The sequence below is a fragment of the Cuculus canorus genome, chromosome 22 (genome assembly GCF_017976375.1).
Source record: "Cuculus canorus isolate bCucCan1 chromosome 22, bCucCan1.pri, whole genome shotgun sequence".
Classification (NCBI taxonomy): domain Eukaryota; kingdom Metazoa; phylum Chordata; class Aves; order Cuculiformes; family Cuculidae; genus Cuculus; species Cuculus canorus.
Window position 1 is genome coordinate 3,990,947 of NC_071422.1, and position 132,905 is coordinate 4,123,851.

A 132,905-nucleotide genomic window follows, 5' to 3' on the forward strand; every position below is an offset into this window, starting at 1 on the left:
GGAATGATTGCTCACCAGCTCCTTTTGGGACACCGTGAGATGACTTCTTTAAAAGTATGGTCTAGAAATACGCCCAAATCGCAGAAATAAGTCACTCGAGGATTTAAGATGCAATGCAAAATTAGGAAATATCAGGACGCATTGTGAAAATGGTGGGATGAAAACGGTGTGGCACTTAACTTGTCTGTGTTAAAAGGGGAAGGTGGGGAGCTGAAGGGAATGGGTTTTATTTTTACTTAATTATTCTCAGTGTTCACTGGGGACTCCTTCCAAATTTTCTATTTTACATTATTACTCCTTTTGGGTCCAAATATAAAATCCAAATAAGCAGGATTCAGCCTTGATCTTATTCCTTATGACAATATGTTTCTTAAATTAGAAGTCCCACAACTAGAGCGCTGACACCACCGCTGCCCTTCCAAGTCTCTTACGTGTCACCAATACATTAACCTGGGAAGCAGTTGACATAGGGGGGAAAAAGAGATTGTTTAAAAATAAAAAAAAAAAACAATCCAGAAAATAGGACTTTATAGGCTTGTAGCATCTTTCACCCAAGGATTTCATCCAAGGATCACGGAGCTGTTGGAACGGGTCCAGAGAAGGGCTACAAAGATGATCGGAGGGCTGGAGCACCTTCCATCCAAGGACAGGCTGAGAGAGTTGGGGTTGTTCAGCCTGGAGAAGAGAAGGCTCAGAGAAGAACTTATAGTGACCTTCCAGTACCTGAAGGGGCTCCAGGAAAGCTGGAGAGGAGCTGTTCATAAAGGCTTGTGGGGACAGGACGAGGGGCAATGGGTATAAACTGGAGAGGGGCAGATTTAGACTGGACATAAGGAGGAATTTCTTCACCATGAGAGTGCTGAGACACTGGCCCAGGTTGCCCAGGGAAGCTGTGGCTGCCCCATCCCTGGAGGGGTTCCAGGCCAGGTTGGATGGGCCTTGGGCAGCCTGATCTGGTGGGAGGTGTCCCTGCCCGTGGCAGAGGGGTTGGAACTGGATGATCTTTAAGGTCCCTTCCAACCCAAACTATCCTATGATCCTATGATTCTATCATTTCAATATACTTTGAAATATAAAGTCTCAAAACACTTTCAAGAAGCCCTAAACCCACCCAATTCGAAGATATTTTGCGATGCTAATATATTAATTGAGTGAGCATCCACCTGTGAGGCGCTTACAAGAGTCTCCCACTGCAGCATTACGCACACATTCAATCCACCTTCTGGTTACAGCGCACAAGTTTCTGGTATGTAGAAGGAACAGCAGAGCTGGTTAAAGATTTTCTCTTGCTTCACATACTCTGCAAGCTTCTCATTAACTCATACATGACTTTAATCAGTGCTGAAGCACACGCTTCTTCCAGCACGCATCAGGACTGGTTGGGGAAAAAAAAACCCACCCTCACTCAATAAAATATTATTCGAGCCATGAATTAGTAAAGAAAAAGGCAACCTTTCCCTAAAGCGACTGCTGATTTTCTTATAGGAAGGGTTAAACCGACCTTCACTGATCCAGAAGAGGCAATAAAATAGAACTTTAAGGACAAAAATGGAGCACTTCAAGAGATTATTAAGAAGAGCTACATTGGAGATGATAGAAGACAAAAAAACCTTAAAGCAGAGGCGCTTCTAAAAGCGGAGCTCACGCGTTTTCTAAAGCACGCAACCAACCCCTTATAATGAATAAGCAAAAGGAGGGGAATCAGGTTTTCTCCCTGGCAGAGCTGTGAGCCGAGAGGAAAGGGGGCATGGAGCAGAGCCAGCTGCTGCTTTGCCGAGCTGGCACGGGCTGGAGGGGAAGAAAGCACTGCGAGCCTGAGAAAAACCCACGGCAGCTCCTGTCCTCCCCTTTCAGCGTTAATAGGAGGGAGAGGAGGCAATGGGAGCTGCAGTGGGGGATGGGGCCGGCGGAGGGGGTGGGGAGGAGCACAGCCAGGCCTCACAATCAGCAGCAGCAGCTCTTGTTCTCCTCTCCTTTCAGCCCTCGCAGGAGGATGTGGAGCCCGTGTAGCTGGGAATGGGATGGGGGAAGCGGAGCGGGAGCAGAGTTTAGCTTTTGTCCTCTCTTCACAGGGTTAATAGGAGGACACGAAGGACTACTGGGATAGGGGGATGGGGGGTGTGTGTGGGGGGGTGGATCCCAGGTCCTTGCCCTGCAGGGTTAGCGGGAGGATGTGAAGCTCGAAGGGACAGATTTAGGGTTGGGGGGTCCTGTGCAAAGTCAAACATCCGGGGGGGGGGGGCAGCTTTAGGATTGGGGGGGTCCTGTGCAAAATTAAACACCCAAACGCAGAGGGGGAGCCGCTGTAGGATTTGGGGGGGTCCTGTGCAAAGTTAAACACTAAGGGGGGGCAGCTTTAGGGTTGGGGGGGTCCTGTGCAAAGTCAGACATGGGGGGGGCAGCTCTAGGATTTGGGGGGTCCTGTGCAAGTCAAACATGGGGGGGAAGCCCTAGTATTTGGGGGGGGTCCTGTGCAAAGTCAAACATCCGGGGGGCCAGCTCTAGGATTTGGGGGGGTCCTGTGCAAAGTTAAACACCAAGGGGGGGGCAGCTCTAGGATTTGGGGGGGTCCTGTGCAAAGTTAAACACCAAGGGGGGGCAGCTTTAGGGTTGGGGGGGTCCTGTGCAAAGTCAGACATGGGACCCAGCTCTAGGATTGGGGGGGGGTCCTGTGCAAAGTCAAACATGGGGGGGCAGCTCTAGGATTTGGGGGGCTCCTGTGCGAAGTCAAACATGGGGGGCAGCTCTAGGGTTTGGGGGGGTCCTGTGCAAAGTCAAACACCCAAACACAGAGGGGGAGCCGCTGTAGGATTTGGGGGGGTCCTGTGCAAGTCAAACATGGGGGGGCAGCTCTAGGATTTGGGGGGGTCCTGTGCAAGTCAAATATGGGGGGGCAGCTCTAGTATTTGGGGGGGTCCTGTGCAAGTCAAACATGGGGGGGCAGCTCTAGCATTTGGGGGGGTCCTGTGCAAAGTCAAATATGGGGGGCCAGCTCTAGGATTTGGGGGGGTCCTGTGCAAAATCAAACACCCAAACACAGAGAGGGAGCTGCTGTAGGATTTGGGGGGGTCCTGTGCAAAGTTAAACACCAAGGGGGGGCAGCCTTAGGATTGGGGGAGGTCCTGTGCAAAGTCAGACATGGGGGCAGCTCTAGGATTTGGGGGGGTCCTGTGCAAAGTCAAACATGGGGGGGGCAGCTCTAGGATTTGGGGGGGTCCTGTGCAAAGTCAAACATGGGGGGGCAGCTCTAGGATTTGGGGCGTCCTGTGCAAGTCAAACATGGGGGGGCAGCTCTAGGATTTGGGGGGGTCCTGTGCAAAATCAAACACCCAAACACAGAGGGGGAGCCGCTGTAGGATTTGGGGGGTCCTGTGCAAAGTTAAACACCAAGGGGGGGCAGCTTTAGGGTTGGGGGGGGTCCTGTGCAAAGTCAAACATGGGGGGCAGCTCTAGGGTTTGGGGGGGGTCCTGTGCAAAATCAAACACCCAAACACAGAGGGGGAGCCGCTGTAGGATTTGGGGCGTCCTGTGCAAAGTTAAACACTAAGGGGGGGCAGCTTTAGGGTTGGGGGGGTCCTGTGCAAAGTCAGATATGGGGCCCAGCTCTAGGATTCGGGGGGATCCTGTGGAAAGTCAAACATGGGGGGGCAGCTCTAGGGTTTGGGGGGGTCCTGTGCAAAGTCAAACATGGGGGCAGCTCTAGGATTTGGGGGGGTCCTGTGCGAAGTCAAACATGGGGGGGCAGCTCTAGGATTTGGGGGGGTCCTGTGCAAGTCAAACATGGGGGCAGCTCTAGGGTTTGGGGGGGTCCTGTGCAAGTCAAACATGGGGGCAGCTCTAGGGTTTGGGGGGGTCCTGTGCAAAGTCAAATATGGGGGGGCAGCTCTAGGATTTGGGGGGGTCCTGTGCAAAGTCAAACATGGGGGGACAGGTCTAGGGTTTGGGGGGGTCCTGTGCAAAATCAAACATGGAGGCCAGCTCTAGGATTTGGGGGGATCCTGTGTGAAATCAAACATGAGGGGGCAGCCCTAGGATTTGGGGGGGTCCTGTGCAAAGTCAAACACACAAACACCGAGGGGGGAGTAGCTCTGGGATTTGTGTGGGGGGGGTCCTGTGCAAAGTCAAACATGGGGGGTAGCTTTAGGATTTGGGGGGGTGGTCCTGTACAAAGTCAAACACCCAAACACGGGGGGGGGGGGGGCAGCTTTAGGATTCAGGGGGGAGGTCTTGTGTAAAGTCAAACAGCCAAACACTTGGGGGGGGGGGGGGGCAGCTCTAAGATCTGGGGGGGTCCTGTGCAAAGTCAAACATGGGGGGGCAGCTCTAGAATTTGGGGGGGGGGGATCCTATGCGAAGTCAAACACTAAGGGGGGGGCGCAGCTTTAGGATCGGGGAGGGGGGGATCCTGTGCGCAGTCAAACACGGCGGTGGGGGTGGAAAGCAGCTTTAGGATTTGGGGTGTGTGAAAGGCAGAACTTCCCTCAACGTGGCGCTGCCTTTCGGAGCTCTGCTCAGCCAGAAAAACGAGCCGAGCGGTTGCCCGTGGGGCGAGCCCGGCTCCTTATCTGCAGGGCGCAGGCGGGCCAGGGCCCAGGTGCGCTCCCAGGCTCAGAAAGGGGGGGGGAAAAGGGGCAGCCCCCCCCCCCCAGTGTGGAGGCTGCTCCCACCTGCCAGGGGACACTGGGTGACGGGAGGGGGCTCAGCCACGACCCTCACCCTGGGGAAAAGTTTCCCCAACTTCGTGGCTCGGCCCGGGCAGGGGGGTGGGGAGGGCTGTGGCACCCCCCAACACAGGGAATACCCCCCCCCCCCATTAAAACCTCCCTGTCAGGGAACCACAAGGCCCCTCCCCCCCCAGTGAAACCAACCCCTTTCACTAAGCCCCCCCCAGTGAACCCACCAATGAACCCCCTCCTCAGTGAACCCCCTCCTCAGTGAACCCCACAATGAACCGCATCCTCAGTGACCCCCCCCAGTGAACCCCCTCCTCAGTGAACCCCCTCCTCAGTGAACCCCCCAATGAACCCCCTCCTCAGTGACACCCTCGGTGAACCCCCTCCTCAGTGAACCCCACAGTGAACCCCCTCCTCAGTGAACCCCCCCAGTGAACCCCCTCCTCAGTGACACCCTCGGTGAACCCCCTCCTCAGTGAACCCCCCCAAAGAACACTCTCCTCAGTGAGCCCCCCCAGTGAACATCCTCCTCAGTGAACCCCCAAAGAACCCCCTCCTCAGTGAACCCCCTCCTCAGCGACGCCCCCAGTGAACCCCCTCCTCAGTGAACCCCCAATGAACCCCCTCCTCAGCGACCCCCCCCAGTGAATGCCCTCCTCAGTGAACCTCCTTCCTCAGTGACCCCAGTCCAGTGCCCCCCAATGAACTCCCTCCCCAGTGAAACCCCCTCAATGAAACCCTCTCCACTCCCTTGCCTCAGTGACCCTCCCAGCGAATCCCCACAAGTGGCCTCTCCCCCTCAGTGAACCCCCACAGTGAAACCCTACCCCCTCACTGACCCCCCCTCACTGAACCCCAGTCTTCAGTGAACACCCCCTCACCTCAGTGAACCCCCAAGTGACCCCCCCGCTCAGTGAAATCCACTCCTCAGTGAAACCCCCTCCTCAATGCCCCCCCCAACTGATCCCCCTCCTCAGTGACACCCCCTGTGAACCCCACTCCCCCCCAGCAACCCCACCCCTCAGTGACCCACCCCCATGAAGACTATTCCCCTCACCAAGCCCCCACCTCAGTGAACCCCCCTCAGCGAAACCCCTTTCTCAGCTACCCCCCCCAGTCACACCCCCATCGGCAAACCCCACTCCCCATCAGTGACCTCCCTTCTCCCTTCAGTGAACCCCCCAGTGACCCCCCCTTAGTGACCCCCACCTCAGCGAACCCTCCCTCAGTGACCCCCCACCTCAGTGTACCCCACTCCCCATCATTGACCCCCACTCCTCAGTGAACCCCCTCCTCACTGACCCTCCCTCAGTGAACCCCACTTACCCTCAGTGACCCCCCCATCAGTGACAGCCCTTCAGTGAACCCTACTCCTCCATACTGACCCCTTCAGTGAACCCCACTCCCCATCAGTGACCCCCCATAAGTGAACCCCCTAGTGAACACCACTCTCCATCAGTGATCCCTCCCCCCACTTCAGTGAACCCCACTCATCAGTGTCCCCCCACCTCGGTGAAGCCCCCTTCAGTGAGCCCCACTGCCCCTCAGTGTCCCCCCACTTCACTGACCCCCCTTCAATGAACCCCACTCCCTATCAGTGACCCCCACCCCTCAGTGAATCCCTCCTCCTCACTGCCCCTCCTCAGTGAACTCCGTTCCCCACCAGTGACCCCCCAACTCAGTGAACCCCCCCTTAGGGAACGCTACTCCCCATCAGTGACCCCCCCCTCAGTGAATCCACCTCCCTCTGTGCCCCCCCAACCCAGTGAACCCCACGCCCCACCAGTGACTCCCACCCCTCAGTGAACCCCCTCCTCACTGACCCCATCAGTGACCCCCCCTTCAGTGAACCCTATTCTCCATCACTGAGCCCCCTCAGTGAAACCTCCTCCCCCAGTGACCCCCCTATCCCAGAGAACCCCACTCCCCCTCAGTGACCCCCCTCAGTGAACCCCCCTTCAGTGAACCCCACTCCCCATCAGTGACCCCCCTCCTCACTGACCCCCCCTCGCTGAACCTCCCCAGTGTCCCCCCACCTCAGTGAACCCCACTCCCCATCTGTGAGCCCCCACACCAGTGACCCCCAACTCAGTGAACCCACTCATCAGTGACCCCCCCCAGTGAACACCCCTCTCCATCAGCGATCCCCCTCCACTTCAGTGAACCCCACTCCCCATCAGTGACCCCCCTCATTGAACCCCTTTCTCATTGACCCCCTCTCAGTGAACCCCAAACCCAGTGAATTCCCCTCTCAGTGAACCCCAAACTCAGTGAACCCCCTCTCAGTGACCCCCACTACCCACCAGAGATCCCCCCCACCTCAGTGAACCTCCTCTTCAGTGACCCCTCCTAGTGACCCCCACTCCCCATCATTGACACCCCCACCCCCGAGCTCCCCTCTCCCTCTCAGCCCCCCCTCCCCCCGCAGGGGGGGGGGCGCTGTTCCCGGCTCCGCGCCGCGTTTTCCCGCTCGCCCCCTCCCTCGCGCGCAGCTCCCGTGCCTCCTCACTCCCCCGCGCCTCCGGACCCTTCCGCCGGAGCCGGCGCTTCGTCTTTTTCACCTCCCCTCCCCCTCTCCGCTTCCCTCTCGGTTTATCCTGCCCGACGCCGGATGGGGAGCGCGGGGGAAAGAAACGCTTTTCCTCCCGTTTCCCTAGCGGTATGCCGCTAAAGCAGAGCCGGGACAGCGCGTTTTGCCGCGTGAGAGAGGAGAGGAGGCTGGGACTATTTGGCGTTCCTGCCACGGCCTCGGCGGAAGGAGCGCGCGGTGCGGGAGGCAGTGCGGTACTGCGGCTCAGCCCGGCGCTTCCTGGAAACTCCCGCTTAGGGGGAGGGGGCAGGATGCAGTCCCAGGCGGGGAGGGGGCATGGCACGGTCCGTCCCCCCCCATCGCCACACGAGAGCCCCGAGCCCGCTGGCACCCCGAACCGACCCCCAACCCCCTGCCCGTGCAGATGGAGCAGGGAAAAGTCAGGGATAAAACTCTTGTAACTGCTCTGTCCGGGGGTGGACACGTCCCTTCTCCCTTGTTGCCCTTCATAACCCGGAGGGAGCCCCTCGGGGACCCCAAAGGGAGGAGTGAGGGGCGGGGGGGGGGGGGCGGATTTCTCCCTTTTCTCCATTTCCCCTCTCCCCGTTTTCCTTTCCCCTCCCCCCCACTGTCCCCCTTCTTCCCCTTTTGCCCCTTCTTCCTCTCTTCCCCCTTCTTCCCCTTTCTTCCCTTTTCCCCTTCTCCTTTTCCCCTCTTCCCCCTCTTCTTTCTTCCCCCTTCCCTCTCTTCCCCCTTTCCTCTCTTTCCCCCTTGCTCCTCTTTTCCCCCCTTTCCCCGTTCTTTCTTCCCTTCCCCCATCTTTCACCCTTCTCCCCCCTCTTTCCTCTCTTCCCCCCTCTTTCCTCCCTTTCCCCTCTCTTTCCTCCCTTATCCCCCCTCTTTCCTCCTTTCTCCCTGCTTTCCTCCCTTCTCCCCCTCTTTCTCCTTTCTGCTCCCTCTTTCCCCTTTTTCCCCCTTCTCCCCCCTCTTTACCCCTTTTTACGCTCTTCCACCTCCCCTCCTCCTCCTCTTCCCCTCTCTCTTGCCCCTTCCCCCCTTTTTTTCCCCATCATAACGCATTGAGCGCCCCTCAGTACCCCCAAAGAGAGGGGTGGCTGGGGATGACAGGGGTGGGAGGCAGACATCTCCCTTATCCCCTACCCCCCTTTCCCAGTTTTCCCCTTTCCTTCCCCCTTCTTCCCCCCCCTCCCCCCTTGCTCCATTTCCCTCCTCTTTTTTCCCATTTCCCTCTTCCCCTTCTCTATTTTCTGCTTTCCCTTCTTTCCCCCTTCCTATCGCAGGGAGCGCCCCTCATTACCCCCCAACGAGGGGGTGGCTGGGGACGAAGAGCCTTGGCAGGGAGGGGGCATGGGGAGAAGCCCCCTTTCTCCCCGTGTCCCCCTGGGCTGGGGAAGGCAGGGTGGGAGATGCGGGGGAGGGGACGCCGAGTTTGTAACTGGAAACACGGGTACAGGAGCGTGGAGCACGATCGGGCTGGAAAAGCTGCGGCTGCAAAGGGCTGAGAACAAAAAAATAAATAAATAAATTAAAAAAAAATAGGAGGAAAGGAAAAAAAAGTGGGAGCCCTGGCTCTGCTGCCCTCTGCCTGCGGCTGTGCTCGGTGGGACACTGCGAGACCCCTGGGCTGGGGACAATGTGGGACCCCTGAGCTGGGGACACTACGAGACCCCTGGGCTGGGGACAAAGTGGGACCCTTGGGCTGAGGATACTGTGGGACCCCTGAGCTGGGGACACTACGAGACCCCTGGGCTGGGGACAAAGTGGGACCCCTGGGCTGAGGATACTGTGGGACTCCTGGGCTGGGGACACTGCAGGACCCTGGGCTGGGGACAAAGTGGGACCCCTGAGCTGGGACAATGTGGGACCCCTGGGCTGGGGACACTGCAGGGACAGTGCGGGACCCCCAAGCTGGGGCTGGGGACACTACAGGGACAGTGCAGGACAGTGCCCTGCCAGCCCCTGCTGCCTGGCCCTCCTCCGGCACAGCTCCCTCCTTCAGAGAGCTGAAAGAAAATTTGCCTTTTGGGTGAAAAATGGAGGAAATGGGGTCTGCTTGCACACCTGTGTTGCTTTTCTTGCTCTGAATACAACAGGCTGTCCCTTTCCCTGGGTGTGGATAACCTTCCACTCTTTCTTTGACTTTTTTCCTAATATTCGATCTCGGTGGATAGCTTGATGATCTTAAAGGTCCAGCCTTAATGATTCCATGATTTTCTTCCCTTCACTTCCGAACAACAGGCTTTCTTAAAGGGCAAACACTCATTCCCGTTGGACTTGCCTAAAGGATACCTGCAAGCTGAGAGGTCCCTCGAGGTCCACACCTCCTCCGGACTGGCATTATTTAATGAAACAAGAATAAAAATGAATAGTTTACGCCAGCCACAAAAAGAAGAAGAAGAGGACAACCAGGATGGGGAAGGCAGCCCGCTGATGAATGCCCCTAATAGACAGACAAGGACACAGAGCATCAGTAAATACCGCGTGGTTTGTTAGATATGGGTTTTAGTGATTCTGTCTGACAGTTAAAGGCCTCACTTCCCTGGTCTTCTCTAGCTTATTGCCTTTTACAAGCTCATCTCCCCAGCTCCCAGAGTTTACCACCCTTTAAAGGCGGAGTTGTTGATCTTCTCCGGTATTGCAGTGCAACCCTTTGATACAATAAAGCCACCTTCCTCTTTGGAATCTCAGGAAAAGCAGGCAACATAGTGAAATTCTGTGGCAGAGAAAGATCCATTGTAGCAAGGAGATACCCGTAAATCCTGTTATCAACCTGGCATTTCCATAGAAATTTCCTGATTCGAGATGCCCAGTGCCTTTCATACGCTTCCATTTCCTTAACTCTATTCCTAAATCTGTACATGGCTTCATTTACAAACCTAAAATCCAGATGTAAATGGAGGGTGAAAGTTGTCATCGACCTCCTGATCTCTTTGAAGTTGCTGTCTCCTTCATCGGTTTTAGCTGCTCTAAGTACGTCTTTCAGGGTCTACCAGAAAGAGCAGCCCTGGCTCTTGAGGGCAAAGAGAAGCATCTACAGGCTTCACGCTCCTCCAGCACGGCTCGAATACAGATGATCCATGCCCTGGTTTACGCCTCAGCTCCCTTTTGATATCTTTTAGTTAGTTGCTCTCTGTTGCACTTCTTTTATTTTGGTCTTTGTGCTCCAAATAGGAAAGAATGTCTTGTAAATATATGCATTTATTCCATCAGACTTGCGCTGCTCCCCTTTTACCATCAAAATGTTAAACCACAAAAGCTCACTGATTACTCCTCAGCAGAGCTCTGAATTTACACACAGACAGTTTTCTTTTCCCGGGGAGACCTTATAGCGGCCTTTGAGTACCTGCAGGTAGCCTACAAGAAAGCCAGGGAGGGAATTTTTACAAGGGCATGTAGTGATAGGATAAGGGGGAATGGCTTTAAATTGGAAGGGAGAAGATTTAGGTTAGACATTAGGAACAAATTCTTCATGATGAGGGTGGGGAGGCCCTGGCCCAGGTTGCCCAGAGCAGTGGTGGCTGCCCCATCCCTGGAGGGGTTCCAGGCCAGGTTGGATGGGGCTTGGAGCCCCTGATCCAGTGGGAGGTGTCCCTGCCCATGGCAGGGGGTGGGACTGGATGGGCTTTGAGGTTCCTTCCACCCCAAACCATTCCCTGATTCAAGTTGGAACTGGATGATCTCTGAGGTCCCTTCCAACCCAACCCATTCCATGATTCTTCAGAGCGGGTCAGCAAATTAAAACCAATAACTTCAAAAAACTTTGACTGAGAATTGATTGTTTGCAGATTCCTTTTTTTTCTCCTCCATAAACCAGGCAGGTCCTGGGGAAAGCTAATAAACAGCCACTACTGAAAAGCCGATAGCGCACCGCGTTATGATGCCAGTCGTTGTGGAGTAATGCAATCTTCTGTTTAGATAGCGGGAGATAGGAAAATATCACTTTGTCTACATGTCCCAGAAGAATAAATAATTCTGGATGCTTCATGGGGATAAAATATCCACCAACAAAGAGCTGGTTCAGGTCTGGGCTGCAAAGCTTTACGTTGCTTGCTAGATGGGTTAAATTATCACAAGAGGATTATCCAAAGGCTCAAAACCCCCCAACACATTAAAATGAAGAACTTGCCTTCTTATTGTCCAACTGCAGGAAACTCAAGTGTTGGAGAGGGGAAAAAAAATCAGCCCACAGCTCCCTGGTTTAATGAACTCATAATTGCAGAAAAGTGGTTTATTCCTAAATGTCCTTTTAGTGGGCTCTGGGCTGAGTAAGTTATTGTTTGTCCTCTTATTTTGATGGCAACCACTCTAGCACTGACCACTTTAATATTAACCGCTTGAGCATTTTCAGCACTTGCTGAGAACGGTGTGAGCGATAACGCACCTCCCGCAGCCACAGCCCAGCACTGGGATCCTCAGTGCCATGGTATAAGGTGGGGAGATCCACCTTGAGAAGTTCCAGGTGCTGTTATCAAGTATAAATCAATTATTCTGGCTGAATTCTGTCCAATTAATGATGTTAATTGCCAGGCCAGCAGACCATTTAGAATCTGAAAACGATTCATAACGTATACATCAAGATGTTGCACTTGGAAGTGAGTTAATAGTATCGTTGATAATAGATCCAGTGCAAATCCCTCTCCTGCTCTTTTCTTGGTTTCCTGGCACCAGGTAGAAGGGGAAAAATAATCTGGGTGGGAATTGTGCTGTATTTTAAATAGTTACCAGATCTGCCGTCGTATTTACAGCTGTGGTTTTAAGGTTCCAGCTGACAACGTGTTCTATGTTTAAAGTTATCCATGTGCGCAGAGATCCCTCTAAATCCGGACGAGCAGGATCCAGTAAAAAGGTGCTAGTTTTATATAGCTGCTGTTCTAGTGCCAAGCACGTGTTAAAGAGGGAGAGCTGTGGTTGTCGGAACGGAGTGCTGGATACCTGGTGCTCCCATGTGGTACGTCTGAAGTGATGGGACTGAAATGCACTGCAAGAGACACCACTCTTCATCTCTCGAGCTGCCTGCTAGGCTTTCCTTAGGGAGTTTAAAGGAGCTTCCCAGATGGGAAAGGAAGAAAAAGTCGGTTAAAGGATGTATTTGTTAATCAGCAGCTGAAGAAACATTGTGATGGGAAGGGAATCCAAGAAACGTTTCCATGCCTGCATGCTTACGTAAAAGCTACGCAACGCTGCAGTCACAGCTCCTAAACCGTGCAAACCCACCCTGCTTCCATGCTGCAAGAGCTGGCAGCACAAACGTGGGGAGCAGAGAGAGGAGGCATTGTTTGTTTGAATGAGCCACCGATAAGGGTGTTCACCTTCCCACCAGCAAAAGGAGGTTGTAGAGAGGGGGGAGCTGGGCTCTTCTCCCAAGTGACGGGCAATAGGACAAGGGGGAATGGCCTCAAGCTGCACCAGGGGAGGGTCACAGTGGATATCAGGAGAAAAATTTTCACCAGAAGGGTCATCGAGCCCTGGCAGAGGCTGCCCAGGGAGATGGTGGAGTCCCCACTCCTGGAGGGATTTAAAAGATGGGTAGACGAGGTGCTCAGGGACATGGTTTAGTGGCAGATAGGAATGGTTGGACTCAATTGTCCAAGAGGTCTTTTCCAACCTAATGATTCTATGATTCTATGACCACGCTGCAGGTCACAGGAACTGTAGCCATGAGGAGGGGGAAGAAGTGGAGGTGATGGAGCCAAAGCAAACATGTTAAAGAAGTCAGGCAGGAGGAGCAAATTTCAAGCACGCTTTTCAACCCATCCGATGACCTGTTTGGGATCTGGCAAGGCTGTGCTAGTCCTAACGTCAAGGATGTGGAATTCGAGTAGAAAGCAGAGGTGTTTCCTCTGTGGCTGCTGAGGAGAAGCGGTGAGAAGGTAGCACAAGACAAAAAGAAGTACCAAGACAGTGTGCTCATTTTTCAGAAAGCACCCATTAACAGAATTGTTTCCTTTGCTCAAGTTTGATGAATTGATTAAAGCCTCCACACAGTCTGCAGGATCCATTGCACTCAGGTATCTGGTCTCTTATTCCCAAACAGCTCTATCACCCGACTGGTTATCATCTGGCAAAGCACTTCTTTGGTGTTTGTAGTCCTTTAAAACAAAATAATTTAAAATCACAGAATCATAGAATAGTTTGGGTTGAAAGGGACCTTAAAGGTCATCCAGTTCCAACCCCTCTGCCATGGGCAGGGACACCTCCCACTGGCTCAGGCTGCCCAAGGCCCATCCAACCTGGCCTGGAACACCTCCAGGGATGGGGCAGCCACACCTTCCCTGGGCAACCTGGGCCAGTGTCTCAGCACCCTCACGGGGAAGAAATTCTTCCTTATGTCCAGTCTAAATCTGCCCCTCTCCAGTTTATACCCATTGACCCTCACCGTATCTCTACAAGCCATTGTGAACAGTTCCTCTCCAACTTTCTTGTAGCCCCTTCAGGTACTGGAAGGTCGCTCTAAGATCTCATTGGAGCCTTCTCTTCTCCAGGCTGAACAAGTCCAACTCTCTCAGCCTGTCCTCGGATGGGAGCAGCTCCAGCCTTCTGATCATCTTTGTAGCCTCCTCTGGACCCGTTCCAACAGCTCCATGTCCTTCTTACGTTGAGGATTCCAGAACTGGACACAGTATTCCGGATGAGGTCTTACAAGAGAGGAACAGAGGGGCAGAATCTCCCTCCCTGCTGCCCACGCTGCTTTGGATGCAGCCCATGACACAGTCGGTTTATGGGCTGTGAGCGCACGTTGCCGGCTCCTGTCGAGCTTCTCATCAACCATCACCCCAAGTCCTTCTCTGCAGGGCTTACACTCTTTTTTTTTTTAATGAACGGAAGATACTCCTGTGATTGAGCTGAAGACGCAGTAAACATCAACAGAAGCGGCTAAATGTGTTTTACACTTTCTGGTGGTGTCGAGTCACCCTCTTTACAAATCCTTTTGCTGTTTTTCTGGCCTCAACAGATGTAGAATGATATTTCGAAGACCACTGATGACACCACTCAGTAGCTGGTGAAGAGAAAGAAGCTGTGGATGGAACGAAGAGGAGAGAGAAAAGCAGCCTGTGCCCCAGAACCAGAGCTTTCACAGTGCACACGGGCTGGGTGTGTGAACTGGATGCTGGCAGCGATGGGGATGTTAACACTGCAGTCCTACAACCCTGATTCTTGCACGTTTAAGGCCATATCCAATTATGTATTTCTGTATTTTCTGGGTATGTAATTACTCAGCACAGTATGCGTGGGTTATGGAATAAACCCAGTTGGGAGTGGAGCACTGAGAAGGGGAGAAAAGGTCTGCGTGTGGGTGGGTGGGTTTGTCTGTGTTGGTGAGCACAACAATCCAGGAGCGAAGTGCGGAGGAAAGCCTTACCTGGAAGGAAAAGAGATAAAATGACAGCTCTGTGCTATGAGCAGTTATTGCCTTCCTGCAGACTACAAAGCAATAGTCCCAAGCAGGTCATAGTCAAGGAAATAAAAGTTTCAGGCTTCTCAGAGTTGAGGAGTTAAAGAAATCTAAGTGTCCTTGCTGTAAATGCAAGGTAAATTATTCATTCTCTCTCTCCCCCCCTCCCTTCTCTCCCTCTAGTTCAGTTTTTCTTTTCATGCTTTAATCGTTTTGACACCAAGCTGTACAAAAGTAATTTAAAATTAACATGACTGACACTTGGTAGATAGCGGGACCCAGCGCAGAGCTCCACCTTCTTCTCGGGCCTGTGGAGAGGGGCTCTGGATTGGCTGCAGGTCCTGAGGCAGCTGATGGGGACCCAGGGAAAACATGGCAAACAATTAATTTGTTAATTTAGTTTTCTGTTTAATTTGAAACCAGAAAATTGTCAGGCACTCATCAGCCCACAAGGCTGAGTGGACTTGGGGCAGTGCTGCGCTCTTGACAGCAACGAGGGGACACATTGGATTAGCCAGGAAAGCAATTTCTCCTGCCAGTACCGATGGCATTTAATAGCCTTCGTAGGGCACATCGAAGTTCTGCAGCACTGGGCTTCGTGTCACTGCTTATCAGTCTGGTGCATTTTGTGCGTGTGATAGAATCATAGGATAGTTTGGGTTGGAAGGGACCTTAAAGATCATCTCGTTCCAACCCCTCTGCCATGGGCAGGGACACCTCCCACTGGATCAGGCTGCCCAAGGCCCATCCAACCTGGCCTGGAACCCCTCCAGGGATGGGACAGCCACACCTTCCCTGGGCAACCTGGGTCTCACCACTCTCATGGAGAAGAAATTCTTCCTAATGTCCAGTCTAAATCTGCCCCTCTCCAGTTTGTACCTGTTCCACCTCATCCTGTCCCCACAAGCCTTTATGAATAGTCCTTCTCCAGCTTTCTTGTAGCTCCTTTCCAGTACTGGAAGATCGCTAAAGCCTCTTAACGTCCATAACAGCCTCTTTCACTGGGAAGAGGGAACACACACACACTCGTGGTGCAAATCAGCTGCGAGGAGTTGCCACCTCAAGAGCAGAATATGCTGCAGCCCATCAGTAACGTGGTACCTCCAAACGATGCCTTGGTCAGCCGGCATTCTTACAGGGATAAATCCTGCGGACGATAAACGATGGTGATGCGTAACAAGGTTGTATCAGGACTAATGCCCTTTGATAGAGAAAGGAATGTGCTAATTTGATTTCCTCCCTTCAGCTGTGAAGGAGAGTGTGTAATTTCAGATCTACACCGAGCAGGCTCTTTGTGCTCAGGCTCGGGCCGATTTTTTTGATGCAAGAAATGGAATTCTATCTATTTATTTCACTTATCCAATTCAGGATTTCACTAGTAGCCCATGAGAGCAAAGATGTTCACAGTTACCGGGACCGAGAAATCACCACAGCCCTAAATATAATCTCATGGATTCGCTGTTGTGTGCATGAGTGGGCGTGTGAAAAGTTGTGAATGCATTAAATCAATGAGTTGGTTACCAGCAGAGGGAGCGTGGGTCAGGGCTGGGTTCAGCTAGGAGTCAGGAGGCTAAAAATGGGACAGTCTCCCAAGAAAGCATCATAGCACGGCGCTCTCAAAGGCGCTTGCAGCATGAGCACAATTTGCTTCCTCTAAATCCAAATGAACCGAGAGATAAGATTTCCGCTTGCAAATCTGGGACCTTGTCTGGCCTCTCTAATTCACAGAGTTCTTCTCCCCCCTCCAACCCATGCTCTCTGTAAGCCAAAGTCACTAGATGGTACTGTTGCTGTTTAATATTGACGCCTCCGTGATACAGCCGGCTCTTTGGGAAAAATCACATTTCTACTGAGCGCTGAAGAAGGGCCGGGTAATTTGTCAGGGAGACGCAAGCGAGGAGCTAGGGAGAAGAAGTAGGTCAGGTCTGGTTCCTGGGATTCGGTTGTCGGAGCGGGAGTGGAGAGATGGCAAAGATTTCATCTGAGCTTCCAGGTTCAGAGGAACAGATGAACCCGTTTCCCAGTTTGCTCCCCAAAGGGAGGACAGGGTCGTGCTGTCATGTATACCTCATGAAACCCAGGTCTTGGTCAACCTTGCTTGTGGTTGAGCGCTGCCGGGGGTGGCTCAGGCTCTAGAGCAAGGACAAGCCCTCGGCAGCTGCGGTTGGTAGAATGTGTGTTGCTCACCGAGCTCAGTGTCTGCTGAGTCAGGAGGAAACATCAGCTCGGGCAGCAAATCTTGACATCTACAGCACACCTCAACCTCTACGGCACACTAAAAACCAACCTGAAGTGAGCGACTGGTTGCTCCAACTCCTTAACCGCTCCGAAATACACCCGAGCTTTCCAATGACATCACTGCCTGCATCCCATCCCCATTAGGAGGTCACCAACCTCTCCATCGCTGATGGTAACAAACAGGTTATTGTGCTCCGTGCCACAAACAAACCCCAGCCCTCCCAACCACGAGGGAAACTCCATCCCCAGTCCAGCAGCCCGCAGAGAGCTGCCTGCCCACCCTGCCTTCAACTCGGGTTTCTATTAGAGGGGAAAGTCAGGCCAATTAAATCAGGCAGCATTGAATCTCTAATTGACATAAATGAGACAGACAGACAGCTGGGAAGACAGGGGGGAGGGAAAGGGGAGCAGGTGCCCTGGATGAGAAAGAGATGGAAATCCAACCTAATAGTAGTGCAGCTTTTCTTATTCTGTGTTTATATTTGCCAGCAACATCTTGAAAAGTGTCTGAGCTCCTGCTGGAGACGCATTAGTGAAAGAAATACAAGTTACAACCATTGCGTCCTTGATTAGGATGTGCCTAAAAACCTTCAAACAAACCCAAAGCAAAAAAAAAAAAGCCCTGAGAAAGACTTTTTAATTTGTGTAAACAAAAAAATCTGCTTTTCCCCATGCAGTTTGAACAGCAGGCCTCGCAGCTGAACAATTACAAAATCATTTTAAATCATATTTGTTTAATTTTCCACATCTGAGCGGCGCATAAGGAGGTATTTCCCCCTCTCTCTTTAACCAGGGAGTGCTCTTTTTCCTTGAGCAGACCCTTCAAATATTCATTTATACAGAAATAAGGTATTTAAATTCACATGTTTCAGAAGAACGAGGCAGAAAGCTTACCGGAGACCGGCACTGCAGATGAAACCAGAATTACCAGCCCTTCAGCCGGCGTCTCCCTGCTGCTGCCTCACCCAGGGTGTTGCCCGTATGGAAACACAAACTGTTGGCTGTTTTCTCTTTCTAGTGCTGTGCAGGTGAGAGAAGGAGCCTTGTTAGGGCCAACCGTTGGCTGAAAAAGCAATCTCGAGTGGATGCAGGTGGCAAGGGAAGGGTCAAACTCAGTTTTGCTGTGCCGGTAAATCTTTTGGTAGCACAGAAAACCCAACAACTCTTGCAAACCTGAATAAAACCAACCCGTATCTGAGTTTTAAAACAAAGAATATTTGCACTTCGGGGCGTGTGAACACTAGAAATGTTTTTTACTTACATTTCGAGAAACTTTTTAAGTCTCTTCCCAAATATTTCAACAGATTTTCCTCCACCGTTTTCCCAGCTGGGATCGTTTTTGCCCGTACAGACAATTCTTCTTGGTATCCATGGGAATTGCCTCCGTAATTAGTCGTGCACCCAGAGCACAGATCAGAGCCTTCAAACCCAGCAGCTGGAACTGGGAGGCGGGTCTGATTAAATCTGCTCTGCCACAAGGAGAAAAGCCAGCTTTAATGAAACATCAGAAGAGCTCCCTACCCCTTCTTTAAACAGCGCAGGCAAAGGGACTCCTGTTTCACTTTGTGAGGCGCTGCTCACGACTCGCTGAACAGAGAGCGAATGTAGCGGCGAATGATCCGCGGCCTCGAGATCGGGGATCCGTCTCATTAAAAAGGGACTAATTGCAAGCAGTAGCTTTCGTTAAAAGGGGCTCACACTATGCCTTCAGGGTTACAGGGAAGGTTGGAAATGCCTAAATATGCAGAAATTTCGCTGAAAGAGGGGAGATTGAGAGGAGATTTTAGGAAGAAATGTTTCGGTGTGAGTGCCCAGAGCAGTGGTGGCTGCCACATCCCTGGAGGGGTTCCAGGCCAGCTTGGATGGGGGTTGGAGCCCCTGATCCAGTGGGAGGTGGCCCTGCCCATCGCAGGGGGTGGGACTGGTTGGGCTTTGAGGTTCCTTCCGACCCAAACTATTCTCTGATTCTATGATTCTAACCGATAGTTGTTGCAGACCTTTGTTTTCTCCTCAATGGTTTAGTACAACCCCTCCTTGAGCCAGCAAGCTCAGGGTCATCTCAGTCCTGTCTTGGAGAGGAATGACTTCTCTTCGGGGTTTCCTGCCCTGTCCAGAATCCATCATTTGCGTGCACCCACAAAAACATGCACAATGCCAGCCAACAATCCTCTTACTTAGTGGAAAATAAATGATTTATTTTACTTTTTGACAGGCTGAGAGTGTGGGGCTTGTTCAGCCTGGAGAAGAGAAGGCTCAGAGGAGATCTTATAGTGACCTTCCAGTACCTGAAGGGGCTCCAGGAAAGCTGGGGAGGGGCTGTTCATAAAGGCTTGTGGGGACAGGACGAGGGGCAATGGGTATAAACTGGAGAGGGGCAGGTTTAGACTGGACATTAGGACGAATTTCTTCACCATGAGAGTGGGGAGGCCCTGGCCCAGGTTGCCCAGGGAAGCTGTGGCTGCCCCATCCCTGGAGGGGTTCCAGGCCAGGTTGGATGGGGCTTGGAGCCCCTGATCCAGGGGGAGGTGTCCCTGCTCATGGCAGAGGGGTTGAAACTGGATGATCTTTAAGGTCCCTTCCAACCCAAACTATTGTATGACTCTATGATTCTACCACATACCCCATCTGCATTTCACATTCTTCTGTACCTAGAAGGGAGCTGGAGGCAGGTGGTTGGGTAGAAATGATTAATCCAATATGAGCTTTTTTTTACATTTAGTTTCTGTTTCCACTTGGTGTCACAAACTCCAACTGCGGCATCCCAACGGACACTGAGCCAGCGGAGGAAGGCAAGTCGCACCGTGGAAAAATCCCGCCATGATCCTACAGTTCTCCACCTTTTTTTTAAAGAACTGATCTGGGCCTGGGGTGGAGAAGACAACTTAATATTACAAATAGTTTAGTGGGTGAGAAAAAAGCGCCACTTTTAACAAATAATGATTTTCCGACTGCTTACGGCAGCAGAGGACACGGCGGGGACCCGGATCAACCACAGCCCTAGTCTAGACATAGCTACAGTCCTCGCCTGCCTTCGAGGTTGGTGCAGCACAGGCTGAACAGAATTTAGCATATTCTTTCCCTAATATGATTAAAATGCAGCTTCCTTTCCTGGGGTACTGACAAATCCTCCAGTTTTTAGGCAGTCAAACTGTTTGCACTGCTGAAGAAGAAGAAATTCACTTTGCAAACGTGGCAGCGGAGGCAGGCGACGCTCGCAGATCCCGGCTAACAGAGGTTTCGTTAAGTGAGGTTTGAACTCAGCCCTTCTTGTGATTCTGTGATTTGAATGTCATGTTCCCAAACCTTGCGAGGTGCGGATGAATGAGTGATTCCTGGCTCTGAGTCAAATGCTGCAGTAATTAAATGTTTATAAAACGCTTTAAGCATACAAAGTGCTATTATCACAGACAAGAAACCAATAGGCTATGGCAGATTGGAGCCGGATTTCGAGGCACACCGGCAAACACAGCTCATTTCTCCTGCTACATCTCTCTTTTAGAGTTGCCTACAGAGGATTATGGAGACCATTACCTGGTTCCTTTTATTATAAGCAGAACAAGTCAAACCAGAATTGTTCTCTTCCATATCAACATGTGCGATTCAAAAGTTTTTCCCTCTGTAACAAATATCCAAGCAGAGGGCCGGCTTGCTGTTTATCTCGTCAAGAAACTGCCCCTAGGGAAACCAGGAATTGCTGCTATGTCTGATCTCTCCCATAAAACCGAAGAGGTTCCACCTGTTACAGGTTTCTAACACCATCTGCTGTTTAAAAACAAGACAGCATTTGAGCCAAGCAGCGCCCGAGAGTTTGTGCTTGCTTGATAAACCAGAAGTGACACTGCCTCGTCTAGGAGGTTTGTGTAATTGGCACATTTCTCCCTTGTTCTTTCAAACCCTGAACATATTTTGACTTTATTTTAATTGCAAAGTGAATTATTTATTAGCTGGAAGACCCAGAAAGCTAACAAGCGGCAGCTGAAAGCCAGGTCCACACCACAGAACTTCAATCTTCCTCCACAGTCATGAATCTCCATCCACTTCTTCGGTGTTGAAGCAGGTTCTGAAGTACTGTCCTTCCCCTCCAAAGCCTGGTCTGGAGAGTCTGATCCTGATCCCATCCTTCTCCTCCAAAGCTTGGTCTGGAGAGTCTGATCCTGATTCCATCCTTCCCCTCCAAAGCCTGGTCTGGAGAGTCTGATCCTGATCCCATCCTTCTCCTCCAAAGCCTGGTCTGGAGAGTCTGATCCTGATTCCATCCTTCCCCTCCAAAGCCTGGTCTGGAGAGTCTGATCCTGATTCCATCCTTCCCCTCCAAAGCCTGGTCTGGAGAGTCTGATCCTGATTCCATCCTTCCCCTCCAAAGCCTGGTCTGGAGAGTCTGATCCTGATTCCATCCTTCCCCTCCAAAGCCTGGTCTGGAGAGTCTGATCCTGATCCCATCCTTCCTCTCCAAATCCTGTTCTGAAGAATTTGATCCTGATTCCATCCTTCCCCTCCAAAGCTTGGTCTGAAGAATATGATCCTCATTCCGTCCTTCTCCTCCAAAGACTGGTCCAAAGAATCTGATCCTCATTCTGTCCTTCCTCTCCAGAACTTGGCCCGAAGAATCTGATCTGCACTGTATGAGGACCTCAAAGAAAATCATTCTGTCTATTGAAAATGAAAATATTGAGCTTTGCTGTCTCACACTGCTGCCTGTATGACAGAATAAATACTCAAACCAAGGACTCTTTTACTGCTTCCTAACTGCTTTCAATTTACTGCTTCCAATTTTTGTCCCAGGAAAAAAAAAAAGACAGAATCCTGGAGTTCATCGCGCTTTGAAACCAAGGAACTTGCCATCAGTGCTCCTAGGTTTAGTCGCATGTGTTAAAAAGCAGGGAGGTATTCTTAATAACATCTCTTCTTATTAAAACACCAAGCTTTTTCTCCGAACAGGTCCCTACGGAACCTGTCTGTTCACCCTGGGACAACGCAGTAGTTTTATCACCGCAGCTTTAGACAAAACCCACCCAAAATATCAAAGTCTAATCCCGAACAGAGGACACAGCTCTGCGATCTCTCTCTCTCTCGGCGTATCACATCAGCCCATTTACAGCATCACTCTCCATATTTAACATTTCTAACCCCCTCCCCGCACATCATTTAAAGAGTCAGCGGCTCCTTTTGTAAGCGATCGGCTCCTTACCCCAGCACTTTACACGCACTTCTCCACAAAAGAGACCTTTTACATGTCAATTTATTTTCAGACAAGCATATCTGAAAGGGAGTTTCTCTCCCGAGTAGAATTAGTATTAATGGCAGGTGTTCCAGTGTAACACAAAAGGAGGAAGGCAGCAAGTTAGCTGAGCTTAAGTAGTAAGACAGCTTGATGTTTTAATAACCAGAGGCAAGAAAACGGAGTGGCAGCGGACCTCCAGCTTTCATGGCATGAATGAAGGTTTTATTCAGAGCCCCCATGTACTTGCGAAAGAAGACTTTGAAATATTTTAAATGTTCTCTTGGCGTTAAAAGAGGGATTAAATTGTTGAATATTCCATGAAAGCGCAGCATCCACCCTGCATCCCGTCAAACACGCTCGTAGGCAGCCAGGATTTCCGAAGGCTCCACGTTCCTGGGAAGGCGGCGGTGGCTGCCGTGAGGAGGTGGTGGCACCCAGGAGGTCCCCGGCTGTGCGATTCCCTGCCTACAAAAGGCAGAGGGTGCAGGGAAAAAGAAGGACACGAACTAATTCGAAGGTGGGGATTTGAAGAGGGCGTTTGCATTCGTTAGAGGAAAAACTAAAAGAGCGGATTGGGTTCTCGGTGAAGTTTCACTAAGAAAATAAAGAGATGATTACTGAGAAAGTTACCGGTGTTTAGTTTTAAAGACAGCCTAAATAATTGTGATGGGAATATTTATCAGGCCAAAATACATTTATTATTTATATTGATTTGACAGAGGTCAGTCCAACATCATTAAGAGGAAGGCACAACTACTTTACACAGTGGGAAGAAGGAAAACAGCCTCTCAGCTGGGTCAACCTCTTTTACAACAGAAAAGATGCTGATTTATGCCCCAAAATAGGAAAGTTTAACCTTTCTTGTACAGAAGCTGCATTCTAGAGAGCTGCTCAATATTATCTTCAGGTTCCTTGCTAGGGATTAACATGCTATTCCCGCACGGGTTAATTCCAGGTAGACTCAGCTATTCGAGGCTGGATTCGGGCTTTTCTGCTCCCTTGAGCTTTCGTACAGGACAAAATCTCAAAGGTCAAGTTGGCAGTGAAAGAGCTGAAATAACACAAGTAGTTTTCCTTGTAAAGATTTCCTTATGCATGAAGGTTGAAGACATTTCTGTCCCATTACAAATCACGATGAAGGTAAGCTGGATCTCCTCTTTGTCCCCAGTTAAAGCCAAATGACCTCAGACTCTTGTAAGAGCCTTGGTCTTCTCTAAGACACCTAAAGGTTCCCCTCAACTGGCATTAGAGACCCAGCCTGACCCAGGCCCAATTTTCACGTAAAAAAATGCAATTTCAGTGAAGATGACAGCAGTTGGGTCCCAACTGTATTTTGGCAAAGGTTCAATACCGTCAGGACAAAACCAGAAAGGGAACAAGGGGGCCCAGCCGACCTGTTACGAACACCTAGAGTTCTCATACACAGGAAGATCAACAAATCCTTTTTTATTGAGCACTGGAATTAAAAAAGTAACAGCACTTGGTTGATTCGGAACTACAAATCAAGACGTATTTTAACTTATGGAAGGATCACTCGAAACAACTTGGTTAAAAGCACCCCAAAAAAGCAAGGTGTAGCCCTTCTTGTTTGCTCTGTCCAAAGTGATGGAGGTTCCGGAAGCTCCGGCTACATCAAACACAAAGTTCCTCTGATGGAAGACCCCAGCGAGGTGGAGGGGTTTGATGCTCCAGGTGTTGTCTCATGGCCAGGCAGAGCCCGCCGCAACCATGGGCTGCTCTCCTTGTGCCCACAGAGCCCTGTGCCACCTTGTCCTACGCACCTTTGAGCGGTCGCTACTTGGCCTCACACCATCACAGGGAGGATTAAGCAAATGTTGTAATGTTTTTCCTGACTGATATTTGATAGCATTTACAACTTCATACAAACAAGCCGGCTACCATCCAAGCAGGGCGAACGTTTGGTTTAAGACCCACCCCGATGGTCCGTACTGGTTCACAGGGATTGGGGATCACAACCAACACACCCAACGCCAGCCGCTGTTTCAGACCCTGCCCTTTCCAATGCAGGAAATACTCTGAAAAGCTGCCAAAGTGCCTGCTTCAATCCCAACAGAACCCAAAGGGACTGCTCCCAGCTCCAGAAAGCTGTTTACTGGATTGGTTTCAGGTACTTAAAATTTCAGTTTTTCACTGGCACGAGAGCTGCTGCAGAGTTGTGGGAAACATAAGGCAGGTTCACTGGCACCGATGCAACCACTGTGCCAGAGGAGAGAGCTGGTATTTGTAAGGAAGGCGTTCTGCATGGTGGACTGTCCTCATCCCCAGTTAAACACAAAACCCAGTGGCCAAACCAGTGAGGAGATCCAGCCTGCACTGGCCTCCTCCTCTCAGCGGCGCTGGACACTTGGAATAAAGAGAGAAAAACATTGTGACTGTTCCAGCTTCTCATTGGCTGCTCCAGGGAGTAAAACAGGACCTGCCTGGATGAGGGCAGAGGAGGAGAGAGCTGTACATCTCAGAGAACATTTTCTTATGATATTCTCCATTTCAAATCAACTGAGACGGAGCAAAACAAAAGTAGCAGAAATTCACCCAAGAACCTCTGCTGGTTTCAGTTGCATCCTTGAGCACGAGTGTTTGCAGTCCCCGTAGCTCTCCTGAATTCCTGAGAAACAGCCATCTCCAAACCAGGGAGCTCCAACATCTCCCTACAAGCCAGAACGGGTCAGGACTTCATTTCTAGCACAGTTTGCCTCCACGTGTTCATTTCTACCAGCATGAAAATGTCCTGAGAGTAAGAAGCTCCCCTCCGCAGCCCACATCCTGCTCCCTTTCCTGTTGATTACTGCCTTATTCCATAACCAGTTCTAATTCCTTCCCACTGCCGAGTGAGGTATTGCACCTGAGAGAAGATGGCTCGATACGCAGCCCTACTACAGTACTGCTGGTTTTCCCATCGCAGGACCACATGAAAAAGCTTTGCAGATCTCCCAAAAGGCAGACAAGAGTCATTACCCCCTTATGACATGGGGAAACGACCGGGGTTGCTTATTCTGTAGCTAAAAGTCAGTCGGTAAAAAAAAAACATCAACTGAAAGACACATTTATTGTACAATTCAGAAAGAAACCCTGAGTTACCAGCTGTAGAACAAAGTTAAAGAAGAGGGTGGTTTGGTTTGTAGGTTCCTGCTGAAGGAAAGGGAAATAAAAAATGAGAACTGCAGCAGCCAGAGCCAGCCCAAAGCCTCAGCTTTGCCAAGAAGGTTCCTTTGCCATCACCAGCTGTATGGGTGATAAACTCCCCTAGGAGTGGTGGGGAGAATATGGAGAAGGAAGGTATGAGTCAAACCCAGCAGGTATTCTGGACAGCTGAGCATCTAACGGGGTGTTTGGAAAACCCATGGTTTATTTTATTCCCATCTGGGCTGGAGAGAGGATGAAACGGAGTCTAAAAAATGGACCTTACACTCTGAACACACATGCACACAAAAGGTGAAGGAGAGGCAGGTCCTCAACAACTGGGAGTGCTGCTGGCTAGGAGTCTACAGGGCTGACTCTGGAAAGGGCATCCAAAGGATTGAGAGAGGAAAAACACCCCAAAGCCTTAACCCTATGCATTACACGATCTTCCAGCTGCAATGGCGTTGGAGAGGATCAATTCCAAGACCTGATGGAGCTACAACAAATACCTGGCCCTACACAGGACAGGGTGAATCAGAGCTGCTTTTTAGTGCCACTTGACATCAGTTATACATTCTAGATCTCATATACACAGATGGATGTCTTTAAAAATCAACAATTTACACTCCAAAAAAGTTTTACAGTGAAGTTCTCTCAGTAAAGATCAGTCCACACAAGGAGGAGCCAGTCTTTCCGAAACAGAGAGGCACTTGGCCTTTCAAGAAGTCCTCAAGAGAGCTCCTGTGCAGGCATTGCCCACCTGATCTCCTGCTCCCCATCTTCGGGAGGTGTGCAAGGTCTGGCACGTGCCTGCACCGCACCGCGCGGCTGCAGAACAGCCCCAGCTTCACAGGGTGGTGGAAGGAAGTTTCTTCACCCGCCTCTGTGCCAGAATGGAGGATTCGATGGGCTTCAGCTGGGGGCTCGGCTTGGAGCTGTTCAGTGCAGAGTACGTGGCAGCCATCGCTCCCTTGGAGAGAAGGCACAAGAAGTCGTTGAGGCAGAAGAAGTATTTCAGACTCACGGCTTTATGAGAGGAGCGATAAGAGCAGCCAGATCCACATACAAATCCAAGAGCATCTTTCTTTTTCCTTTAAATCCCCCTCCCATACTGACATGTTGTTAAAGAATCTCCCTAGGTTTGCTTGTCTTGTGTTGCCCTCCCTGGCCGACTCCTCTCCAGCCTTCCATCCTGCTTTGGCCACACCACCATCACCCCGTCTGGACCTCTGCTTTCCAAAAAGCTTAAGGGACACGAGGAACCTGCTGAAGGCCCAGACTTCGTACCTTTACGAGCTGAAGATCCTGGTGATTCAGCTGGCTTTGGGGTAAGCTGTCCTTCTGAGTTATCCACGGATGCTGCAGGACCTGCTTGGCTGTTAGGCGCTGGTGGGGATCTACGTGAAGCATCTTTGACACCAGATCCTAAGGGCGTTATTTGGAAAGGTAAACTGTAGAAGATTTCATACTTTAAATGCAAAAAAATCGTAGAATCATAGTATCATAAAGGTTGGAAAAGACCTCTTAAACTCAACCAGTCCAACCGTCAGCCCAACCCCACCGTGCCTACTAAACCATGTCCCAAAGTGCCAGGGCCATACGTTTTTTGAACCCCTCCAGGGATGAAGACTCCCCCACTGGCCTGGGCAGCCTCTGCCAATGCTTCACCACTCTGTCAGTAAAGAAATTTTTCCTAATATACAATCTAAACCTCCCTTTGCGCAACTTGAGGCCATTTCCTCTTGTCCTGTCGCTTGTTGCTTGGCAGAAGAGGCCAAATACCACTTGTCTGCCCTCAAATTAGGATTTAAATTCAGAGGCCAAGCCTAATCTCCCCAGATATTAATCTTTTGTATAAAAAATATTGTTTCGGTAGTCCTGGGAGGCACAACACAGCAGCAAACTCTGCATGAATCAAGCACAAAGTTGGTGTTCCATGCGAATATTCACAGCTAGAGCTAAAACAAAGAAGGGAGAGGCACGTGGCTGAGCTGCTTTTGGGGAGATACACGTGAGATGAAGCCACACTGCTGGTTTTCTCCTCTCTTTCCTGTCTTACCTCGTAATCTGCTTTAAACTTGTCTCACAGCAACCAGCTGTGATTGACCTCAAGCCTTTAATGTGACACAGACGAAAATCAAACCGTACCTTGGCCATGTCAGAAATAGTGTCCCAATTGCCTCCACTGATGGAGAACTTCCCTCCACCTATCCGGGTCAGGATTTCCTCTGGAGTGTCACTGGGACCATTTGCAAACGGAGTGCAGCTGAGGACAGAAGAGAGAGCATTTGATTTACTGTCCTGTACCCCAGCCAGGGAGCTGTGACTGCCGAGGAGAGCTCCAAGTGCCACCACAGATCATCTGAGGGCAAGGTGGGCTCTTGCCTTCCAGCGAGACAGACGCGCTTACCCTGCCAGCATCGTGTACAGGAGAACTCCCAGGCTCCAGATGTCGCAGCCTTCATCGTAGCCTTGACGTTTTAGTACCTGAACGGAATAAGCAAAGGGACAAAGAAGTGTGTTTGGTTCTTGTCATTGAGCTCACTTCATCTTGAGAAGAGCAGTTTGACCCCTGCACGCAGTCTGTACACAAAGCTCCCAGAGTTCAACTGAACAGCAAAGTCTTGGACTAAAGATCAGGATTCAAATCAGATTTTGGCTTCATGGAACAGAGGAATCCCCAGGTACTTCAAAAGGACAAGTGACAAGTGCCTCATCACCCTCACAGGGAGAAATGTCTTCCTAGAATCTAATCTAAATCTCCTCCCTTTCAGTTTAAAAGAGGCTCTTTCTGCTTAAGTTGGGAGGATTGCCCTCGAGATCCCCTCCTTGTTCATCACTACAAGGGGTATTTTTGTAATTCCCTATTCCAGGACAGAAAATGCCAGAGCAGATCGTGCTAGGATTGTGCGTTAGGAACGGGGCCGAGGGGGAGCACAGGGCAGGGGAGGGACCCCAGAGTCTCAAAGGGTCTCCAAGTCAGTAAGGTGCTTACCTCAGGTGCCACAAAGTTTGCCGTGTAACAGGGAGTCATGAGAAGGCCGTTCTCTGCCCTCAGCTGCTTGGCAAAGCCGAAGTCACAGATGCGAATGCTTTCAGGGTTTCCCAACTCATCGACGTAGAGAATATTGCTGGGTTTCAAGTCCCTGTGAACAACCTGTGGAGCAAAGAAAGTGCCGTTCTCGTATCGCCGTGAGACAAAGGTCTGGAGCTGCGTCAGGACACTCAGCCTCCGGTCTCGCTCCACGTCTGGCTCACCAAAACAGCAACACCAGCAAGAAATAACAGTCCTGACGGGCGCAGTTACTCCCCAGAGGAGAGGGATCTACACAATGCCAGAATGCTTCTCAAGAACCCAGAGGTAACCATACTCACCCCTTGGGAATGCAGATATTCCACTGTTTTACAGATCGTGTGCAGGACCGAACTGGCTTCCCTCTCCGAGAAAAACTTCTGCCTGAGGATTTTATCCAGCAGCTCCCCTCCCCTCATCAACTCAGTCACCAGATACACGTACTTCCCATCATCATACACCTACCAAAACAAACACAGAGGAGATTAACCAAAAAGTGCTATCAGAGCTTCCCTTCTGTGCTTCTAGCACCAAGAAGCAGACAGAAACCAGCAATGCAGAGGTGGGTCTGGGGATGTTTCCCCATCGCAGAGCCATGCATGGAGCTGTTGTCCATTGTGTTGTCCACGTCCCCTGCTGTGTTGTGCCCCCCTAGATCACTCTGTGCTTCCTAAACCAAAATCCAGGGAAGTCATTCAAGTTACACTCACATCTTTCAAGGTGATGATGTTGGGATGCTGCCCGTATCGCAGGAGGATTTCAATTTCCTCGGAAGGGTCTCGTTTGCTCTTGTCAATGACCTGCAAGAGCACGGATAAGTGTTAACCCCAATGGAGTGGGACAGGAGGTCAGGACAAAGCAAAGAAGCTGAGTGTTTGGAGCCCTGCAGGGATCCTGTCCCACAGCCGATCCTCGTCCCTGCCCAATGAGCTCTAGAAATCTTGAAGTTGTTTCATTTCTGTGCCCCTGAACCCCAAATGTCTGATTTATTTGTTCAGAGCTGACATGGCCACAGTGAGCTCTGCAAAAGGAGACAAGATCCTGTCCTCCCTCTGTGAGGAGAGCCCTGCTTCCCTGCTACATCTAGATACGAAAGCCCTAAACAAGCAGGAAAAGCAATTTCATTCCTGGATGTTCCTTTAGTCTTCATAGGGATGAAGAGAAGTCTGACAGAGGAGTTCAGTTCACGTGGTAAATCTCAGACCTTGACTGCATATTCCATGTTGGTTGCTTTGTGAATGCAGCGCTTGCACACCGAGTAGGAGCCGACGCCGATCGCCTCCTTCACCACGTAGCCGTCGTTGAACTGGACATTCTTGCCATGCAGCTGCTGCAAGAGGAGAGCGGAAAGTGGATGAGCTGAGAGGGTTCAGGGAAAGGTTTGTGCGACACGATGAGTTAACTGCAACCCAGAGCGAACTGACAGACTGCTGTCTGCTGCATCCCACAGCTTCTCCTCCTGGCTGGGGAGAGGGAGGAGAAGAGAACAAGGCAGATATAGGTCAGTGGGTTAACGCTATCTACACCTAGCACAGTGCATTTTGGTAGCATCTTGCAACCCACGGGCATTTACAGAGACCTTCCATTAGCAGAAGTCCACGTAGGGAGAGCAGAGCAAACAGATCCCCATCTGATGACCTTTGCGTGCTGACAGTCAGTAGAAATGAAGGAACAACACAATGCAAGAATTCAAAACAGATTGACACTGCCTCAGGGTTCCCGCTGGGTCTGCTCCAGCTGGTACCAGATCCCACAGAACCACTCTGGAGCACTACTGCAGGTTCAAACAGTCGTTCTTCTGTCCTCACTTCTTACCTGTACAACCGAATGTAGAGGTGATTGGGTGGGCTTCACCTTGCCGTCTTCCATCAATCCGGTCGCCACAAAACTGAAGCCTCGGAAGAGCTGGTGGGCCCCTGCACTCGGGGGGATGCCTGGGGAGTCTGCAACAGCAGGGGAGAGACAACATGAAGAAGGTGTTCGTGGAAGCAGAGGCCTTCCTCTTGCTCTCCTGGAGCCCCTTTCAGTACAGGAAGGATGCTCTAAGATCTCCCCGCAGCCTTCTCTTCTCCAGGCTGAACAACCCCAACTCTCTCAGCCTGTCCTTCTACAGGAGGTGCTCCACCCCTTGGATCATCTCCATGGCCTCCTCTGGACTCACTGCAACAGCTCCATGTCCTTCCCATGGTGAGGACTCCAGAACTGAACACATGGCTCCAGCTTTGGTCTCCCCAGAGTGGAGCAGAGGAGCAGAATCCCCTCCCTCTCCTGCTGCTCCCACGGCTCTGGATGCAGCCCAGGACACGGTTGGTTTCTGGACTGTGAGTGCACATTGCCGGCTCATGTTGAGCTTCTCACCCACCAGCACCCCAAGTCCTTCTCCTAAGGGCTCCGAGTCCATTCTCCACCCAGCCTGTGTTTGTGCTTGGGATTGCCCCAATCCAGGGGCAGCATTTTGCACTTGGAAAGTTTCATACAAGAAACTTTGTCTTTGCATGAATTCATACAAACCTTTAGGTGTCCGCGATGTAAATTCCGTGTCAAAATAAAAGGTGTCATCTGGTTGGCCCACAGCAGGTTTGAAGGGTGGTTTGATTTCCCTGCGGTACAGCTTCTGCAAAACAAAGACAGCTCGAAAGTGCTCTGACAGGTCAATGCTCTCGTAGGTGCTCAGAAGGGTGCAAAGGCTTGCTTGGAATGAGAGACCGAGGAGAGATGTTTTGAACCTTGAGACAGCTCTGTGGCTGAGCACTTAACTACAGCTCAGCAGTCTGAGGGAAGACTCTTTGGCCGGTGGGGTGTTTTTGAATCAGTCTGTGGGGAAATACTACAAGTTCTACCATATATATTAAATCAAGAAAAAGAAGTGTTGTGCGTGTCACTCGGCCCCACTCCGAAAGCAGAATCCATAAAGTATTTACCAGGCTCTTCCGCCTCCTCCTACCTCCCATTTGGGCTTTGCTGACACATATCTCCCCAGGGACAGCCAGAGGAGATGCCTTAGGAGTCCATCTGTATCCCAGCACTCCCACAAGTAGCCTTTTTTAACTGCTTCTTCAAAGAAAAGAATGAAATAAGCTTTACCAGCATTGCTGGAGGCTCAGCCTAGCAGCTTGCTGGGTGCCTCGAAAGCATTGAAAGACCGACCTTCAAAATCCCTTACCAAGTAAGGGAAAACACAGAGGAAACAAAATGATGTGATGAAGCAGGGAGTTGGCCAGAAGCAACTGGGAAATGCCAGCTCAGTTATCACCCTGTACAAAAAAAAGGTATTTCCCTGCCAGAAATGTTTCCCTGAGCCCTTCCCATTTGGTGCAAGTCACCCCTCGTTCTGCCAAACCTCAATTAAAACCTTAACGTTGAGAGACAAGTAAATTCAAACCAAGGTGAGATCACAGTCAGCTTGGTACGAAACAGTTATTCCCATGATAAACAGAATTCCATTTTCAGGAAGGATGACTGGAAAGTTGAGGACAGGCTGAGAGAGTTGGGGTTGTTCAGCCTGGAGAAGAGAAGGCTCAGAGGAGATCTTATAGCGACCTTCCAGTACCTGAAGGGGCTATAGGAAAGCTGGAGAGGGGCTGTTCATAAAGGCTTGTGGGGACAGGACGAGGGGCAATGGGTATAAACTGGAGAGGGGCAGATTTAGACTGGACATAAGGAAGAATTTCTTCACCATGAGAGTAGTGAGACACTGGAAGAGGTTGCCCAGAGCAGTGGTGGCTGCCCCATCCCTGGAGGGGTTCCAGGCCAGGTTGGATGGGGCTTGGAGCCCCTGATCCAGTGGGAGGTGTCCCTGCCCATGGCAGAGGGGTTGGAACTGGATGATCTTTAAGGTCCCTTCCAACCCAAACTATTCTGTGATTCTATGATTCTATGACTGGAATAGATGGGAATGGGGACTGGTAGCTCTCCTGTAGCTGGTCAGTCTGCAGGCGTCGTGCTGTCACTCTGGTCAGCAGAATGGCATTATTGGTATCAAAGTTTTGCTCTTATGTCTCTGATACTCACATTCCAGTCAATGGTAGAGTAGAAAGGATGGCGCTTGATCTCTTCTGCCCCATCTGGTCCAGAACCTGAAAGATGCACCCATGGAGCCCATTAAATTAAATCACAACTACCAATAAAGCAAAGGCTACGATGTATACAACACAACCAGGTACGAATGTGGCTCTAACGAAATGAGCCCATTAACTGAGGACGAGTGCGAACACGCTGCTGATCCGTGAGGATGTGCGAGTCCCCAACACAGCATCAGGTGTATTCAGAAACCAAAACAACGTCTTACCTAATCTGTTGGCTGGATTCCTTTTGAAAAGGGCTCGCAGGAGGCTCTGTGCTTCAGCGCTCAGGAACTGCGGCATGCCCAGCTTCGCTCTGCAGAGGAAGTTGTGCAATCAGTTGCAGGTTTAAAGAAGTCAACCCACAAGCGGCACCTCCACCCCTGAAAGTACAATCATCTGTTTGGCATTTACGCTGCACCCTTCAAACTAACTGCCGGTACAAAACCGCTTGCCAAATAATGCCATTAAATTACGAGAAGCCCCAGATTGCAACACGCTTAGAGAAGGAGCAGAAGCTCGCCTCCTATACATATATGAAAGTCAAACGCTTACTTGAGGATGAGGGTCATCGTCTCCTTACGATCCTTCCCCTGGAAGGGCAGCGAGCCGGTGAGCATTTCAAACTGGGAGGGAAAGAGAAGAAGGGGAGGTCACGTCTGAGCAAGTCTGAGGGCTGCACAGACCATAGAATTATTAAAGTTGGAAAATATCTCCAAGGTCATCAAGTCCAACTGTCAAGCCGTATACTACTGTCCCATAATGAGCTTTTTTCACCTACAGTTTCAGCTTCCCAAGGAAGGTGGGGAGAGAGGGACCACAGGAAAAAAAGATGGTGTTTACAAACTGCACCTTCACCTGGGAGCTCGCCAAAGCCAGTGAAAAGCTTACGTGCGAAAAGCCTGGCTCTATAAACAGTTGCAAACATCCTATTTTCTCAGAAGCAGCTTGGTTCATGAAGTTTGCGGTGGCAACATGTTCGAGCCAGTGCCTGCTCCTGCCGGTGCCCTGGGGTGTAGCAACCACCAGATGGTGGCACCAGATCTGCATAGACATCAACATCCCAGTGCTGGGGTGCACACGGACACCCCCGTGCACCCCACATCGCACATTCCACTGGGGTCAAAGCCTCAGGAGCTCTGCCTCCCCTGAGAAACACGTGTTTCATGCCAAGACAGCCCATGGCAGAGCCCTTTTGGGGACCTGGGAGGACATCCCTGAAGGTATTTAAAAGACGGGTGGATGAGGTACTCAAGGATAGGAATGGTTGGACTCAATGATCTAAGAGGTCTTTTCTAACCCAATGATTCTATGATGCTACGATCCCTATGCCAGCACATCCGCTGGACATGCAGAATCAGGTCAGGTCCCCAGCCCTGCTGAGTACGTACCATCAAGACGCCGTACGACCACCAATCAGCACTGTGGGAGTGACCTTGGCGATTCACCACTTCTGGTGCCATGTACTCCACCGTCCCGCAGAAGGAATAGGCTTTCTTCTCGTGGTCTATCGCCTCCTTACTCAAGCCAAAATCTATGTAAGCGAAAAACCCATCAGCATGCACCCATGTGCTCTGAGCTGTCACACAGAGCAGAGAGGCCGAAGAGAAGCTCCATATTTCAAAAACCAACCTTGCTGGAGCACAAGGCTTTTTGTGGAGTCCCTTACCTGTGAGTTTGATGTGCCCTTCTTCATCCAAGAGGATGCTACAGCATGAATAAAAAACCCAAGTTGTTACTGTCTGCCGTAAGGGCGGTAAGAACAAGCACACACACAGAGCCTGGTCTGAGATGCTCCCAGAATCCAGAGGAGACAGTTATCTGTCCTTTCCCCAGTGCTTTAAGCTCCATCAACAAGACATGAGCAGGACAAAGAGCAGTTCCCTTCTCATTGCACCCTCAACTTCACACTGAATGAAAGACCCGCACAGGTCATACCACCTTTGATCTCCCACCCACCCCAGGTAAGAATAACCAACTCGTGCAGCTGGTGTGCGTCCCTGCAGAGGTCCAGCCCGGCGCCTGTTCCCTCCGAAGGCTCTCATTGCTTAAAGCTGGAGCCCAGAGCCTGCCAAGGATTACTGCTCAGACATGTGGTGCACACATGCTGCCTCCACAGCGCTTCTGGCCGTAACTGCTGCTCTGAGGAGCAGGAGCCTCGTCGATTGGCACTGTCGCCTTCCATCTGGCTGGCCTCGGGCCACCAGTCAGCTTTGCCTTTGTGGAAGAAGGCTGAATCGTTTGCTGACTACAGGTTTGGGACTGAACCAAAGGACTGGGTTCCCTGCCTCAGCTGTGCCGCACGTACTTCTCCGGTTTGAGATCCCTGTATATGATTCCCAAGCTGTGCAAATGGTCGAGCCCCAGAGCCAGCTCTGCTAGGTAGAACTTCACATCCTCCTCGGTGAACATGACCTGCAGGAAAGGAAAGGAAGAGGACAGGGTTGGAACGCTGGCAGCGGGACCACGTCTGCTGCACCCATGCAAGACCTTTCACATCTATATCTCCATATAGAGAAGGCTCTGGGGAGACCTTAGAGCACCTTCCAGGACTGAAAGGGGCTCCAGGAAAGCTGGGGAGGGGGTCTGGATCAGGGAGGGCAGGGACAGGATGAGGGGCAACAGTTTTGAGCTGAAAGAGGGGAGATTGAGATGAGCTCTTCGGAAGAAATGTTTTGCTGTGAGGGTGGGGAGGCCCTGGCCCAGGCTGCCCAGAGCAGTGGTGGCTGCCCCATCCCTGGAGGGGTTCCAGGCCAGGTTGGATGGGGCTTGGAGCCCCTGATCCAGTGGGAGGAGGTTGGAATTGCATGGGCTTTGAGGTCCCTTCCAACCCAAACCATTCGATGGTTCTGTGGTGCTGCCTCCTGCCTTTCCACACCCAAGTTTCCCAGGCTTTGCCCACCATCCTAAAGTATCAATTAAGCAGCAACACCAAAAATACAGACTAGGTTGCTCAGCAGCCGGCAGGTTTTTAAAAAACTCTTTCTTTTATGTTCACCTGGTTATGTTCCCAGCTGTATTCACCTGGCACAACTTCTCACTCCCCTTCCTACTCCCTGCCCTCCCCGCGTCCCACCGAGCCCACACAACCAGCCAACGCTGCAGGAGAACATGGGTCTCGCCTGTTTTCACTTTTAATGTGATGCTCAGCAGAGGCGAGATCTGCCTCCTATGGTGATGCTTTTCCATCAGAGGATGGGGCTTCTGAGACTTTCTCTCCTCTAGCTCTGGGCTAGCAGCAGGATGGAGGTTTTGTCCCACTCCTCCCAAACACTTTGCAACGGTCAATCCCTTCTCCAGGCAATTAAGCCCAAATGAACTCGGATCCTCAGCACCCCACCAAGATGCCAGAGCGTACCCACCTCTTTGGAAAGCCGAGTGAAAAGGTCACCTCCTCTGAGGAAATCCAAGATGAGATACAGCTTCCCCTCTGTCTGGAATGCTGAAACACAAGCCAGAGCAGGAATCAGAGCCCTCCGCCGAGGGAAGGCTCCACGACGCTACATTAATCACTTAAATCCCAATGGCTCCAGTTGTGCAGATGCCCTGCGTGGTTACTGGGTTAAACACAGGTAGGGCTGATTATTTGGGGTAAATGAGAGAGCCTGTCCGTGAGGTTGAAATGGGAGCTCACCAGCAGCACTCGGCTCCAGCAGAAAATCCTTATTTTATGGGGGGCTGGTTCCCTTTCAGCCAGCGATGCCCTCCTAAAGGGCTGGTTTTCCAAGACGGTGCTCTTGGTCGCTTCACAGGGACAGAAGCTGTCCTCACCTTCCTCAGAGTCAAAGCTTTAATCTTGCCAAACTCTGCCTTGACTAGTCACCTCTGCATTCTCTCTTTCTCCTGATTTTAGGTTTTAATCCCAAGGATTTGATGTTTAAACCTCTTCTCCCGGTCTATGCTCCGTTCCTCATTCAAAAGCTTCAGCAGGTATGAGACCAAAGATCTTTGCAGGAAAGGATTTGTGCTGATGGGACCGTGAAGGCTCCAGAGCAGCACAACCATTGAGGGACATAGACTGATCCAGGACTCTTCTCCATTTCAGGTGTCTCCAGAAGCCTGTTATGGACCATGGGAAGCTCTCGGCATCCTCCGAGCAGTGTGCTGCAGGGTGCCTGGTGTTCATCTACCTGCTCACGGCAGGCCTGCCTGTGGTAGCACCCTTATTGTGCTTAAAAGCAGTCAGTGCCCGTTTGAGCCTGCAGCCCTTCTCCCACATCCCAACCAGCTTCACACTCACCGTAGTGGAGTTTCACCACAAAGGGATGGTTTACATCAGCCAGGATGTCCCTTTCTATCTTTGTCCTTACTCGATCGCGCACTGTGGAAAGAGAGAGGAAGAGCTCAGACACAGAAAAGGCCACACAGCTCCCCCGTGTCAGCCTTGTCCCCAGCCTTAAGGTCTTTAGTACCACGCAGCTTGAGCCAGATCTTTGTCCACCTCCATCAGTGCAACAGGAGAGAAAAGGAAGCTGTTTGGCTGAGATAAAGGTCCTTCTCTTTTGCCCAGATCACCCTGGGGCCAACAGTCACTGCTGTGACGTTTCCCCACTGCTCTTTGAGACTAAGAGCATTGCAGTAAAAGTCTCCTACCTTTCAATGTCGCCTTCTTCAACACTTTCATGGCATAGAGGTGGTTGCTGTCTGGTGGCGTTATTTTTCTCACCAAGAAAACCTGAGGCAGAAGAACATCGCGTTCACCGAGCGCCAAACATCATCAGCAGGGATTGGATACCTCCCAAAGTGGCCAACCTCGTGGTAACCCTCAGCAGCAGCTGGCCACAGGGCTGGCGAGGTGGACTTTGAGCTCTCCATGGCGAACCCCATGAGGTTTTCAGGCAAGTAGACTCCTCTCACCCCTTATCTCCAGCCACTCCAGCACTCGTGCTTGAATACGGCACTTCCCACCTCTCCATTCTTCCACACTCACTCCCACAATTACTGCGGAGCCGTGGCTGATGCCTGGGAGCTGTGACTTGAAGCACTGCTGCTTCGATGACCACAGAGCCTCCTGGTGTCTCGCTGGTTTGACAGGCAGATCAACTCCTTATTATTCAGGTCCTGCATCCTCTTTGTATTTTTACCTCCTTCCCTTCCATGAGGTCCCATTCCACCTGGTTTTAGGCAGATTCAAAAGACACCACCCTTCTTTTGCATCGAGCCACTGCTGCATTCGCCCGGGCAACCGCACACAGCGCTCTACGAGCCTCACTGTTAGGTAACTGATTGACATGAAGTTGATTTAATGTGGGAGCAGATGGTCTGGAAGAGACCTGGATTATTTACACACTGAAATAGATAAGAGTTAAAGGCTACTTCCTTCCGCCTTCAACAGAAGGGAAACTGGACCGTAAGCAGAGGCCAACGCTGGCACGCAGCATCGCTTCTGAGAAGAGAGGAACGTGCCTGAGTCCTCCGAGTCCTCAATTTAACTGACAGCTTGGCAGCAGTAAAGAGCTGCAGGAGGTCCCTCTGCCCTGTGTGACACCTGCACTCACCAGCAGGACACTACACCTCTCCTGATCATCTTGAGAGAAGAATTACAGAGGGGGTTTTGGGCTGGCTTCTATGGAAAGGCATCGCTAGAGCTGCTTTTCAAGTGAGAAGCAACCATTTCTCATGTGGGCTCATCATTCAAGATTGTCACCATCTGGTGGGAATTGGTAAAGTGGTTTTGTTGGGAACAGTCCCTTTTGTCATCAACATTCTTTACGTGGCACGGCACATCGGAAGGCTCGAACTCACCTTGCCGAAAGAGCCCTGTCCCAGCACCTTCAGGAGCTCAAACTGCGAAGGGTCAGCTTTCTCGGAGCCTTCCTTCACATGATGAGTGATGTTGATTTCTTTCACAACCCCTTCGCCCTGAAAAAGAGGGGGGACACGGTTGGCTGGGAATATAACCCCGAACAAGGGAAAGCAAGCTTTATTGGATTAAAGAACAAGGATTGTAGCTACAGCCCCACAGGAACCACATCTGAGAGAACCATAAAAGTTGGTGCTTCCCACAGATATCTCCTGCCTTCAACATCTGGAAAAAGTCAGTCATCAGTAGTCTCGCACCAGGCAGACTTGTTAAAACCCCTCTGCTCTCCCCAAAGGCTCCGCTCTTTGCACCACGGGGCTTTGCATTTCTTTGAACTGCATTTCAGAAGAGGGCTTGAAAAGCACCTTCCTTTTTAAGGCACTGGTGGCAAAACCAGGAGTGTTTATGCCACTAAAAATCCCACAAACACAAAAATACGGCACTGTTGTCAAAACACGGCCAGGGCTGGCAAAAATCAGACATGTTGGAGCCCATCTGCTCAGCAATCTGAGCAATTCTGCAACATAAGTCTTAGTGCATCTTCAGCACATACAGATGATGCTTTAACAGACTCAAGCCTCCAAGAAGATTGAGGGGAAGCCAAGGTCTCTGGCACACGTTTTGTTTAAAACACTTGCTTTTATTTAAAAAAAATAAAGAAGAAAAAGCGATTTAATCAGCAGTGTCTAGAATAAACTCACCAACGGAGCTAGGCCAGCACACAAGAACAGCCAAAGCCCCCGAGGTGATGCTAAAACACCTCCTTGGCCACACCTCTGGTACACAAAGGCCAGGGTTCAGCTCAACAGAAGCACCCTGTCCTGTTTGTACCACACATATAAAGAAACTTTACATGCGGTTACCCTTCCAGCCGTGCCTTTCCTTCTGCTTATCTTGACCATAACTAGCCAGTGTATCATAGAATCACAGAACGGTCTGGGTTAGAAAGGACCTCAAAGCCCATCCAGTTCCAACCCCTTGATATGGGCAGGGACACCTCCCCCTGGATGAGGGGCTCCGAGCCCCATCCAACCTGGCCTGGAACACCTCCAGGGATGGGGCAGCCACCACTGCTCTGGGCAACCTGGGCCAGGGCCTCCCCACCCTCACAGCAAAATATTTATCCTCAACATCTCATCTCAATCTCCCCTCTTTCAGCTGAAAACCACTTGCCCTCATCCTCTCCCTGCACTCTCTGATCCAGAGCCCCTCCCCAGCTTTCCTGGAGCCCCTTTCAGTCCTGGAAGCTGCTCTAAGGTCTCCCCGCAGCCTTCTCTTCTCCAGGCTGAACAACCCCAACTCTCTCAGCCTGTCCTTCTACAGGAGGTTCTCCAGCCCTCGGATCATCTCCGTGACCTCCTCTGGACTCACTCCAACAGCTCCATGTCCTTCCAGTGCTGAGGACTCCAGAACTGGACGCAGGGCTCCAAGTGAGTTCTCATGAGAGTAGAGCAGAGGGGGAAGATCCCCTCTCTCTGTTTCCTCTGAACAGGACCCTTTCCCAGAAAACCACGGGCAGAGCCCACAGGGCAGGCTGGACTCAACTTCCCAATTCCACAGCCATGAATCTCACTCTGGCCAGAAAGCCCTGATAGTTGCACTTCTCATATGGGCAAGTCCAGGCTTCTTAGCACTCCAGTCCCATGTTATCCAGTGTGAGACACGTTCTGGTTGCTATTTGGACCTGAAGGCCAGCAATTACGTTCCAAAGGGCGTCAACCTCAGCTGCTCTCTGACCTCAGGGCAGGGGTGGCCAGCAGAGCTGCCAGAAAGCTGGAACTGCCATTTGGTTTTTCCCCTTGCAGAGCTGAGGGGAAAAAAGTTACGCTTTGTTTTCTGAAACTCTTCAGATACTTTGTCTGGAACCCACCTAAATCAAAGCAGCTTTTATAAACAACAGGAACCAAGGCTCAGCCTCTGCTCTGCACCCCAGCCCACTTCCCACCCTCCCAGCACCTTCCTGGGGAGCGCGGCTTTGCCAAGCGCCCGCGGATGTGGTTGTCTACCTGCACTGAGCACCCTTCCCTTCTCGTTCTCACACTCAGCTCTTCTCTAGATTAGGACGTGGCTTTGTTTCCATGTTGGTAGCTTTGCTTTCTCCAGATCCTGCGTTATTCAAACACTAAAACCCAGCAGAGAAGCCCACGCTGGCAGCAGCACAGGGAGAAAGCAGGAGCCCCCCATGTTACCCCGCTTTTTGCTGTCTTAGTGACAAGAAAGATCTTATAATCACTGTAACAATGAGTTTTCGTGTTCCATATGATCTCCCGGCTTAAATCAGCCACGTTACACTTCCATTTGGAGGCTCAGTCTAGGTCTATCGAGCATCACCACTTGTACGACGGCGCGGGTTTCACCCTGCAGCATCCCACATCTGAGCAGAGAGGAACGCTTACAACGAACTCCTAAGACCACCGCCAAGGCATCTGCACCCATCCTCCTACCAGAGCTCTTCAGGAATCCACAGCTGTGGGAATCCCTTGCCTTGGCCAAGAGCAAAAGCCAGCGTGTGTAACTGCAAGTGGTTTCAACAGCTAAATCTCAAGCCGGGCAGAGATTTGTGTATGCAGTCTGCCAGCCAGACCACACCAGCAAACGTACCCACACGCCAACTGGACCAAAAGTGCCATCAGTGGGGACCAAAAGTGGCATCGATAGCTTTGTGAGCAGAGCTTTGAGATACCATTTGGCACCTGGCTGATCCAAGGGAGGCTTCCTCCCATGGAGTAACAACAGTTAGGACTCTGGAGACCAGCTCCCAGAGCCTGTTTGGTAGGAACGGGTCCAGAGGAGGCTACAAAGATGATCAGAAGGCTGGAGCACCTTCCATCCAAGGACAGGCTGAGAGAGTTGGGCTTGTTCAGCCTGGAGAAGAGAAAGGTCCCAGGAGATCTCAGAGCGCCCTTCCAGTACCTGAAGGGGCTCCAGGAAAGCTGGAGAGGGACTGTTCACAAAGGCTTGTCGTGATAGGGTGAGGGGCAATGGGTATAAACTGGAGAGGGGCAGATTTAGGCATAAGGAAGAATTTCTTCACCACAAGAGTGGTGAGGCCCTGGCCCAGGTTGCCCAGGGAGGTTGTGGCTGCCCCATCCCCGGAGATGTTCAAGGCCAGGTTGGATGGACCTTGGGCAGCCTGATCTAGTAGAAGGTGTCCCTGTCCATCACAGGGGGGTTGGAACTAGATGGGCTTCAAGGTCCCTTCCAACCCAAACTATTCGATGCTTCTGTGACTCTAGGTCTCCAGCACAAAAGCACCTACATGTCAACAAGCTGCAGCACAACCAGCTTTGCTTGCAGTGCGATAACTTTTTTCCCAATGGCACCGTTAAGCAAAGCATCCCAGAAGGCAGAAAAAGCAAAGCGAACCAGACTGCTCTGAATACCCATACGAAGAATCAGCCCACTCGGATGAGCAACCAGCGGCAAAGTGCAGCAAAGCGAGGTAGCGGCAGTACTGACCGGGCTGGCGAGCTGGCTGGGGGCAGGCAGCTGCAGGCTGCAGGGCTTGGCTCGATGCTTCCTCTGCAGCCAGAGCGTGAGGAACGCGCAGATGCGAGGAAGTTTAGCGTCCCTCTCCATTCTCCCAATCAACATCGCACAGCCCCAGTCCTCATCACCCCCGCGAGCTCCCAAGGAAGCATGGCCAACTCTCGGGGAGCAGCGAGGCTCCCGCAGCGCTGCATGGACGCCCCACGCTTGAGGTTGCCGGATGGAGGAGACACAGGTGGTTAAAGCTTAGCTGGCAGATGCGCAGTGGAGACGAGCGACTCGGTTGCACGGAGGCAGGTTCACGCTCCCACTCCCCAGCAACAAGCGCTTGTGGTTGGGCTGAGCTTTTCTTTTTTTTTTGGTTTTGCTTTTAGAAAATAAAAAATAACCTCAGAGTTCACATTTGTGTTCCCCGGTTCAGCCAAGGCGCTGGCAGAGAACATGCATGGTGTAGTCAAAGGGACTCCCATCTGGGGCTTCAGGAATTTCATGTCAGGCTGTGAGCTTTGTGGGTATTTCCACAACGGGGGAACATTCCGAGAAGCCGCTTATGCTTTAAAAAGGAAGAGGAAAAACTCACAAAACCCCACACAGAAGTCTGACGCCTCTTTGGAAAGCTGCACATCTCTGCTCTCACACTGGCAAAGGGATGGTGGGTCACCCGTGATGGGATTCAGGGTGCATCAATCCCATGTGCAAATTCTTCGGTGTCACTAGGATTTGCATCTTGCCCTTCACTTGTGTTCTGCTGTACCAGAGTCCTTGCTGTGGTCATTAGAGTTATCGAAGAGCCATCCTGAGAAGCTCCATGCAAGGTACTTTTAAGGGCATTTCTGATGCAGACAGCTTCTGAACACTCTCCTGCTTGGATTTATTAGCAGGATGGGAGAGAAGTATTTGGATCACTTGGTATTTATTTCACAAGCAATCCTTTTTGCATCTTCCCCTCCTCCAAACCTGTTCCCCTTTGACCTTTCCATTGGGTCTGGGCAGACAGATGTTCTCTGCAGAAAGACTTGCAGAGAGTGCAGGTAAGAAAGAAACCCTTTGAAATGAGTAGGGAGACACCCACACGCCTTTGCGATTAGAAATAACCCCGTGTCAGCGCTGATTTCTGAACTGCTCCAGAGAATGAAAAGAGGATCTTGGTTTGGACCCAAGAGAGACTACTTATGACTGTCTCGCCTCCTCCACCCTCATACTGTCCTCTTTGAGAACCGATAATGAAAGAAACAAATGACTTAATTTGTCAGAGGGAACCGCGACAGCTGACGAGGTCCAAAGCAAGAGAGCAGCATGGAACAGCACCGTGCAGCTCCTGAGCGTGACTCGGTTCATCCCGACACCTCCTTCACCCTGCTACGTTCTCAGCGAAGCAGAAACCGTGTCCACAACGTGCCGCTCAAAGATGAGCATCACCACTTCCAAAGAAGCTTTGCATTGCTCAGTGAAGCCATGCAGGAGATGCAGCCAGCCAGTTCCCCGCGTGTGGGCCCAGCGAGATCTGATAAACCTTGTCCTGACCAAGATAATCCTGTCTGTGCTGTTATCAGGCCCCCAGCGTGGGGAAAGGAGCCTCAGAAGAGCAATCAAAAAGCCCCACTGTACGTCCACGCAACTAAAATGCAGGAGCGCCTGTCCCAGCAAGCCGACAAGATCAGAAAGCCACAGGAGACCGAAATGACAGCACGGAAAGGGGTTTGGTGTGGGGAGGAAAGAGGAGGAGGATGAAGTCAAGTCCAGGATGTCATGTGAGCAAGTGAGTAATAGCTGTTTTCTGTATTAGCAGTCCCACCTCGCCAAGAAGGGTGGGCAGGGGCGTGCTGCGAGGAAGCGTTTGGGTTTCAGAGAGGTCCTCACTGCTTACGCCCTCATGTACGTGGGCGACTCGTTACGGCACAACGCACAAAGGAAACGCACGAGCCTCCCTGAGGTCAACATCTGCAGCAGGTTCTTACCTTGTCTGCCGAGTCCACGAGGTCTTTCTCTATCCAAGTGATGTCTGATTTTGCCTGCAGGACAACAAATGAGTGTCAGCACAGAGGGGCTGTGAAACGCAGCTAAAGTTTTCCCCAACGAACTTGATCAGGAAGACCAGGTGAGCTGTTTACAGACACTGGTGATGTTCCACCAGACATCGCTCCATGTCTCTGAGCTGTGTTGGTTAAAAGCGCTGGTAAAGGCTTTGATAAACTCTGATGGGCAGTGGAGAAGAACACGGTGCCCGTACTTGGTTACACATGTTCCCCAAGAATCACAACACCAATGCCAAGGAGAAAGAATTAATTTCTGGCAGGTTGATTAATGTCTAGATCAGATTTTACTCTCGGCTACTCCTGGATAGGCTCCAAAACCATCTGTTCTGGTAGTAGTGTCCGGGGTCTGCGGGGAAGTTCGGCATCTCCAGGGCAAAGAGAGGGCTTCTCTCCACACTCAGCCTTTCTAAAGCAACCAGGAGGAACATATTCAAATAGCAAAACTCCCCACATCCCTCGAGGGCAGGGCAGGGCCAGCCCAGCTGCTCTTGCAAGACCCTGAGCAGCATCAGAAATGTCAGTTTATGCTGCCCGTGGGGCCAGATGTAATTCTGTGGACATTTACAGGGAGAGATGCAGAAGTATTTAAAGGGAGCTCTGAAAAGATCTGTTTCTCAGCTTGGGTTTGGCTGCTTCTCCTCCCAAAACTCTGGCTTAAGGGGAAAAGTTAAGTTTTTGCAAGGTCAGTCGCCAAGCCTGCTGTATTTTAATGATCATACATAGGTTTGTTGCCACGTCTAGGTGTTCTTTCACAGAATCACAAGGTTGGAAAGGACCCATTGGATCATCGAGTCCAACCATTCCTGACACTCCCTAAACCACGTCCCTCAGCACTTCATCCACCCGTTCCTTAAACACCTCCAGGGAAGGTGACTCGACCCCCTCCCTGGGCAGATGTTCCAGTGCCCGATGACTCTTTCTGTGAAGATGTTTTTTCTGATATCCAACCTGACCCTCCCCTGGTGGAGCTTCAGGCCATTCCCTCTTGTCCTGTCCCCTGTCACTTGGGACAAGAGGAGAAGAAACTTTCACCTGTTTTTGAGAGAATGAGCTCAGTTTGAATAGAAAAAACACCCCCTAAAAGGTCAAATCAGATCTGAAACATTTTCTCCGAGAGGTACAAGTCTTTGGCTGTGGATGAGATAAAACTCATGTGACTGCAGACCGAAGGGATCTAAGAGAGACTTGAGCTGTGACTTCTCTTGTGTCTTGCCAAGCAGTTTGTCAGCACGATTGCCAAGCCCACGGCTCTTCGGCACCAGCAACATCAACCAAGCGAGTCAGAGCGACCTGAAAGCAGGACGGGAGCTACGGAGACTTGAGAGAAAGAAAAGCAAGCCTTGAGGGAAGGGAGGAGCTGCATGAAAGCAGCGAGCTTAGAGTTAAAAATTAACTGATTTTTCTCCGGAAGGACTGAATCAGAGCAGAAGGGGCCCCGGCAGCCACCTCTTCCCCTTCCTCCCCTCCATCGCTCTGCCCAAGATCTCTTTGGGTCCTGGAGAAGGTGGCTGTCCTGCTGTGCTTTGGGAAGCGATGCCCGGGGCAGCCAGCTGACACATCTACCAAAACCACAACTCAACCCCTTCCCGAGCACCCAGAAGTGATCACAAAAAACCCTCAGCACCTCCTGCCTCCCTGGGGATCACACCCACCCACAGAGAAACCAGCTCCATCACCGCTCTGAGCAGCGCGAGCGGGCACCGAGCCCTGCGCTGGATGGGGAGGGACTGATTTCTCTCCCACAAGCACAGATCTTTCTGCAGGTCCACCCCAGAATGCTTGTGAGCTACCAGCACCCTCTGCCTCGTGGAAGGCCGTTTTACAGATTCCTGCACCGCTGGGAAATGATATTTGCTGTTCCTGGAAAAGAAAAGGACACCTCCAGGCAGCGGCCAGGTCTGAGCCCGGGAGGTCGCTCAAGTCTGAGGAGGAAACAACTTCTTCTGAACTTCCCAACGCTGCTTTCGAACTGCACAGATGGCTTAGTCATCCTAGAGCAGGGGCTGGGGATATACATAGAGGGTTGTCTGTTTCTTCCAACACCGAGTTCAAAATACAAGTCCTCTTTCCTACTTTCCCCTTATTTTAAGGATGAATTTTACAAGCCAGAAGCCAAGAGACAGGTTTGTTTTTGCTCGCGTTTTGTCACTTCGCTGGTTGAGGCAGTCACATCGAAATGCAAAGGGGGGAAAAAAACCCGGCAAGAGCTAGAAACAGATTACGCTTTTGGCATTTTGCTTCCTATTCATCAACAACTAACCAGAAGCTGTTTTAATTTCTGTTGCTTCAACACATGCTCTGGTCCCAAAACACTCCCAAATTCTGGCAGCACCTAGGAAAGCCACTTCTTAGAAAGCAGTTTTACCATTAGAAATGCCTTTTCCAAAAGAGAAAGCGTTAATTAAAACTGGGTAAAGCCTGGCTGCTCTCTAAGCTCAGGCGGTTTACCAACTTCTTGTGTCCTGCAGGAGAGACAGAGTGCACGCAGAGCAGATATTTTATCAGCTAGACACTTGCCTCCTGGATCCTCGGCTTGCTGCGAAAGAGGAGCCTCAGCATCTCCAAAGCTTTGGGTTGCTATCCTCCCATACTTTGCAAGCTGGCTTCCGAACTCAGAGCTCTCTGCAGCACCCAGACCAGCACGAGAACCCCAAGTGTAGTAGCTTCGTCACTGGGATGTATTTTGGGAGTTTTTCACTGAAAGGAAACTGTGGTTTCATATGGGGAAATTGCATTGTGTGGCGATGGCTGCACAATACCGGCATCCAAATGAAAACACTGGATGGCTTTACGGGTGCTTAGGCATGGCTCTTTCCATCAGCAAACCTCAGCAGGCTTTTCAAGAGGATCAGTGCAGTCCCCTGTGTCACAGACAGGAATACAGGCATAGAACGAGCATTTTCAGCCGCCACGCAATGCAGCGACAAGCAGCTGAGAGTCCCCGTAGCTCCCTTCCCCAAAGTCACGCTGCCCCTGCTCTGAGCACCACAAATGTCCCTGGATTGCAGGTTTCCAGGAGGAGGCAGCTCCTGCATCCCTGTCCTGTGCCAGAGCTGCTGCTTGGGTGTCTGCTGTGCCAGGGCTCTGGGTTTGCACACTCAGATCTCATGGGATGGTTGCACAATCCTGTCTACTCGTTCGGGGGTTCAGCTCCTGCAGCGTGACACTGCCCCCTGCTCTCACGCAGCAAGGGATGCCTTAATAGGGTTGGAGTGGAAAAAAAAGAGATGGGAATTGGCTGAGTGAGGCAGTGCCAACACAGGGAGCAGATCAGTTCTCACCCAATTTCTATGTTTGTAAGGAAAAGAATGAGCCACGTGCTTATTGCCAGTTCCCATCAAGACCCCATCTGCATTTCATCTATGCAAAACAGATGGCTTCAAAAGTTCCCCAGCTGTTTCACCAGTGGCACTGCAAGGTCCTGTGCTGCCTTACAGAATCCTTTTAGCCGTCCCCAGTCTTAAGAAAAGCCATGGATCCTGCAAACCTCTTCCTAGATCCACGCAACTCTTGCAGCTGTGAAGCTGCTCTGCATCACAGCATTCAAACCGCTGCCAGGCTGCGTCTGTCCCTGCACGGAGCATCCCGATAGCTCCTTCCCACTCTTAGAGCCTCTTCCCCCAGAGAAGAGCGCTCCCTCCTCAGTGGCAGAAGGCACAAGGGATCTCAAAACAATTCTGCAGCAGAGAAACACAGATGCTGGAGCTACAGCTCGTAGAATGAATTAAAAGAGCTGCAGAAGGCAGGCAAGCTTCAGTGTGAGACAGGACAACGCAGCCGCCTGGTTCGTGGTCTGGCCTCTCTTCTGATCATTTTTTCTGACCCGTGTGTCAACATGGACACAAATAATCACATCCCATCCTGCTTTGCCACGGGTCCGGCTCAGCCTACCTGCCCCTTTTCCCTCCTAGAAACAGTGCTTTGAACATCTAAGGCTCTTCACAAGGAAGAAGCCCATTCTGAAGCCCTTCTGCTAAACCTAGAGACCAAAAACCAGACTGGGTCAGAAGCAGCAGCCATCAGCTCTTCCCTTTGGATGCAGTTAACAGCCAAGGGAAGAAAGACAAGAGCACAAACCTCCACTGCTTTGCTCCCCAAGAGAAGGGACCAGAGCCGCACAAGCAGGTAACAATCCCAATATAAGTCAATAAATGCAAAGCAAGAAACATAAACCAAACGAAACTGTGGTGCAGGCAGCAACATGCCAATAGGCACATGGGATTAGGCAAGAGCCTTCCTCCATCAACTTCCAAATGACCTTACGCATCCCAGGCGAGTTTGATCTGACCTCCTGTAAAAGGACAGGCTGAGAGAGTTGGGGTTGTTCAGCCTGGAGAAGAGAAGGGTCCAAGGAGACCTTAGAGCAGCTTCCAGTCCCAAAAGGGGGCTCCAGGAAAGCTGGAGAGGGACTGTGGGTCAGGGAGTGCAGGGAGAGGACAAGCTGGGATAGGTTTAAGCTGAAAAAAAAGGGAGGTTTAGATTGTATATTAGGAAGAAATGTTTTGCTGTGAGGGTGGGGAGGCCCTGGAACAGGGTGCCCCGAGCAGTGGTGGCTGCCCCATCCCTGGAGGGGTTCCAGGCCAGGTTGGATGGGGCTTGGAGCAGCCGGATGCGGTTGGAGGTGTCCCTGCCCATACGGCTAGAACTGGATGGGCTTTGAGGTCCCTTCCAACCCAAACCATTCTATACATCTACGAATTAAGTCACTTGTAAACCTTATTCCGTAATTTTGAAAAGCAAAAAATTGGTGACAGCCGTTGGTTTGCCAATCCTCTTCTTTCTGTTCCTATCCCAGTGGGTCTTGGCAGAAGCGAGATGATACTGTCTGAGAAGCGGTGGAACAAACGCAGGCACTGAAATGCCAGGACCCAGCTGTAAACTCCGCCTGAACCTGCTGTCGCTGGCACATCACTCCTAGGACAAGATGATCCCCAAACCCAGCGGTGCCAGATAGAAACAGCTCTCAGTGCACAGTTTAAAGAAGCTGTAATCCAATGCTGTGTCAGCAGAAAAGACCACAGGGCTAAACTCCAGCAAAGTCCCAACATCAGCTCCATAAAAGAGGATGCTTGCTAGCCCTATAGATTAAAAGCAGATCAACGAGGGACTGTTTTTGCCTCCTGCCAAGATCCAGTTACATCCCACCGAGCACTGGGAACTGCATCAGGGAGGGAAGGATCAGGGTTTCATAAACAGGAAGGTGATGGCGTGAAGCGCTGCTGCCTGAGGAGAGCCAGCTGCTGTCACAGCAACGCGTCTCCAAAGCGGAGCTGGTGCCTCCGTGCCAGACCAAAGGGATGGCTCGGCACTGGTCCTGGCTGCTGGCCAGGAAGCGCTGGAGGGAAGAAGACCTCTGGCTGCATGCAGCTTAGGCAGATGCCTCAACACAAACTGCTCTCAGCCTCAGGAGCGGGAGCTTCACGCTCCTGAACTTGTGCGTGAAGTTATTTCATGCAATCCAACTCCAGAGCAACAACCTCCCTGCAGAGCAGTACCCTCCGCTCTGGAGGAAGCCTGAAATAAATGGGAAGCAAGACACACCGCAGCTTTGCAGAGGAGGCAACATTGCTTTTTGCTGTTGTAAAGAGCAGCGAGAGGCAAAGGCTGCTCTGTCTGGAGCTTTATTTTTTTTTTTTCTAAAAAAGAAGGTGGTTCTCAAAAAGGGGAACAAACAATGCAAAGAAACCTCCTCAGCCACTGCCTGCGCTCCTGCACAGACCTTATTTGGGCAAGGCTGGCGGTTGGGCTCATTTGCGAGCAAAGAATTGGCCAGAACCACCTACTTTTGTCTGCACTTCTTTGGTGGCTCCCCCCCAGCCTGAGAAATCTTGTGGGACACTTGTCCCAGAGCAGCCCCGCTCTTTCCTCAGCAGAGACGCCACAGCCTTACGCAAAGTGAAAGGTTTCAGCGTGCGGTACCTGCATCTGAGGGGACCCACCTGCCAGCACGGAGAATGGACTGGAACTGCTTGGAGAGTTGGGATGGGGAGAATCATAGAACCATGGAACAGTTTGTGTTGGAAGGGACTTCAAAGCCCATCCAGTTCCAACCCCTTGATATGGGCAGGGACACCTCCCACTGGATCAGGGGCTCCGAGCCCCATCCTGGAACCCCTCCAGGGATGGGGGAACCACCACTGCTCCGGGCAACCTGGGGCAGGGCCTCCCCACCCTCACAGCAAAACATTTCTTCTGAAGATCTCATCTCAATCTCCCTTCTTGCAGCCCAAAAACTTTCCCCCTCATCATATCCCTGCCCTCTCTGATCCAGAGCCCCTCCCCAGCTTCCCTGGAGCCCCTTTTGGGTCTGGAAGCTGCTCTAAGGTCTCCCCGCAGCCTTCTCTTCTCCAGGATGAACAACCCCAACTCTCTCATCCTGTCCTCGTATGGGAGGTGCTCCAGCCCTCAGATCACCTCTGTGACCTCCTCCGGACTCGCTCCAACAGATCCACAACCTTCCAGTGCTGAGGACAAGAAGGGAGCCGTGCCTGAAGGCAGAGCTGATTCCGATACAAGAGGAAGTGCTGCCCACAGCAATGAGATGGTCGGAGCAGCAGCTGCAGATTTTAACTCACTTTGTTGCCTTCCAACGACTTCCAGGAAAGCGAAGGAGGCGATGCTCACTGCCCCCACAGGAAACCTGCCCTCTGAGCGACACCTCTCGAGAAGCCTGCAGCTGCTCTGGGACCTCCTGGGAGCTGTGAAATGTCACTCCATACCTGTGGCATGTCACTGCGTCAGCCCACCCGCCGGTCCCAGGGCTTCGCAGGGAGGGCAGAGCAAGAGTCAGGGCAGAGTACGCGGGTACCATTCAGCCTGGAGAGAAGGCTGTGGGGAGACCTTAGAGCAGCTTCCAGGACTGAAAGGGGCTCCAGGAAAGCTGGAGAGGGGCTCCTGATCAGGGAGGGCAGGAAGAGGACAAGGGGGAATGGTTTTCAGCTGCAAGAGGGGAGATTGAGATGAGATCTCAGGAAGAAATGTTTTGCTGTGAGAGTGGGGAGGCCCTGGCCCAGGTTGCCCAGAGCAGTGGGGGCTGCCCCATCCCTGGAGGGGTTCAACACCATGTTGGATGGGGCTCTGATCCAGTGGGAAGTGTCCCTGTTAATGAATAAACTACTCAGTGTTTATTCAGGAAAGGAGTTATTCCTGGCCTGCTGCTTGCTACAGCTTAGAAGTTGAAAAAAGAAGTCCAGCCAAGCAGAACACTTTGTGAGTTCGCACCGATTTCATTCAGTTGATGAAGTTAAAAAACACACCTGGGAGAATTCAAGAGTTTTACTCTATCTAATTAATTGGGCATCGCAGTATCAAGGTTGTATTCAAAGATTAAACACCAAAGCCACCTCGCTCCTGCTTGCACACACCACAAGCAATTAAAGGAAATAAAACAACTGGAAACCTCAAGCAGATTTAAAAATCGCTCTGCCCAAAAGGAGACTCTGTCCTGTTCTCCCACACATGTTCTAAGAAGTTTACAGAGCCACAGAAGTCCTGAGTGGGAAGGGACCCACAAGGACCATCGAGTCCAACACCTGTCCCTGCACAGGACACCCCAACATTCACACTGTGGGGCTGAAGGCATTGGCCAAATGCTTATGGAATATTGTCAGGCTCGGTGCTGTGGCTGCTTCACAGAATCACAGAATCACCAGGTTGGAAAGGACCCACGGGATCATCGAGTCCAACCACTCCTAACACTCCCTAAACCATGTCCCTCAGCACTTCATCCACCTGTTCCTTAAACACCTCCAGGGAAGGTGACTCCACCCCCTCCCTGGGCAGCTGTTCCAGGGCCGATGACTCTTTCTGTGAAGAAGTTTTTTCTGATATCCAACCTGAACCTCCCCTGGCGCAGCTTCCCTGGGAGCTGTTCCAGTGCCCCACCACCCTCTGGGGGAAGAACCTGTTCCTAATGTCCAGCCTAACCCTCTCTTGGCATCTTCCTGACGCCCCCTCGAGTCTAGAGAGACGAGCTCAGCGCCTGCTCCTCCTCCTCCCATGTGAAGAAGCTGCAGACTATGATGAGGTTCCCCCTCAGTCTCCTCTTCTCCAGGCTGAGCAGATCAAGTGATTTTATCCCCCTGCTCATACGGCTTCGCCTCTAAACCCTTCACCAGCTTTGTGCCCTCCTGTGGACACTCAACTTTTGCAGGAGAAGGGAGAAACAGGGCAGCGTAAACGCTTGGAGTGACGGACAAAGCTTAAAAGGAGAAGGAGATTCTTAGAGCAGTCCAAGAGGATCTGCAGGGAAGAGGCTGCTTCGTTAGGCAGTCTCAGTTTACTTTAAAGTAAACTCACGCTGAACAAGGGCATTTGCTGTTTAGACAGACAAAAGCTCGGGGAGGCAACCAGAGCCAGGGGAAGGCAGAGGCACCGCAGGGCGGCTTTGAAGATGGAAGTCTTGGACAAAGTCACTTCTACAAACACAGCTAAGGAGCGCTGGAGACTTCGGCAACTGGAACTCCTCGATAAGTGGATAAGGACGGGGGCGGATTCCTGGCAGGAGCTTTGTTGCTAGAGGTTTGCAGGAAGGGATTTCTGAGAGGGAACAGCACTGTGGTGGAAGAAAGGCACGTTTCACCCTACACCATCTCCAAGGACTGCTTATTTGGTGTCCTGAAAAACAAACCAAAGCAAAAAGGAGGGAAGGAGAAGAAACCCAGGCCATGCAGTCAAACCTCTACACAGTGAGGGTGTCGGTAACGCTGCTGCCTAGAAAGCGTGTTCATCACTATCTTCATGCACAAACCACGAGAGCTGGGTGAAGTGAGAGACCAACTCCATCGTGGCACAGTTAATGCCAGGAATCTCACGCTGTATGGCTTAAAAAGCCTTTGACTCTGAGCATCATAGAAGCACACCGCTGCCTTTCCCGGGACAATTCCTCTCCGTTCCAAGAGGCATCTCAGAGCACAACTAATCGGGTCACCTCTGGGAATGACTTTGCTGCCGCTCCAAGCAGTGATCCTGGCTCCCCACAATGGGGGTTACAAGCAAATCCCTAAAAAGGGAAAAGTCAGACCAAGACAGTGCAGTTTTACCCTCTTTGGTGTTTAAACGGAGCACTTCCACCCTTTTTCATGGGCCCCTTCTCTCATCACAGAGAAAGTTTGCTTCCCTTGGATGGCAGAAAGTGACCCACATCATCTTCTGAGAGAGAGGACAAACTGCCAAATCCCAGAGACACCAGCGCGCTCCGGTAACGGCAGCAGAGCAGCAGTAACAGAGCAGAGCTTGGTGGGACAGCAGTGACCGGTACTGGTGTCTGCAGCCATGGGGCAGGCGGTGTCACCCCAGAGAGGCTGAGACTGCAACCATAGGACAGGCTGTGTCACCCCAAAGGGGGTGAAGGTGACAGGTACCAGTGTCTGCGACCATGGGACAGGCTGTGTCACCCCAAAGAGGCTGAGATTGCAGCCATAGGACAGGCTGTGTCACCCCAAAGCGGCTGAGACTGCAGCCATAGGACAGGCTGTGTCACCCCAAAGGGGGTGAAGGTGACAGGTACCAGTGTCTGCGACCATGGCACAGGCTGTGTCACCCCAAAGAAGCTGAGATTGCAGCCCTGGGACAGGCTGTGTCACCTCAAAGCAGCTGAAGGTGACAGGTACCAGTGTCTGTGGCCATGGCACAGGCGGTGTCACCCCAGAGAGGCTGAGACTGCAACCATAGGACAGGCTGTGTCACCCCAAAGGGGCTGAAGGTGACAGGTACCAGTGTCTGCGACCATGGGACAGGCTGTGTCACCCCAAAGGGGCTGAGACTGCAGCCCTGGCACAGGCTGTGTCACCCCAAAAGGGCTGAGAGCCCCAGGGGACCCTGCCAGGCTGGCTGCCCAGCCACCACTCCCTCCCCAAGCACACTCCAGCAGGTGGCACTCAGAGCATCCTTAATATGTTAAACTGTGTTTCTGTTCTGAAACGGGAGGGTGAGAGCCAAAAGGACTCATTTCACAAACACTCATTTCATCAACACCTCTGTGGGAAGATTCAGCACACCTAAAACAGCGCAGATCCAGGAATGCATAAAGGGATGTTTTCTCCTGGAAGGAGAGAAGCAGAAAGTGGCTTGACACAGCAGAGCCCCCACGACCAGGCAAACCCTTCTGCTTCACATCATTTCTGATCTGTTGTTATCTGACTCGTTCAACCAGGAGCACCAAAATACCTGCGTTACACCGGAGAGCTCAGGCTCCTCGTAGGACGGGGCAAGAAAGGAGGCTCAGGCACAGGCTTCCCCGTTGCACTCCCCATCCTCCTCCCAGGGACATGGTGGTACCAGATTCTGCAAGTTTCTTTTGGAAAAAAAAAGAGTAAAAAAACATCTCTCCACCCTTTCCAGGCACTACAAGCTGCAGCTGGCCAGGATAAGCTGACTGAGCAGTTTGGGCTAAAGATACAAGCTCAGGCAAAGATCTTCCCAAATCCCACTGAGACTTCCCGACAGCATTTTGGAGCCGTGAGAGAAGCGCTGGCAGCTGGCAGGACTTTGCAGCCAGCGAAATGAAATGCCAGAGAGAACACCTTTAACTGCCAGGAGATAAGGAATTACTTAATTACGAGCTCTTACAGAACAAATTAGTCTCCATTTAGAAAGTGCAAGGGATACCGTCTCCCTGTCCTGCAGCCCTGCACACATTTCCCAGCAAGGAGGAAAGGTCCACTCTCGGCAAACTCTGACCAACTTGTGCTGTGCTGGTGGTAAAACCAGGAGACACCGTCCCAGGCTTTTCTGAATGAAAAATATTCCTCCTAGGAACCAGCATTAAAGCTCTTTCCTCCATCATTAACAGGCTGAGAGAGTTGGGGTTGTTCAGCCTGGAGAAGAGAAGGCTCTGAGGAGACCTTAGAGCAGCTTCCAGTCCCAAAAGGGGCTCCAGGAAAGCTGGAGAGGGGCTCTTGGTCAGGGAGTGCAGGGAGAGGATGAGGGGGAACGTTTTTGGGCTGCAAGAAGGGAAGATTGAGATGAGATCTTCAGAAGAAATGTTCTCCTGTGAGGGTGGGGAGGCCCTGGCCCAGGCTGCCCAGAGCAGTGGTGGCTGCCCCATCCCTGGAGGGGTTCCAGGCCAGGTTGGATGGGGCTCGGAGCAACTGATCCAGTGGGAGGTGTCCCTGCCCATAGGGCTTGAACTGGATGGGCTTTGAGGTCCCTTCCAGCCCAAACCATTCTATAAGTCTATGAATTAAGTCACTTGTAAACCTTATTCCGTATTTTTGAAAAGCAAAAAGTTGGTGACAGCAGTGGGTGGAATTGGATGGGCTTTGAGGTTCTTTCCAACCCAAACTGTTCAATAATTCTATCTAGGCACGATGCAGTTTTGCCACTTTCAGTACAGAAGATGAAACAGAAATCTAACTGATGTATAGAGTACGAGAACCAAGGCTTAGTTGCTGCCCTTGCAGTTATCGTGGGATGTGGAAACTATTCTCTATCGCAGGAACGCAGGAATTCCATACTCCTCCCACAGCACACATGCTGCTGGCAGTTCTCTAGTTGCAAGACACGCAAAAAGCAGTCTCAGGGCTTGGTAAAGCCTTTGCTTGGTGCCCACCAGGACTTTGTATGTGCCTGCTGGGAGAACCCTGCTCCATCCCATCCACTGGGAAGGACCCAAGGGTGAGAGAGACGGAAAGAGAAGTGACAGTCACATTGGCACGGTGGCTCTGAACTACAACAGTGTCAAAAGGAAAAGAAAATTGCATCCAAACCACACCTTGAGGTGTGTGCTGCCAACAGCCCAGTGAGAGCGCGCAGGATCAGCGCCTACCAGAGCAAAGCATGATTTTGTCATTTAATGCTTATAAAAAAGAGAGATGCAACCAGCAACCGCCCCCTCTGCCGTGACACAGACCGTATGAGCCAGAGATGGGACCATAACGTGAAGGTCACCATCCATCCCCTTCCCAGACATCACAGTCGAGGAATTACACTCAGCCTGAACACTGGCAATAGCATGTTGTCCAATTCCCCTATGATATGAAAAATGCTTTTTACAGAGCTTTTTTCCCCCCTGCTCTATCCATGCAGAGGGGAACAAGCAGCATCCCCGGTGCCCAGGGATGGTGTAAAGCCATCGCCTCGTCCTCTCCGTAAGCAGACGCTGCCTATTTCCAATCCGCACCGAAGCCACCAGAGCCGTCCGGTTAAGTACACCTCGCAAACAGCACGGAAATCAATACCACTACGTCTCAGAGTGCTTACGGGAGCACAAAAGGATTGAGTTCACAGTCCATTCGGTGCTCCCAGAGCCTCCAAGAGCTCTGATGAGAATGAAGTTTCAAGTACAAACAAGGGATAAATGCCCTCATTTTCCATAGGGGTGACATTTCCCGGCTACGCGCTCCAGGGTTGGCGAGGGAAGGCCACAGATTTCATGCAGCGGTTGGGAAATCCTTATTGCCTCAGAGCAATCATAGAATCATGGAATGGTTTGGATTGGAAGGGACCTCAAAGCCCATCCTGTTCCACGCCCCTGCCATGGGCAGGGACACCTCCCGCTGGATCAAGGGGATCGAAGCCCCATCCAACCTGGCCTTGAGATCAGCTGGAGTTTTTGGGAGAACACCTCTGGCTCCCTGGCTGCGGAGGCAGCCCCAGGAACACAACCTAAGGGTGAAGGAGAAGGGCTCCTGCCTTAAAGGACAGGATGGCCCCAGCCCTGTGGCAGCCCCGGTAGGCAGCACAACACAACCAGGGGAAAAAAAGTTACTGCAGCTTCACCTGGAGCTACAGAAGGAATCTAAGGCTCATGTCAAAACTCTGTTTCAGCTTCCAAATAAATCCGAGACTTGTAAAGCTGCAGGAGCTTCCGAGAGCCTGCTTGCATGCACAGGGAGAATCCTGGATCAGTACCTGAGCCAGAGCCAGTGACCCCTCAACACACCCAGCCAAGGCGACTCCCAGCTCCCGGGGTGGGATGCTCCAGAGACCCAAGTCCACCTTGATCCTTTCAACAACCAAACATGAATAAGTTCTTTGCTTTGAGCTCTTAGGGGTCCTCTTTGGTGCCAGCCTGCTGCTGTCTCTGGCACAGAAGGAGCTTCCACCACCCTATCCCCCGCAGCCGGTCTCCATCCACCTTTCCCTCAATCAGAGCAAGGATCCCGCTACTCCTCCATCCCTCTGGGGAAGCATCAGCAGAGCTCTGGCCTTGCTCACACTTCCTCATAGCTCCACAAAAACTTGACTTCAGCTGCTCTGTGCCCTCTGCCCTCAGAGCTCAGAGAGCTTGGAAAAGCCTGGCTGAGGAGGGGCTGGCAGGAGGATCCCTCGCTTTGCTGCTTTAGCTCTGATGGGGAGCGGGATGATGGTTTCCTCCGGGTACAGCACACACTAAAAGATTATCACTAGCTCTTTTTCAATAAAAGAAGAGACAGACCTGGAGGCTGTTTCTCTTAACCCACAAGGGGGATGGAAATGGAAGAGAAGAAACCGAGCACTTTTGATGGGTCGGACCAGCCAGAGCGCCGTGCGGGAGGGCTGTTACAGCGCTGCTCTGCAGACTCTGCTGCATTCCTCGTGTGCAAGTCCTGTAAACCGACCCCTCTTCAATTATTCATTAGAGCCTGCAGCTCATCAGAGACTCTGCTCCTCAAACAGCCACTTATTTGTTATTTCTTTTGAAGAGCTCAGATGCTGTTAACTATAGCCGGGCCTGGCCAAGGACGGGGAGCAAATGCTCTGGCAGGAACAAGCCGGGCAGCTGTCAGGCATGACAGTAAAAACAAACCCACTTGACTACTTCAGCTGACAAGATGGAGCAGCCAGTTTAAACCAAGAACTCTGCTGCCGACAGACTGAAAATTAAGCGAGTGGCAATAGAATCATAGAATAGTTTGAGTTGGAAGGGACCTTGAAGATCATCCAGTTCCAACCCCCCTGCCACGGGCAGGGACACCTCCCACTGGATCAGGAGCTCCGAGCCCCATCCAACCTGGCCTGGAACCCCTCCAGGGATGGGGCAGCCACAGCTTCCCTGGGCAACCTGGGCCAGGGCCTCACCACTCTCATGGGGAAGAAGTTCTTCCTAATGTCCAGTCTAAATCTGCCCCTCTCCAGTTTACACCCATTGCCCCTCGTCCTGTCCCCAAAAGCCTTTGTGAACAGCCCCTCCCCAGCTTTCCCGGAGCCCCTTTGGGTACTGGAAGGTCGCTGTAAGATCTCATCCGAGCCTTCTCTTCTCCAGGCTGAACAACCCCAACTCGCTCAGCCTGTCCTTGGATGGAAGGTGCTGCAGCCCTTGCACCATCTTTGTAGCCTCCTCTGGATCCGTTCCAACAGCTCCATCTCCTTCTTATGTTGAGAATTCCAGAACTGGACACAATACTCCAGCTGAGGTGTCACAAGAGAGGAACAGAGGGGCAGAATCCCCTCTCTGCTGCCCACACTGCTTTGGATGCAGCCCAGGACACGGTTGGTTTCTGGGCTGTGAGCACACGTTGCCGGCTCCTGTCGAGCCTCTCATCAACCATCACCCCAAGTCCTCCTCAGAGCTGCTCTGAATAGCTGCAGCCCATCCCTGCAGTCCACAGGGAAGGTAATTTCCAGGCAGCACCGTGCCATGCTCGAGATTTTCTGCTCCTGCAGATTATCCCAGGGAGACCAAACCAGCCGGAGCATTCTTGGCTGAGCAGCTGGAAGCCAGGGAAGAGGGGCAGTAGGCAAAGAGAGATTTGCTGAGGTACCCGTCTCTTCCAGCACCGGATAGTTTTCTGATTCTCAGAGAAAACAGCAGCAGCTGTGCAAACATGCAGGCCTGTTTCAAAGCAGGACACTTCACTTGTTTGCATTAAATCCCTTCATGTTAAGAGACCACAATCAGAGCAGTGTTGAGGAGCGATGAGCATCACACCATCGGACACATCTCCCATCACCAGGGTTTGTGGTCAGCCTGGAGCTGGAGTTCCTGTCCATGAGGGACACAAAGTGGGCACACAGGACTTGCCTTTTGGTGGCCAGCAGGTCTTGGATGACTCTTTCTTTCTCTCCCACTGCGAAAAGCAGATGCTTCAAGTTTCCCCTCCGACTGCACCACTCCATGATGTAGCTCCAAAGACAGGACAACTGCCAGTGGATGTTCTGCCAGACAGCAAAGCCTACAGCAAGAGGCACAGGACATGGGTTTGGGACACGGCTTAGTGGGCATGGTGGTGTTGGACTGCCGGTTGGACTGGAGGAGCTTAGAAGTGTTTTCCATCTTAAATGATCCTATGATTCCATGGCAAGACCTGGGTGAAGGAGAGAGATGTACTGCTGGAAACCAGAGCCGCAAGCAAGCACTAACGCAGTACGCCATGATGGAGCAGCACAAAGCCTTTCTCTCTTTTATCCCACTGGAGGAACCTGAAGAATTCCCAGTTCGTGACTAGAGGTCAGAGCAGGATTCATCACCAGCAGTGAAGTCCAGCCGCCAGGAAAGCTGCTCCAGCTCCATCCAGTTTGCAGGTGGGAGTGAAGATCTGGGCTCAGGTACCACATAAGAGTTGAGCAAAGCCAAGAGCCTTATTTCTAACAGCAGTCGACGGCTGTTGAACCACACAGGACTGGCACAGAGCACCCTCACCTCTCTGTTATCAGGGAGATGGCTACCACTCTGCTCCCTCCAACTCATCCCAAAGAATTCCACTTCAGAGCTGTGATGGCACCTGTCCTTTGTCATCACTAGAGTGTTACAGCAGGGTGTTTCCCCCAGAACAACACAAACTAAGGATGAAGCTGGTGATGCGGGTATTTATCTGGCCAGAAATGTCCACATCCAGGGTTCCTGCCTGTACCTTCTTCTGCGGAAGATGCTGTGGGGAAGGATCTTCCTGCAGGTTTTACCTGGTCAGGACACACTGATGGTTCAGCAGGAGCTGCCTTCCTCTTCAGTGCATTCCTAGTTTGTTGCCAAACAGCAAAGCTCAGCCTAAGCAGGTGGGGCGCCTCATGCCTGGGGTGCAGAGCAGAGCGAGCACTCGCTCCCATCTCAAAGGTCTCTTTTATGGTGCAAAGCAGAACTGCAAGAGGTTATTTATTCACTTCCCCGGTTTTCACTGTGCACTGTGATTATCACCCCAGAACAAGTTGATCAGCACTGCTATCCCGCAGCAGCCGTACCTCCAGAGAGAGTGGGCACGCTCAGCACTACAAACCCACTCCTCTGCTCTTCACTATGGAGTGATCTCATTAATTGGGTGTTGTACTTTCATGCATAATTCCTCACCCTCGGCACCTTCAGGGTACGCAAGCTCACCCCTCAGCCAAGCTGGCTGCAGAGCTGTAAAACCTCAATTATGTGAGGTTCCATTTTTCTGCTGAATTCAAGCTCTCTGTTGCCATTCCCCAGCTGAACAAGGACCAATATTCAGCCTCCCTGACAATTAAAATCTAAAGAACATAGGAGAGAATGAGGTTCAGCACTTAGAGACCAACGCACAGCACTGCTGATTAACCCCCGGGGCAGAGCAGCTTTTGAGAGCCAAGCAAGAGACCTCTGGGCTCAGGTCCTCACGAGCTGAGGTTTAACCCAGGGCTGTCGCAAGAGATGCTTCTCTCAGCGTCAGCCCAGTCTGTGTCAAAGGAAACAGGTAGAACAGGAGGCAAGCAAGCCCCGAGGCCTCGAAATGCAGAGGATAGCAGTGCTGCTCCTCCACCATCGACACGAACACAACAGAGCAGCTCTTCCGTTCAGTATCCTGCAGATGCTGCACTGCAACCTCGCTCCGACTGCGCTGCTGCCGTCCTAAAGCCAACATCACGTCTAAAGAGGGTCAAACACCACCACCAAAGAGGAGAGGGGGAAAAAACCCAAAGCATGCACGTACCTATCTTTGCCAAAGTCTCCTGTTCAATCCAGCATGGGGTTAGCAATCTGGTTTTAGGGGTGCAGTTAATGGCAGATAATGGCTCTAAATTGGAGGGGGGAAGATTTAGATTAGACATTAGGAAGAACTTCTTCATGATGAGGGTGAGGAGGCCCTGGCCCAGGTTGCCCAGAGCAGTGGTGGTGCCCCATCCCTGGAGGGGTTCCAGGCCAGGTTGGATGGGGCTTGGAGCCCCTGATCCAGTGGGAGGTGTCCCTGCCCATGGCAGGGGGTGGGACTGGATGGGCTTTGGGGTCCCTTCCAACCCAAACCATTCCATGATTCCATAACTGTAAACTTTTACAGTAGGGACACATTGGAACATCCAAGACAAGCAAGATGCAGGCAAGAACAATCTAGGATTGTGATTGCTGCCAGGAGAAGGTTTGGCTTGGAATTCCTTATGGCCACAGAGCTGGAATGCTGTTGGGCCAGTGCTGACTGCAGACCCAGGCTCCTTTCCCTATGACCACGCAAAGGGAGGCAGCCGCTCCAGACAGCTTTCTGCCCAACCTGCAGGATCTTGCAGGTGTTTCCAAGATACTCAGATAAACACACCGAGGTACAGTGCTTGCAGGGACTTGCGTTCCACAATTGTTCTTGAAAGATGGGAATCCACACAGGAATAAAAGCCACAAGAAGTTGTGAAATGCTGTCCTCAGCAGGAAGCTGAGCTGGAGCTACAAAGACAGGTAGAAGGTACCAGGTCACAGCCAGCCTGGCCCAAAACATCCCCTCGCTAACTCTGCAGTCAAGACAAGAGGTACAACCCTCAAGTTGCACCAGGGAAGGTTTAGATTAGATACTAGAATATATTTCTTTACCAGAAGAAATTGGAAGAGGCTGCCCAGGGCAGCGGTGGAGTTCCCATCCTTGGAGGGGTTCAAAAAGCACAGAGATGTGGCATTTCAGGACATGGTTTAGTCGGCAGAGTGGGGTTGGGCTGACGGTTGGACTGGATGAGCTTAGAGTCTTTCCGAACTTTAATGATTCTTTGTTTCATCCCCAAAGACCCCAACATGCAACAGCAGCAGGTGAGACGATGGTGGAGGCCTGAGACTGCATCATTTTACCAGCTGTGAAGTTCCCAACTCTTTTGAGGAATGCTTGGATTCCCTCCTTTGCAAAGTGTCTTCGGTTATTGCCCAGGCGAATAGCGGTTGTACCTCTAGCAGCGTCCCACTCCTGGGGACAGGGGGAGGGATGGCACTTCCGTGTGGGTGTTGAATAATCACTGCTGTCACTGCTTCAGGCTATTTTTAGAAGAGATCATGGCATTAGCGGCAAAAGGAGAGCGAGTACAAACCTAGAATAAAGGTGCCTCTTCCTCTTACAGCTCTGCACACACAGCTAGAACAGAGGGCACAGGAGGGATGCTGAACAACCTTCCGCTAGAGAATAGCCAACCCCAGGTGTTTCCTCCTGCTTCCTTCTCCTTCTTTAGTCCTTGTTGTAGGTAGAGACAGTGCCAGAAACTGCTGCTGACAATGTCTACCCTCAACCAAGCAGAAGTATACCCAGATATTGAGCGCATTGCCCCTTTCCCCGTCTGCAGCATCACAGCTGGTTCAGAGTTTGCCCTCAGGTTGACGGGATGTGTTTACAGGAGGGATTTCAGTCGTCCGCGCTGGTAGCAAACATACCTTGTACAAACTTGGAAAACCCGAGGGAGGTTATTTCAGGAGCGTGTAGCAGGGCTTCACGTGTTCAAAAGTTACCAAAAAAGGGATTGTCAGACACTGTTCGCAGGCATTTTGGCCACCGTGCCTTGGAAGAGCCCCAAGCAGGACACCTGCATGCAGGTTTCCCGGCCATGAGATGTTGGACAACTCGCCTGCTGCTCTCCTCCAGCTCCCCAGCGGCGTGGGGACTTCACTGCTATGTCCCACAAAGAGACAGACAGAGCAGCAACGAGAACTCCCAGGGCTTTTTGGCCTCTATTGTGTGAGGGACTGCACCTAAAGAGGGAATCAGCCACGGTTTGTCTCAGTGATGTCCCTCAAAGTCTTCAATTCTTTTTCAAGCAATGTCCTTCAGCTGCTTTTACAGGAGGGCAGTTTAGCCAAAGGTTTGAAGATGAAAGAGGTAAAGTCTCAACTCTTAGAAACCCAGCTGAAATCTAACCAGAAGAGAAAGATTAAGTTGGGTTTTTTCCATGCCAGAGAAGCAGGCACAATGAAGAACCATAAAACCACTGTTCTCAGGGAAGGAAAGTGCACAGTCTCAGTGACCTGAGTTCATCTGGAGCCCTTCCCATACCAGGACAGGCTGAGAGAGCTGTGGTTGTTCAGCCTGGAGAAGAGAAGGCTGCGAGGAGACCTTAGAGCAGCTTCCAGGACTGAAAAGAGCTCCAGGAAAGCTGGGGAGGGGCTCTGGATCAGAGAGGGCAGGGAGAGGACAAAGGGAATGGTTTTGAGCTGGAAGAGGGGAGATTGAGGTGAGATGTTGGGAAGAAATGTTTTGCTGTGAGGGTGGGGAGGCCCTGGCCCAGGTTGCCCAGAGCAGCGGTGGCTGCCCCATCCCTGGAGGGGTTCAAGGCCAGGTTGGATGGTGCTTGGAGCCCCTGAGCCAGGGGGAGGTGTCCCTGCCCATGGCAGGGGGTGGGACTGGATGAGCTTTGGGGTCCCTTCCAACCCAAACCATTCTGTGATTCTATAATCTGACCCACACCAGATTTCTTTGCAGGTGACTGGAAAAGCGCCGATCCATCAACTGGGACAGACACGCAGTTGAGATGCAATAGCAGCGCTGGAAGCCCTGCATAAGTTCCTGGAAAAGAACCGGCTGAAAAGCAGACAATTGTTTTTTAGGTTTAATTATCTTCTACTAAAAACACTACGGTAACCAACTGGGAAAACAATACAAGAAACCCCCACGGCCTTTAGCACAACGATGATTCAGAGCAAGAAACTGCTGCAGGGCACTAGAGGGTAAGGAACAGGACAAACTCTTGACAACCTGTTCCGCAAGGTGTCCTAAGCCAAATCAAACACACAGTGTCGTTCTCCACTGTTCTAGTGTGTAACTATCAGAAAAGGAAATCCTGAAAGGCTTACGATTTCAAGACGCTGATAGCGCTCTTGTACCCTGCACTGTGTCTCCAGGGCTGAGAAGTGTGGGCACAGTTAGGAAATACCCATGCTAACAACATCGGTCCTCAATCTCCTGCTTGGAGAGGGCTCTCATCAGAGAAATCAAGTCCTTCAACATCACGCGGCTCATATACAGAGCAGGAAGAGCTTTAGGTGTCCGAAGAAGGTCTACCAGATGAAGACCCTTGCCCCAAACACAGCAGCTCGGTTCCCTCCACTGATGATAATGGGGACACGGAGAGCAATTTGACATGAGCGGAGCTCTTCCCAGCCCCACCAAGAGAATAAACAGATACCAGGCGCTCAGCAAGGGCAGCTGTGCCAAAACCATCACATACTCCTGTATTTCTCATCCCATCTGGCAAGATCACAGCATAGAGAAGGGTGTAAACACGGCACCGAAACACCCCAAGGGATTCTCACTTCTAGCCTTCTGCTATAGCCTCCAGTCCATCTCCCATGTGCTGGACCGAGGTGGCCCTTTGGGAAACATTCCAGATCTGTTTGGATGACCAAAGGGACAGGAAGAAAAATGGTTTTATCTTTTCCCTTGCCCTACTCCAGTCCCTTACACTCCCATAAGCACTGATCCAGATTACAGAGCAACAGCTTACAGGATTTAAAAATAGCCGTCCCCAACCCATTCCCCAAGTCGGCTCACACCCCCCACGCAGCTCGGAGGGAGGACTTAAAGACGTAACCCAGAGCATTTTTACCTTGGATGGAGGATTCCCACCTTCTTCTGGAGCAGCTTGCCCATTCTGCAAAGGAAGAGAACCTGCCATTAGCGCACACCGGGCATGGAACTGCTCCTCACTCCCCCTTACAAAGGCTGGTGGCTTTAGGAGCCTTTCACGCAGGACGAACAGGGGAGGATGCCACTTTCAGCCATGGCACAGGACGGTTGGACACTCCCATATCCAGAGAGGACACTGTCCGCCAAGGAAAGAAAACATGCTTAATAGAAGAGTCTCTCCACACTTCCCCCAAAAAGAAATTAGAGCTTCCATTCCTTGTGGGGCAAACAGCATCCCTGCACTCCTCAGCTGTGGGCCCCTGGGGTGGCGGATACAGGACCCCCACCCTCAGCACCATGAGAAACTGCTCCGGAGACACAGCCGCACGGCAGCACCGTCCCAGCAATCCCACATCCCTTCCACTGCTTCCCTGGGACACTGGAAGGAGCAGGCGGGGAGATCAGGTGGAAGCAGTGTTAGAGTGCAGTTAAACAGACATTTTGCCATGGTGTTGGCTTTAATTTGAAGATTTATCGGTTATTTATTACCCTATCACAGCTGATAGTGCTGCGATAATCCACATCACCTGCTTGGCTCCAGGCCACCTCTGGTCCAACTTCTGCTGCTGGAGCTCCATACAAAGTCACAGCAGGTGACCCGAACCGCCTGGAACGGCATCGGCCGATCATAATCAGTGCTGCACCAAAGACGTGGCAGGTTCAGAACAGCACCGTGCCTGGAGAAGCCAGCAGGAGCAGGAGCAGGAGCGGGTGGGATTTACTTAAACACAGAACAGGATAAGCACGTACAAAAGGTTTCCTGCAGACCGCGGAGAAAAACAAGGGCAAGAAGATTTTTGCTTTGACATCTATTTGCATTACAGTCTCAGGCTCCAAAAATTCATGGAAGTCTCTCTCTCGCTGTTAACCAGGCAGATTTATTCAGTCTTCTTTTGATGGACTCTTCTGCGAGAACAGGCTGAGAGGTGGGGTTGTTCAGCCTGGAGAAGAGAAGGCTCCAGGGAGACCTTAGAGCAGCTTCCAGTGCTGAAAGGGGTTCCGGGAAAGCTGGAGAGGGACTTTTTACAAGGGCCTGGAGTGATAGAATGAGGGGGAATGGCTTTAAATCAGAGGAGGGAAGATTTAGATTAGATATTAGGAAGAAATTCTTCACAATGAGGGTGGGGAGGCCCTGGCCCAGGTTGCCCAGAGCAGTGGTGGCTGCCCCATCCCTGGAGGGGTTCAAGGCCAGGTTGGATGGGTCTCGGAGCCCCTGATCCAGTGGGAGGTGTCCCTGCCCAGGGCAGGGGTGGGACTGGATGGGCTTAGAGGTCCTTTCCAACCCAAAACATTCTGTGATATATTTCTATAACCTGACATCCACCTTAGGAGTACACTATCCCCTTCTCTCCCTTGTGCCAAATTTAACTTCCACTGCCCTTTAATGCAAATCAAAATTGGCATTTGTTGACCTTGAAAGATCTTTGGGGCCATTGAGAAAACCTCCCTCTAAGGATGCCCTCGCTCTCTGTGACATTCAGTGCGTGCTTCCAGGTGCACACTCTGCTGATATACAGAGGGTCATCACCACTGCTGTTCTCAAACTGCTCGCGGGCAGCTCACAATCAGAGGTGGAACACTAAAATGCTAAATTTAAGCACAAGTTCAGTTTTCACATACTTCAAATCCACAGCCTGAGTCTCTATATATCTTCATCGTTAGGTCTCTCCACCCCACCTGCAGCCCCTCAAAGAACAGCTTAGTCCGACCACAACATGGAGGGACCACCACACCGAGGAGGGACCACCACACCAGCTGGGGAGAAGACCTCCCACCTCATGGCCTGATGCTGGCCCTGCAACATTTACATGAATAAGAATCCACCCCAAGCTCCATAACTCACCTTAGTACCAACTTAAACTGGGATTAAGTTCCAAATCCAAACTGGGATTAACAATTGACAAAGGCAACAGCGCTACCAGCAAGCCAAGTTCTTCCAGAGGAACGTTGCCCTGATGTTTACACAGAGCTCTTAGTGCCACTAACACAAAGAATAGCTAAGAAGTGAAGTAAGGTTTCATGTTTATGTACAGCCTTCATAACGAGGGGGGAGATATCACGCTCAAGATAACCAGACTTGGAAGCGCGCTTATGTTTACTGGCTTAGCTGCCTCTGATCAACAATTCATAACTCTCTGCTAATCAAAACCAAAGCTCAAGGAGGGCCGTTTACGTCTAAAACAGCTTACAACGTAGAATTTCCATGCTGGAAAGAGGGAAGCAATGTCTGGATCGTGGTCAGGAGAAAAGGATCTTCAAGGCAAGTATCAGGAGAGCAATGGGCTGATGCGTAGGATGAACGCCTTTATTCCCCTGGGAAGACTAGCACATGGTGAGCGAATGCAAGGTCTGTCCAACCCCTCACTTTCAAGGATGAGCTAGGAGATGCTGAGTGCTACCTCCAGGCCTTCCGAGTGCTGCATTTCATCACTTCCCTACCCCAAGGAACACGCGTCACACACGCTGCTGTTGACAGAAATCCATCCTACCTGGGGATGGAAGGGATGTGGAAAGAAAGAACAGTGTCCATGCCAGGGAGGTTTCCTGGGCATGCAGATCCATGGTCTTAGAGGGATGAAGCTCCTGATGACACGGTCACGTTCTCAAACTGACATAAGGCAGATGCGTATGGAGAGAACTGCAGTATTTAGAGCCAAGCACTTTCCTTCTACCCCAGAGCAAATCCAGTCCTTATTCCCTCATAAGGAATTAAAGAGCCATTTGTAAGCGTCCAAGATGGAAACACACTCACAGCTACAAACTCATCACCTCCGAGATAAAATACGGCCATTCACCACGTTGTAAGTAGAGCCGAAATAGTTTGTGGGTTTCTCAGTTTGACATTTATCTCTTCACAAACGCTTTATTGCCGCATTCCCCCTGCATACCACGCACAGCGCGTTTGCCTCCCTGCCAGATGCCCTCTCACAGCACATTGTTCTCGGGGTTGGAAAGGAGCCTCCTGCATGTCCTGCTCTGAAAGCAATCCCAAAGATCTCCCTGCAGACAGAGGCACAGCTCCTTCCCATGGGTCCCCATAAAGAGGGGATACAGACGGTGGCAGAGCAAGTCTTGGGCTACCAAGAAGGGAGTGGGATGAGCCTCAGGTGGGGCCAGGAGCCCATCCCTGCAGCTTGCCAGCCTGCGCTGCTCTGGGGTGAGCGGAAACGGGGATTACAGAGCTAATCTGATGGGCACGTGGAGCAGCAGCCCGGCAGCAAGGGCACCTCTGGGTGAGCAACAGCTAAAACTGCTCGAGAAGTAGTACAAAAGCCTTCTCGCACACACGCCGCTCTAATAAGTTTTCTTAATTGCACGCAGGAAAGTACACTAGAAACAAGCGCACGGGGTTACGCAACTGCCAGCCCGGCTGAACTTGGGAGATATTTATCTTAGGACATCTTGCATTTTAAATCCCTTTAATTCCACATAATCTGCAGCACCGGGAACAATTTACAGAACAGGCAAGTGCTGCTCTGAACTGAAACCAGGACGAGTCGCACCCCTGGTGGGAACAGGCAAACCCATGCCCACTCCTGTGGCTATCAAGGGCCGCGCTCAGCACCATCAGCACAAACCATACTGGATTATCGACAGCTCTGAGTAGAAAAGCAGCCCAACGCTATTTCTGGACCTCTCGGTTTTGACTGTTCACTTTTCAGATGCCCATACACAGTCCAACAAGGGTACCGGGTACCCAGAGATGCTCTTTTAGAGAACCATGAAATGGTTTGGGCTGGAAGGGACCTTAAAGCCCATCCAGTTCCACGCCCTGCCATGGGCAGGGACACCTCCCACTGGATCAGGGGCTCCAAGCCCCATCCAACCTGGCCTGGAACCCCTCCAGGGATGGGGCACCACCACTGCTGTGGGCAACTGGGATGAAATGTGAAGCATTCAAGCAGGAATAAGCGGGGGAAGAAACCCTCCATCCCAGAACCTTTGCTACTTTGACACAAGAACAAGGCATTTTATTATTATTATTATTATTAACCGGAATTTATGGATCTCACCTATTGCAGTTTAGAGAAAAAACAATTCTGCAAAAGTAAAGATCTCCAAAAGAACTCAGGGAGCCCCAACAGACTGAGTGTCTGCACAAAGTGTAGCAGAGACGACAGCCACTCGGCTTCCTCCTGTCTTTTGATCATTGTTTAATGCATAGTTCAGCTAAGATGCTTGAAAAAGATAATCATTCATGAATAGCTCCTGCTCAGCAAAGGATGATACATATATACGGGCAAAAAAAGAATTAGCTTGAAGTGGTTGGGTTTGGCGTAATCCCACATCAAGTTGTGTTGCCGTGTGTTTGTGTAGCAAGACAAGAGTGTAAAGAAAAGCATAGCCCTGATGACAGCATCCATCGCTATGGTGATGAAGTCATTCAAGTCCACTCTCTACTGCCTGTGCTCTGCCCCAGCCAGGCTTTTCTGCTCCATAAGCAATATTTGGATTAATATAAGCAGCAGAGAGAATGGGGGGTGGAAGAGGAGGAAGGAAAAGGTATTACGAAGCCAGCACAGTCCCCTGGACAGAGAGGCTTGTCTGCTGCGAGGGATCAATTCAAGCTCCCACTGCCGCCCACTCCATGCTTTTCCGTCGCACGGCTCCAGGCCGAGCTCCAGTGGGGCAGGACAAGGGGCACCTGACGGCCAATGATCCCGGAGGGCAGTGGAAAACTCCCAAATCCCTTAACAAGAGTAGTGATGCCTCCTCCGGTGCAGTGACAGCACCTCTGCTCCGTGACTCAGAAAGCAAAGGTTGGAGAAAGCCGGTTTCTAACCTGGATGGCAGCGATCCCAGGACGATTTACGTAACTGATGTTCCAGAAAAGTCTCCTTGGTGTCTCAGCGGTGCTGCCTTTCCCAGGAGAGGTGAAAACTTTCTCCTGGACCCCTACCCTCGGTGATTTATACCTCTCAAGGTGCAAAACTCGCCCTGAGCCAAAGCCACTGCTGGACCCCGGCGTGTCCGTCCAGGCGCAGCAGCCAGGTTATGAGGTGAAGAGCATCTGTGTTTTCCTCGGTGGAGTCCAGTTGTGCGTACCTGCTCACCTCAAAACAAAGGCGGGTAAATTGCTAACGTCCCACTTGTGATCCTGAGATGTAAAAAGACTGATCTGCAGAACTATCACCTTCCAGTGGCTCCTGACCCTGACCTAGAGCTCCGGCCAAGGTCAGATGGGGGAAGGGGATATCGCAGAGGCAATCCCTCCAGTTTCAGCTTACAATTAACACGCTCATTACTAAAGCAATGAGGAAAACAGCTCTTGCTGCTGCCATTATCTTCACAGCTGACAAATACGCAGGACCCTGCCAGCAGTTTCCGCTCAGGAGAGATCCCGTGGTGCTGACACAGCGCCTGCCTGGCACCTGGGAGACCTGAGATTAAGTAGTAAATGAGTCTCGCCCAGAGCATTCCCTGCCCTGGGCACCGGCTTATTTTCCTCCTGTTATGAGTCTAGTTGCGTTTTCTGGCTTTTCAGGCTATCTTCCCACTTCCAAGGAGAGAAACCACAAATAAAAAGCCCTGTCTCCCAGCAATGAGCTACACCCTGGCTCCGGGTGCATAGCTTCAGCAATCGCAATCCAGTTGCCGCAGGACTTTTCTCCCGTCTCATCTCCCACCTTCCTGCACGACCCCATCCTCGTCACTCAAGCAGATGCTCTTTGCTCCCTGAGAGCGTTTGGCCCCCACGATACGAGTCGTATCCCGATGAAAATTAGGCAAGCTCACCTCTGATGGGTAGCAGACCGCCCTGCTGCCATCGGTGAAACGCTGCCTCCACTCACAGCCGGCATCTCTTAAGAGCCAATTTTGAATCGGAATAAACAAATCTGACTGATTCGCCCTCACAACACGCCTAAGTGCAATAGAGGAGCCTGGCAGCAGCGAATCCAGCCGAAACGATGGGAAAGCATCGAAGTCTGAGCAAACAGCGTGACAGCATCAAATCCAGCCAAAACAATGGGAAAGCATCAAAGTCTGAGCAAACAACGTGACAGCATCGAATCCAGCCAAAATGATTGGGAAGCATCATGGACCGAGTAAACACCCGAGACAAAGTCCCCATCATCCCTCTGGTTTCACCAGGAGAGCTGCTGGTTCCAATTTGGATGAGATGATGTTTAACTAAGGAGTGCCAGAGCACAGTGCCCCAGCTGGTCACCCCGTGACGGGTGAAACCTGCCACAAGCTCCCTCCATGCTGGAATGGCTGTGATTCAAGCCTGCAGATACGGACAGATGCTGCGCGCTGCCCCGCACATCTGGCTCGGAGGTCTTAATTAGAAGGAAAAGAGCAGAGCAGAGGAGGGAAGAGCAGACATCCAGCAAAGTGACACAGGACGGCGATTAGAGTTTGAAACTCAGGCCTTGTGAACGGGGCTGGGGAGGTGGAGAGCGAGGAGATGTGCAGGAGGAAGACCCCAAATCCCAGATATTTATTCCCTGGGCCTTCAGTGGCGACTGTCTCTACGTCTGGGAGGAGAGTTAGGAGCACACTGCTTGTGCTCCCTGAATAATCAAAGCCTGCAAGAGCAGCAGCGCAGCCAGGGAACCCCACTGCATCCACGCTGAGACCCCGGGCAACACATCCCGAACCCCAGAGCCTCGCGAGCAGCCCTGGGCACCCACCGGAGCTCCAGGCTGCCCATTCTGAGCACCGGGCAGCCCATCCCGAGCACCGGATCCTTGCGGGCTACCGATAGGAGCTCTGTGCAGCCCACCCCGAGCCCCGGAGCCCCGGCAGGAGCCCCGGGCATTGCACCCTGACCCTGGGAGCCCCGGGCAGCGCCCCCCAAGCTCCAGCAGCAGCTCCAGGCAGCCCTGCCGTGCACCCGCCGAGCCCCAGAACGCCGAGGACAACAGCAGCAGGACCGGGCAGCCCTTCCTGAGCCCCGGGAGCTGCCGGCAGCAGCACCGGGCACTGCAGTCCGAGCCCCGGGAGCAGCTCCGGGCAGCCCTGCCGTGCACACCCGAGCACCGGAGGCCACCGGCAATAGCACCGGGCAGCGCATCCTGAGCCCCATGAGCCCCGGGAGCCGCAGCCCAAGCCCCGAGAGGCACTGCCGTGCACACCCGAGCACCGGCAGCAGCACCAGGCATTGCACCCCGAGCCCCGGGAGCCCCGGGCACCGCACTCTGAGCCCCGGGAGCAGCTCCGGGGGCCCCGCCGTTGCACACCCGAGCACCGGAGGCCACCGGCAGCAGCACCGGGCATTGCACCCCGAGCCCCGGGAGCACCTCCGGGAGCCCCGCCGTTGCACACCCGAGCACTGGAGGCCACCGGCAGCAGCACCGGGTAGCCCTTCCCGAGAGCCCCGGGCACCGCAGCCCGAGCCCCGGGAGCCCCTGCCGGCTCTCCCCCTGCCGGGACCCCCCAGCCCCGGAGCCGAGAGGGTCGCGGCGGGCGGTGCGGGGGAGGCCGTGCCGGTCGCTCCTTTGTTCGGCGCATCCCGGGCAGGCCCGGAGCCCCTCTCTCACCTCCGTGTCCAGATGCACCATCTCCATGTCGGGCCAGGGCTCGGCCAGCTGGGCGAGCGGCATCCTGCCGGCCGGTGGCCCCGCGGGGCTCGCAGCGCGCCGGTGCCCGGTCCCCGCGCCGGGCGGGGCGGGGCTGGCCGGGAGGGAGGGACCGCTCGGAGCCCCGGGGAGCGGAGCTGGGAGGGAGGGAAGGAGGGACCGATCAGCGATCCCGGTTCCCCCCGAGGCGTGGCCGGGCGGGTGCGGGATGGAGGGGATGGAGCCGGGCGGGGACGCTGCCAGAGGCTCCTGCGGGCTGCAGGGACCGTGGAATGCGATGGGTTGGAATGGACCTCAAAGCCCATCCAGTTCCAACCCCCTGCCACTGTATCAGGCTGCTCCAAGCCCCATCCAACCCGGTCTTGAACACCTCCAGGGATGGGGCAGCCACCACTGCTCTGGGCAACCTGGATCACTGTCTCCCCACCCTCATAGGAAAGCATTTATTCCTAATATCCAAGCTAAACCTCCCTTATTTCAGCTTAAACACATCCCCCCTCATCCTCTCCCTGCACTCAAAGCCCCTCCCCAGCTTTCCTGGAGCCCCTTCAGTCCTGGAAGCTGCTCTGAGGTCTCCCCGCAGCCTTCTCTTCTCCAGGCTGAACAACCCCAACTCCCTCAGCCTGTCAAATCTTTAATTTGCTGTTTTACGAGAAGAAGTAGGCAGGATAATTTGTTAGTTTTATTCAGGCGCAGTGGTACCCGTGGGTTTAGAACCATTTTTTCCTCCAGCCTAAACAAGTCATCGCTCCGTAAAGCTTCATCATTTCTGCCTTTTGTCACCTCACGGTCAGCCCGCCTGTCTTTCTGCTGTGAAATATGGAGGATTTTTCTGCATCTCAATAGACCTACCCTGGCATGGAGGCAGTGGCGATCCCTGTCTCCCTTTCCTCGCGGAGCTACACGAGGCCTTGCTCTGCCTTTCAAATAGTTCCTCTTGATATTTTACCATTAACCCTCCATTGTGACCTTGAAATTGCAGACTTGCTTTTCCACTGTTTTCTACACCACCCTATAACTCTGCTTTTCCACACTTGGAAAAGAATTTGTCTTATTTCTAACCTTCTTTTTCCCCCTGTTTATAGTAACAGTCATGACCTTAGAGTCAGAGATTTCCCAGACGTTAATGACCAGCCAGAATGAGATTATGCTCTCAGCTGCTGCAGGTAACTGCTCAGCACCTGATCCTGCCCGACTTTTATGCATAACCCTCCTTGGAAGCTGGGAGACGTTTGGTGGGTCACCTAACTGGAAAACTGTGCCTGGCATTATGCCTTAAATATTCCTTGCGGGCTTGTCCACAGCTCCAAGTGCACCAGGATGTGATGTATAAAGGTTGTATTCACAGGACCAGGTCACAAAGTAGTTGTCTTTGTTCTCCTTCCAGAACGGATGCAGAGAGCACTGTCCTACCCTCCCGCCCTCTCCGCTCCCACCCTGGATCCATCCAACATGCACACAGAGCAGAAGGAAAGGGAGATGCATTTTGCAAACAAATGAAGAAGGTAAAAGGGATGCTGGTATTGACATCATCGTGTTACTGATGCCATTTAAAGCAGGTTGCAGCAGCTGGAGGATGGATGTAACCAGACGGCACGCCGTGTACCAGGCAATAAGGGGAAATTATGGGTAGCTTTGGAGCTGAATGAATAACTCTCCACAAGATCCGCCTCAGCTTGTTCCAACAGTAAGTGACATAAGTTTAATTGGCTATAACAGGACCTCGCTTAGTCCCAGTCTGGTGGGTTTGTGTTATTTAATGCCTTCATCTGGGGCTCCAACTCTTCTGGCACAGAGGGGGGGCTCTGAGCACAGGATTTGGAGACAGCAGGTCCTGGGCTTGGCTCAAACAGTTACTGTCACTGTGGGAATTTTCTGCATTAGATTCCTCCACACGGGAAGAAAGATGACAGCTCTAGCCAAAATCACAAGCAGGACCTGATGATGACTTACAGATTAGCTCCAAGTGCTGTGAAGATTAACTGGAATTTTTCAAAGCTCTGTCCTAATTCACCTTTTTTGGAGTGCACTTCCCTCTCCGAACGGGTTACGGGCTGTAGAGCCCTGGCTTCCTGGGACAGCTGCCCTCGGAATGCTAAACCCCAGCTGTACATGCTTTTACTTAGGCTCATTAAGTATTTCCAGCCACACCTTGATGAAGTCAACCCTTAGCGATGCACCGTTTGAAAAAGATTTGGGTCTTTTTTGTAACCAATAATTCTATAAAGAAACAGGAAAACAGAGTGCTTCGGTAAAATGTGAGTAAAAGGGAACTTTTTCCTCAATATTATACATGCCCCTTCCCAAAATCCTAGGCTGTACCACAGCAAACCAGCTGAGCAGACAAGCCAAGGTCTCAAAGAGAAGCACTCTATCTGCTGAGAGAAGCTCTTATCAGACTGACCTTCCTTTGATTCCTGCACCAGATAAGGCTGAATCGTAGCTGATTAATGGAACGAGAAATGTGCCACACAGGGCTGCTGGTGAGTCCAGGGCAGGATGTCTGGGTGAGAGAAATGAGGTAGCGGTCTCCCCCGAGGTTTTATTTCCCAGGAAAAGCACAGCTATAAAAAGCAGGGTACAAAAAGTGTACTTTGGAGTTGAAGAGACGAGCCTGCTGTTTGGGTGAGCGTCATGGCTAAATACAGTGATTAAACCAGATCTACTGGTATTTTTCGGAGACAGTTGCAGGCTGGGGATTGCTGCTGCCTCGGTAAACAGGCACTGCATCTGAGCTGGGAGGGCCCTCATCAGTGTTGTGTAGCTGAAAATTCAAAATGTTGCGGTCTTAGCTTGGTTTTACAAACACCAAATCCTTCTCAAATATAATTGTAGGTATTTTCGCCTCTGCAGCTGGCTGTTATTATAGAATCATAGAATAGTTCGGGTTGGAAGAGACCTTAAAAGATCATCCAGTTCCAACACCCTGCCATGGGCAGGGACACCTCCCACTGGCTCAGGCTGCCCAAGGCCCATCCAACCTGACCTTGAACACCTCCAGGGATGGGGCAGCCACATCTTCCCTGGGCAACCTGAGCCAGTGTCTCACCACTCTCATGGTGAAGAAGTTCCTCCTTATGTCCAGTCTAAATCTGCTCCTCTCCAGTTTATACCCATTGCCCCTCGTCCCGTCCCCACAAGCCGTTGTGAACAGTCCTTCCCCATTGCATTGGTGTGCAATGCTTTCCTTTTCAAAGAGGCTGACAAACATTTGTTAAGCTGGTTGTCCCCAGAGAAGCACTTCTGAAGCGGACATATTTGGTCCTTCTCCAAATTACCAGATCCAATTGTTCCTTGTTATTCCAAAAGCTGCCCAGGTGATTCTCCACCTCACCATACACCAACCCTCTGCTCCCACGGCTCACCACATCCTTTCTTTTCCCCAAAGTCAGGGAGCATCGCTGCTAACTGCCTGCTTCATGCTGTGTTGCTTTTACACACACAAGGAAATACAAAAAGCTTGCAGGCACAAGAAATGCCTACTATGACTTACAGACTTGTGTAATCTCCTTTGTGTTTACGCTAAGAGAGTCATTTAATTAGAGCTTGCAGCAACCCTCTTTGTATTTTGAAAATTGACTAATCGGTTCCATAGTTCCTCGTTATCCCCGCTGCACTAATCGGGAAACTGAGTCATGTTTTCAATAGGTTGTCAGGGTAGAACCTGAACTCCACGTCCTGTCTTCGAACCCCCAGCTCTCAATTCGCCATCTCATTTCATTGCCTCTTCTGCTTTGTTTTTCCACTACAGAGGAAGAGATGATAGATCACCTTGTTTTGATCCCAGGGACACGCTTTTCCTTAGCGTGGTACAAACATCACGTTGAAGATATAAAGCAGGGGCCCTGGAAATGAGGAACCTTGGCTGTGTTTCACAGCAGAATTGCTTTTTGCCTTTCTGGCAGATTTCTTTCCGTTCCTTAGCACCATGTGCAATGGCAGCTGCCTCAAATGCCAGTGTTTTCCAAGGCAGGTCCAGGCAGTGGTCGGAATGTAGAAACTACACCACAGCAGGCAGGAGAGGTCCTGGGAGGGAAGCACAGCCCAGACGGCTGTCATTGCTCTGCAAGGGGCTGGTGCAGGCACAAGAACCATCACCATAGAATAGAAGCACTGCCTTAGAAACATAGAACTGTTAGAGCTGGAAAAGACCTCCAAGATCATCAAGTCCAACCATCAACCTTTAATTTCTGCCGACAACCCCTGCAAAGGTGAGTGTCGTGCTACTGTGCTCAGCTCACTGAAGGTGTCCAGCACACCTGAAAGCTTTTCTTTTGCAAAATGCATTGTATTTTGCCAGCTGGTTCTGCAAACTGACTCTAGGTCTGCTAAGCTCACCCTGCGTCTACATGGTATTACTGTAAACCATGCCAGCCCCATGGACCACATCTTCTGAAACATCTCCCAGGGAACCCCCCGGCTGAAGCACAAGTGGCTCCAGCCAGGGAAGAGTTTTGCTGGCAGAATTGATTAAGCTGTTGGCTCCAGGCAATGCACTTAATTTGTGACGTTTGCACCTATCATTCAGGAATATTGGATTGTAGCCAAGACATGACTTGAGGCGAGTGACCCGTCAGAGCTGGGATGTGCCCTGGGAAGGCAGGGGAGGCGATGGGGAACGAGCTGCGAGGCAGCAAGGCCATATCTGCTGGTTGTCATGGATACAATCACTGCTGGTCTCCTGTATCAGTTACCTTCCCTTTCCTGGATGCAAATAAACGAGTGCCAGTCTACTCCTGTTCTTACGCAGGACACAACCCTTCACAGCCAAACAAAAAGAGAAAACCATCTGTTTCAAACCTAGACATCTCTTCTTAATGTCATCTAAGGGGAGAGTGGGAGGTGACTTGCTTTTTTGGTATTCGAAATATGCGAGTCTGATAATGTTCTGCCCAATTGCATTCAGTTCCGTCCTAACCTTTGGCTATTTCCTAGGACCTCAGAGGAGCTGTTTTCACAGCTCATTCAGCCTTTGCTCTGGATCAGCTTTTTGGATTCATGACAAGCTGCAGCGGACTTGGACTCTGCCAGCTGCACACGCCTGCTGTTGCCTCACACCGGGCAGAACTCCGCAGGCTCCACTGCCTTCAGCTCCCTGTTTGGAAGGGAAAACAAGAGGTCAAGTGTAGCTCCAACAACACTCAAAAAAGGTTTTTAGGAAACTCCACTTAGACTACAAGCAATTGCTTTCCTTTTTTTTATATTTATTTTTTAAAGCAGGCTTGCAGCCCAGGTGGGAAGTTACTTAAGAGTGCATTATACGGCAAGTTTTGGTTTTAAGTAGTGTACAGATCTGTTTGTAGTTTATGTCAGTGCAGGCCTATTCGAGGCAGTGATAACATAAAAGAGAAAACTATTACACACTGTAAACAGCAGTGAAACTGCCAGGCCTGTTTTCACTGTCCCCTGGCCAGGAGAAAGCTGAGTAAACAGTAGCGCTAAGTACAGGTTTTACAGTTCTTTTAGGTTTAAGAACTTGTAAACAAGTGATGGGGCTTTTAAGTGGATACAGGTTTTGTGCTACTTAGGGAACACACAGGTCCCAGTTTCTCCAGACAGGGCAGAGGAAAACAAAAGCACATTTCAACAGAAACCCAATGCTGGTGAGAGGGAAATGTCATTCCAGCCTTCGTGGTCTCAAGCCTACATCATGCAGCTGAACAAGTCTCGTCCTGCTTAGGGCACACACAAACACCCGCTCCTAATTACCCCATTCCATAGTTTAGGATGGTATCACTCACAGTGGGGAGAAAAGAAACCATTTCGAAATTTGAAGTGAGTTTCAGAAATCCTGAGGAGAAGCCTAAAGACCCCAAGGAAATGTTTTCCTTATGGGAAAAAATAAACTCTATTTCTGATTTAGGTAAGACAAATATACTCATGATACTATTTCTCAGTCTTACCAGAGACTGCTGCGCACATCCAGCCTCGAAAAGCCACATCGCAAAAACAACTAGAGAAACAAACTTCCAAAAAAATGAGGAATGGGAATATTTCAGCCTAATGACCAACTGTGTTATATTAGAAGATATAATACAAGCAGATTTTCTAGAGAGGTGCCTTCACAATTCAGGTTTCCAACTTTTCCTTTAATAACACTTGTTTTCTGTGTTTTAGAAGCTGATGAAGGCAGTGCAGCAGCACAGATGTGACTCAGCCGGCTTGCATGGTCAGGTAGCAGGTACACGTTCCCAGTGCTCAATGGTTTCCTTGTTGGGGAGCAAATGAAAGGCACAACAGGTTTGGGGCTGCCAGAAATTTAATTACCTAGCAAAAGAAAATCTATCTGTCCCTCATCAGCGTTACCAAACCCCCCAGAGTCTGGACTTAGCAAGGCTCTTAGATCTATTTTGCAGAAGAGGGGAGATTTAGATGAGATTTCGGGTAGGTATGTTTTGCTGTGAGGGTGGGGAGGCCCTGGCCCAGGTTGCCCCGAGCAGTGGTGGCTGCCCCATCCCTGGAGGGGTTCAAGGCCAGGTTGGATGGGGCTTGGAGCCTCTGATCCAGTGGGAGGTGTCCCTGCCCACAGCAGGGGTTGGAACTGGATGGGCTTTGAGGTCCCTTCCAATCCAAACCATTCTATGATTCTATAAAACGGTGCAGCAATAAAAGGTTGGTACTTTGCTGCTGGACTATTTTAGAACATTCTCTCTTTGCTTCCCCAGGAACAGAATCAATATCTGACAGCAGAAGAGAATTTGCTAACGCTGGCGGAACATCATTTCTGCTTTTCAAATTGCTCTTTTCGTTCCCTCTCCTTCATGATGAGTAAAGGAAGGGAGCTTGGAGACTGCTTTGTAGACATTCCTCTTTCCAAAACAGACACTTTTTGTTTATGTCAGCAATGTAAGGACTGTCCAGCTGAGCTGTCTCTGACTCTCCTAGGGGTGCTTGGTGCACTTCTAGGCAAGTTTACCCGGAGTATTTACTGCTGATGAGGGAGGAACTACTTGATCCTTAACCAGCAAAATCCTTTCAGAATTATTCTCCAGCAGCCATAGAGGCATTAAAAGTTCAGCCCAAAAGGTTCTCCATTATCATGCTAAAAACCCACCTGCCTGATTCTTGTGTGCTGCTCTCATTTCATTGTCGTGCTCCAGAACTGCTCAGAAAAGATAACTTCTAAGACCAAAAGCAAGAAGCTTGCTTTTATCTTTCTTCCGCTAAACACTGTGGGTACCTCCGTGATCGAAAGCCGTCTCTGTTATGCTTTCCTCTGTCACTGTAAAGAGGGGAGGGCGGTGTGACTCACAGAGCAAAGTTTTCCCACTGGGTACTAAATATCTTTAATAAGATGTGTCCCCCAAGATTTATATTAGTGAATTCATAAAATAAGCACATAAAGAAACAAAAATAATCACAGACTCCTCAAAGCGCAGAACAACCTCCAGCGCTCTGAGCGCTCAAGGGACGCGTCCTCGCCATTGGTGGGATCTCCCAGCTCACTCACCTCTGCTTTGCTCACAGGAGCATCTCCAGCCACTGAGGAACAGTCAGTTACAAAGTAAAAACTTCAGAAACAGGTATTTTTGTCTCCCAACGGATGGATGAAAGCTGCAGTGTGTTGTATCAATAAAGGCTTTGCCAGAGGCAGTGAGCAATTTAAATCGTTCCAACTCTGGAACACGGTTTGAGTTTTGCCACAGATTCCGGTGACGGCAAAACTGAGACTTGTATGGCAGGTAACAACTCTTTTCACTCTTTTCCTGTGTGAAATCAGGTATTTGCTCACAATCTGGTTTCAGAAAGTCCTGGCCTGACCTGCTGCCTGTCTGTTTAAAGTCTGCACAGAATCATTTTCCCCTTAACCTAAGAAGCCACTAACATAATGTTGGAGATAAATGTTCCGTGGCAGCAGCCTGGCATAAGATACGGAGAAAATAGGGTCAGTGTGTTGGAACTGGATAATACATAACATCTAATGTAATGTTATTTAACTCAAAGGTCTTCTCTCAAACACAAGGACTCTGGGGTATTCTACAGTCCTTAAAACAGCGCAAGTAGCATAGTGCTATTAGCTGTTAACACCCAGTACCACCATATATTCGTTGAAAGGTAATATTGATCAACTGAGATGGAAAACAGTTCTTTTGGCAGCTGTTAGCCAGCTCTTTGGAAATGAATATGGGAGTCAATTACCAAGGGACAAAAGTCCCCTCTGCAGGATTGCCAGCTTGCTACTGGCACAAGCTCGCCTGCTGCCGGAAGCATTCCAGAAGGGGAAGATAAAGGCAGAAATGGATGGGTTTAAATATCAGCACTGTAAAGACAGAAGCAGATGGGCTTAAATATCATCACTATGGCCTTAGAAATTTTTCACTACGTCAGAAAGCAAACCAGTCTGGATGAAGAACAGGCTAAACCAGCCTGCCCAGCATATAAGTTAGTTACCTGCTATGGTCCTGCAGTACTCAGCATCAGGCACGGGGAAAACTGAGTTCTTTGCCTCCCAGTCTAAGATGGGAATTGTGTCTGATACACAAAAACTCTGCAGAATCAGCACATGGGTGAGATGGGGATGCTAGAAGAATCCCTCTTGCGAGGAAAGACTGGTATTGCACAAACTTATATAAGGCAGCTCGGCATAGAAGCTGCTGCTGGGTTGGCTGCACAGGAGCGCAAAGAAGACAACGTTCTTTCTTCACCTACATTTAGTTGTGTAATGAGCCACCTGCTCAGACACCGTTTCTTCATACTGGGCAGGAGCCCACAGCCTTTGACTTTGAAAAATAACTCATTGCACTTCTCCCTGCTCAGGTGCACAAAGGGAGCGAATGCAGAAACCCAGCGCCGAGCAGGCAGCGTGTGAGGACCTTGGAATGACATTGGGCTGTTTTGTCTTACTCCCATGTGCCAGCCAGGCGCTGTGTGGAATATAACCCAGCTGGGGCCAGTACCCATCAGACCGACCAGTGTGGGGCTGTGGGGCTGCCAGCCCCCCCACCTCCACAGATGACAGGAGGAAAGGGTTTATCCACATCCTCAGTCCTGGGCTGCGCTGGCCTATTGGTTTCCTTCCCCAAACACATACCGTAAGCTCAACTTAAGGCTGGCTCATCCTTGCTCTGCTGATAGAAACTGTTGATTTAGTGAGTTAATCAATAAACCAAACTCCCAAAGTATTCCCATGCAAATGGATAAGAACCCTGGTCTGCTCACTTTGCTAATGACTGAATAATCACTGTAGGTTTGTTATCCAGGAACTAGCAGGGTATGGTGACACGGTGTGTTTAATGGAGACATGGGAATAAAATATATTTTTCAGTACAGTGCACTTGCAGACATCCCTGAAACATTTGGTTTCAATGTTTGCTACATCTTCATGCCACAGCATTTATACTAATCAGGGACTGGAAATCTCTGCTTTTCCCCTATCATTCTGGGTGGTATTTTGCCCACTTCATCCAATAAATGCATAAATCTCCACCCCAATAAGTGCTCAAATCCCCATCCCAATAAATGCACAAATTCCCTGCCCAGGCAGGTACTGAGAACTGAAGAAAAGGAATGGTTCAACTTACCAGGAGCTCGTCTTTCCGTTTTGCATCTACTGCAAGGAAGTATCATCAGGGTGTCAAGTGCTTCACATGCAATCTTATCAACTCTGGGAAGCAGCCACTTCCTTCCCAGCTTTACACGCTGCTCCTGGGTAAAGGCAAACATGGAAAACGTGTGTTAGAAGGAGATAACCCAATGACTAAGATATTTCATAACGTAAGAGGTGAAGGAAAACCACCTCTCTGCAACTCATGGCATTGCTTCAACCCAGTACACGTTATGGGATGGCATTCTGTGAGACTGAACAAACAGGATGCTGGTAAAAATTGCTGACTGGCAAACTGAGCACTGCATTTCACAGCATCAGAAAAATCACGCAAGTCACACTTTAAATTAGCATTGTGCATTTGCACAATTTTATTTCCTAGGTTGTTTTTAGCTAGTAGAGAAAAAGCACGTGCACTCAAAATACTGGCATACAAAAGCAAAAGGAGACAGGGCAAAAAGCGCAGAAGGCTTTTCAGTAAAGTATTATTTCTTTGAACAATATGATTTATTTCCTAATCCCAGGTTGAAGATGCAGCAAGCCTGATCTAAGTAGTTTCTACCAACAAGTCTAAAAGTGACCAAAAGTGGTTTGAGTTGGAAGGGACCTCAAAGCCTATCCAGTTCCAAACCCCGCAACATGTCCCCAGCAGGGACACCTCCCACTGGCTCAGGGGCTCCAAGCCCCATCTAACCTGGCCTTGAACCCCTCCAGGGATGGGGCAGCCACCACTGCTCAGGGCAACCAGGGCCAGGGCCTCCGCATCCTCACAGGAAAACATACCTACCTAAGATCTCATCTAAATCTCCCCTCTTTCAGCTTAAAACCGTTTCCCCTTGTCCTGTCCCTGCACTTCCTGATAAAGAATGATACCTATAAAATACCTACTTAAATCTGGGTTTAGGATGAGGTATCCCTTCCTTTGTTGAGGACAGATGAGATGGATAGCAGCAGCTCTAGTTTAGGGTTAAAGTTCCAAGACATGTGTCACAGCAGCTGCAATAACTGCCTGAGGAAGAAAAGGAACAGTCCAGTGATTCTTAAAATAGGATTTGGGAAGCCTAAGTTCAAAGGCTGGCTCCGGAAAGGATGCTGTGGGATGTCAGCTATGCCTGTAAACTGACGATGAACTGTGTACTCCGGATTTCAAGCAAAACCATACCAAGACCTGGAAAGTGCCCACATACCGTGATTGCAGAGGTACCTTAAGGGGGCTCAGAGGGGCTCACACTGCTTAGGCCTTCATCAGCTGTCTAATCCCGATCTTCCGAAAGGGGTAGAAGCACAGAGGGATGGAAGGTGCTAGAGAAGACCTCCTCCTGCTTCCTAAAAACAAATAACACTCATTAGGTTGTGATAGACCAGGACAAACCAGGCTCCAGGCTCCCGGGTTGTCCAAAAGGCAGCTTGTGCTGGCTTTGGATGCTGCCTGCCATTTACTGTCTGCAGAGCCCCGATTCTGTGTTTGCTGATACCACCGTGTGGTGAAGGGAAGGAACAAGCTGTTACTCAAGGAGGGGGTTAATGAGCTAAACAGCACTAAAATCCCCAAGTCCACTGCGCTGTGGCAAGAAGGTACTATGAGGCTGCCAAATCCAGTCTTCCCCTGCCAACGTCCCTCGGATCCAGGCACTTTTGAAACCATGCAAGAGAAATTAAGTCAGTATCAATGGAATTTTCCTTCCTTGATTGCTGCAGGGCTTGCCAACAAGGAAGCTAATTTGGTCGTGGCATGGCGGGGGAACCTGGTCATCTATCTCAAAACAGGCAGCAAACCAACAGAACCTATTCACAAAACACCCACAACACAGAAACAATCTCTGGTATTATCTCCGGTGAGAAGGAAATTAAGAGAAAAAGTAATTCTATTGCCTAAGTTTACAATCAGTCCCCCGGCTGGACAAGGAACCCCAAATATACGTACATTTAGTCCTTATACTGAGATAATGCTTATTTCCATCAACAACAAGCACAGAGACACCACTTTATTGGGATAAAGGCACAAAAAATCTTCTGTCTGGGCAATGCTAAAATAGTAATCTAGTGTAACCAGATTAATAGTAATCTAATTTAACTCCTCTCTTGCTTCATGACTGCCTTATACACTCACGTCTGCACAGCAACAGCAGCTAACAAGCCTGAGAACAGGGGAGAGCTGCTGCCCAGAGGGAACTTTGTTAAAAACTCAAAGGTAAATTCAGTGGGATAGTTGAATATGATAAAATGAAATTCACTATCGATTCTGTTTAGAAGGGAAAACCTAGAATTATGAAATTGTTTGGGTTGGATAGGACCTCAAATCCCACCCAGTTCCAACCCCCTGCCATAGGCTGGGACACCTTCCACGGGATCAGGCTGTTTGAAGTTTCATCCACCCTGACCTTGAACACCACTAGGAAACCTAGAAAGTTTGGGGCTTAAATATCTGTTACCTGCAGGTACTTTGGAAGGTGCAGCGATGAGATGTTCCCCACCTGGGTCATCTGTAACCACTGCTGGGCTATACTACACTTTGTACTACTTCCTCCAGGCTGGTTTTATGAACTTAAGGCAATGAAATGTTCCTGTCCTGAGGCTTTAATGCATTTTAGGAAATTTTCCCTGAAGTTTTTCGTTGCTGTTTCTTCTGTCACAGCATGGATTTTCTGGCACCTTCAAAATTCCCTTTGCAAGGAGATGGTTAAAACTCCAAATTGTCAAAGCAATTTAAAGAGCAACCCAGCCTTTCACATGAGAAATCTTCCTAATGCCACCTTACTAAAGCTCTTTATTAGTCGGTATCTCCTCCTCATTAGCCTCAATCAAACTTTACCCAGAATCAGCTCCCCTGTACCATCTCCTTCCCATCCCCTGGCAATGACAGGCTCACACAGTAAATTGTCTTCAACTATAGCTCCATTTCATCTGTAGGAACTGCAGCATAAGGACCCATTTCTCAGAAATTACAGTCAGCAATATTAGTCCCTGAGCAGGGTATTACCATATCCAGGATGATTTAGGGACAATGAAATCCCTGTGCCATCAAGCTAGCCGATTCTTCTGACACAAATAATCCTACAACTCAATATTTGCGGTGTGCACTCACTGTAATTTAGCCTGTTTCCCTTCCTTGTTCCCTTTCAAACCCACCCATGGCAGGCTTGGTGGGTGGGAGGGGTACACCATCGTTTTTTCCAAATATAATGGAGTGCTGTGAAACCAAGATGAAAACTGTTGCAGGAGTCAATGATCCCCATACGCAGAACTGTTAATGCTGCGTTAGGAGAAGCAGGAACAGGAGTTTGTCATTCCTGGGGAGTCACAGAATCATGGTTTGAGCTGGAAAGGGCCTTAAAGCCCACCCACTTCCAACCCCCTGCCATGGGCAGGGGCACCTCCCACTGGATCAGGCTGCTCCAAGCCCCATCCAACCTGGCCTGGAACCCCTCCAGGGATGGGGCAGCCACCACTGCTCTGGGCGGCCTGGGCCAGGGCCTCCCCACCCTCACAGCAAAACATTTCTTCCTAAGGTCTCACCTCAATCTCTTCTCTTCCAGCTGAAAATCATTCCCCCTCATCCTACCTCTAATGCTTCTTGATCTAGACCCCCTCCCCAGCTTTCTTGTAGGCCCCCTTTAAGACATCCCAACACAATTTAGTCCAGTTCTTTTCCTGCTTTTTTTTTTAGCCAAACAATTCACTTTTAAGTGAAAATAAACCCCCAGCTGGGGTACAGCTGGTTCTGTAGAATGACAGTAAGTGACCCACTACTACTGCTCATATTCCCTCCTACTCAGTCTTAATTGTCAGTTTGTATGCTGCTTTGGGGAGTCCAGAGACTTCGCTCTATCGTTTCTCCATGATCAAAATGTTCTTAGGACCCCAGCAAAAGTCTGAAATATTAGGACAACAAGACTCATCTGCAGGGCCACTGGAAGCCTGCCAAAGATTTTAGCGCTGTTAAGAACTTGGCCATTCTTTGCAATCTTACCTATTAAGAGGCAAATAAATGAAAACAGCATTTTGGCTCTATTTCACAGACAATTTGTGCTGAAATTAATAAACTGAGAAACAATTTAATGGTATTGCCACTAATTTTACATGGATTTCAAGCATACTGGTACACAACTACTCTTTTAAGGCCTGATAAGGAACACTGAACCTACTTATTTGCCTTTCTGTTGTCAGAGGTGACTTTCTGGATCCTGGATGTGGCTGTTCCCCTTTGCATACAAGCAGCTGCGACTCCGGGCAACAGATTCCCCCAGTGTTCTGCGTGAGACTTCTGGTTCACTGTGCATCTCTTGCACACACCTCATTTTCCTGTAAGAAAAGTGATAAAATGAAAGTGGGAACAGTGTCAGACAGCAGAACAAGAAGAATTATCGTGTAACTTGACAGCCATGGCTTAGAACTGGGGTAATTAGGAAGACAAAACCTTTGTTGTCTTATTCTAAGGGCAGGACACATCCAGTGTGCCCCACACTGCCTAACAGTAACCACCTACAGTAAGGTGATGCCACTGTTTGAACATGACCAGGACCCCAGCCTGCTTGCTTTTCTGAAACACCATTTCTGGTCCTCAAGATATCAACATTGGAGAAGCATTATCATAGAATCATGGAATGGTTTGGGCTGGAAGGGACCTCAAAACCGGTTCCACCCCCTGCCCTGCGCAGGGACACCTCCCACTGGATGAGGTTGCTCCAAGCCCCATCCAACGTGGCCTTGAACACCTCTAGGGATGGGGCAACCACCACTGCTCGGGGCAACCTGGGCCAGGGCTTCCCCACCCTCACAGCAAAACATTTCTCTCTAAGATCTCATCTCAATCTCCCCCTCATGCTGTCTCTGCACTCCTTGGTCAAGAGCCCCTCCCCAGCTTTGAAGAATATTGAAGAACAGCAGGCAAAAAAATGGAGGATGATGTCTTCCACAACAGAGACAAACTTCTAGACAAGATACTCCAGCAAAGCCCATTTGTGCAGCCGAGCTCTGACAGCACCGTTTGTCTCCATACCCAATACTTGTATTTTTACCTAAGTTAGTGCAATCAATGGCCCCTCCTAATACCCAGCTGCAAGCAGGAACCGTTGTGTGTTCTCTGGGTTTGGGTTTCTTTTTTCTAACACTCAAATCCTCAGTTTGATTTAAATTAGGATACTCTCAGTCTTTGAATTGGAAAATAATTGCACATCACCACAAAGCACTGGTACCCTTCACCAGGAGATCACCGGGCAGGTTTGTGTGTTGGCTTTGTTTCCACCAAACACCGGTGGTCTATGGTTTTTGTAAACTCAAATAAACAGGACAAAACACACGGTTACGCCAAGAGCACCTGACAGGCCAGCTTTTTAAATGCACCCAGCAGCATAAATCACATTCCCAGACGATACACAGAGACAATTTTCCATGTAAAATGATTATGATTTAACAGAAAAACTTATTTTTAGCTTAAGGCGTTCTGGCAGCTGGTGATGCAGATTTGCGGCTGTTCTAACCACTAAACATGCACGGACTGCAGCACAGCGTTGCCTGCTCTTTAGCTTTTAATTTACAGAACTAATTAGTTGGATTTACGATCTTTAGCATCCCTTCTCCTCTATTTGCTTAAGGAGAAATAGATGAGCCCTGCATGTCAAGCCAAGCCCAATAGGCCAATAACTCCAGCACAAGGGCATGTCCAGTGGGAAACACCTTGGATGTAGCAAGAGCTTCAAATCCTGAAGCAGCAAATATACCCGTCACTGTGTAGAGAATAGACAAGCACATCTTAGAACAGTTTAGCTTAAAAAGGACCTCAAAGCTCATCCAGCTCCACTCCCCTGCCACGGGGAGGGACACCTCCCACTGGATCAGGTTGCTCCAAGCCCCATCCAACCTGGCCTCAAACACCTCCAGGGATGGGGTATCCGTAGCTTCTCTGGACAAACTGGGCCAGGGTGTTCCCACCCTCAGAGGGAAACATTTGTTCCCAAGATCTCATTCTCTTTCAGCTGAGAACTGTTCTTCCTTGTCCTGATCCTGCACTCCCTGATAAAGAGCTCCTCCCCAGCTCTTCTGTAGGCCCTCTTTCAGTACTGTACTGGAAGCTGCTCTAAGGTCTCTCTGGAAACTCTCATATAGCCAAGACGCAGATCTAGGGATGTAAAACTTCTTTAGCAGTTTATAAACGTACAGAGGAGAGAGGACTTCCCAATCAGCAAGTAGATTTCAGACCAGGATCCAGGAAAATAGTTTTATAGTGAAAATGAAAGTGTTGCTACTCGCCAAAGCGCATTATGGTATTAGTGTGAAATAACACATGTGGCAAAGACATTAAGGCAGTCGATTCAGTGCCTCCACGATGGAATGAGGTCTGGAAGTTCACTGGTTAGCAGTAAGATCACATGGCTGAGTAACTACTGAGAAACTTAGGTGGCAGTTACATATAAAATAATAATTTTCCTGCTTGGCTGGAGAAAATGCCCTGTGCAGCAACACACAGCACGGCAACATTCAGTTCAGGCTTCTGGGTATTGCAAAGATTAAGGAACAGTTAAGCAGTGAAGTTCTTCAACAAAAAGAAATCCTGCAATCACATTCTATTAGTACTACGTCATTTTATAACAAGGGGTAAGGAGATCTACCAGGCATAAAAGTGTTTGTAGAGAACACCAAGAGTGCTTCAGCTGGCAACCCATTCAAACCTTGGTGCATTTGGAACCACTCCTCCTCTTTGTGGAAGCCCAAGAACATAAGACTCAGTGAAGGCAATGGAAGCTACTCAGGATTTCTTCTTACATTACTCAAAACATCGAATCAAAGCATTATTTTAACGTAATAACTACATTGCTAGACTAAATCTCAATTTCACCATCTGGAGAGCACTTAGAGCATCACTGAGGCTGTAACCAAGTCTCAGACTGTTCCACAGCCTCCGTGCTCACCCCCCTTCTGGTATCTGAAAAGTTCAGACTCCTGAAGAAATCCCAAATTGAGACTGGCAATCATCCCTCTGCTCAGGTGTTTGGGCTGCTCTTGCTAGCTATGAGGATAGTCCCCTCCACACGGCACAGCAAGAGGGCAGAGTAGTGTCACCACACTGCAACAACCTTTATGGCAAATCCCTAACTCTGCTTTGCCTCAGCATCCCAACCCCATGCAGAGATGGTCCAGGGCTTCTCACAAGCCATAACCCTTGGGAGAACGCCCTGGAGGAGGCCAACACCTTTGCCCTATTCCCTTTCAGCAGCTACAGCCACTGCTTGGTCACTCAAATAAGGCATTGGTAGGTTGGCCCTTTTTAAGCTGCTTCTGGGTAGGAAATTTGCAAGATTATTAAATTCCATCATTCTTAAATTTGCTAGGGCCAACATAGATATACCAGCTATGGTGCAAGATAAACAGTAGTTCAAACTGGTACATTTCTAACTGTCTGCTTTCTGGACATACAGCCATTCCACAATACTCTTGACACTAAAAAATGTCCTGATGTGGAACTCAGCCCTGTTCGTCTGCATTTGAACTCCCTCAGAAAACTGCACAAGTTGCAACAGGTCACAGAACTTAATTGGGAGCAGACACTCAGGTCCCAGGAAAGGCCAGGCAGAGATGGAAAAAATATTCCATCTGAGAGTTACTGAAGGAGACATTCACACATGAGGGTTTTTGGTTTGGCTCTCCTCTACGGAGTAAGGAGATCCTATAAAGATGGTGCATTTTTACTCAACAAATCGTGTTTCCTCTCTGCCACAGGAAAGCCTGCACTTGATTAGCAGAAGCAACAGTATTTGAGCTGAAGCGCAGAAACCTAACACACAATTCATTGTATAGAGCTAGTTCTGGTTTCACTACCAAGAAAAGCTCACCAATGTTTATTTGTCCCTGCAGCAAGAGCTGCATTCTTCCCCCTTTTGTACAACTTTTCAGGCAGTAATGACAATGATTTACCTCGTTCACTTACACGCTCCATGCTGGGCCTCCTAGCAAGCCAAGAGTTTCCACACACCCTGCAGTGGCCTAGCTTTTAGGTAACAAAATCTTGCTTTTTCCTTGCGAATTAAGGCTAAATTAATCACCTGAATTAAGATGCTTACAAGAAATTCGTACAGACATTAGCAAAACACTGCCTGGACGCAAACTCATCCATGTGCGCAGCGAGCATTCTTCCAACACCAACCATGTTAAGAGATGAAATAAAAGCAAGAAAAATGAGGAGGGCGTTAAGAACAGTCAAAGCCAAACCGTATCCAGCTTTATTAAAGGTACTTTTCATAAACAATCATGGTAATTTAGGCAGGACATGGGCTACAATCGGCAACATTTTACAACAACTGTTCAACTCCCTCCCTTCATGGACTACCAAAACGTACAAGTTGCTATAAAACCGAAGAATCTTCATTTCATAGTTGTAGAGGGGAAAGTTTAGAGTGAGGGCAGACACGTTCACATTTTGTGTGTTGTTTAACAACTCTTCACAAACCTACCCTGACTTTTAAAGGAAAAAAAAATTAGAATGGGGGTTTCCTAATCTGAAGATTCAAAACAACGGGTAAGTACAGCTCCTTTTGGAGCCATTATATTCCAAATTAGACACTAGAGTCCAGATCACCTGATAATGCATCCGAAGTAAGTCCCAAAATGCCATTTTTGCCGCATTTCGGAGTGACAGGCTTTAGGTAAACAAGGACATGGAAGGAAATACAGAGGGCGTTACAAACGGTGGTTTTGATGTTGGCAACAGGCATTTTGGGAGCTTCGATGCTCACTTGGACACACTTTACAGATGTGCAGCATGAAGGAATCCCTTCCTCCTCTTCTCCAGGAAGGGCCTTTCTTCCAAAAACTGGGGACTGGGAAAACTTTTCTTATTAAAATTTAGATTCCAAGAAATAGACTAAGTGACCTTTGTCCCCACTGCCCCCCCCTCAAAACACAACAACGAAGCGGTCTGTGTGCTAACAACATAGCTTAAAAAAAAGTAAACCAAAATTCTGCATTGTTATAAAACTTGATAAAAAATAGTATTTCAAACTGTACAGTCACCAGAAGTACACAGTTATCAAAAATTCACACATTTTACTTGGCTTCACCAGCACCTTCGGCTTTCTGTGCCTGGAAGAAAAAGGGGAACCAGTCAATACACACCACACGCTTGCACCAAATGACTGATAACTCATTTTTCTAATTAGCAGTTCTCTGAGCAGAAGAACTCCTATCCAGGCTACACTGCCATGTTTTTTAACAAAACGAAATCTAACGTTTAAAGCACCCGAGGCTGCTTAATTATGTGCAAACTTTACACGTTTTCAGAGCAAGGCAGAGCACTGACCTTCACGTGGCAACTTCAACCAGCAAAAAGACAACTTCAGCCTATAACCACCACCCCCTTCTGTTGATGCGTTGTCAGCGTCATCAGCAATGGGTCTAAGTAATCAGGCAATGATTCCTCTTTGTTAGTGCAAGCCTAGACCTGTCTATGTTCAATATGGAAAAAAATAACTGGCTGACACAACGCCAGAGCCACTGTTATACCTGGTCTGTTTTGGCATCTCCGTTTTCTGCAGGGTTGTTTCCCTCCTTGCCAGCATCAGCTTTACCCTTCTTTCCCTTGGGCACCTTCTCGCTCTTCTGTAAATGCAAGAGGACACACACCATTACCATCACCAACAGCCAAACATTAAGCCCCAAAAACTCAAAAACATGAGTGGCAAATCCCAACGTTGCATATCGGCCAGAGAAGAACGCAACACACAGATGTGTGCATCCTGAAGAGATTGACCGCAACCATGAAGAGCCTTCACTTCGGTATTTTTTACCCAAGTTTTGTAAAATTCAAAAGTTTCCAGTGTAACTTTATAAAAGTTTATTTGCAGTTTTATTAGTCATAAATTTGGACAAATCCAAACCTTATAAGCCATTTACATCTCGGTGATAGCACTGACACGATGGCTTACCTTTGGAGCTGCCTTTTTAGGTTTAGGTTCTGGCTTCGGAGGAGCAGGTTTCTGCAGGCGAGAAAAAACCTTTGTTACTCAAGTTACTTGAGGAGCAACATACTTTTTTAAAAAGCTCAACCCAAATAGTTAAGTTTTAGGAAAGCAAGTAAAAACGTTTGAAATTGAGGCACTTACTTGATTTGTTCATTATTTTACCGCTCCCATAACAACACACAATGGGGCGGTTTGTTAAGCCAGAAACTTTTAACTGAACAATGCATCTCGCCAGAATACCTACAGCTCTCACACAGACGCAGCACCCGATACTCAAGCTTAAAACCATGAAGTGTTGTCACACCTCTGCTCAGTGAGGGAATACTCACAGCGGATAACCTCGCCGATCTCCGTTGTGGCTGTTTAAAAAGAAAAACGACTGGATTTAATGTGCTGAACTCTCAAAAACACACTGAGTAACTCTCATTTCAAAGTCGTAAAACCCCAGAACTAAGTTTTTATTTCCCTTTTCCCCCAATCTCAAGAAACATGAGGCTGTCCCGTTTAAACTGCTAATTGCAAGCAATAGTTAAGTAGACTTTTCATGGTTAAGGTTATAAGACAGGAAATACATTGAGAAGCCAGAATCAATTCAGACTGAACCTCCCCCTGCTCTTGATTCTGATGGAATCAAACTTCATATTCCAACGCAAACACTTCCCGATCCAACTTTCTCCAAATGTTATAGTTCTTACCTCATCCTTAACTTTGGCCTTATCGCCCTTGGTATCTCCTTCAGCCTGGGAGGGGAAGCACAAGTGGGACGGAGGAGTTACAAGGAGGTTCAGCCCTCACCCCCCGTTAGCTTTACACTCTCCACTCCCAAAGGGGAGTAAAGAGGGAACTCAGCTGCCACTCCTTGTTAATTTTACAACCCCCATCCCCAAAGGGTACACTCAGCCCTCATTCCCTGTTATCCAACAGGAGTTAGGAGGGGCTCAGACCCCATCTCCCATTAGTTTTACACCTCCTTTTCCTAAAGAGGAGTTTAAAGTGAAGAACTTTAGCCCCATTCCCCATTAGTTTAAAGTCAGTCATTCCCAAATAGGAGTTAACGGGTGTTAAGTTTTATACCCTCCATTCCCAAAGGGGGAACGCATCCCTCACTCCCTGTTATCCCTAACCCTCCACTCCCAAAATAGAGTTGGGGTACACTCAGCCTTCACCTCCCATTAGTTTTAACACCCCTCATGCCCAAAAGGGTTCTCAGCCTCCATCTCCTGTTAGATTTACATCCCTCTATTCCAATTGGGAATTGGGGGGGGGGGCTCAGCCCTCCCCTCCCCTTAGTTTTATATTCCCCACATCCCCAAAGGGGAGTCAGGGGGGAACCTGGTCCTCCATCCCCAAACAGGAGTTAAGCGGGACCTCAGCCCCAATTCCCCATCCTCAAAGGGGAGTTGAGGGAGAACTCAGCCCCCCTATTCCCACAGGGAAGTTAAGAGGGGAATTCAGCCCCATATTCCCACCCCAAAGGGGAGTTAGGGGGGAAAACTCAGCCATCCATCTCCACCCCTAAAGGGGAGTTAGGAGGAACTAATCCCCCCATCCACACCCCCAAAAGAGGAGCTGGAGGGGGAACACAACCCTCACTGTCCATCCCCAAACGGGATCTAGTGGGGAACTCAGCCCCCCACCCCCAAAGAGGAGCCGGGGAGGAATACAACCCTCGCTCTGTCCCCAAACAGGATCTAGGGGGAAACTCAGCCCCCCATCCCCAAAGAGGATCTGGGGAGGCTCCTCCCCCCTCCCCATCCCCCCCCCCCCACGGAGGGGGGGGGCCTGGCAGGAGTCTCCTCTCCCGCCCACGCCGGGGGTGGGGGGCGGTTTTGGCGCCAAAGCAACAGCGCCGCTTCCCGCCCTTTTCCCTCCCCCTCCTCCTCCCTCTCCAATCTCCCGCCAAAACCAACCGGATCGAACCGGTCTGAGGGGGGAGGCGGGGAAAGGAAGGAAGGGAGGGAGGGGCGCCCCCTCCTCCCCGCTCCGGTAGCGATCGCGCCGCCCCCCCCCGGCCCATTCACCGAGACGGGCCCGGCGGGGGAAATAAAGGAAGGGAAGGGGGTTTCGCGTCGCCACGTTACCTTTCTCTTCGGCATGGCTGCGCGGGGGCGGAGGGCGGCGAGCGCGGGGGAAGGGGCGGGGAGAGGGAAGGAAGGGGCTGCTGTCGGCGGCGGGCGGCGGAGGAGGAGGAGAGGGCGGCGGGGCCCGCGCGGCCGCCAGCGGCTGTTTGTAAAGTTTTATACGGGCGAGCAGGACGCGGCACAACCGGTTCCAGCCGGATCCGCCCCGCCCCGCGCGGCCATTGGGCACCGCGGGTCACGTGGGGCGGGGGAGGGGAGGGGGAACGGGGGGGAGGAGGGAAAGGGTGGAGGGAAGAACGGGGCGGGAAAGGAGGAGGAGGAGGGAGAGGGAAGGATGGAAGGAGGAGGAGGAGAGAGGAAGGGAGGGGGAAGGACAGGGGAGAGGGGAGGAAGGGAGGGAGGAAGGGGAAGGGAGGGAGGAAGGGGAAGGGAGGGAGGAAGGGGAAGGGAGGGAGGAAGGGGAAGGGAGGGAGGAAGGGGAAGGGGGGAAGGGGAAGGGGGGAAGGGGAAGGGGGGAAGGGGAAGGGGGGAAGGGGAAGGGGGGAAGGGGAAGGGGAAGGGAGGAAGGGGAAGGGGAAGGGAGGAAGGGGAAGGGGAAGGGAGGGAGGAAGGGGAAGGGAGGGAGGGGAAGGAGAGGCAAGGAGGAAGGGAAGGAGGGGCATCAACCTCCCCCTTGTGGCACAGTATCACCCTCCCTGAGCATCAGCGCATCCCCTCTTCCCCAGTGGGGCGCAGCCCCCCCAGTGCACAGCATCACCTCCCCCCAGTACACATGGGCACCCCAGGACCTGGATGGGGGACACGGCATCACCCCCTACCTGTCGCTGGGCACGGCCTCACCACCACCCCAGACCAGGATGGGGGCACAGCATCACCACCCCTATCCCCCCACCCCAATGGCAAGGCAGTGGCACCCCCCGAGGCTGAGAGGGGGGACACAGCATCGCCCCCCTCCCCTCCGGGGCCAAGCAAGGGTGGGCAGCCTGCACAGCTCCTCTGGGGCTGGGGGCAGCCACCCCCTGCCAGGCTGAGGGGGGTGGGGGGCAGCTGGCACAGCACCCCAGGCACCGGGGGGGCGAGGGACAGCCAGCACAGCTCCCCAGGAGCGCTCCGCAGGATCCCCAAGAGGCAGCACCAGTCTGGGAAATCGCCATTAGCACTTTTTCCTGTTAAAAAAAAGAGGATGGGGAAAGTTATATCCACACAGAATGGTGAAGAGGGTGAGGCAGTGCTAAAATAAAAGAGAAAAATATTAAAATGTATGAAAATGTACACTAAAACAATTGCCACAGGTGCCTTCGGCTTGCAATAAGTGACTTGTGAGGCTGCGCTCCTTCTCACACCCGGATGCACACACAGCCATTTGCCCCACGTCCAACTATTCTGTACACAATTCACTGTACCTCAAACTTTTAACCTTCCAATTGAACCTCAGCCAGAAGAGCCCCAAGGAGCTTGCTTCACCCCTTCCCTCCTCGGGCTCTTTCAGACCTCAAATGCTGGAAAAAAGCATTTTTCCAGTTGTGCTGATTTTTCATATCCTCACCAAATATAAATCATGTAAGTGGAATTCTCCCTGAAAGAAGCCCGTGGCTTCATTTCCAAAACCATCGTTCCAGATTCACTGGAAAGATGCACTCCTTAAAGTTGGAATTTGCCTGTGTAACTCATGCCCACCCTCTAACGAAGCAAGGCTTGAAGGAAAGTTGCTGTTTTTTACTCGAATAACTGATGCAGGTGGAAGAAACAAACAGGCAATGCAAGCCTTTTTCCACTGCTCAGAGCCTTTTTCTCCTCCCCTGCCACAGCAGCGGCTTTCAGAAAAAGGGATGAACTCTTTCCCTCCAAGCCTTTTGCAAACCAGATCCATCAGTTGCCACTCTGGAACACCAGCACTGCAGCTTTCATCACCCATCGCATCAGAACACAACTGAAACCCACTTTTTTTCAGGCAAAAATGCACCCTGGGGTAGAAGACAGTCTCACCATCAGCCTGTCAAAGCAGACTGCAGAGTGCTCCAGTTCACAGAGAGTAAACGATGCCCACAGCTTCCTGGAATGTGAAGACAGACAACATAAAATACAGCAACAAGTTTAAAACCGACAGCTCCCATCATCTCAGTGACTGTTATCCAAGCAACTGTTTGCTACTTACAGAAAGAAGGTTCACGCACAGAGCTTCGTTCAGCCAAGCCTTGGACTATCAGCAAATTGCTCACACTAGACTGTAAAAAGAGCACAGCTTCTAATCATTTCCAACCTAACAGGAGTCAGAGGAGGAGTCTGTCACAGAGTAAACAACATTATATTAGAGCTGGATGCCAACTTCATCACATCCCAGAACAAGCTCTACATACTTTTAAATGTTCAGCTTATTATTTAAATCAGCTTGGTATGAATATACTTTATTCATAATTCAACAGTGTAGTTTATCCTCTTCACAATCACATTCAAAGGGCTGAGTTGGCAGCACTCACAAGTCTTTTAAATCTGCATTTTCTAGTTTTCACCTGGAGGTAAAAAGGAACACTGTAAAAACAGCAACAGCTGGTACGGCTGCACCAGAAACAAAAATCAAGATATTTGCTGTTATTTTGACCATGGGGACGGAAATCAGGAGAAATCAGAGACGGAAACAATCTTGGAAATTAGCTAGTCATCTCCCTGCTGATGGAAAATGGAGAACAGAGAACAAACACTCCACAGCTGCTCCAGCCACTCCCATTAAAATCAGCTAAAGAGCTGGGGTCAGGGCCTGGTTTTAGCTACTGTATTCCTCATCTAAGCCCATCCTCATTCCCTGGAAACGGGAAGTGAAGTCATAGCTCTGGAGAGGTCTCAGAGGAATTTGGCATACTGTATCCATCACCTGGGTTTAGCTAACTTTTTTTCCTTTTTAAGCTATTAAGTTAATTCCCAACCAATCCTTTTCCCTTGCCTGCTCGGAGCCTCTTTCCTAACCACAGTCGGGCTGTTCCGACATCAGCATCTTAGGCTTCTGGGTTTTCCCCACATAAGGGATTCACAGGACCTGATGGAGCTCTGGATTATCTGTTTTCTTTATGGTGAGGCTGACAACACCTCACTTTAGCTCTTCAGAACCCAAATCCAGATACACCAAAACTAGCAGAGTAAGGTGGGGAAAAGATAAGATGCCACTGTGAAGTAGGCAGTGCGACATATCTCTGCCATCGCTTGGCACAGGGCTCCCTTCTATACCAGAACTAATCCTCTCCACACAAAAAGCAACGCTCCCTTTATGGGACAGCAGAGGAAATCTCAACAGAAAATTCACTACTGCAAAGCCCTGGAAAGAATTCCAGTCCAGAGTGATTAAACAGGACTGACTTGGTTTGCCTGGACCGATTCATGAGGAGCTAAACAGAACCAGAGATTTCATTCTAATTAACTTCTTGTTGCTGAAACAGCCAAGCCTGTGAAGTCCCGAGCAGCAGAGATGGCAGGATGCGTGTATTCTCAATCCTCAGGGGCAGGGAGGTGGGACAGAAGGACGGCATTACCTTCCTCAGCAGCATTCACAGAACTAGAAAGGTTCACTGTACTCTGTCCCTGCCCTCAGACCAGGGCCAGCGGGGACGTAAAGTCCTAGAGCAGCCCTGTAACCCCACTGCAGAGCCACAGTGAGTGAACTCCGCCGGGCAGCTGCTGTTCCCACCAACACGGTTAAAAATTGTCTTCCCAAGAGCAACCCAGCACCTCTGTCATGCAGGCACCGTACACAGTCTTTCAAAGAAGTCCGCTCTCTTGTGCTCTAGTGCTTGTAGAAAGCCCTGGATTCTCTCTTCCCGCATGGCAGTGCATTTCTGCAGTAGTGTCCGTTGGCGCCGAGAGTCTCCGTGGGACGCAAACCCCTCCTGCTGCAGCTTCTTTGTCACATAAGCCTGATCCCTTTCCATCTGCTGTCGCCTCCTTTCCTCCATGTAGGAGTCTCTGGCCTTCTAGAGTGAAAAGCAGCAGAGCATTAGCACTTTACCAAGCCAGATGCAAGGCAGCACAGGTTATGGAAGAAAAAGCCTCTGCTTGGCCATTAATCTGCAGGTTAAACGAAGGGTGGCTCTTTGGGCACCTCCTCCACTTTGAGGCAGCCTGTTTGATTGGTTAAAAAAATATAGAGATATCCTTCTGGACCTTCTCCCCAAGAAACAAGACTGCTCACAGCGTTAACTTCTAGTTAAAATAGGTCATGACAGATTGTGGGAAATCCCTCAGATATCAGAATTGGAGAGGAACTGCAGACAAGAGGCCTTTCAAACCACAGACATGCACACAAGCTGTCCTCACCAGTGTTATCACACAAACTTCGATTCTATTCTCACGGCACCTGAAAGGTTTTAGGGCATTCGGAAAAGTGATTTATGGGGCAATTCTTTGAGCTGATAGTCAGGTATTGAGCTAATAATTGGCTTCAGGAAAAAGCAAGAGTGGGCTCAGCATTCCCAAATGCCTGTGATCTAATGCTCAAGACACAGCAAGACGGGCAGGAGAAAGGTAAAGGCAGTAGCTATCCTTGCCTACCCTTCCAGTTACCCAAAATACTTTTGCAGAACATCCTTTTGGATTTTGTCTTACTGCACATATCATAGCCTGCAGTCTCCAGCAGTAAAACCACATCTACATGCAGCAATATCAAGCTTTCATTTTTAAAGGGAGTAAAACTGGTCAGCGCAACATAACCTGACATACACACTTGCAAAGTGCTGGCCTTTCAAACAAGCAAGGAGAAATAATTGTTCTAATGAGAGCCTGACTCACTCTTCGCCACACTTTCCGTGTGCCCAATTCAGTAGCCTTTGCTCTGGCACCATAAATTAGTTTTTGTTGTGCTGGGAATGACAGCAGAAATATTCCTAGCCACAGAAAGCCCACTGAATCGATAGCACTCCACTGCTGTAGCTCTGATTATGTGAAATGGAAAGATCATCAGCCTGCTCAGCTTAAGACTTCCACTCTCGGACAAAGGAAAATTAGAATCATAGAATGGTCTGGGTTGGAAGGGACCTCTAAGCCCATCCAGTCCCACCCCATGCCATGGGCAGGGACACCTCCCACTGGATCAGGGGCTCCAAGCCCCATCCAACCTGGCCTTGAACCCCTCCAGGGATGGGGCAGCCACCACTGCTCTGGGCAACCTGGGCCAGGGCCTCCCCACCCTCACAGAAAAACATTTCTTCCTAAAATCTCATCTCAATCTCCCCTCTTTCAGCTGAAACCCCTTCCCCCTCGTCCTATTCCTGATAAAGAGCCCTCCCCAGCTTTCCTGTAGGTCCTCTTTAGAATTCTAACCATTCATCAACAGACTCCGTGGGACCCCTTCCATGGGACAGGCTTGCCAACCAACACCTGCATTCTCTCCCTGACCAGGTTGAGGCTGATCCTGGGACTAAATGGTGAACAACAACCAGCTAGCAGGCTCCTTTGCGCAGTGGCTAACTGGATATGAAGATGGCCATTAGATGTGATGCTGTTTGAGTTGATGGAAGGAGGATATCTTTTTTGTCAAATGCCTCCAAATCAAGCTTATTCTTGTCAAACCTTCTGCCTATCCCACACCATACCCACCACCAGCATCCTGGACACAGCCGCTGTTATATATTCTGACCATTCTCACTGACAAGCATCCCTTCCACCAAGGTAATTTGTTTCAAGAGCTCCAGATAGTTTTAGCTTTCAAGGTCAGGTATTTCAAATGCAAACAATCAGCTCCTAAACCTTGGCAGTTCCTTTGAGTAAGAAGTCCTCCCTTTTGCACAATTGGACTGCATCCCTTGAAAAAAAAAAAAAGAGTAGCCTTATGTGCTGCAAAGTGGGTCTTCCAGCAAGAAAACTGGTCAAAGAACAAGTCTGGATGACAAAAACCCTTGGTAATGGCACAGCAGGAACACATAGAGCCACAAACACAAACTAAGAAAAGCTGAGGCTCGCTAGGAACAGTAGCAGCATTTGTTACCCATCAGAAAGCAGCACAAAGTCAGAACAGTGACCTTACTGTTCAATGCTGTTCAAGGCAGAGGCAAAGCTAATGGCAATGACAAACACTACTGCCTTTTTTGCTTTCCCCATCGCGCAGAAGGTGAACTGCCATTAGTGGTATTAATACAATGAATTGAAAGACTTGGGGCAGACTTGGGGCAGATACAGGAATAGAAGAGGTTAAGGACATGGAGAACCTGTATGCTTGCAGGTTGACTGGACCCAATTAAATTCACCTATAACCACGACCATCTATGATCTCTTTGATAACTCTTGGGTGAACAAGGTCCCTAAGGTAGAAAAGGGCAGTATAACACCCGACTTTAAAAAAAAATAAGAGAACCTAGTAATTAAGAAACAGACACTCTCAACAATCAGATATTGTGGAGGTAAGAGTCAGCACACCGTGTTCCTTGTTCTGCCACTTACTGCTGCCCCCCAGTTTTCCCTATCAAGAGCTCCAGCTCCCAGACTTGTTTTGTTTAAAAATAGCCATATTACTAAGTCACTGCTAAATTAGGCAGGTTTATGCGATCCAGGTCAGGGAGAACTCATAACAACAGATCTAAGAGGAGAGGAACAATCTCCTCAGTAGGCACATTTGAACCCACCACAAGAAGACATTCGTCCAGTGTCTCACAGCCCAGGCTGCCTCACTTCAGCTCCCAGAAAGGAAACTCTAAACCCATCTGTTACAACCCTAAAACAAACAGCAGTGTTAGAGCATGCAAATTCCCCCTGCTCATTCCAGAGTGAACTCTGCAGTTTTTGCTTCAACCCCGATTAAGCGGTTTGAGTTAAACTGGTTGATTTTGCCCTGTCGCAGGTCAGGAGTGCTTACTTTTCTGTCCTGCCAGCTGAGGGGTGGGGACAGACACTTCCAGCTGGTGGAATGAACAATGAGCAGTAGAGACACTGGTGACTTCACATACTTTAGATATTTCTGAAAGTAGAAGAGTCTGGCCACCCGCCAAGATGTTGTAACAAGCCACACGGGTACAGGAGAAGAAACACATCTAGCATTAGTGGCTACTGAAACAAGATCTCAACTAACTGCACCAAAGGAATGATTCCTCTGTTCCTGCTCTGAAGGCTCTCACCTGATCTCCAACACGTTGCTGTGCTGAGCTTTTGTCTCTCTAAGGCTGCCTTACCTGTAAAGCACTGTAGTTCATCTGGAATCGAAGGATAGCCTCACACAAGTTCCAAAAGGAATATTCCGGCCACAAGACTGACTGAAACACCAAGCATGAATGGGATGTCTGCAGAGAGCGAGATCACCAACAATTTAATCATTTAGCAAGGGAAAAATCATCAAGATGCAGATCTGTTGCTCAAACTATGCCAGTTCACCCACAAAGATTTTTACCTAGGCTGCGTTATCAGTTTCTATTATAGTTCAAATGAAATACCAGCCATGAGAATTGAAATTGCACAGTGTAGACTCCTAATTAGTTGTTAACACTGGGACACTAGTCGCTCATTCCTGCAAAGATACCAGCAGAATCCTTTCTTATACAGTATTGGTCTTCACAGAGGTATTTTTAATAGCTTAAGCATTACAGACACATAATAAAACTGAACTAGCAAAAGCCGAGTAAAGGGAATAACAGATGAACCAATGATGAGGACATGACATTTAAGCCATTCATCAAATGACATCTCATGATACTCCTTGTTGCCCACTCATGGCATTTGAAGTGCTTAAGGAGTCTAGGAGTTGTGGTGCACTGACAATTTGAACTCGATCTCAAAGGTCTTTTCCAGCCAAATGATTCTATGATTCGATTCTAGTATTCTAGTGCTGGAAGATGCAAGATTTCACATTAAAACGTATTTTTGCCATCGAGTGCCTTGGAGATTCTGGTGAATGTGTTCCTATGACCCTTACTACAAAATGTAACTCTCTTAAAAAAAGGACTCTACATGGCTCAGAGTTGTAAAGATATAGAAAATCTTAGTATCAATTCTCAACATCCTCCTGCTTTGGGGCTCTCAGGACACACAAGATTGGTAGTGTAAGGAAATTTGCACTAATGCTCTGGCGTGAGTTGGCAGAACGGGGACACAAGCAGATGTTCTCTGCTGCAATTCACAGCATGGTAGAGGGGCATCCTGCCAGCCAGACTCAGGGAGCACTGGTTTCCTCGGTACTGCTTCACCAGTTACACTCGGTCTCCAAGGCACCTCTGGGGCACTATCACCACAAGGAGCAAGCACAATGTTAGTTTGCAGCATTGACACCCATCCAGGGTACGGCTGTGCCCAAAAAACACAGGCAGGAGAAGGCAACCTCGGTAGGCAACCGCAGCTCAGGCCAGACAACTTCTGTGAACTTGCCAATTAAATAAGTTGGAATAGGAACATTTGATGCGGTTGCCTTAAAGGCAAGTGGGTTTTGGCTCCAAATTGTACACACAAAACAGAATTAAAACAGCTCAACTCAAATGTTCACTGCAGCTTGGCTTGTGAACAAGTCAATGTTACCTAGCATATGAGAAAAAGAAATGGAAGCAGCTTTGGATACTGAAACTGCAAATATATGAACTTTATATGCATTAAGAACTTATGTTTTCACTTAACAGCCTGGTCACAGAATCACAGAATGGTTTGGGTTGGAAGGGACCTCAAAGCCCATCCAGTTCCACCCCCTGCCATGGGCAGGGACACCTCCCACTGGATCAGGGGCTCCAAGCCCCATCCAACCTGGCCTGGAACACCTCCAGGGATGGGGCAGCCACCACTGCTCTGGGCAACCACAACAAAACATTTCTTCCTAAGATCTCATCTCAATGTCCCTTCTTTCAGCTGAAAACCATTCCCCCTCATCCTCTTCTCTAATCAAGAGCCCCTCCTCAGCTTTCCTGGAGCCCCTTTCAGTACTGGAAACTGCTCTAAGGTCTCCCTGCAGCCTTCTCTTCTCCAGGCTTAATGATTATCTAGGTGTGCTAATGTGATTTTGCCATCTTTAGAACCTGTCTTGCAGGGTCTGGTTTCATTATGAAAGTCAAATACACTTCTGCAACGGCAACAAGTCAGGCGTTACATGCACGTCGCAGGGTTACCCCTCCACTACCTACAGCTGATGTGGGACAAACGCCTCTCCCAGGAATCTAGAAATCCTTCCTGGGATTTCCTTATCCCAGGAAACATGTTGCCAGGTTTAATTAAACAAAGACAAGAAATTGCTAATCAAATGAGGAACTACCTAAATGTGAGAAGAGGTGCAAAAGGACGAACAGTTCACAATTTCCTTCACTGCTGTCAGAGAGACTAATTTGTGGTTTGGGGATGATACAATCTCAGATTTGTGCTGCAAGGTATTTTAGGCAATCACAGAAATGCAAGAAATGGATTCCTCAGAAGTGCCCCCACACTCAGCCCCATCCAAGAAGTTACCCACCCCCTGTCAGAGAGAGTTTAAGAGCCCTCGTGTCAGCTCATGCCTTCAGTCAGTAGAATACACTCTGAGGCACAAATGGAATATTTCAAGGAGAAGATGATTTTACCTGCCAGAGCAAGAAATCGCTCAACCGGACCTCTCCAGATGTTCGAATCAGGAGGTCTGGGTCAGGGGAGTTGTTGGTGTAGAGACACTGATCAAGCAACGATTCAGATATATCACTAAGAAAAACAGACACATCTCATTAAGATCACTTTTCTGACCCAACTACTCAATCAGAATTTTTGAGGAGTTTAATAAACACAAGACTGCAGACTAATACTGGCTGGTGGAGCTGTACCACAGCCAGTCATCAGCTCGCTTCGTGTGGACACTCCTATCTGCTTCATGGGCTTTTCAATGCTTTTTCAAATGCTCTTTCAGTCCCCAGAGCATCCCTCCAATGCTCTTTGAAATACAATACAGTGGGAGAACCAGACTGCAAGGACTTCCATCTGGAGCAGAGAGCAGAGCGCTAATTACTCCACCTCCTCCAGGGTGGAGGAACAGTTCAGTATTTGTGATTCATCTGTTGTTTGACCTCATAGCTAAGACTGCCAAGCAGCCAATTGTTGTGGCATAAAAATCTGCCTTCACATTTAAACTAACTTAAGACACAGACCCAACTGATCTTCTGTCTTGGTTGTGTATCTATCACCACGGTAACTGAAGTAATAAAAACCAAACATTGCATAGTAACTTCAAGTCATTTGTTCCAGTCATACTGGTTTAATGAGAACTATTTAAAAGCCACTTGGCTTCTGAGAGGTTATTAGTACAGTGTAGGAGGTAAGACAGGCAGTCTTCGCCTCTGAAGGCTCATGCAGCAAGAGAAAAGTTACCTGGGTTCGAGCAGTCCTTGTTCCACCCCCCACGCCATCTCCCTGACAGCATTGCTGATTTCATGTCTCGAAGTGTATGCAAAGCAGACATTTAGAAAGCATCTGAAAAGAGGAGAAATACATGAAAGGCTCATCTAAGGAAGGTCCAGCAGATGCCAGAGAGAAGAAGATCTACAACAGTTGTGTGCTTGTAGGACAAAGTACAAAAAAAGGTGCATTGTGTCTGCCAAGTCTCAGCCTTCACGTAGAGGAGGAAGGCATGAAGTGTCATCTACTTTAAACTGTTTCTTACTTACTTGTTGTAGCTCCTAGTCGCCAGCACAGCTTGGGCAATCAGCTCCTGAATATCCAAGGGCAGAAGCGGCAGGTCCCCAAGGACACGGATACACACGCCGTGCTTCTTCAAGTTCTCCCTACACCCAACAACAAGAGTGAGGACTACAGAAAACAGAACTGTTCTACTGCACAAGAGCTGTGTTTGCCTCACGTCACATCAACCAAATGAAAACAGGCAAGGAGCCAGCACAGCTTCAGCAAAACTGAGAATTAGAAAAAGGTAAAATGACCAATTGTTTTTCCCTGTGTTGAAAGATTGGATCACCCCAAATCATTCTGTAAAGGGAGATGGATCATTCCCCATACAAGTTCCTGAGGAACAGACATAACCCAAGGACTAGAAAATGATCACAGATTAGGCATTCCTATGTATGGTTATGAATTTCCATAAGGAATGCTTAGAATACAACCGCAGCCTCTGGGCACCTATAACAATCAAAATTTAAGATGACTAATGGTCACTCATAGAGCAGCAGCACAATTGCTTCTGCTGTAAGGGAAGATCAATGCATGAGGATGGGATGGGAGTGGTAGAGGGAGCATCGAGCGAGACAGAAAATCATCTGTGCCTGCTGTAGCATTACTCTGAGCAGAGAGAACACCTCAAGGGATCCTACAGGCTCCTGGCGCTGCCTGTCTGCCGGCACAAACCCCTCCATACCCCATTCTTGGGTATGAATCTAGGGAACAGCCTCTGGACCACGGTGTACTGTAGAGATCAGAGAGCCCTGATCTCCCCAACTCCTACAGGCACACACATGGCATCCTCTCCCTCCAGCTCTTCCAGCTGCATCCCTCTCACTGGCTTTCAAATTTACTTCAACTGGGTAAGCACCCCCTCTGTGCATCACCAGGCAGGCATGGGGAAACACACAAAAACACTGAGCTACTGGGTGACAGGGCACTGTAAAGGCCCTCTCTGCTCACTCCGACTGCACCAGTTTACATGAACTAGTTTTCCAACTCCAACAGGTAACTTAACACACCACGTGACCACGCGTAGAAGCTCCAAGCTGCAGAGCATAACTCTGATCTGCCATGAATACCAAGACAGAATTTAAGAGGAGGCTTTGACACCTCATGAAAGCAAGGCATCCAGCACTCTTATGCTAAGCAGGGATTTCTGAAGGTGCTGGGCTCATCTGAAAGCTGTACTGACTGTCCCCCGTGTTTGGATGGAACTGTTGCGTAGTAAACCACGACAAAGACACAAATCTGCTGTGCTTGGGGACCGTGCATGCTCAAGAGCACATTCCATCCAGGTGCACGGAGCCCCTCCACACTAATCTCTAGCTGGATGTGGAGAACAGCTTCCTTCATTTAAACCATTTCCACAACTTCCAACATCCCTGTAACGCCTCTTAATCATGTTCTGTTTTAGTGCCACCCTTTGGGATTCAGATATGAGAGGATTCTTACTGTTCTTCCAGTAGGCGGCTGAATTTCTGTCTTGCCAGATCCATTAGCCCATCCACCTCCTCCTTGGAGCGTTTGAAGTTCTCAATACTGAAGGCATACACAGTGACCTCCCGAATGCCCAGATTTAAGCACCACCGCAGTGTCTGCAAGGAGACAAAACAGAATGGAAATCACAAGTCGGGTAAGGAGACACAGTTGGGTCAGTAAGACCCAGCTTCTCCACTGCTAAAACCTTCCTGTCTTTTCCCACTGTGCTCAGACAGGATCAAAAGAACCAATCATTAAGAACCGCCAACGAAACCCACTCAACGAGAGCTTCAGATTCATCTTAAAGAACAGGATGAAATATCTCTACTTAAGGATGCAAAACCATAACAGATACAGGATTGATCCAGCCAGGGAAAACACTTCTTGTAGATAATACCACAAATTACAAAACACCCTACCTTTTTCAAAGAAATTTAACCTGCTTCACAGAAATAAAAGCTTCAAGATCTGCACAGCAGATATTTCAATCAAGTGTGAAACAGAGGTGAAAAGAATAGGCGATTAGAATGGCTGCAAGATAACAAGAAGACAGAGAGAGGAACTGAAGCTGATGTCAAACATCAGCTCCAAGCATAGGCCTGGCTCCAGTGGAGAAAAGGAACACACGACACCAGCCAAGCAGTGAACGAGTCAGCTGGTGGGCATGGCTCAAGCACAGCAAACATCCTCCCCACCTGTGCCAGCTTATCGAAGCCTTGCGAATGCCCCTCCTGTCTCTCCACATGGCACTTGCGGGCATAACGACGATTGCCATCCATGATAAAGGCAACATGCTTGGGCATCGGACCTGCCTAGAAAATAAGAACATGACAGAACTGAAAGCAAACAGCCAAGCCAGCATCTTGAAATGTAGATGGCTTAGCTCCACTGCTCCTGGCAGCACCGCCTGTTTGCGTGCATCTCCCACTTTCAAGTCCAGAGCTGGAACAAGTAAGACGCCAATTCCCTCTCGGTCAACCCCAGTTTAGGCTCTCTAAAAAGCAGATCAGTATTGACAATTGCCTAAACTAAAACACAACTTTGCCCTCCCTGTTTCTGTCACACAACAGAGAACTGTCCCACTCGGGAGAAAGCACAGCACCGCCACAGCTGCCTCTCCCACCCTGGGGCAGGTTATGCACAGTTTTATGCTGCTACAATTTTGTTCTTTTATTTTCAGAATCATGGAATGGTTTGGAATGGAAAGGACCTTAAAGCCCATCCAATCCCAACCCCCTGCCATGGGTACAGACACCTCCCACAGGATCCGGTTGCTCCAAGCCCCATCCGATCCGGCCTTGAAGACCTCCAGGGATGGGGCAGCCACCACTGCTCTGGGCAACCCAGGCCAGGGCCTCCCCACCCTCACAGCAAAACATTTCTTCCTAAGAAGAAATCTCATCTCAATCTCCCTCTTTCAGTTAAGAGTTCAATGGCAATATCACAGACACAATTAATTCAACAGAAAACGTGCCATGAGACTTTCCTCCACTAAGGAGGAGTATCCTTTCCACTGACCACATCAGGTCTGCACAGACCCTCTCATGAGGAGGACAGCATCACCAGCCTCAGGACTCTGCTAAGCAAGGGCAGGATTTTTCTGGAACTGGGGAGTTATTATTCTAAGCATAAGAAACTCAGTTTCATTTCTCAGACTCATAATCTGACCATCTTGCTTCTCTTCCTCCTTCCCATGTCCTGCCTTCATCAGCAAGGGCAAAAAACATGGAATCCTGGGACTGTAAGCTCATTATTGGCAAGCACTGCCACCAGCCTCGCTCATTTGCAAGACTGAGCTTAAGTAATTTTCCATCCCGGGTGCCGTTTAGGGAAGTACATCCAGTGCCAGCATTAATATGCACCCAGCTAGCAACACTATCCCTCTGAAGCAGTCAAAGAGATATTTCCACTCCAACCCTTGATGAATCTGCCAATTCTTTACTGCAGGTAACAAAATTCATCCCTTACCTTAATGATGCTGGCACAAAATCTCTCTATGATGGTCAGCTCGCCTTCTCTGATCCACGACATCTCTTACCGACAGCTCCTTTTCTTTTCCAATAGGAAGACAAAAATAAAAGGGTTAGAGGTACAGAAGGTTTTGTTTGGGCCCAAAGCAACACTACAAATGATCACTTGGGAAAAACGAGGGTCTGCGATCTGCGGATCCATGATTTGGGCTTCTGCCAGGCAAGTCAAGGGTGGCAGCAGCACAAACTGACCTTCAGCGTTTTTGTGATGGAGCTGTTGGAAACTCTTCAACTGAAAAAGCCACGTACATCACTATCTACCCAGCACTGGTCTCCCCACTGATACTGCTTTTCCTTCACAAGCAGAGAACTTTAACCTCTGGGTTGTAAAAATATCAGTGTTTCTAACACATCCAAATACTGAGATTTGCTTTGAGGTAAGAAGATACCAGAGCTTATTGAAATTCCACCTTAACCTTCAACTCTCTCAGCTATGAGCCCTGAGAGCTGTAGGCACAGCAGCTATGAAGAAAGAGCTGTGGGGGCAACAGAATCACAGGATCATTGAGGTTGGAAAAGACTTCTCAGCTCATCCAGTCCATCCGTCAGCACAACACCACGATGCCTGCTGAACCATGTCCTGAAATGCCACAGCCAAATGCTTTTTGAACTCCTCTGGGGATGGAGACTCCACCACTGCCCTGGGCAGCTTCTGACAGGGCTTCACCACCCTTTCGGTAAAGAAATTTTCCCTAATGTCCAATCTAAATCTCCCTTGGAGCAACTTGAGGTCCAGATGCACCCTCTCCCCCCTCAGGGCCCATTCAGGAATCAAAACAGACTCAAATTACGCTGACAGTATTAATTTTCCTCTTTCCTCAGGCAGAGGAAAGCCACAGATGCAGCCACAAAACATCAAGACAAGGAACTGCTGAACCTCAGGCTCTATTAGGAGATCCTAACACTCCTCTTGAATCACTCAGGCTGAAGACACACCCTCTTCCAATGCCATCTTTGGCTGCTAACTGCAACTGATCTTTTACATAGGATTTTAGACAGTTCCCTTAAAAAAACAACTTTCACAATGCAGCCCCTCACCTGTATCCAGGAAAAGAATCATAAGATCATGGAACAGTTTGGTTTGGGAGGGACCTCAAAGCCCAACCAGTTCCACTCCCTGCCATGGGCAGGGACACCTCCCACTCAATCAGGGGCTCTGAGCCCCATCCAAGCTGGCCTGGAACCCCTCCAGGGATGGAGCAGCCACCACTGCTCTGGGCACCCTGGGCCAGGGCCTCCCCACCCTCACAGGGAGACGGTGCTTCCCGAGATCTCACCTCAATCTCCCCTCTTGCAGCTGAAAACCATTCCCCTTCGTCCTGTCCCTGCACCCCCTGATCAAGAGCTCCTCCTCAGCAATCCTGGAGCCCCTTTCAGTCCTGGAAGCTGCTCTGAGGTCTCTCCAGAGCCTTCTCTTCTCCAGGCTGAGCAACCCCAACTCTCTCAGCCTGTCCTCACAGCAGAGGTGCTCCAGCCCTCGGATCACCTCCGTAGCCTCCTCTGGACCCGTTCTAAGAGATCCCTGACCTTCTTACGTTGGGGCCTCCAGAACGGCACACAGGACTCCAGGTGGGTATTTCCCCTCCCAGGATAGCCAGGGCTCACCGACAGCTCGGGAGAAGGGAGAAGGGAGAAGGGAGAAGGGAGAAGGGCACCCGAACCGCCCCAACCAGCCCCGAGAGTCCCCCCCACCCTTCCCCGCCGGGCGGGCCAAGCGCCCCTCAGGTTCCCCCCCGGCTCCGGGATGGGGGCAGCGGTAGCGAGGAAGGAGAAACCCCAACCCACCCCCACTCGGGGCTGCTCCACGCTGCCGGTACCGCTCCCTTCTCCTCGCCGGGCGGTGCCGCCTCAATCTCACGGAGGTTGACGCGTCCTTCCGCTTACGTCATCAGTGCGCGACGCGGAGAGGGGCGGGGCGCGGAGCCGGGGCTGGGGGGAGGGAGGGGAAGGAGGGGAGTAGTGGACCTGGGCTGGGTATTGGGGTGCTGTGAGGTGATGAAGGGGCTGCGGTGGTTAGGGGGTTCTGTAGGGCGATGGAGGGGCTGGGGCGGTTATGGGGGGCTGCAAGGTGATGGTGGGACTGGGGCGGTTATGGGGGCCTGCAAGGTGATGGTGGGACTGGGGCGGTTGTGGGGGGGCTGCAAGGTGATGGTGGGACTGGGGCGGTTATGGGGGGCTGCAAGGTGATGGTGGGACTGGGGCGGTTATAGGGGGCTGCAAGGTGATGGTGGGACTGGGGTGGTTATAGGGGGCTGCAAGGTGATGGTGGGACTGGGGCGGTTATGGGGGGCTGCAAGGTGATTGTGGGACTGAGGCGGTTATGGGGGGCTGCGAGGTGATGGTGGGACTGGGGTGGTTGTGAGGGCTGTGGGGCAATGGTAGAACTGGGGCAGTTATGGAGGCTGCAAAGGTAGTGGTGGAACCAAGGCATTTATGGGGGAGCTGCAGGGTTGTAGTGGGGCTGGGGCTATTATGGGGGCTGCAGGGTGATGTTGGAGCTGGGGCAGTTACGGGGGGCTCCAAGGTGATGGTGGAACTAGGGTGGTTGTGGGGGGCTGCAGCATGATGGTGGGGCTGGGGTGGTTTGGGGAGGGTATGGGGTGATGGTGGAACTAGCGCATTTATGGGGGGCTACAAGGCGATAGTGGAGCTAGGGTGGTTATGGAAGGCTCCAAGGTGATGGTGGAACTGGGGTGGTTATGGGGAGGCTGCGGGGCAATGGTGGAACTGGGGCAGTTGTTGGGGGCTGTAGTGTGATGTTGGGGCTGGAGCGGTTATAGGGGGCTGTAGAGCAATGGTAGCACTGAGGCGGTTATGGGGGCTGCAGGGCGATGGCGGAACTGGAGTGGTTTTGGGGGGCTGCCAGCAGATAGCAGGCCTTGGGCAGTTTTGGGGGTCTGAAAGCTGACAGCACAGCTGGAGCGGTTATTGGCTGTAGGTCCAGACAGCCAGAGAATCACAGAATAGTTAGGGTTGGAAGGGACCTTAAAGATCGTCCAGTTCCAACCCCTCTGCCATGGGCAGGGACACCTCCCACTGGATCAGGTGCCCAAGGCCCATCCAACCTGGCCTGGAACCCCTCCAGGGATGGGGCAGCCACACCTTCCCTGGGCAACCTGGGCCAGTGTCTCACCACTCTCATGGTGAAGAAATTCTTCCTAATGTCCAGTCTAAATCTGCCCTTCTCTGGTTTATACCCATTGCCCCTCGTCCTGTCCCCACAAGCCGTTATGAACAGCCCCTCCCCAGCTTTCCTGGAGCCCCTTCAGGTACTGGAAGGTCGCTATAAGATCTCTGAGTCTTCTCCAGGCTGAACAAGGCCAACTCTCTCAGCCTGTCCTTGGATGGAAGGTGCTCCAGCCCTCGGATCATCTTTGTAGCCTCCTCTGGACCTGTTCCAACAGCTCCATGTACTTCTTCTGTTGAGGATTCCAAAAGTGGACAATCCTCCAGCTGAGGTGTCACAAGAGAGGAACAGAGGGGCAGAATCCCCTCCCTGCTTTTGATGCAGCCCAGGACACGTTTGGTTTCTGGGCTGTGAGCGCACATTGCCGGCTTCCGTCGAGCACCCCCAAGTCCTTCCAAGCCTTTCTCTGCAGGACAAGACATAGGGGACCCCAGTTTCCAGCTCAGCCCCCCACTCTTCATCTGGACAACATCCATTTCAAATGGGCTGAGGAGAGGAACTGCACACAGAACATCACTGGCAGCCACTGCCCGTGGTCTTTATTAAAAGAAAAAAAGCACATTTTACATAGTTGGTACAAAAAAAAAAAAAACAAACAACCAAACAACCAAAAACAAAATGAAAGGAGGGGAAAAACCTGCAGCAACAGGAACTGGGGATCTTGCCGCAGGGACTCCAGCAGGAAATCACTTTGGGAAGCGCGGCTTTGGGAACTCGTGCGCCCCACGCAGCCACCCCAGTTACCCCCCTCCCTCCCACCCACTTCGTAAAAACTCACAAGTTTGACACAAACAAGCTTTGGTTGCTAGCAGTAAACATGGATTACATTCGTCTGTCTCCTCCTAGACAATCGTGTGTCTCCAGGCCTTCGCGCCGGGGAGCCGCCCTCTCGCCGGGGACAGCTTTTCCTTGTACATTCAAGCGCTCCCCTGTTAGAGCAGGACCCTGAGCGCCCGGGATCCGCTGTCCCCTAATGCATAGTGCCCAGCGCCCGTCAGCCGAGCGTGGGCAGGGGGGTGACCGTGCAGCAATTCAGTCCATTATTGTCAAGATATGGGAAGAACCACAAGGAGAAGATGCGAATCCACCCCACCTTTTCCAAGTTGGCTCCTCTTTATAGATTAAAAATCCCTGTTTTCTTGGATCCCGGTACCAGGCTGGTGCCGGGGGAAACCTGAGTGATTCTCTAAGCCGTTTGCTCTTTGCTTTAGCCCAGGACAGGGATGGTTACAGAGCTCATATCCCCACGCTGAGTTGCAAGGCAGAGTACGCAGAGAAGATCCCGTCTCCCTGGTCCATAACTTATTAGGATGCTTTGGCTATTATTTTTTTTTTTTTTCCATTTTTATTTTTTCCCTCTTACTTTTGTAAACAATAATCAAGGAGAATACTGAGAGAAAGAAGATTTAAGATTTACAGAGGTATTTACACGCACTAGACACCTAGCAGAAAAAGCACCAAACCATTAAGCTGGGAGGTCGGGGGGGGAAAGGTCCTACACGATTCTTCCAGACGGATACAAGAAGCGGGGGGGCAGCAGGTTATCCCTGGCACAACCAAGGTGCCGGCGAAGGCTGAGAGCTCCCCGCAAGGCGGCAGCGGGGCCGAGGCTCGGGCTGAGACGTGCAGCCCAGTGCCCTCTATTGCATTTACCCAGTTCAGACAATTTTCCTGAAGTAGTTTTGTGCAGATCCTGTCGCTAGCCAAGAACTAAAAGTCCTTCCCCCGCACCTTCATGAGAAAAGACCGTCACCTCACCATAAACACTACGGGAGCAGGGCAGGCAAGCAGCTGGGGAGCCGCTCTCCATCCTTGCCTTGAGACAAAGCAAAGCCTCAGAGGGGTCACCGGGCTCCAGCAGCCTCAGCAAATCCCCCTGGTGATCCCAGCTGGCAAGGATGGAGGAGGTGCTCCCCGTCTGTTCCAGCTGTGCTCTACATCTAAACCTATTGCTACCTAACTGTGCCCACGTCCTGACATGCCAGCACGGTGGGATGCCTTCCCTGGGAAGGCTCCAGCCATCCCCTGGGATGCAAAGTGGAGTGTTAAATGCCCCAAAACCAGGGATCTGGAGTCTCACTCAAAGCCACGCATCCAGAGTCTCCTCATGCCATCATAAGCCAGACTTCGGGGGCAGCCGCAAAGGGAGAAGAAAGATAGAGCAGTTGTACCTCCCTTGGACTTCGATCCACCTTGGGACCAGGTCCCTCATCCCAGGAGGTCACAGCCAGTCAGGGGGTTGGGGATAACCTGAGGTCTCCCAAAAGCCCCCCTGGCCACTGTCAGCTCCCTGAATGGGTTGGGACTCCCATCCTGGCTTTCCAACCCCCAGCTACGCAGCACCAGCCTGCTGGGAGCCTGTGCGACATCCCAGCCCCTAGGAGATGGCAGGGAAGACTCAAGCATGGGGCAGACTGGAGTGTTCCCATTGGGATGGCAGGGAGGGAATACGTGAGCATAAACAGGAGAGAGAAATGGAGAAGAGTCCTCAAAAGCCACCAGGCTGGGAGGAAATCTGGAATTGGGGAGCCGACATGGGCTCTAGCAGCTGTTCCCTGCCCCATGGCACTGCCTGGCTTCTCCATCCCCTACATGGATCTGCAGATCCAAATTCCTCCTCAGTCCAGTGGGGAAGGGAAAGAGACTCCATGAAAATACAGTTAAAAAAAAGAAAAACAAACCCCAAACATACCAAAAACCACAACCAAAAAGCTCGACAACACATCAGTCCACCTGGCAAACATCCAGTGAGGTAGATCTACACTTCCAATACAAACTTGGTCATGTCTTTGTGCTGTTAAAGAAACCCTCCTCTCTGTCCAGCACTGGGCTACAGAGGCATTTTATCCCTGAGATTGCTTGAATACCTGAGAATAAATTGCAGGAATTATGTCCTTTCTCTCTCTCTTTCTTTTTTTTTTTTTTTTTTCTTTTTCCTTAAAGATTAAAATATACAAAAATACAAACCCAGAATATTTATATTAAAAAAAAAAAAAAACAAAACAAACCAAAACAAAGACGACACAAACCCAAAGATACGTCATTCGCGCACGTCCTAGTGCAGGTTTCACTTGGCGTTGGCTTCGGCACGGTCAGGGAGGCTGCCCCGGGAGAAGGGCTGTCCACCAGGGCCAATAAATAAAGGCAAGACTTGAGGAGGGGGCAGTGGGGAGGGAGAACAGCAGCCGCTAACGACCTGGGGAGCCCTTTTTCTCTGCCCCTGCGTGGTTTCTGGAGCGTGGGATGGGCAGAAAGAGCAGAGATGCGTTATTGTCCTGTGGGAATTTGATCCAAAACCTATAGAAAGACCCAGTGCGTGATCCCCAGGTGGGTTCCATATGGAGCCTCCAAAGGAAACACTGCCAGCAACACCCCTGGCAGATGGCTCTGCGCACTGTCCAATGCCCAAGGCTTAAGGAAAAGTATTCCTGCTGCGTGTTTGTTGCCCTCCTGCTCCCCAGCTCTGCATTTTGGTGGTGAGGAGAAGCCTTAGAGGGGAAGAGCCGGCTGCACGAAACACCTTGTGCTCTCTGGGCTGACATTTGGGAAAGCTTAAGGGCAGGGCAGGGAGGAAAATGGTTTTTCTTTTGACCTGATCTCCCCCAAGCCCACAAGCAGGCAGCGAGCGTTAGCTCAGCCATGAGAGATGCCCCGTTTCCTTCCAGACTGAGCCCAAATCTGGGCTCTGCTGGTTTTGGCAATGGGGCAACCACAGAAGAACTGCAAATCCTTACAGCAACTTATGAGTGAGGAGCTGCGAGGAGGAGAGGGACCCGCGGGGCCGGCCCACGGGATGTCCCCAGCACTCTGCAGCCAGCCTTCCCCCCTTGCCCTTCCTCCTTAGGGCAGAGAAGGATGAGGCAGGGGTAAGAGCAGGTCCCCTACAGCTCGCCCAGGCTGTGCCAGAGCCTGTTTGAAGCTTGGGAGAACAAGAAGCCACTAGCTCCACCTTGACATGTTGCTTTTCTGCTCCTCCTCCCAAAGACATGACTGCCCGGTTTCGTTTAGGAAAAAAAATGAATCGAATATGGGTTTAATTTTAGCTGGAAGAGGTGCTGTTGGGTGCTGCCTCTCCCTGGTTTTGGAATAAGCCCTCCTGATTAAAGCAGGGTTTCCCCCAGGCTGGGAATAGGGGAAAAAGGTATGCAGGGACACCAGATCCCTGCCGTTAGCGCTGCTGTCTTCCCTCCCCAGTCCTTCACCCTGCCCTCCCTCCTCCTAGCCCCTGTGGCTGCCCCTTGCCTTGCCAAAGCCTTTCCATTCCGGTGGAAGCCCCCCCTTCCCTGCCACCCACCATCATTCCCGCGTCTCGGGGAGAAGGGCCGAGCTGTGCATGTCCTCCTCCTCTCGGAAGTAGGCAGGTTTTCCCTGGGAGCTGGGGGACTGCTGTGCTTTCGCGGGGCAGTTGGCGACCATGTGGCTGATGCTTTGGCAGAAGTGGCATTTCTTGGGCTGTGGCGGGAGCTTGCACTCTTTGGCGTGGTGATCTAGCCCGCCGCAGTTGTAGCATCTGCGAGGTGGGGAGGAGAGAGAGATTCATAGAATCATAGAATAGTTTGGGTTGGAAGGGTCACAGAATCACTAGGTTGGAAAAGACCTCTTGGATCATTGAGTCAAACCATTCCTATCAACAAAACCATTCCTCTGAGCACCTCGTCCACCCGTCTTTTAAATCCCTCCAGGGATAGGGACTCCACCACCTCCCTGGGCAGCCTCTGCCAGGGCTCGACGACCCTTTCCATGAAAAATTTTTTTCTGATGTCCACCCTGAACCTCCCCTGGAGGAGCTTGAGGCCATTCCCCCTTGTCCTATCACCTGGGAGAAGAAATGACCCATCCAATCCTATAAAGCATCACATCAGTTACAAAAGAAAATCTGATCAGGATTAAAAGCTCACCCATTTACTATCAGCCCATCGCATTCTCTGTTCCCCCACATGTGAAGTAAAAACTGCTGATCTGAAGTATGAACAGAGCTACAGAGCTACCCAAACTTTGTGGGTTTGTGGAGTAGCCTACGGAGGTGAAGTGGACTCTCAAACTGAGTACCATGAGAGAATAAAAAGCTAAAGAACTAAACCGCTAAAATTCTTTTCAGCAATGTTGACTTTTGTATTGTATACGGGCATGAAATATTTACAATGCTTATCTGAAAACTTGTGACTATAGTTTCACTGCTATCAAAAAGTGACCATGCGAAATTTCAAACCTGCATATATCGTAATAGTTTTTGCCCTCATCAGACAGCGTTGTTGTGCATAGCTCATTAAATTACATAGCAAATTTCAAAATGGGATCAAAGATTACTAGAAAGGTCACTATTTATTCAGTAGGTAAAATGTTAGCAACTGTAAACTCCCAAATTAAAAATAAAGTTGGACATTTTCCCCCTCCTCAAACCAAATACTTCTGCTTAGGACACTGCAGTTGTCCTCCATCAGATGTTGTGCTGTATTTGGGTCCTCAAAGCTCATCCAGTTCCACCCCCTGCCATGGGCAGGGACACCTCCCACTGGATCAGAGGCTCCGAGCCCCATCCAACCTGGCCTGGAAGCCCTCCAGGGATGGGGCAGCCACCACTGCTCTCACAATATTCAAGAAGGAGACATAAAATGATGTGGGATATGCTGGGGCCGTGCCTGGGACCCATCTGGCTTCACAGTCAGGGCTGCGCTTAAAATGGTTCAGTCGCCGCGGGGATGTGGGGTCAGCTCTTCGGGAATGAATGTGTGGCACAGGATGTGGTCCCCACGGAGCCCCAGCTCCAGCACGGCCGGTTTGGACCTGGCTCAGCGGTGCTACGGGTACCCAGGAGATGGCAGCAAACCCCTGTGCCCAAACCAAGCGCTGGGGGGACAAAAATCGATGTCAGGGGCTTCACGGTCACGTTTGACTCCTGTGCGTACAGACCCTCCATCCAGGGTTACACACCATGCACCAGGGACAGGCAATGGGACAAGCGGCCAAGAGAACAGTCGCAATGGGACAAGTGGCTGCCCCAGCCAGGAGAACAGTCACAATGGGACAAGTGGCCAAGAGAACAGTCGCAATGGGACAAATGGCCAAGAGAACAGTTGCAATGGGACAAGTGGCCAAGACAACGGTTGCAATGGGACAAGCGGCAGCCCCAGCCAAGAGAACAGTCTCAATGGGACAAGCGGCAGCCCCAGCCAGGAGAACAGTCTCAATGGGACAAGCGGCAGCCCCAGCCAGGAGAACAGTCACAGGGATCATGGCCATCGGTGTAGGGACAACCCCAAAGGCAGCTTCTCTCATGGCTGTACCCTCACAGCGCTCGTCTCCCCGGTGCCACCTTTGCACCAGAGCGGTGTAGGCAGAGAGAGCTGCCCCATGTCCATTTTAAATCCTGCATTGGTTTAGGACAGCCACAACCTTTTGCTCTTTTCTTTTCCCCCTAATTCCTTTCCAAACAGCTTTAAAACCAGTTTGTGAGAACTGCCGGGTGGGGAGGGTGGCATCCACTGGGAAAGCTGGGATCATCCCCGAGCAGCCAGGATGGAGAGGAGAGGGGGACGAAAGGCTGGCCAGAAACTCGCCCTGGGGCTCCAGGCCTCACCGTGGGAGATGCTGCCAGGACTTCCGGCCATTTCCTTCCCACAAGGAAGAGTTTCTCTTAGAGAAAATTACCCCAGCCCAGCTCGGCTCCCCCAGACAAGGGGAGCGGCCGCCCGGGGTGTCCCTGACCTCTGCCCTTTTGCTGCTGGTTTGCTGCCCTTTCCCCACCAAGCTGCATCTGCCACTCATTAACTGCCGAAGGAAGCCACTTTCCCAGAGGAAGGGTCGCTGCCCATTGGGATCTGAGCCCGGCGCTGGGGCAGGGTGCCTGGCAGCTCCTGGTGCCCGCGTGGCTCGGATCCTGCCCCGGATCATGCCCCGGCTGCCCCTTACCGGTCTCCTTTTGATCTGCGTTTCTGGAGGCTCTTGCCCTTGGGTCTCCTCTCGCTGCCAATGCAGAAGACTCCTCCTGGACCGGTCACCCGGATGGACTCTAAACCTTTGGATGACTTCTTGAAGGTGAACTCAACAGCTTCGCCCTCCTTCAGGCTGCGGAAACCTTCCATGTGAAGTTTGCTCTGCGGGGGGCACAGAGAAAGGATGGGGTTCAGCACCAAGCCAGGGTGTCAACTGGGTGCACCACAGGCTCCAGCCCAGCAAACACCTCCCGTGGCACGAGAGCTGCCAGCTTCCCCCCGGGCTTGTGAGGGGACGGGCAATAAGGACCAAGCTCAACCAGGCACCTTCATCTCCTTCATATCTCTGGAGCCTCATTTGATAACACCGAGCCTTTCGTGAGCCGAGGCACCCGACGAAGCATGGCTCGCTGGTTCAGCAAGCGAGGGCCAGCACAGCCGACTCAAACCTGAATTTGCTGCAAAATGCTGGCTCTCAGTGCTACGAAACAGTCCCCTTCTCCCATCCAGCCTCGTGCTGGGGTTCAGAGCTGCCCCTGCATCTCCCAACACCCCAGGCTGGGGATGCTGACAGGGAGATCCAAAGCATCGCCTTTAAAAAGACAGAAGGATCTCAAGGTTTTGCACAGGCACGTGCAGCCCCCTTTATGGCAGGACCCACGGCCAGGCTGGGAGACTGGAAGCTGGCACTGTTGGCCCAGGGTCCCAGACAGCCCCCCGACGCGTGGCAGCCCCCTTGCTGCACCTCACTTCAATTCAAGACCTTTAAATACCTCTAATAATAATTAATTAAGCAGCCATTTGACCCTGAATTGTCACTGCTGGGAACTTCTCCTGTCCCTCCCAAGATTGCCACATCAGTCACCACAGTGCAATCAAACTCAGGAGTTCTGACCTAGGCTGGGGAAGAGGCTTATGAGATGATGGAAAAATCCACTCCCCTTCCAGCAGCTCCATCCATTTTAGCAGAACAAACTAGAATCATGGAATGGTTTGGGTTGGAAGGGACCTCAAAGCCCATCCAGTCCCACCCCCTGCCATGGACAGGGACACCTCCCACTGGATCAGGGGCTCCGAGCCCCATCCAACCTGGCCTGGAACCCCTCCAGGGATGGGGCAGCCACCACTGCTCTGGGCAACCTGGGCCAGGGGCTCCCCACCTCATGGAGAACCATTTCTCCCCAGGATGTCATCTCAATCTGCCCTCTTTCAGCTGAAAATCATTCCACCTCATCCTATCACTGCAAGTTATAAAGAGCAGAGACGAGCGATGCAGACACCTCTCGCCTCTCTGCGCCAGTGAACGCTGCCCTGAGCATCACTGCCCATTCCTTTTAGATCAGGACCACCAAATCCCAGGCACTGATCCAAGCAGGACTTTCGCTCAGCTTCCTTAGCAGATCGCAAAGAAGCGTGAGCAAAGAGTTAAAGGTGGATTTTCTGGCAGAGGGAGGAGCAGCTCCAGCAGGATGGGGATTCCCGGCAGAGCCAGCGCCAACGCCTGCGCAACTGCAACTCCAACCCTGCATTTATGAATGGAGCATCGCCCCCATTCATGGCTCAGCAGGTCCTGTCACGTGACCCGGCCGCCCATGCTGTCCGCACCACGCACGCTGCCCGCTTCCCCTCTCCCACTCCCAAATCTCACCAGGACCCACGTGGAAACACCCCACATAAAAGCAGAGAGGGAAGAAATAGAGCTGTTGGAGTTTAGGAGGGGATTTGTTTTGGCAGGGTCTTGCAAGACCTCTTGTGTGTCCATGGGATCCTTCTTTGTGGGCACACGGGAATGTGTCAGAGCTCAAGAAACAAACTTCAAAGCCCCTTTTTCCAGTGCTTTTCTGCCCCTTCTGTGCCCTAGAGCCCAGTTCTGGGTGGGACAGACCCCTTGGGCTGGGCCAAGGCATGGAATCGTGGAATGGTTTGAGTTGGAAGGGACCTTAAAGCCCATCCAGTCCCACCCCCTGCCATGGGCAGGGACACCTCCCACTGGATCAGGGGCTCTGAGCCCCATCCAACCTGGCCTGGAACCCCTCCAGGGATGGGGCAGCCACCACTGCTCTGGGCAACCTGGGCCAGGGCCTCCCCACCCTCACAGCAAAACATTTCTTCCTAAGATCTCATCTCAATCTGCCCTCTTTCTGCTGAAAACCATTCCCCCTCGTCTTCTCCTTGCCCTCCCTGACCAAGAGCCCCTTCCCAGCTCTCCTGTAGGCAAGTCACCCACATCCACTCTGTGCACTCGCCTTCTGGGATGGGGTCCAGGGCCAGATGCGATTGCCACAAACCTCTGACCTTCTCCTGCTCCCAACAGGGAGAGCCAGACCTTGAGCTACAAGGTCTGCAACGATAAGGAGGACTCAACAGGATCTCACAGCAGCAACCTCTGCCTATCCAGGGCTGATCCAAGCGCTCTCATCACCACCTATGACCAACAGATTCTCTGCCACACTCAACACAACCGCCAGACACTGCTCCCCAACCCCAGATCTGCTTCCCCCCTGCACTGAGCATCACTAGGAGGATGCGGAGCATCAGCCAAGCAGGAGCTCTGTGCCCAAAGCAGCTCCCAGCACAACACAGGACGTGCCTGGCTGAGCTTTGGCACCTCAGTGTCGGCTGCTGACCCTGTCCTGTCCCCAGGTGAGGTGGTTTGGGTGACAGTAGCTGCCGCAGAGAGCAAATTTGCCCTACTCCAACAGCAGCCAGAGCGTTTTGGGGACAAGGAGGAGCCAAGCATCACACTGTGGTGAGCATCCCTCCATGGCGCAGGAGGCAGCTCTGGAGGCTGGGGGACGAGAGCCAGAGATCCTTATCGGGGTGTTTACAGCCCCAGCTGGCCCAGCTGTGTTTACACTGCCGAGATGAAAACTCACAGGCGCTTGGCCCCAAGCTTCAGGACAAAGCCAAGCCATGGCAGCAGGGACCCCAACACACAAACTGTGTCCCCCCCCCAGCTCAGCCCAGCCTTGGACACTGTCACCCAAACTGCTTTACCCTCAAGAATCACCCGTTACCTCCATTTGGAGGACCGTGGCAGAAATGACAGGGGGATAGGGGGGAAGCGATTTATTTTTCCAGGAGCGGGTGAGGATGACAAGAGCCTCTCTGGCCCCCCTGGCCCCCTCCGCCAAAAGGCCAAAGGAAACGCCCTCTCCCCAGGGAAGAAGGGGGGCAGCAGCCAGGGCGCCCCAGCTCTTTCCACTCCCCCCCCCCCACCAAAGCCTTTTGATGTGAGCTGGAGAGTGGCTGGTGGTCCCTGCGCATCCCCCCTGCCCCCTTCCCAAAACACACACATTGCTGGCATTCCTCTGTTATCAGATAGGTAATCAAACTGCAGCCCATTGAATTAGCTGCATACCTCCTGCATCTGAAAGGAAGGGGCCCAGAGCCCCTGTCCCACACCACACACAAAGCCAGAGCCTTCCCAGGCCTCTACACACACACACACACACAGCCCCCCTCCCCAAAAAAATAAAGAGAAGAAGGGGGGGGATTGGAGCGAGCCAGGGATGCTGGGGATGAGGGGGAGCGCAGGGGAGGGCTGGGAGCCACCGGCCAGCCAGCAAGAACAAAGGGCTGGCGGCGACCGCTCTCCCGCTGCCCAAATTCCAGGAGTTCCAGGCCATGGTGGGGGGAGGAAGGGTGGTCAGCATGGCCGAGGCCCCTCTGACCCCCTGCAGCCCCTCTGCGCATCAGCCCTGCGCCCAGCTCGCAGGGATCTGCGAGGGATTCAGGGTCTGGGTCCCATCACGGAGCTGAATGCTCTTGAGGGGGTGGTTTTGGAACTGGGGGAGTGTGTAGGGTGACCCTGGGTTGCCTTTGGGCTTGGGGGATCACAGAGTGTTGCCACGCTCATAATAAAACTATATCCTGGAGCAAGGGTTTCACTTGTTATCATTAGGGTCCAGAGTTAACCAGTGGGACAAGGAACAGCAGCAGAACCGGCACTACTCCTCCCGAGCTCTCTGCAGCCCCCCAGGCACCCCCATCACCAGGTAACACCACTGGCACCGCTCTTCTTTTCCGCTCATCCCGCTCTCCACAGCTCGTGGTTGGTTACAGCAGACAAAGATGCAGCACATGGGCAGCTCAGCACCTCTCACCATCCCCTCTGCGCTGGGTACCCCCCACTCTCACCCCTTCCCCAGCTGCACCGGGATGCCTTCATCCACCTCTTCCTCCCATCCTGCAAATCCTCCAGCGTTAGACTCACTCTCCCTCCCAGAGAGGGGACACCATGGACCCCCTAAATCCAGCCAGTGCTCCCTAAACCGCCAGGCTGTGCTTTGCCCTCACTCCACCAGGCTCCAGAGGGGCTCAGTCGGCCCCGGGGTCACCATTGTCCCCAGCGCGACACAAGGGGACGTTTATTCCCAGCCAGCTCTGGCCACTCAATCAAACCATCTTTGTGTCTGGAGGGGCCTGGGGCGGAGCGGCCACTGCACCTCGCTTGGTCTCAGAGCGGGAGTGTTACAGCCGTTTAAACTTAAATTCCTTGGAAAACAAACCAGCTTGGCATGCTGCGTTAGGAGCAGCTGTGGAAGCACGAGCGGCAGTGCTAAACAGTGCCAGGGTCATGCCCAGAGCATTTTGGGCAGCCCAAGCCCACAGCCTGTGCCTCAGTTTCCCCCACTCTGTAAAGGAGAAGGGACCCAAAGGGGCCAGGAAAGACAGACATTCCCCCAGCAGGTAGGGTGATGGGCTCAGGGGTTGCTGAGCTCCCAGGGTGTCTGTGCCCACATCACCGTCCCCTGCTTTTTTCCACAGGCTGGGGGGTACTATTATCCACTGTGCCATCTGCTCACAGCACCCAGGCCACTGTGCTGCCCCCCCCCCCCCCCCGCCTTGATCCCCAGCATCCCTATCACCCCTAATCCCTCTTTTTTTCCTCAAGCCAGCCCTGTGCTGCCAGCTTTGGTGCAGGGCATCGGATGCTGGGCAGCCCGCAGAGCCCGTGTGTTCCAGCCACTTCCACCCCACCACAGCGCCTGAGGACCCATCCCGGGGGCCAAGCACATCCTTGGGGGAGCCCTCAGCCACCCCTGGCCCCACAGGGCTCAGGTTTGGCGCAGCCACTGCAGAGCAGCCCCTTCCTTGGGAATAAACTGTTTTTCTGGGGTTAATGCTCATCCAGTGTTTTGGGGCATAGCTCTGATTTTTCCGCTGGGACGGGACAGCCTCAGCCCAGGTCTGCTCCAGCAAAGCAGGACTCCCCTTTCCTGGGAGCTGCCAGATGTCAAACACCCCCCAAAGCAGATTTTGGCAGGGTCAGGCTCTGCCAACACAGAGCGGTGACCCAAGCCCCCGCGCCGCAGCAGGACCAGCTCAGCTCCGCCAGCCACGAGGCTGGCAGGGAAACTTCCCTTTGCCTTCACAGCCCATGCCTGGATCCATCCCAGAGCAAAACTTTCTCTCTGCCTAAATTGCACAGCAAATCTATTCCCTCTGCCAGCAGTTTAAGCACCGGGGGACTGGGATGCTTCTTATTTTCATGCTCATGCGCGTACAGCTCAGAGCAGGAATCGCTCCGTGGTCCCTTCCTGCGGCTCAGCCCCCCGTGCAAGACCCTGTCGGATGCTGCTCGGGAAAGAGGGTCCTCGCTTAGCTCCAGGGTGCAGAGATAAAGAGGGCGATGCCTGCAGGAGCCCATTGGGGAGCGTACAAGACATTTCAAGGCTTTCCAGTCTCTCCCTACTGTCAGCAGCAAGGCCTTCGAGGATTTTTCACCCCCCCAATTCAAATAAAACAAAAATAAAGCCACTTTCCTGCCAAAGCAACACTTGCTCTTAGTTTTCCACCCTAAGCCAGTAAAATTAAACTCTAGATACTAATTCTGGGGTAAAAAAAATTGCATCAGTGTAATCCATCACCCACTTGCTCTAAACTCACACCTTAAGCTCCTTCAGATGTTATTTTTCCCCACCCTGAGGGTGCCAAACCATCTCTCACTTCCCAGGTGCCAGCTAATTGGGGATATTAATTAATTAACGCATATTAATTTCCTACTGCCATATTAGAGCAGCGGCACAGGCGGGAGCAGCAGCGCATCCTCCATCGATGATTTTGCCTTCATCCTGTTTATACTCAGGAGCAAATAAATAGAGAAAAGGCAACACCAGAGCTGGAGGCAGGAGGGAAAAGGCTTCATCAAGGCAGTGGCTCCATTGCAGCCCTTCCGTGCTCCAATAGGAGCAATGCCATTCATTTGGGCCATTTTATCTGGGAGACCATTTAAGGGTGTTTTCTCTCCCTGCCCCTCGCCCTGGGGCTGAGAGGGGGAGCTGGGGGAAGGGATGCGCCTGCAGCCATCAGTTAATCTTTAGACAGAGACAGGAGGCTTTTTTTTTTGTGTGTGTGCATCTTGAGGAAGGTTCAGGGGTGGAATAAAGCCACTCTCTTTCACCATTTGCCGTCAGGACAAGCGGTGCGATACAATTTTATTCCAGCAGTCACTTTGAAAAAGACAATACTAAAGAAATAGCTCCTGCTCCTCTCCTCCCAAAAGCAGGGGTGCCAGCCTGTGTTTCATCCCCCTGGTGCTGCTGCATCCACCCACCCCGGCACCTCGTGGTGTTCACCCAGGGCTGTGGGGTGACCCTGGTCCCGGACAGCAAACTGGGAGCGATGCATGTGAGAAAGCAGAAATAAAATACGTCCCGTGCCCCTACAGGCATCAAAGGTCCAATGCACCTACTCAAACTGCTCCTCTCAGCTGGTTCTCCTCCTTTCCCCCCTTGCTGCCACCCAAGCTCTGCACAGACAAAATCTCGCTGCCCGGATCCTGCCCTCCTGGACTCTGCTTCCTGATGGAGAAACCCTCCCTTGTCCCCCTGCTTTCACTCTCCTGCATGTTCAGGGATGAAGCTGCCTCCAACCACCTCATGCCATGCTCATGTCTTGGCCGGTTCTGTCCCCCGCCATGCCAAGGGGGATGGCACAAGCGCAGGTGGGCAACAGCCCAGGTCTACTCAGTTGAAACCCATGGCCAAACAGCAGCCGTTGCTCCTCTCTGCTCCGTATAAGTCCATCCATCCATCCATCCATCCATCCATCCATCCATCCCTGCTGAGTAGGGATGGAGCTCCCCCCACCAACCCTGACCCCCCCCAGCCAGGGCTCCCAGGGACAGCAGCACCCAGGGGACCGAAGCCCCTCCACTGTGCCCACGCTGCCCTTGGCACTCGGACAGAGCCGGATTGCCACATCCCAACCCCGACAGGCCAAACCATGGGCACAACTTCACATCCCCACAAGGATAAGTGAGACCACATCACCGAGATGCCGGCGCTGAACACCCTATGGGGCAGCCGTGGGGTCCCAGCAGTGCCCAGAAGCTTTCCCAACTAAAATCACGCAGAGGAACAAAACCCCCCACAACTAACGTTGCCTTTATCAAGGATTTAGACCTGTTGGTTTGGAGACACGGAGCTGAGCTGTGTGGAGCAGCGGTTCCCAAAGGTCAGGCAGCTCCTTTGCCTCTGCTCTTGGGCTAGCAGGGATGGGAGGGGATGGGATGGGATGGGATGGGATGGGATGGGATGGAGCCCCCAGCCCTGTGGCCAAGCAGATTTTCTCCTCTCCATTTTTCCAGGTTGCCTTCCCAGGCAGCCCCTCACTCCTGTAGGTGATGCACAAAGCCACGATCCAACCCCAAGAGCCACATCCTCAGGGGATGACTACAGCTTTGGGGTCTTCATCAGCACCAGCCTGATTTCTGCCACCTTGGGACCCCCACCCTTCTCTGCTGCTGCTCAGCTCTTCTCCTCCCAGGGGCAACCTGCTCTACTCCTCCAGGCTTCATCCCCTGTCCCCTCACAGCCCCCAAATGAATCCATCTCCAGTGTCCAGGGGAGGCATTTGAACCCAAATGCCTCATTTTTAGCTCACAAAGCCAGGGAAAGGCAGCCCCGAGGAGCCCTGTTAGTCTCCTGTCCTGCCGAGATTTTAATCTCTTTGTGATCAGATAAAGGGAGAGGGAGATGGAGACGCGCTCCCTGCAGAGAAGGGCCATTCAGACCTGGTTCCTGTAATAAAGTGATTTAATAGATCTAAAGAGGCCAATTCCCTTCTTTCTCCCACAATTATTTCCTGTGGGTCATCATTCACATATGTAAATGAAGAGGGGAAGGAGCTTATGGGGGGCTCTGGGGTGTTAAACCCCACGGGCTGGTTTGGGGCACGGTGTGGGGTGCTGGTGGGCGCTGGGCACAGCACCCCGACCCCAGAACCCTACCCCGTGAGCATCCCTCCCAAGCCAGCTCTGCCTTTTGCCCTCCCAGGCCTGACTCCCTCCCCGGGGAGTGAAGGGACACGTCTGGATGCTGGGATGCAGAGAGCATGAGCAGAAGAGCCCCGTGAGCCACCCAAAAGCAGCAGAGCTGGGGTGGGAGAGTGAATTCGGTCTCTCTCCAAGGAAGAGCCAGGGCTGAACTGGTGCTGGGATGCTCCGCTGTGGGAGAGACTGGCATCATGGAATTATTAAGGTTGGAAAAGACCACTAAGCTCATCCAGTCCAACCGTCAACCCAACCCCACTGTGCCTGCTAAACCATGCCCTGAAGTGGCACGTCTACACGTTTTCTGAACCCCTCCAGGGGTGGAGACTCCACCACTGCCCTGGGCAGCCTCTTCCAGTGCTCCACCACTGCCCTGGGCAGCGTCTTCCAATGCTTCACCACTCTGTCAGTAAAGAAGCGTTTTCCTAATATCCATCAGCCCTGGCTGTTTGGCCACAAGCAAGCGGTGACTTTGTGTCGCCTGCAAGGAGGGCAGGAGAAGCCCGATCTAAAGGAGGAAGACCGGGCATCACCCCAAAACCACCTCACTTCTGGTGGTGGACAGGGAACCACACACACGCTGCCCCTCTGCTACCCAAAATAATCTGCTTTTACCCTGCGTTCACCATCCAGAGCACAGCAAACCCAACGCATAGGACCCCAGCGGTCCAACCCCAGCAAATAAGGGACACAGGGAGGTTTCACCTCTCCCTAGGTGGTGGGATGCTCCCAATGGAGACACCCTGGCTAATTCTCTTTTCCTGCAGGAATGTGAGCAAGCGCAATCAGGAAATCAGACTGTCTGGGGGCAATAAACCCCTGGGAGAAGGAAGGAAGGAAGGGAGGGAGGGAGGGCAGGAGGCTTTCCTCCATGGGCACTGAGTCCCGCTGTGCTGTATTGAAATGCAAAGGCCCATTTGCTCTTTCCAAACACCAGGATCTCGGTTTTCCCCAGCTGATTTGGACCCTTCACCTCCAAAGCCAGCTGTGTTTCTGGCGCAGGATGGTAGCTCCTACCAGGGCGTTTTGACCGTGCCACAGCCAAAGGAGAAGGGATTTGCTCCTCTTCTGCTCATCGTTCACTCGCCAGGCTGGCGTAGCCCTGCCTGCGGGAGCTGCTGCCTTCTGGGGGGGTGAGAGACCCCAGGAGCCCCGCACAGCCCAGGCGCTCAGCCTCACACCCTCAGCCCTTCATTAGACCGTGGAACAGACTCCAGTTTGGAGGGATTTGTGGCCGTGGAGAGCAGCAGCGACTGAAGCTGGCTGGTCCAGGGGCTTCCTGGAGCCGGCACAGACGGCATCATCGCAGTACCCAAATCCCGTGCGGCTGCTCCCAGCCTTACCCACAAACCCACTCCTGTTTGCCCTAGAGGCACCCGCGTCCCCTTCACTCACGCTCTCTTTGACTCCCAGTCCCAAGGGACGCTGCTTTCCTGGCGTGAGGGGACACAGACCCTCTCACCGCACAGATCCCTTTCCATGCAAGACGCTGCCAAACCCCACTTCTCCCTCCCAGCGCTGGCCCAGATTTGAGCACCATCTCCAAAACCATTCTAGGGGCTCCCCTTCTCCCCTGGCAGATCCTCCCCCTCCAGCTGGAGAGGTTCAAGCAGCCACAGCCCCAAATCCATGATTTCCCTTGGCACATGATCACCGACACACGTGGGGCTTCTCCACTTGGTGAGGCGCCTGCGAGTCAAATCCAGACACGAGACTGTCACTATGGTACAGTGGCAACTACACAACCCCACACGCTTTTGTGCCCACTACAGCCGAAATAAGAGGCCGGGGCAGAGATTCTGCCTCACCTGGAATGAGCCACAGCTCACTGGGGAAAGCCCAGTCCTGCATCCCTGCTTGACTCAGGGCTCCCAGAACCCTGTGCCTGGAGGGAAACTAGCTCTTCCCTGGATCCCAGTCTTGCATCCCTGCTTGGTTCAGAGCTCCCAGGACCCCATGCGCAGGGGAAAATCAGCTCTTCCCTGGATCCCTCCATGGCGTGAGCATCATTCTCACTCCGGAACATCCCACTCAGCCCTGTGGGCACCTGCTCCCCTGGATCTGGTCCCAAGGGGCTCCTCAAGAGAACCATGATGAGAAAATGAAATGGCTCAGGGCTCAGCTTACAGGGCCGGTCCCTGGAGAGGAGCCCTGGGCTGCGGCGGGGCAAGCGGCTCTGCCCGCCCTTCGACACCCTCCTCACTCCGGGAAAACGAGCCCAGGGGACCCGGGATGGGTTAGGATGGGATGGAGGGAGCGGCTGTGCCTGCCTTTCACCATCCACCTCACCATAGGGAAACGAGCTCAGGGGAGATGGGATGGGATGGGATGGGATGGGATGGGATGGGATGGGATGGGATGGGATGGGATGAGGGGAGAAGCTGAGCCTGCCCTTTGCCATCCACCTCACCACGGCGAGCTCAGGGGAGCCGGGATACCGGGATGGGATGAGATAGGGTGGGATGGAGGAAGCGGCTGTGTTTGCCCTTTGCCATCCACCTCACCCCGGGGAAACGAACACGGGAAACACGGGATGGGATGGGATGGGATGAAAGGAGCAGTTGTTCCTGCCCTTTGCCATCCACCTCGCACCGGGGAATCGAGCTCAGGGAACCCAGAATGCCTGGATGGGATGGAGGGAGTAGCTGTGCCTGCCCTTTGCCATTCACCTCCCTCTGGGGAAAAGAGCCCAGGGGACCCGGGATGGGAAGGGATGGGAAGGGACGGGAAGGGACGGGAAGGGAGCGGCTGTGCCTGCCCTTCGCCATCCACCTCACCCCGGGGAAACGAACACGGGAAACCCGGGATGCTGGGATGGGATGAAGGGAGCAGCTGTTCCTGCCCTTCTCCACACACCTCGCTTCGGGTAAACGAGCACGGGGGAGCTGGGATGCCGGGATGGAAATGGATGGGATGGAGGAAGCAGCTGTGCCTGCCCTTCGTCATCCACCTCGTCCCGGGGAATCGAGCGCGGGGAACCCCGGATGGGATGGGGAAAGAGTCTGTGTCTTCATCACCCATCTCGCTCCAGGAAAACGAGCTCGGGGGAGCCAGGATGGGTTGCGGTTGGAAGGAGCGGCTGTACCTGCCCTTCTCCCCTGGAAACAAGCCTGGATCCCCGAGGATGCCGAGACGGCTGGAGGGAGTGTGGAGGCAGCGAGGGGGTCCCCATCCCGCCTCCCACCCTTCGGGGGGGGCGCCAAGAGCTGCACCTCCTTTCCTCCCCAGGACCCCACGATAAATCCTGTCCCCGTACCTGGTGCACGAAGACATCGACGGGTGAATCCAGCGTCGCGCCGCCCTTGGCGGTCATGGAGAGGAAGCCGAAGCCCATGCGGACATTGAACCACTTACAGATCCCGGAGCCGTGCAGAGGTTGGGAATCGTTTTCGGCTTTGGGCGAGTCTCCTGCCGGCTCCTCGCCCGGCTTCGCACCTGGGGAAAAGACCCACAGAGTCGCTGAGCCCAGGGGCAGGGGGAGCAGTGGGTCCCCCCCGCCCCAGCCGGACCTCAAACCCTACTCGGGGTCCCCAGGCTGGAAAAAGCAAAAAAAACCAACTCTCAACCTCCCCCGAAAAACTAAACCGAGATCAGCTCTGCCTCCACGTGTGCTCGGGGATCATCCCGGAGCGAGGGGAAACGAAGGCAGCTCCCTACATCTATTCTCTCCTCAAAAAGGTTAAAAAATGTTAAAACCCCTCAAATTAGAAACAAATAAAAAAAAGCCAAAATTAGGGGGAAAAAAAACCCAACCAACCAACCAGAAAGAACACCATAAAAGACAAAAAAAAAAGGAAAAACTCCCCAAAAATCCCAACCCGAAAGCCCCCTGCCCCCAGCAAGCCACGCTGGGGAAAATCTCTCCCCTGCCTTCAGCATCCCCCTCGCTGCACGGGGACCCCAATCACCACCGGCCCCAAACTTCTGGGCTCATCCAGGGGCTGAGGGGGGTGGGAAAAAAAAAATATATCCCCCCCTCTCCGAGCCCCCCCCCCCCTCCAGAGCTGCAAAGAGGGAGCGAAGCCATCGCCGGGCCCGGCCTCGCTGCTGGAGCGCAGTGGGGCTGGGGGGGCAGGGGTCGGGGAGGGGATGGAAGGGAAGAACCCCCCCTTGGTCCCTGCGCCCCCCAGCCGGGCTCTGCCGCCGTTATTAATAATCGCGGAGCCGAGGCGGGCTGCGACAATAATATAACTTAACCTGCAAACTGCTGGTTGGAAACAGACCCCATCCCGACACTCGCTTGCAAATTCCGAGTTGTGGCTGTTACCGCCTCCTCCCTCCTCCTCCTCGGCCAGCTTTGAGGGTATCAGCTCAGCCAAAAAAAAAAAAAAAAAGGAAAAAAAAAAAAAAAAAGCCCTCAACAAAAAAAAAACCAGCTTAGACCCTGCCGGGAGGGAGCCGGGAGAGGTTTGACTCCATCTTCACTCCAACAATAGTGGTGGGAGGGAGCGGGAGGGTTTTTTCAAAGGCTCCCAAATTCTCGCAGACAATGGCAGCCCCCGCCCCCCCCCCAGGACCCACCCGCGGGGCCGGGGGGCGCCGGGCCCCGCTCCGCCATCCTACCCCCACGTGATCCTAATTAACACCCCCCCCTCTGTAATAGCGACACATTCCGGGAGGGATTTGGAAGGGGGGGAGTGGAGGTTGACCACCTGTCAAAGGAAGACGTGACCCCCGAGGGGGAGGAGGTGCCACCCCCGAGGGATGGGGGGGTTCCACGCCGTTTCTCCGTGTGTGTCCCCCACGAAAAGTGCCACCTGCGAGTCACAGCCCTTCCCACGTCGGGGGAACGGGAATAGGGCCGGGCTGAGGCACTGGGGGGAGCGGAGAAGGGTGATTTTGGGGGCGCCCTGCTCTCCTGGCCCCATCCCGTGTCCCGCCTGTGGGGTGGGCACTCCCGTGGATGTGGGCTCCCCGGGACCGCGAATCCAACCGCACGGGACCGTGGAACCAGCAACGCGAGGCCATGAAACCAACGCCAGGAGACCGTGAAACCTACAGGGACGTGAAACCAGCCCCACGGGGACGTGCAGCCCCCGGGACCGTGCAGCCTCCCCGGGGCCGTGCGACCCCCGTGGCCGTGCCCCCCACCCCCTTGCGCTCCCGCCGACGGGGAGCGGTGCCGGGGCGGTGCTTGCGGCAGGGTGGCTCGGCAGGGACCGGGGCCGGTCCCATCCTCCCCCCTCCCCGGGCCGGGCGGGGACAAAGGGCGAGTGACCAGCGGCCACATTTCCGGCCGGCGGACAATGCCCCGCTGCCGCCCCGGCCCGTGGGGGCACAGCGCCGCCCGCCGCCCCTCCTGGGCGGTGTGGGGTGTGTACAGACCCTCCCACCGCCCCCAAATCGGGGTGACCCTCTGCGACCTTCAACCCTTACCGCAGGGAGAGCTTTTGGGGGAGGAGTTTGACCCCCGACGCGGCTGCCCCACGCGGAATCCGCCCCGCGTGAGGCCATTGCGGGAGTGGGGAGGGCACCATGTGGTGTCTGAGTACGGTGGGATCAGCGGTTCCACGAGGGGGGGGAGGCAATCCCACCCCCGGCCCGGTGCTACCGGCGAGATCCCGCGTGGGGCGGCCCCGCGCGAGGGCTCCGGAGCCCCGGCGCTGGCCATGGTGCTGAAAAGCTCCGCTGTCCAGGGTCCTGGCGGCTGCCGTCCTTCCCCTGCCCGTCTTCCCCTTGCCTTTCCTACTCCTGTCCTTCCTCCCCGTGCCCTTCCTCCTCCTACCCCGGACACACCTTGCCCACCACTGAGGGGTTCCCCACACCTGGGGGCTCCGCGTTGCGCCTTGATCACAAGAGCCAAGCAGCACCACCAGGCTGCCACCTGCAGATGACAGTGTAGAAGGATGGTTTTGCTCTGCATGAGCCTTCGGGAAGAGGAGGTTGGGCAAAGCTGCCCCCGCCAAGCCTGTCCCCAGTGTCACCTGCCCCATCAGGGTTCTGCCTGTTCCCCCGGTGCAGCTGAATCAGGGTCCCATGCAGCACGGGTGGAGTAGGAGGTGTCCGTGATCCGCACAGAGCATCGTTGGTATTCCATGATGATCACAGGGTATCACCTCATTTTTAGTCGCTTTTAATGGGGATAAACTGAACGGTGAGAGAACTCCACTCTCATTCACAGCTTTAGCTTTGAGTCAAGTCCCCAAAGCCAAGCAGCAGCCCCTCGCGTGCGACAGCAGGAAAGCACAGTCCAGCTGGGTGCTTCCCGCTCGCAGACTGGGATTCTTATTCCCTGCCACGACCAGGCTCCAGCAGCCTCCAGGGCTCCCTGCTTGGAGGAGACACCGGGTGGAGACACTCTTGGCAAGAGGGAAACCACAGTGCGTGTTAACACTTGGTGGCCTGCATGCATCCCTTTTCCCTGCTGGCACGCACGGCCGTGCCGCTTGAGGATCCACCGCGGGACCGTCCCGGCGGCTGCGGGAGCCGGGGTGCATCTGGCACCCTCTCCTGGCCATCGAGGGCCACGTCTCCGGTTGTGTTTATTCCTGTTCTCTTCTTTGCGGGATAATTAGGGTGAGAGGAAAGAAGCAAGGAAAACCCCAAGATTTGCCAGTTCGCTCATTTCCTCTTGGCTCATTCCTTCTCCCAGCTCACCTCCTTCCCTGCTTCCCCCCTTCCCGTGGGATTTGGGGAGGGCAGAGCCAGGTGCCTGCACATTTCGCTCCTATGCTTCTGCTAAAAAAGCCCACGAGCCACCCCTGCAAGCTCATGGGGAATAAGAGGCACCTGAACAAGTGCCCGGCACTCAGGATCAAGGTTTGCAGAGCAGCCCTGAGAAATTACTCTATCCCCCTTTTGTCTTCAAAGGGGACACTCTGATGCTACCACCCACACAGCCAGGTGTCCTGGGGCAGACAGGACACCCTGCAGGGGCGTGGAAGACGTGGGGGTTATGAGGGAAGGATG

General features: G+C 51.5%; 4 protein-coding genes and 2 long non-coding RNA genes across 19 annotated transcripts; 1 reads left to right on the forward strand and 5 right to left on the reverse strand.

The window, feature by feature from the left end:
• Positions 1-15,074: 15,074 nt before the first annotated feature.
• On the reverse strand, positions 15,075-18,243 carry LOC128854308 (uncharacterized). The gene is made up of 3 exons (XR_008453336.1): positions 18,117-18,243; positions 17,750-17,875; positions 15,075-15,764 (listed from the first exon to the last, which is right to left on the reverse strand). It is a non-coding gene; the product is annotated as an uncharacterized LOC128854308 (long non-coding RNA).
• Positions 18,244-22,231: 3,988 nt separating this feature from the next.
• Positions 22,232-72,051, reverse strand: RPS6KA1 (ribosomal protein S6 kinase A1). 5 transcript variants are annotated; one of them, XM_054086278.1, is made up of 23 exons: positions 71,896-72,051; positions 64,332-64,376; positions 43,602-43,655; positions 38,097-38,213; positions 36,945-37,026; positions 36,592-36,672; positions 35,714-35,793; positions 34,660-34,766; positions 34,021-34,058; positions 33,743-33,885; positions 32,907-32,977; positions 32,579-32,667; positions 32,302-32,366; positions 30,802-30,904; positions 30,106-30,233; positions 29,495-29,620; positions 29,001-29,090; positions 28,593-28,751; positions 28,213-28,374; positions 27,628-27,704; positions 27,366-27,483; positions 26,505-26,642; positions 22,233-26,187 (listed from the first exon to the last, which is right to left on the reverse strand). In XM_054086278.1, the coding sequence occupies exons 1-23, from the start codon at positions 71,956-71,958 to the stop codon at positions 26,065-26,067; spliced, it is 2,259 nt and encodes a 752-aa protein (XP_053942253.1). In that variant the 5' UTR covers positions 71,959-72,051; the 3' UTR covers positions 22,233-26,064. The 5 variants fall into 5 exon arrangements, with proteins under 5 accessions (XP_053942256.1, XP_053942255.1, XP_053942254.1 ...); XM_054086281.1 differs by lacking the exon at positions 43,602-43,655 and having other exon boundaries at positions 22,232-26,187; XM_054086280.1 differs by lacking the exon at positions 64,332-64,376 and having other exon boundaries at positions 22,232-26,187; positions 71,896-72,041.
• A 136-nt stretch (positions 72,052-72,187) lies between these two features.
• LOC128854283 (uncharacterized) lies at positions 72,188-81,222 on the forward strand. The gene is made up of 3 exons (XR_008453283.1): positions 72,188-77,052; positions 78,052-78,115; positions 78,600-81,222. It is a non-coding gene; the product is annotated as an uncharacterized LOC128854283 (long non-coding RNA).
• An 8,444-nt stretch (positions 81,223-89,666) lies between these two features.
• On the reverse strand, positions 89,667-93,725 carry HMGN2 (high mobility group nucleosomal binding domain 2). The gene is made up of 6 exons (XM_054086701.1): positions 93,513-93,725; positions 92,127-92,171; positions 91,761-91,790; positions 91,396-91,446; positions 90,974-91,069; positions 89,667-90,553 (listed from the first exon to the last, which is right to left on the reverse strand). Exons 1-6 carry the CDS (start codon positions 93,525-93,527, stop codon positions 90,518-90,520), a joined length of 273 nt encoding a protein of 90 aa, XP_053942676.1. The 5' UTR covers positions 93,528-93,725; the 3' UTR covers positions 89,667-90,517.
• A 438-nt stretch (positions 93,726-94,163) lies between these two features.
• Positions 94,164-109,489, reverse strand: DHDDS (dehydrodolichyl diphosphate synthase subunit). 10 transcript variants are annotated; one of them, XM_054086590.1, is made up of 12 exons: positions 109,385-109,489; positions 107,538-107,621; positions 106,265-106,381; positions 105,543-105,685; positions 104,084-104,200; positions 103,788-103,889; positions 103,013-103,127; positions 100,658-100,765; positions 97,252-97,471; positions 95,668-96,022; positions 95,499-95,565; positions 94,164-94,678 (listed from the first exon to the last, which is right to left on the reverse strand). In XM_054086590.1, the coding sequence occupies exons 2-10, from the start codon at positions 107,598-107,600 to the stop codon at positions 96,012-96,014; spliced, it is 996 nt and encodes a 331-aa protein (XP_053942565.1). In that variant the 5' UTR covers positions 107,601-107,621; positions 109,385-109,489; the 3' UTR covers positions 94,164-94,678; positions 95,499-95,565; positions 95,668-96,011. The 10 variants fall into 10 exon arrangements, with proteins under 10 accessions (XP_053942565.1, XP_053942563.1, XP_053942560.1 ...); XM_054086588.1 differs by having other exon boundaries at positions 97,230-97,471; XM_054086585.1 differs by having other exon boundaries at positions 94,167-94,678; positions 95,668-95,795; positions 107,538-107,616; positions 109,385-109,465.
• A 5,593-nt stretch (positions 109,490-115,082) lies between these two features.
• Positions 115,083-130,224, reverse strand: LIN28A (lin-28 homolog A). Its single transcript, XM_009563456.2, has 4 exons — positions 130,194-130,224; positions 129,253-129,431; positions 117,696-117,880; positions 115,083-115,296 (listed from the first exon to the last, which is right to left on the reverse strand). The coding sequence occupies exons 1-4, from the start codon at positions 130,222-130,224 to the stop codon at positions 115,083-115,085; spliced, it is 609 nt and encodes a 202-aa protein (XP_009561751.1).
• Between the last annotated feature and the right edge of the window lie 2,681 nt (positions 130,225-132,905).

What these genes read in the sequence shown, in the direction of transcription:
- RPS6KA1 (XM_054086278.1), bottom strand. Translation starts at nt 71,958, where the DNA reads ATGCCGCTCGCCCAGCTGGCCGAGCCCTGGCCCGACATGGAGATGGTG. An exon ending in GTGGGAATCCTCCATCCAAG is followed by an intron (nt 43,656 to 64,331) that starts GTAAAAATGCTC and finishes GTTGTCCTGCAG; the next exon opens with GCAAAATCAGACATCACTTG. An exon ending in CTATTTCTGACATGGCCAAG is followed by an intron (nt 26,643 to 27,365) that starts GTACGGTTTGAT and finishes TAACGCCCTTAG; the next exon opens with GATCTGGTGTCAAAGATGCT.
- HMGN2 (XM_054086701.1), bottom strand. An exon ending in AGGCCAAAGTTAAGGATGAG is followed by an intron (nt 91,791 to 92,126) that starts GTAAGAACTATA and finishes CTTTTTAAACAG; the next exon opens with CCACAACGGAGATCGGCGAG. An exon ending in GAGATGCCAAAACAGACCAG is followed by an intron (nt 90,554 to 90,973) that starts GTATAACAGTGG and finishes TTTTTCTTCCAG; the next exon opens with GCACAGAAAGCCGAAGGTGC.
- DHDDS (XM_054086585.1), bottom strand. Translation starts at nt 107,600, where the DNA reads ATGTCGTGGATCAGAGAAGGCGAGCTGACCATCATAGAGAGATTTTGT. An exon ending in CAAGGACTGCTCGAACCCAG is followed by an intron (nt 103,128 to 103,787) that starts GTAACTTTTCTC and finishes TGTTTTTCTTAG; the next exon opens with TGATATATCTGAATCGTTGC. An exon ending in GGACTTCTTTGAAAGACTGT is followed by an intron (nt 95,796 to 97,251) that starts GTACGGTGCCTG and finishes ACTCTGTGACAG; the next exon opens with ACTCCTCCTCTGACTCCTGT.
- LIN28A (XM_009563456.2), bottom strand. Translation starts at nt 130,224, where the DNA reads ATGGGGTCTGTTTCCAACCAGCAGTTTGCAG. An exon ending in TTCCAACCAGCAGTTTGCAG is followed by an intron (nt 129,432 to 130,193) that starts GTTAAGTTATAT and finishes TCTTTTCCCCAG; the next exon opens with GTGCGAAGCCGGGCGAGGAG. An exon ending in CGCAGATCAAAAGGAGACCG is followed by an intron (nt 115,297 to 117,695) that starts GTAAGGGGCAGC and finishes CCCACCTCGCAG; the next exon opens with ATGCTACAACTGCGGCGGGC.